Source organism: Carex rostrata, chromosome 31 (assembly GCF_964058835.1).
Source record: "Carex rostrata chromosome 31, lpCarRost1.2, whole genome shotgun sequence".
Classification (NCBI taxonomy): domain Eukaryota; kingdom Viridiplantae; phylum Streptophyta; class Magnoliopsida; order Poales; family Cyperaceae; genus Carex; species Carex rostrata.
Genome location: NC_135948.1, coordinates 1,729,166 through 1,832,131, shown reverse-complemented (window position 1 = coordinate 1,832,131; position 102,966 = coordinate 1,729,166). Strand labels below are relative to the sequence as shown.

The following is a 102,966-nucleotide window of genomic DNA, read 5'->3' as shown; positions in this document are numbered from 1 at the left end:
AATTGAATGTAAACAGCTAATTAGACTTAAATCCATTAGCTAATTAAATACTTAATAAAAAAATGATTTAATAGAGACGGACTCAGAATTTTCATCTAGAGACAAAAAAATATCGAATCAAGTTTAAATAGCTTATTGAATTTAAACTCATTAACTAATTCGGTACTCGATAAGAAAATAATGTTTTGACTTATATTTTTCAATGCTCTGACTTATAATTTTTGATACTTTAAGTTATAATTTTAATTATCAATCATAATTCAATAAATTTATTTTGATTTTAACACTAAATTTAACTAGAATTACAAATCAAACATCTAAATTGAGGCAAAAAAATTTCCAGAGAGGAGCAAAGTCGATCGGTTGATAGATCACCACTAAAACTCGAAATCCAGAAAGGGACTGCTACCCCCTGTTATACTCTGGGTCCGCCCTTGTGCTTTAACTTATATTTTTCAATGCTCTGACTTGTAATTTCTTATGCTTTAACTTATAATTCTAATTACCAATCATAATTCAAAAAATTTATTTTTATTTTAACACTAAATTTAACCCGAATTACAAATAAAACATTTAGAGGGAGGCATAAAAATTTTCAGAAAGAGACAAAGTCGATCAGTACCGATAAATCACCACTAGAACTCAAAATCCAGGGCGGGAGCAGCTGCCCCCCTGTTACATGCTGGGTCCTGCCATTGTTTACTTTTTTCGTCTCTAAACCTTAAACCGTCGTCTTTAACCCTTAATCCATCTCTAAATTCTAACTCCTACATTCTCCCTACCTCTAAACCGGTTATACCAAAACCCTATACGATGTTAGGGGAGGCTGCGTTCTGCACCGACCTCGCCCACCCACCACCCTAAAAATATATATGTTCTAGATGCATTATCCTTCTTGTCATTGGTCAACTAGTGCAACAAAGAGCAAAAAGATGAGAGAGGAAATTGGTGACCACTTGGAGTCGGTTCGCTAAATGTTGTGATGTTATTGTATTGTGTTGTGTTGTTAGATGATTTAGCTGATGTGTTATTGATATTGAGATGTTTTTTAGATTTGAATATGGTGATGTTGTAGTAGATATGAAAGGATTGATGTAATTTTATTTTGTTTAATAAAAATTATACTTAACAACAACTATCAAGATCACACAAAAAGAGAGAGAGAGAATAAAAAAAAGAAATGAAATCAAAAATAAGGCTGCACTAAAGACAATAGAGAGCTAATGAAAAACGTGGAACAATTCTATAAACTCTAAGGATAGAGCAAGAATAGCACTATTCTTTTGAGCTATTCAATCTTTGGATGGAGCAAGAATAGCACTAATCCACTATTCTTTGTTTGTCTTATATGGATTAGCTCACTATTCTACTAACACAACTAATTAAAAGTTGAGTTAGTTACTATTCTTAAACTTAAGATTAGCTCTATTCTTACTATATTCCTTGTTTCATCCAAACGTAGCCTATAATAAAAAATTTGAATCATCTCCGGTACGAATTTGTATCCTCTTAGGTACCTGACTCAAGACAATTGAAACATATCTCAATTTACTCTCAGCCAGTGCCTATTCAGATAGCACAGGGAGACCAGTTTATTGTGTTTTGAGATTCGTGCCAAGTTAAAAAAAACAGTCTTGAATCATCCGTTTCAATTGTACTCAATCATGTAACCTAAGAGAACGTGAATTCCTCCGGTATGTATAATTTTAAATTTAAACTGTTCTTTAGTTACAGTACGATTCTCAAAACCAGACCTCTTATGTTTAATTTGATACCAAATTTCAATCACTAGGTTGGAAATTAATCTAATTGGATTCGATCCGGTACTTTGGATGCGGTACTATTGAGTAGGTATTGTGGTAATAGAGTTGGAAGCATGAGAAATCGGGCCTGGGATTCAAATGCGAATCATGTTGATGTAATAGCATAAATAATCTTGTAATACATTAGGAACGGATGTTGTAAACACATTTATTAATACAATCTTGGTAGCATCCACCAAATTCTAAAAAAAAAAAAATCCACAACAATCACGACCGTCCAGTTTAGTTAAAACTGGAGGTGAGCCCGTTACCCGTCTCCATTATCCGCAACTTTTGTTGGCTAAGATGTATCGTCACTTCTAGCTAAAAGATGGAACGTGTCTGTTGGTAATTGGTACATAGTAATCTTAATTTCAAAGAAACGGTGCTGCAGTTATTTGACAGGTACCAGTCTATCATGTCATGAAAGTACCATTATTATAACTTTTTTGTCGTTTGGTGGTGAAAAGCGATATTTTTTTTCCTACCATCTTTGAATAAAAAAAAAACCAAATCCAATAGTCACTATTTTTAAGAAAATTCCATAATTATTGTGTTCGTAGATATAATCTGTATAACCAACCGACTAAAAGATGTGAAATCCAGTGAAATTAATATTTGCACAGATATATTTGGTTGTACTGTACAGAACTGTACATGCGCAACCAACATATCATAGGATGAGGAGGGTTCAAATGCCTCCATGTTTTTGTGCCTCCATCTCCCTCCATCATTTTCAAAGTTCAAACAGTCGATCCGAACCGCTCAACCTAAACTCCATACTAAAATATGTTTGGAGACCAAATTTTATATTTTTAGGAATTTTTTTACTATTTTTTTAGATAGGTAGAAAAATACTGTTTTTAGATGGTTCAGATTTACTGATTTTGTACCTATCTAAAAAAATAGTAAAAAAATTCCTAAAAATATAAAATTTGGTCTCCAAACATATTTTAGTATGGAGGTTAGGTTGAGCGGTTCGGATCGACTGTTTGAACTTTGAAAATAATGGAGGGAGATGGAGGCACAAAAACATGGAGGCATTTGAACCCTCCTCTTATATGATTTATATCTGCACATCTGGTAACTTTGAAATTTTCTCAAAAAAAAAATTGATTATTGGTTTTTTTTTTTTTAGAAGACGGTATGAAAAAGAAATTCGGGTTATTAAGTTGTACCGATAAACGAGATAGTACCTTGAGTTTTATGGATGTCAATGGTTACAATATAAGCGTTTTCATATACATACTCACTAAGAATTTATCTTATTTATATTTTATCCTTATCAATTAAGAATTGATTTTATCATACTCTACTTTTACTCATTAAATTATACAGTAATAAAACAGTAGCGGGTGAATTACAGATAATATATATTAATACATAATTAATTTTATTATATTTTACAAATAAAATATACTCATTCATTTTACAGATATACAATCACATAACTAATAAAAAAAACAGATGCAAAATCAATTTTAACTATCTTTTTTTTTTTTTTTATAAAGCAATAGAATTCAAAAGCACGAATATCTCTTTGTACAAATTCAATTATTTAACTAAATAACAAGACATACAATTAAAAGTAATATGTTTAATATTTTTCTTATATTAAAAAACATATACAAAATAACGAAAATACATGACTAAGTATTGCTCAAATATATATTATCATATGAAATATCAGACAAATAATTTTCACCATGACTAAGTATTGCTCAAATATTATTATATATATATTTTTATATATGATAATAGATACATAGTTCTTGTACTCTTACTCATTTAGCGAACGAGAAAAAATATTTATTCATATTCATATCTGATAAGCTAACAAATAAAAATCTTATCCATATTTATTTTATCAAATACCATGTAAATAGTAAAGTGGTTAAAAGGATATCATTGACACCCGGAGTTGAGTTGTTGTCTCTATACACTACGTGTAATATGAAACAAAGGAAAGTACCGTGCGTATTTGGATCATTTCTATTATTAAAAAAAAACTATATAAATGGATAAAAAAAAAACAAAATTCGTTATCATGTGGTACGTCAGTAGAAATTGATACAATTGGAACGTGTGGAAGAAAAAGAACTAAGAGTGAAATCAAATTGAAAAATCATGAATTTTCACCGGTTGAGATATCTATTTTTTACATGTCAAACTCACATCTGTCTTTCATACATCTACTCTGGAAAATAAATAGCATGTATTTGGATTCCAAACGGAATTGCTGAAATATCAATTTCTGTTGTCTTATCATGTTTTTCTTCTCAATATTTATGGTGACATGATGATTTATAAAGACTTAATTTATGATATTTCATTGCATTATTTATTGTGGAGCCAAGTAGGAATGTTGAATCAGATCGGAATATTTTTTTTTTCTTGCAAAATTAAATTAAGATAAAAAATAATGTAAAGTATTAAAGTATTAAATTTTACTTTGAAGCAAAACATAGTCAATTTGCGCCCCCGTCCCCCTTCAAAATGGGGCCGCATATTGACTTGAAAACTCTAGTATTTTTCAAATTCCACAAATTATGGTATTTGTTTTTTGGACAATAGTATTAATAAAATTTTCGGTCTTTGCTGTGCTCTGCCCATACTTCTTACATTTTACAAATAAAATAATAAAAACAACCATTGCATTTGAATATTTTCTCTGCATAAACATACAAAACTATTTCATGAGAATTAGGCCTTCAAATTCAACTGCTAAAATATTCCTATATCAATATGTTTATACAAGCTCTTGACGCACATATTTTGAAAACAAAATTGAAATGTGTTAATATTTTATGTGGTTCATAAAAATTATATCAATATAAGTTTTAAAAATAAATCAAATTAAGGTAGATTTGTTAAAACTACAAATATTTGAATTTCCATCAAATAAATATAATGTACACTACAGCAGATCCTACTATCTGCGACCGGTGTTAGCGCCGATCACTGATACAGTGGTCGCTTGAATTTGGATGAAAATCTTGTTTTTTTTGGGAGAAATTGAATATCCACGACCGGCTTTAGCACCGGTTGCTGATACCGGTCGCTAATGCTCCTTTTTTGCTGTAGTGGTATGAATGCATCGAGCCATTAAAAAAATACGAACAAGAAAGTTTGATACTTTACATGAATATATCAACGTGGTGATCAGTCATATATTGACGCAACTACTTCTGCTCCGGTGAGAAAATCATCGTCAGCGGAGCACCCTAAAATATCAACAATTAACATAAATTAATTATACACAAATATCATAATCATATATCCACTCATGCGTTACTAATTGTAAAAGCAGTAACATATATATATATAATATTCCAGAGGTACGTTCAATTTGATGAACTAAGAGGTCTCGAGTAATGGTTCTTTAATTATGTTCTAATTTTTCGCATCTCTAGATTGCTTTCTCAAAAAAAAAAAAAAATTCTAGATTGAAGAAACTTTTTTTTGTTTAGAGATTGAAGAAACCACACAAAAGTGCCACTATGGAAATCCAAATCCTCCGACAGACTTGTAGACATATTATCAATTAAATATGACAAATCACTGACAAATGAGCTCTCTTACATGAAATTGGTCTCCCATATAATTGTTTCCCATTTCCACCTCATGATTTCCCAAACACACGGCTGCAGAATATGTGGAAGAATAGAGAATCTGGCGTACCTATTAATTAGCGTCAAGAGAAAAGAAACATAGACGCAACTAATATGTCCTAACTTGATTATATTTTAATATGATATGTAAATTATTTTTTTTAGATGTGATGTGATGTGATTAGAAATAATTACTTGATGTGAATGATTGTGGTTATTCTGTAATTAAACGTGATGTGACAAGTCATATTTAATTATTGTTTTTAAATTTTCAACAAATATACTAAAAATAAATAAATAAAAACTGTTATACAATAATTATAGTTAATAAATAATGTTGAAAAAATTAATTAGTTATGTATAGTGTGTTGTAGAACTTGACAAATTTGTATGCTCTATATTAACTCACGATACATTAATAGATCTGGACCGTCCGATTGAGATCCGCCATAATATTAAGCTCATAGGCGGGGGGATGGATTGGCTTCGATTCTAATCAGACGGCTGGCATGTAATGTGACATGAACTGATATACGTAACATGATCTGTTGTGACGTGCTCGTAATGTGGCATAATATCAGTGATAACGACGTGACTAATTTCACTCAATACAACCATCAGCTATCTCATGACCTCATATGAATATGTATCCTCTGCATAACTTATCATTTGAGTTAATGCTTATCGGCTATCCAATTAGAATCCGAATCAATCTAGTTCAGAATAAATACACGAGATCTCTTTAATTTTCATGTCAATATGGATCAGATGGTTCTGATTTATTCTATATTAACTCAAAGTTTGAGTTAATGCAGAGAATAACCCCGCATTATGCTGACATGTCATATAATTTACTTACTCTTTAGTAGGGGTGATTAATGAGCGAGCATGAGCGAGTTAGGGTATGCTCATGCTCGCTCATTAAGTAAATGAGCGAGTTGTTAATGAGCGAGTTTAAATGAGCGGATAAATGAGCGAGTTGTAAATGAGCGAGCTTTTTAATAAGCGAGTTATGAGCGGCTCACGAGTTATGACTTATGACTCATAACATAATTATATAATGTGCTCACGCATAACAAAATTTGTTAAAAGTCATCATAACAAAATCCAATAAATTGTCATAATTCATTTAAATGAGCGAGTTGTTATGACTATTACTTGTTTTGGACTTTAGGCGGAGGTTTTGGTTCTGCCGATTTACAAAAAAAAATGAATATGAAACTATGAATATTAGTATATTACACATGATTAAATGTTACATTGTGCTCACTATATTACACAAGATTAAATATGAAACTATGCTCACTATCTATCAATCTTAATAAGGCAAGCTTGATGTTACACATAATTACATAGGATTAAATATGGCAGGGATTAGATGTGGCAAATTCTTAATGAGCGAGTTATGAGCGAGTTGGGACATGCTCATGCTCGCTCATTAAGTAAATGAGCGAGTTGTTAATGAGCGAGTTTAAATGAGCAGATAAATGAGCGAGTTTAGGCGAGCTTTTAATGAGCGAGTTATGAGCGGCTCACGAGTTATGAGCGATTTACTCACCCCTACTCTTTAGTCTTTACAAGTGAGGCACAGGAGAGGATGTCACTGGCTAAAATTAAGCTACATTATTATTTAACCAATAGAAATTGTTCAACTTGATAGTTAGCAAGACACGGTGTACGTACTTAGTGAACAGTTTTTTTGAGTGAGAGAAAAATCTTATTTGGACCATTTTGTCCACGTTTTAGAGAGAAAACTAATAAAGTAATGGTTTACTTTTTTAATAGACACCTATTAATTAGATATTATCAATTGATGATCTGATGATTCATTCTTTATTTCACAATCAATCCTAATTGCTTTTTTCGGCAATAAAAAAAAAAAAAAAGTTGCTGCATGATAAAATAAATTCCTGCTTTGAATTTCGTGTGCCATTTCTATTTCTTCAACGAGAGTATTGTCAATTCTCAATTATCTAAACAAAGATAATTTATAATATTTAGTCAATTTTATTTTGAAAAGTAACATATATAGGTCATTTTCTCACCTCAGAATTGTACGATAGTTTCTTTGTGAGCAAATTAAGGTATCCTTTGATGTTTGACAATCTAGAGCACAAATAAAAAAAAATCAGCACGTTAACGATTAGCATTTTGATGCTTGACAGGTTAGCAAATTTATTAGTTATGTTTTTCTTCACCTCGGATACCTGACAGTCTTATAAACTATAACTAAAGTTTAGCATTTTGATAATAAAATTATAATATGACATGATAAGAAATAAAACAAAAAAAATATTACATTTGAAAATGGTTTATAAGATTTAACTATTTTTTATTTTTCCTTTATTTATTTACATAATTTTTGTTTAATAGAAGAATATCGATGAGTTAGCAATTCCATTTGAACAAGATCGAGGCCAAAAAATTTGAATTACTCAATTTCAAGTACAAAACTCACGACGAACTACTCAATGGCGTTAGAGTATTTTACTCAGTTAAAGGATATGAATTATCTATTTGTTGTTCAAAGTCAGAGCAATATGTTATTTTATAATGTAGTAGAGATGGTAAATATTGTGATGCGCGGGGTGTGCCTTTAGTTGAAAGAGAAAAGATAACATGGACACGTCGGATCAACTGTCCTTTTAAAATTAAGGGCAAAAAGGTGGATGAAGGAATTTGAATAATTAAATTACTCAAAAAAATAGAATATTTATACATTTTTTCTATTTGGATCATAATTGCATAATGCAGAAAAAAAAAAACGAAGATAGGTACTTTGTATTATTTTAAGTTTGCAGATTCTAAATAAAAAAAAAAAGGGAGGTGCTATTCTAAGGGCAATAATTTTAATAATGAGAGCTGAGAGAATATTTTTTATACTAATACCCACTTTGCTCTTCTTTCTTAATACTATATATGGATGGATGCATAATTAATGGATAACAACTAATGAGAAAATTATCTCAAATATCTTTCATCTGTTTTTTTACATAATGAATGGAAACGTACCAATCCTTCCTAATCAGTATATCTGCCATATCATTTACAACATTTATTGGCAAAAACCTGGCCTGTTCTTGAAAACCCCGTCAATTAAGATTATGTATGACCCTATTTTGAGTTTATCTCTAGATAAAATGAAAATTATACATAATTTTTGGTTGGGATTCGAAGGATAGAAGGTTCTAATATTTGGGATAACGATGCCGTATGGACTATGGAGAGCTTCAGGAAATGTGGTATGAGCTGATGTGTGCACTTGGCTTGATCATTTCATTTTCGGCTAGCGTTTTAACAGATGATGTGAAATGAAACCTAAGGACATTTGAGTTGCAAAAAAAAAGTTTGGAAACCAATCAAATTAAAATTTCATTTTAATTAACGTCCTCATTATATATTTATAAATTTTATAATGTATTACAAAGTTTATAAATATTTATAATGAGGTTGTTAATTAAAATACAATTTTAATTTGATTGGTTTCGAACTTCTTTTTTCTTTTTTTCAACATAAATGCCCTTAAGTTTCAATTTATATATCGTTGTATCATGAATCAAACAATATAATCGGATATGTAAATGTTGTAAATGACATAACAAATATACCAGCTAGGAAGGATTAGTTTCCATTCTATATGTACAGCAAAAAAAAGATGAAAGATATTTGAGATAATTTCCTCTTTAGTTATCCATTAATTACGTATTCATATATAGTATTAAGAGAGAAGGGCAAAGTGGGCATTAGTATAAAAAATATTATCTCAGCTCTTATTATTGAAATTATTGCCCTTAGAATAGCACCTCCCAAAAAAAAATGTGCTGATAATTATTTGATGCTAATCAAGTTGCTCGCAAAAAAAAAAATTAAAATTTCATAATTTCTTGTTTAGAGTGCATATTTTACAAAATCTATAAAAGTACATTATTAAAAAATAAAAAAAGGCTGTAAATATATTTTTAACAATAAAAGGTAATACAACATTCAGAATTTTAGCATGTATACCTTTAAATTAATTTGAAGAATAAATTTTCATTATAGTCCATTAATGCAGATGGTCCGTTAGTATACTGCTTTATTAATTTCCTTTTCAAACGTGGACAAAATAGTTTAAATAAAAAGTTTCTCTCATCTCATTGCTGCTTTGAGTCAAAATCCGCACCTAAGTCGGGTCATTCCCGACAAGTTAAAAAAATAATAATAAATAATATCCGTACCAAATACATCAGATGTGATTTTTTAAGAATTACATGATCCTGTTATTACAAAGAGGAGGGTTCAAATGCCTCTATGTTTTTGTGTCTCTATCATGCCTCCATCTCTCTTTATTATTTTCTAAGTTCAAACAGTCGATCCGAACCGCTCAACCTAACTTCCATACTAAAATATTTTTGGAGACCAAATTTTATATTTTTAGAAATTTTTTTATTATTTTTTTAGATAGGTAAAAAAAATACTGTTTTTAGATGGTTCAGATTTACTGATTTTGTACCTATCTAAGAAAATAGTAAAAAAAATTTCTAAAAATATAAAATTTGGTCTCCAAACATATTTTAGTATGGAGGTTAGGTTGAACGGTTCGGATCGACTGTTTGAACTTTGAAAATAATGAAGAGAGATGGAGGCATGATGGAGATACAAAAACATGGAGGCATTTAAACCATCCACTATTACAAATTCATTCATTCTTCATCTGTTTTGAAATTTGTACATAGAAAATATCAGGGTCATGTGATTTTCAAAAATCACAGCAGATTTGTTTCCTGTATCTCCTAAGTGAGTCAACATATTACACGTAAGCGAGTCGACAACATATTACACGTACACTTCATGTATAAACTATTCAAAGATACCTTTCTTCTCGGATCTCCTCTCTCTTCCTTTTTTGTCTCTTTCTTTATTTTTTCATTTTCTTTACTTTCCTTTCCTTTGTGTCGAAGTCGAACTCCTGCTGGTGTGTGTAGGGGTGTCAATGGGTACGGTACGGGTCGGATGGAGACATTTTCATACCCATACTCATTAAAATTGATCTTACCCATACCCATTAAAAATTGATCTTACCCTACCCTACCCTTACCCGTTAATATAATTGGGTAACGAAACGATAGCGGGTGAATAACGGATAATACTAGTATAATAATTAGTTTTATTATATTTTACAAATTAAACATCAAAAACTCATTCATTTTAACACATATATAATTGCATTTCTAATAAAAAATAAAATAAATGTGCAATCAATTCCAACTAAATTATTTTTTATAAAGAATAAAAATTTAAAAACACGAATATACATTTAAGTGGGTTGAAAATTGAATTGAATATATATTTGGATTTTATAATTACCCTATAGGGTAACGGGTACGAAATAGTCATTACCCATACCCTTATCCATTTATTTAACGAAAAAAAATTCTTACCCATACCCATATCCAATAAGCTAACGAAAAAAAAACCTTACCCATACCCGCCTTATCGAATACGATACGGGTCGGGTAAACGGCTAAAAAGGTACCATTGACACCCCTAGGTGTGAGGCCCATGTCCAGTTATACGATGTTTTATTAATTAAATTAATTGCTTAAATCTTACTTCACTTTTGTTGATTTTCTATGAACACATCCTTTAAACATACAAATATATGCAGTAGTATTGCATATTTACATGCTGAAATTTAAAATATATCTTCATATATATCTTCTCATTTAATTAGCCGATGCCAATCATTCTTCTTCAAACTAGAAAGTAGGCATCAGTCGGCATGCATTTACACCTTAAAATAAAAAATAATAAAAAATCCCAAGAGGAAAAATACATCTACGCCAACTTCAGAAAATCATATGCACTGGTGCCAAAGATTGCACCTAAAATAGGAGCAACAAAATATATCCATATTCTGTTATAATTGCCTGCAGCAAGTGCTGGTCCTAGTGTGCGAACAGGATTCATTGACGCACCAGTTGATGGTCTACAGAAAGACAGAAATGATGTAACATTATATTCTTACACAGAGATGATCAAATTGAGTTAAAAGCTTTGTTCTTTGTTAATTTGCACTAACTTACCCTGCTATCAAGGTATTCAGCAATACTGTTAAACCCACTGCTATCGCTGCCAACTTTTTGTTCTAGAAAAACAAAAAAGAAAACAGAGATTATAGTTAATAAGTGTAAAATAAGAAGTTATAGAAATTAAATTAGCATAGATCTAGAGTTTGTTAAACTAACAGCTTTGGGGCCATATGACACTGAATTAACCACAAATAACAGGATGAATGTGATCAGAAACTCGAGAAAGAATGCCTTGCCGGTACTGATGGTCGGTACAGTGACCCCACCATATTCGAAAGGACTATAAATGATCTTAAGTGCCAGTGATGCGCCGAAAGAACCCAAAACTTGAGCTGATATGTAAAAAGGCACCCAAACACATGGAAAGTCTTTGAACAGAGAAAATGCGATGGTGACTGCCGGATTCAGATGTGCGCCCGAGATGTGACCGATCGAGAAAATGACGATTGCTACTGCTATACCTGATGAAGCAGCTTTACCAATTAGAGTTTCTGAATTTGGGTACTTTGCATCTACTATCGGAGTTGCGGCTGCTCCAAATACCATGATAAATGTTCCGATGAACTCCGCGACAATCTGATAATGTATATAAGTTCACTAATTTGAGCAAATGCAACCTTAATTTGATGTGTTACTCCAAAGAGAACTGGTAAGCTAACCATCGTAAAACAAAAGTTGGTATTTGCAAATGGTTTTATTAACTTATATTTTTAGACTTGGCAATTGATTATGACATAAAGGAATAAACAATTTGATAGAACCATCTATGAAATTCCTAGTTATCTGCTTCGTCTCAATTATAAGACGAGATCTAGAGCAACTCACAGGCCCAAAGACAATCTTCCAAGATAGGGAAGTGTATATTTCTAAAATCTATATTGGCTATGTTTTTGTTTCAGCAAGAAAATGTTTTGGCAAGAAAAAAAAACAAAAAATCATTGTATCAACATAATTCAAGGACAAGTTGGGTATATAGAATGAACTTATTTGATGAAACAAAACTAGCAATACCATACCATTTTTATAAAAGAAGCTCCTGCTTGGGAACATAATCCAAAATCACAACATATATAACTTTGCTCCGTTGCATGAAGGCGATCAAGCAATATTTCTTCATCAGCCATCTTTTTTTCTAGTTTCTTCTTCTTCTTCTTCCTCTTCTTCAAACCCTTGACTCTTGAGGGATGCTTATTCTATGTAATTTCTTTTTATGCTGGCCGAGAATTCAAAGAGGTTTTACCGTATGAAAGGAACCCAATTGTTAATAACTTTCAGTTGTCAACTCAAATGACCTTTGTAGGACAAAAAGAGGGGAATGCTAATGACAGCGCAATAAAAAAATAAAAAAAAAAAGTTATAAGGACAGACATCTCAATGTTTATATTAATTTTTGAAAATATCTTGGTTAAGTACAGAAGGTATAATATTCAATGCAGAAGCAGAAGTGCAGAACAGCTTTACGAGTGCATATTCTCTGAGATATCTCATATTTTGCGTGACCGATGTGTCCGGTGCCTATTCGGAAGTGACGTAGGGGCCAGTATTATTTGAGCTTTGAGATTCGCGCAGAACGTATTGTAAGGTTGAAATTTTTCAAAAAGTCACGCAAAATATGAGATATCTCAGAGGATACGAATTCCTACTTTACCGAGTGCTATTAGGGATGACACGTGTTGATAGTTCATTCATTATCGGATTTGTTCAAGAACTGCCAACTAGGGGTGTGAATGACAATTTCGCTTTCTCTGAGATATCTCATATTTTGCGTGGCTTATTGGAAAATCACAACCGTTAAAATATGTTCTGCACAAATTTCAAAGCTCAATTAATACTGTCTCCTGCGCTAACCCCGAATAGACTCCAAACACGTCGGTCACACAAAATATGAGATATCTGAGAAGATACACACTCGTGAATGATACGTTTTACTATTTTATCCGATCCGTACTGTATTCAACAGTATTGAATACAAACAATTTTTCTTTCCATTTAACTTATCGGTACGGATAAAGATGAAGATATTTTTTCGTTATAATAAATTAAAAATAAAAATTATAAAATTATATAAATAGTTATATATATTGAGTAAAACTAGCGTGATCTTAAGCTCATCAACGTATTTAATGAGCTTAACTCCAAAATATATTATATTTATTTCAAATGACAAATTTAAACGGTTGAAATATATCTACTTTACAAGTGATGAATTTACATGTAAATATTTTAAAATTTTGAATTATTTTAGTATAAAGTCAAGTGGTCAAAATTAGAAGGTTTATAAATTAATTTTAGTGCATTTATTTTTTAACATTTTTTGATCACTTGACTTTATACAAAATTAATTCAAAATTCTAACAACTTTACATGTAAACAATGTTGTAAATAATGGTATGCGGTCATCGGACGGACGGGGTACCACTAAGCGATTAATCGGTATGCAGCCGATTAATTGGAATTATGCGGACAATTTAACGTTTTTATTAAATTTACGTATATATATCATAATTTATTTAACTCATTAAACTTATCAAATAAACTTAATTTAACTTAATTTCATTATTATAACATGACACTGCATTTTTTTTAACGCATAAGCACTTTACATGTGTCAGTAACACATTTATTTAATGAAAAAATAAATTCAAGAGTTAAATTTTTTTTCAAATAATAACTTAGTTTCATAAATTAATATGTCGTACTAATTGAAAAAAATTACATCAGTAATTAGTAAGAAAATATGTGATAAATAAATAGAAGAATAATTAATCAATTTTAAAGTAAGTAAGAAGAAAAAACATATATAAAAAATATTGAATGTATGTCCAAGTACAAACAAAACTACAATACATGATTTATAAAACTAATTTCACACACTATCATATAAAAAAAATTCTGAAATAAATTGGAATAAACGGGAATAAACAGACGATTAAACGGTAAAACGGCCGATTAATCGGAAAAATCTGCCAAAAGTCCTCCGTTAAGTGTATTCATAACGGTTTGACCATCGTTTCCGATTAAACGGCCGATTAATTGGCCATTTAGGTCCTTTTTACAACACTGCATGTAAATTCATCACTCGTGAAGCAACTCAGTTTCAACGGTTTGGACTTATTATTTGAAGCCAATCTAATAGGTTTCGGAGTTAACCTCACCAAACACCTTGGTGAGCTTAAGAACACCCTAGTTCTACTCCTATCATATCATTTATATGAAGACGACGAATGATATGATATGAGTAGAACTAGGGTGTTCTTAAGTTCATCAAGTCCCTTGGTGAACTCAAGTCTAAAACCTGTCAAATCGGTTTCAAATGATGAATTCGAACCGTTGAAATCCGCCTCCCTTACGAGTGATGCGTCTACATGTGAAAATTTTAAACATTTGAATTAATTTTGTATAAAGTCAAGCGGTAAAAAAATGTTCAGAAAATGAATGCATCAAAATTAATTTATTAAGCTTCTAATTTTGACTGCTTGACTTTATAATAAATTAATTTGAATGTTTAAAATTTTTACATGTAGACGTATCACTCGTAAGATAAGCGGATCTCAACAGTTCGGATTCGTAATTTGAAGCCTATTAACAGATTTTAGACTTGAGTTCACCAAGAGACTTAGTGAACTTAAGAACACTCCAGTTCTATTCAATGACATCTTTTTATCCATTTACCTGACCAATACAGTATTAATAGGATAAGACATATAAGCATAATTTTTTTATTGTTTAACTTATCGGGTATAGATACTGCTAATTTTTTTTTTTTTGTTAACATAATGGGTAATAATATGAAAAATGTTTTCACCTTATCTGTTTTGTACCGTAGACACCTAAACTGTAAGCTAATATATATAAAAAAAAAAATCGTTAAAATGGAGAAAAAATGACACCTAATTTCATCCTCACTCCAATAAATATGTATGTCAAATGTGATGAATTTGGAAATGTTTTTATCACTTATGTCAAGCTTAAAACAACTTAACTTTCGAATCTCAAAATCACTAGAGTAACTAACTTCTTTCGAAAATGTTTTAAATTTGGAGCACTCTCTAGGTGTTACAAAAATCTATTAGTGAGAGAAAACGTATCTACATTTTCTGTCTTTCTTAGAAAATATTTCTTTTTTTAGCGAAAGAATTATATTTAGGCAAATTATTGTACTTTCCAATGCATTTTTATTTTTGGGTTTTCCTTTCGTATTTCTTACGAAATGAAAATGATCTTACAAATTAAATACATAATTGAGCGGTTTTAACTTCATATTAATATTTGAAGGAATGAAAAGCAGGATTTGACATGAGGAGATCTATCGGTTAATTAGCAACATTGACAGCGTGAAGAGATGTAAGAAATTGACAACAGAACTTGAATTGGGATCCTCTGTTCCAGAAAATGTACAAAACAGAGCATGTCACCACTTACTTCCAGTTATGCCCCATGAACTATTCTTATTTGCAAACCCAATTTTGAGTGGCAGATCAATAAATTATTCTGTTTCTTGAAACACAATCTATTGCATAAATGTTAGGGGTGTAAACAGATACGGATAATCCGCTCCGTATGCGTTCCGTATCCGGAAATTATCCGAATTCGGATTAAACGGATACATATAATTACAGATACGGATATTTTTTTTTTTTTTGCATATGGTAAAATAATGGCGAATATGGATACGGATAATTTCATGAAGATTTAAACAGAGCGGATATTTGGATGTATCTAGATCTGAAATTGCTCTCAACCGGCTCTGACTTTACTGTTCCAGATGGAAGTTGTTATATAATTATCTCATATTCATTTCAGTCTTGGTTATGGCCTATGAGATAAATGATAATACGATCCGGTTTCCAATTTAATATCTTTTTCACTAGTATTGGTGCTACAATAGCATTATTTCTATTTCTCCACTCTCTGTTATTTTTCATTCAAGACTTTAGTCTGTGAATACAATATGTTTTTAACCTCTGTTAAATTAGTTTTAGCTCTTGTTTCAAGGCAACAACAAAACATTTTTTTTTGCTATAAATCTCTGTTTCTTATTGGATAAGTCATTGGCAATGTCCTTATCTAGACACGTTGTTTTCCTCGAGAAAGCAAAATTGTATGCTACTGATGTTGATTATGAGTGGAGATAGTAACGTAACACAGGGACCCCTTTTTCTAGTTTTCAGGAGCTTCATAGTAAGTAAACACATGAGTGAGGCTACGGTATTATGTATAGCACAATTAATCTGTATTTTTGAATTAATTTTTTTAGATCAACTGATTTTTTATCTAATTAAAAAATAGTTAAAATGTTTTAAAAAATAGTTGAACAGTTCAGATGGATTATTTCTCAATCTATGAGAAATGGTGGAGGAAAAATTAAAATAAATTTGTCTGTGGTTATTAATTTACATACATACATGCATGAGTAGAACTACGGTGTTTTTAAGTTCACCAAGTCTTCTTGTAAACTCAATTGTAAAACATATCCGAATTTGACTTCAAATTACGAATCTGAACCATTGAATTCCATATACCTTACGAGTGATGTCTACATACAAAAAAAAAAAAAATCAAATCAATATTGTATAGAATCAAGTGATAAAACAAATATTAGAAAAATAATGCATTAAAATCAATTGATAAACTTTTTAATTTTGACCGCTTGATGTTATACTAAATTAATTTCTAAGTTTAAAATTTTTGTATCTAGACGCATCATTCGTAAGATAAATGAGTTCCAACGATTCATATTCATCATTAAAACCAATCCGATAGATTTTAGAGTTAAAGTTCACAAAAGAAATTTGATGAACTTACGAACACCCAAGTTCTATTCATACATACATACCTAAAAGTCTTTTTTTACCGTACTCATGTTAAATACATCTTTTTAAAATAATACAAGAAATTTATAAGATCATGATAAATAAATAGGAAGCGAAAAAAAAATTTGAAGTAATATAACTAAAGATTTTAGAAATTTATTTTTCTTTATATATTTACAAGTTATAATTATACCGGAAGCTAATATATATTGAATTTATCTTTCATTTTATCTCCAAAGTGAGCAAAGGTTATGTAGTTGGGAATTGGGATCCCTTGCGTGCAATCCGGAGACTTACATAACAGTTATGTGTTTTTATCATCATTTTGTTTTGTCAATATGCGAATCATGTACCATCTAATTTCTATAAATTCATATTGCTTGAAATAATTTGTTAGAGTTGCTTTAGAGTTGCTCTTTCTCTTACGAGTTATATATTCAATGAGACCTACCTGCTTTCTGTTCCAAAGATTTGTGCTGTTGCTTTCATTGACATAATCGCCTCAGTTTTTTTTTTTGAAAACCTTCGCAGAAGCTACGAAGTCGTGAGGGGGAATCGAACTCTCGACCTTTGAGTGCAACAACTCTATGACTTTTTCCTAGCCAATTGTACTACCTCCCCTTTCTCAATTGCCTCCTTAGTTACTTTAAAGAAAATTGAATAAAAGAAACACTGTCCCCTGAGGTCTCCAAAACATGTTCACAAGTCTTTGGATGCTAAAATGATGAGGTGATCCGTCAACCACTATGATTAAAGAGTAGAACTAAAGTGTTTGTAAGTTCACCAAAGAACTCAAGTCTAAAATTCGTCAAATCGGTTTCAAATGATGAATTCGAACCGTTAATACCCGTCTATCTTACGAATGATGCGTCTATATATGAAAATTTTAAATATTCAAATTAATTTAATATAAAGTCAAGCGGTCAAAATTAGAAGGTTAATAAATTAATTTTAATGCATTCATTTTTTAAATGTTTTTTTACCACTTGGTCCTATGCAAAATTAATTTCAATATTATATTTTTTTTACATGTAGACGCATCACCCGTAAAGTAGACGGATTTCAACAGTTCGGGTTTGTCGTTTAAAGCCGATTCGATGGGTTGTAGACTTGAGTTCACCAAGGGACTTGGTGAACTTAAGAACACTCTAGTGCTACTCATAATTAAAAGATAAAATTTCGGACTAAATATCAGTCTTTCGATCAAATAATTTATCTTCTTTTGATTATATGTATATTTTTATGTTTGTTTATGAGTATAAGTTTAAATTTATTAGAATACATACTCGCCACTAATTTATTTAATCTACCTTCTCTTGATGTTGATTTATTTTCATTTTTAAAATATCATTTAATCAATTTAACTTACATAATTTTTTAAAAGCTCCTTGTACATTTGCTAAGATAATTTGGTGATTGATTGAATTATTAGGTAAGAAATTGAATGATTGCAAAAATTATATCTTTTAGTATTAAATGAGATACTTTATTCCATTATTATTTCCTTTATAATTTTAGAGAAATCAAATTTTAAAATAAACACATTGCATTTCTAACAAAAGATTTATGTTGATCACTTGATTAATTTTTATCAATACATTTGAATCATCAAAATAATTCACCAAAGACAGGGAGTCCGCATCTTCTGCATTAACTCAAAAGAGCATCTTTTGTGTTTAATGCATCTAGACCGTCTAATTAGGATCATAGCTAATCCGATCCACACCTATGACGCACGAGATTCTTTAATATTAGTGCGGATCTCAATTGGATGGCTCATAATTATTAACGCACGTCCCATTAATACAGAGGATACGAATTCAAAGACAGGGGCCTCTTTTTTTATTCTCCTTTATTTTTATGCTTCTTTGCTTTCTCTTTTTGTTTAATTTTTTCAATTACAGTAGAAGGCACCACCGTTAACTAATGAGTGATTATAGAGTACAGCCAATTTCGTGTGTTTTAATTCGGTATTCTTGACAATGCTATATAGGTTTGGGTTCAAAATTAAAAGAATCCATCAATGAATTACTGAATTGGCCACCTACATCAATTGTAAGCTTGATTTGCTCATGGAAACAAGATTAATATTTTAAGAATATATTTGCAGACTTGGCTACGGTGCTATGGGTTGCATAGAGGCCTTCTGTGCTACGGCTCAATATTCAATTTTTTAAAATTCAAACGGTCGATCCGAACCATTCATCTTGTTCTCCATATTAATATGTGTTTGGAGATCAAATTTTACATTTTTTGAAAATTTTTTACTATTTTTTTAGATTTATTGAAAATCGCTGTTTTTCAGACAAATCTGGACCATAAAAAACAGCGATGTTCAATAAATCTAAAAAAATAGTAAAAAATTTCCAAAAAAATGTAAAATTTGGTCTCCAAACACATATTAATATGGAGAACAAGATGAACGGTTCGGATCGACCATTAGAATTTTGAAAAGTTGAATATTAAGCCGTAGCATGGGAGGCCTCTATGCAACCCATAACATATTAGCCAAATCCTATATTTGCTACCTAATAACCAAACACAATATTCTCTGTATATAGGAAACTTATGTTCGTAATTTAATTCAAAATTCTTTTGCGAATGTTTATCATTTAAACACTTGATTAGAATATTTAAATCAAGTGATTTTCTACCTATATAAAAAAAATTAAAAAAATTAAAAACTAAAAAAAAAAAAATGAAAATTTGACTTAAATTTTCATATAAAGATCATATTAAATAATTTAGTTTGACTATTTGAAATTGAGAAACGAAGATATAAATTGAATAATGCATATATCGCCATAGCCTCACTCTTATAATATAAAATAATATATTCACTCGTAGTATATAATTTTTTTTGGCCAATTTTAGACATTTTAACTAACTACTATGTATAATTTGAATCCGATTTAAAATCCGTTAAAATAATTAATGGATGACATTTAAATTCTCAGATTTTTTTTTTTTTTGGCTGAAAACCATAGGTGATTTTATTGATTAAAAAAGTTATAAAGTAGATGTTACATAAGATTAGATAACTAGTGTCTGTGAAAAACATACAGCTAAATAAAACAAAAAACGCACATGGGTATGTACCTCTTGTGGACGCAAATTGATCATCCTTGCTTGATTAGAGTGATAAGAGTCTAGCGATAGTGTCCTCTGTACACATATTGTTGGTCCCAAATGCACCTAGAGGAGGGGGGGGGGGGGGGTGGATAGGTCTTTTTATATTTTGTCTATTTAATAATGTTCTAGCGAGTCTATAAGTTATTCTTGGCGGAAACTAGAATAACTTTATCCTAAACTAAATGTAATGTAAATAAAGTAAATAGTAGAGTTTGGAGACACTTTACACGAGAGTTGTTTACGGAGTTCGGCACTAACGCCTATGTCTTCGGGGCTCGCGCCTTTCTTTACCCAATGATTTACAAGGTGGAACCGGTGAGCCCTTACAATCTTCTGGGAAGTCACACGGCCCTAACAAGACAAAATGATTCGCGAGGACTCAAGGATTGCTAGGTTAGCACAAAGCTCGAAGTAGTAAATGATTCGATCACGTAGGATCACTCTAGGAGTTGGTTGATTGATTGAATAAGCTTGAGATTGATTGTGTATATTGAAGTTTGAGTGCACAAGCAACAACGGTTTTCTCTAGATCTGTAAATACGAAATATTAAAGTTGGAGCGGCTAGAGTTGTTCTCCAAACCTTGGTATAGCTTCTATTTATAGGGAGCTGATAAAAATGAAGTAAGTGGTGCTGACCGTTGTAACGATACAGGGGACCGTTACAACAGTAGGTTAATCTGAGCGATTTGGAGTGTAATGGTGGTTACTATTGATAACGGTCAATGACCGTGACAACGGTTCCCATCACGAAAATCCTCTGAGGATTTATTTATTCCGTTGCAACGGTCACTGGACCGTTACAACGGTAGGACTCACTTAGGTCAATCTCAAGTTTATTTTACCAATCTTACATATACGTTATCCTTAATCTTAAGTTAATGCTTTTGCTATCCAGTGTCTTGTGCTTCATGACTACATCATTGATGTTGTATTGCAATTCATTAATTCATCCTTGATGTGTAATTACTGATCCATCACTTATCATGAACCTGCACAAATACTCAAGAAGGAAAACTGTAAAATGCAATTGTGTATGTTTTGCAAATCCAGTCAAACGGATAAGTCGAGGGCTCCCAAGGCCAACACATATCACAGTTGAGAAGGCACTGAATCCAAACTAGACCGAAAACTGAATCGACCGGACCAAGACAATCACTCATCAGCTGAGCAGGCACTGAATCAAACCAGATTGGAAACTAAATCAACTAGTCAATGACAATCACCTTGAAACAAAAAAAGAAGAAGAAGAGGCGGAAAACAACACATAACATCATCATTACAAAATTGACATTTATTTCCTAACTGAACATTTATTCTAATATATATATAAAGTAACTATATGTATAACTCGTTCCACCCACTCTTCCGTTGTCAATGAGGGGAAGAAGAGCTCAAGAGAAGGTAAGAAAAAACAAACTGCTGGTATTGGAGAATAAAAACCCCTAAAATGATGATGTGAAGAGCGATGACCAGATTCACGAAGTGAAATAATAAAAAAAATGGTTGCCAAATCTATTAGATGGAAGTACCGGCTTGAACGAGAACGAAGGAATGAGCATTGGCCAGATCCACTAGGCGGAAGCACCGAAAACAATAACCAAATCCATCAGACAAAAGCACTGACTCAAATGAAAAAAATGAATAGAAAGAAGATATGAAAAAAGTGGAGGAGAGGAGAGATTGGGGGAGGGGGGGCATCACGATTTTTTTTTTGCCTAGCTTTACGCCTTAAGCGGCACCGCTCTCTGCTCTATTTTTTTTTCTCAGATTTTTATTGAATTTGAATTCACATCTAAATTTTGTCAAATGTCAATTAAATTTGTATTTGAATTGTACCGAAATCCGATTGCAATCAGATCTAACTGACATCCCAAGTAACAAGATCACCTTGAAATTTTATTACGTACACATTACCATGCCGATTCAATCTGGTATGGAAGTTCGTGTTTCATGATTTCATCTGAGATGCTTCTTTTTTATTTCCATCATTCATTGCTTTAAAATCAAACCAGTACCCCGCCAATTTTTGGGTCCGGATCCTATAGTAACTCAACTTTTGGGTTTTAGATTGAGACCGTCCAATTTGAATTCATCGCTTGAGATCGCCTCGGGATTCGGATTCATTGCTCGGGATGTGTGTGATTCACTTCGGATGAATGATCACAAATTCGAATCAGACGATCGCAATCTAAAAATCAACTTTTGAATTACTACACTGAATCTGAATTCCCAATTTTTGTCAATAACAAGCACACGCGTTGCTCCTCATTTTAGTGGCTTTCAAGTTTAAGGACGGCATGCACGGTATATTGCACAAAGTTTCAACACCTACAAATAATTAGATAAATATTTAAACAAAAATGTTAAAAACTACTTTTGTGATTTTTAAAGACCAAACAGTCAATCCAAACTGCTCAACATGATCTCTATATTATAATGTGTTTGTAGATCAAATTTTACAATATTTTTGAATTTTTTTACTATTTATTAAGTATTTACAAAGGAGCTAGATAATTGTACCCTCGAGTAATTCCCCCAAGTAGTTTAACAGGAAAAACTTCCAATGTTGTATAACTTCTATTTTCAGCGCTAATATCCAAACATTTAAAGCTATGTTTATAACATTTTAAAATGTTACTCACAAACATTTAAACCTCTATCTAAAATCATTTAAATTCTAAATTTAGATAGTTTTAAGTCCTAACTGCTTTTGTCTTTGAGCCAAAAGATAAAAGATTCCTTTCACCCATATTTTTTTTTTCCTCTGATCATTCTCGCCCATTTTTTCGACAATCTGTGATGAATTTTGCGAATAAAAATACAAACATTTTTTACTCAATTTCTCTTTCAAATGAGATCCACGAAAAATAACTTTCGAGTTATATTTGTGTCGTCTTTTTTTACAACTTTAATCGCTATGACTTTCAGTTTTTTTATCACTTCATGTACAAAGCTCATGTACAAAGCCTTGAAAATTTTAATAGTTGTAGACTGCAATTTAAAAACTTGAAAATTTAAAGTGCTCACGAGTTTTACTTAAAAAAACAAATGACTTTAAAATTACTCAAAAATATTTCTTCATAGATCTTATTTGAAAGATAAAATCGAATAGAAAACGTTCGTATTTTTATATTCGTAAAATTCATCACGGGTCGTCGAAAAAATAGAATAAAATGATCAGAGAAAAAAAAAGTTGGTGAAAATAATATTTTCTTTTTTGGCTTAAAGACAAAAATAGTTAATAGTTAAAACTATCTAGAAACATTTTCAGATAGAGGTTCAAATACTTGTGAGTAATATTTTAAAAAATTATAAACATAGCTTTAAATGTTTGAATATTAGCACTGAAAATGGAAGTTAGACAACATTGGAAGGTTTTTCTATTAAAATACTTAGGGGACGCACTCGGGTATGATGGCTCAGGGGATCAGAACATTTCTCATTTACAAAAATATTGTTTTTCAGTGGTTCATAATTGTCTAAAGCAACAGTTTTATAAAATACTTTATAAATAATAAAATAATTCAAAAAAATATATAAAATTTGATCTCCAAGAACATTTTAATATAGATATCATGTTGAATGGTTTAGATCGACTGTTTGAATCTTGAAAATCATAAAACCGAATTGTTATAAGATATTATAACTTACAATTATTGCAAGTGGATCCCTCCTTTTACGATAACTATGTTGTTAACATCAAATAACTATATATGTTTATAAATAATGAACATTTGTTAAATTAAATGTTATATGTTTGTCAAACGTCATATTTGTTAGTCCCATAAAAAATTGATTTCTGACAAATCTAATAGGTAGTCCATATGAATTGTCTTCTCACCATGATTATACAAGCTATTACAAGAAAATATGAGTATCTGCGAGTATGATTTTCATATGTTTTTTAGTTAAGACTGTTTACAGTGACTAATAGAATAATTAAAAAAAAAATCTGATTATTGATTACAAAAAACCTAGCAAAGGTGGCGGAAAAGGCGACAAAGAAGGCGATTTTGGCGATGATTCAGTAAAAAATCTATCAATTCTCAGCAAGTAGTACATTCAGACGACCCTATTTAAATTGCATTTCACACCGATTCTCACTACAAATATAAAAATATAGATCTAAATATAAAAATATTAATTTCTTTAATTCTTTTCTAAAGAATAAATATTTTTTATTTTTATAGTTTAATTTCCTTTAGAAAAAATTGCACATGCTGGTCCTGCATTTTATGCGGCCATCATCATCTATGTTGTCAGCACTGGATTCACTTGAAAATAAAAGTCTTAGGACAATATGGAGACCTAAAACCTTTCTGGAAGCTTAGCTGGCAAATTAAGTAGATTTCACAAGAAAGAATTGTAATGTATTTTGTTTGAGTGAGTGTTTTTTTTTTTTTTTTAAATAATAAAATTGAGAACTGGAGTCTTGAGATTATCTTGTCATTTCACTTCTTTTCTTCATTATTCTGGATAGTTAAAGAGTCAAAAATTGCTTTTAATTGAATTTTAAGTTTTTCGATAAGCCATAACAGCTCCATTCAAAATATGATAGCAGAGTAAGTCCGATGGATTTTGGATCTACGTTTTTGGATCCGATGAGCACAAGATCTATCTGATGCATTTTAAGATTTGTTTGTGCAAATTTCAAAGAAGAGAAGGTACTAATTTTAAGTCTGATGGATTTTGAATCTACGTTTTTGGATCCGATGAGCACAAGATCTATCTTATGCGTTTTAAGATTTGTTTGTGCAAATTTCAAAGAAGAGGAGGTACTAATTTTAAAGTGCATCGGACGACTTCCGTACTCATCAAACTTTGCTCTCAAATACTAAGATGTTGTTTTTTTTTTTTTTTAATTTGGTTTCTTTTTCATAAGTAATTTTGTTTATGAGATGTGAGGATCTCTCACCATAGACATCACATGTTAAGTGCCATAAGTTATTTTTCACTTGCATTAAAATATTCAGAATTAATGCAGTCGACTGCATTAATTCTGTATTTTCATCAAATAATTATTTCAACGCTCTCTTGTGATCCAACCGGTGTCATCATTTTTAGAAGTCCCTCTCTCTCTCTCGTAATTCTGAAAAGTCACTCTTTCTCTCTTATATCCCTTCTCTTTTTTTTTTTGAGAAAGTTGGCAGTGGCTGCCAATCTGTATTGATAAAAATTAAAATATTACATAATAACGTTCATTCTTTAAACTACACCCACAACTACTACATCCTTCTTTCTGGCTTGTATAAGACCCAGAGACTATTTAAAAAACGTGAAACCGTGAGAAATATATATATATATATATATATATATATATATAGAGAGAGAGAGAGAGAGAGTTAGGCTGGGGTGCTATGGATAGCATAGTGGCATCTATGCTACGGCTCAATATTTGAGTTTTCAAAATCCAAACGGTCGATCTGAACCGTTCATCTTATTCTCCATATTAATATCTGCTTGGAGACCAAATTTTACATTTTTCTGAATTTTTTTACTATTTATTAAGTATTTTACAAAATTGTTGATCCAACGGTGGCTGCACAAAACAGTAAAACCGTTGGATTAGCGATTTTCAAAGTGGCTTAATAAATAGTAAAAAAATTCAGAAAATTATAAAATTTGGTCTCCAAGCAGATATTAATATGGAGAATAAGATGAACGGTTCGGATCGACCGTTTGGATTTTGAAAACTCGAATATTGAGCCGTAGCATAGAGGCCACTATGCTATCCATAGCACCCAGCCTAACTCATATATATATATATATATATATATATATATATATATATATATATAAAATGAGTCGAAGAAGAAACAAAAATATATAGATTGGGAAGGGAAGGAGAAAGAAAATGAGGAGAAAGAAAGAAAATGAGGAGAAAGAAAATGAGGAGAAGAAGAAACAAAAATTAGTCATGAATGGAAGTTTGCAACGGAAAAAAAAATTGATTTTCAATTATTCGTTAATGTGGTAATTAAAAAAATTCTAATTTTAATTTCAGAGATGTAGAGATTTAGAAATTAAGAGAGTTTTAATTTTTAAAAGATAGTTAATAGTTATTTAAAAACCATATTTTTAGACGTCTTAATTATAAGTTGTAAGGATGTAAATGTTCTAATTAGCTATAACTTTTCAGACGTGTGTAATGTATTTGATCGGAATTAAGAGAGTATAACATTTTTTTCCTCGTTTACGACGGATTTATAGAGTTCATCTATAGCTCCAAAAAAATTGCGTTATGTTGATTATAAGAGCCTGTTACCATGTATATCTAATCCAATTTACTCTAACACGGCCCCAGTCTGAAATTAAATACAAGACAACAATAGGCCCATAGTTGTTTTTTTTTTATCTTTTCGATAGGCCCATTTTTATTTCAGAGAACAAAAAATATTATTTTTGCCAATTAACCGGAAAAAAGTTTCGATATTAATTATAATAGTAACTTAGTAATGCATAAATTTGATGACGTTTCTGTTATAGCGAGAACAAAGGAATCGTTATTACAATAATAAACATAAAAATATTATTGTGTAGTGAAATTTTGAGTGTTTAAAAATATTTCTTGTCTATACATACCTCTCTGGGACTCTCTATCTCTCTCTCTCTTACTCTCATGCACACACTCTTTCTCTCTAAACAATGGCGTACAATGAAAGAAGGCACCAATCCTCCATCTTGGACTCCTTCACTACACTCTCTCCTCTCCCTTACCCTATCATACTAATCCTAGCAATGGTACTTTTCTTCCTTGCCATCTCTTTCTTTTTTACTTTTGGAGATTTCATAGAGGCAGCGGAAGAGAAAATTAGTTTGGTTCTTCTGGTAGTGCCACTGGTACTCATCCTGTTGATCCGATGGTTATCTTCAATCGAGAGCTTTCATGGCCTTGTTGGGTTCTATCACGACAACCGCCGCCATCTGATGAACTGTGATCAATTAAATGAAGGAGGCTCGTCGCCATGGGGTGTAGCAGCTTTGGTGGTTTTGATTTTGATCTTGGCATTCTTCCACTCTACTTTCCAAAATATGTGGAGGCTATGATCTCTTTTTATAATATATGTTATTGTTACTTTTTTAATATGTATGTAGGCATAATTATATATTATTGATATAATTATTTGCTCTAAATAAATAATATTTTAATATAGAATTGTTTTCTGCTTTTTTTTAACTTATTTATTTTGGAATGCTTTATCTGTACATATAGTTCGAATAACAAAAATGTAATGGGGTAGATATAAAATAGTTTAATTAATCAATCCGATGGAAATATGTAGGTACAAAAAATCCAATATTTTCTGAATGAGCTCTATTTCTCGGATTATACATTTACAATTAGTCGACCTTCTACGCATACTGCACTACTAAAATTTTATTCATTGCTATGTAATAGCACCACCTAATTTTATTGTACATTTATTTGGTACTTTTGAAATACTATGGAACTATCAAAATCATAATAATAGATATGTATTTCTTGTTATTCAAATAAGGAGTCTATCAAATTCGGCCTAATTTATAAGTCATTTAGGCTTGTATCAAACAATTTAAAATATATAATTAAGGATAGAATTATAACAACTTGTAATGAATATTATCAATCAAATTTTAAACTAGTTGATCAAATCTTGGCATATGCATCAACAATTCCTTTTGTACTGGGATATACATTTTCTTTCTAAGAACTTTATTTCATTTTTACAAATGATGTATTGATCACTACGCAAGGAATCGCTAAAATAATAATAATAATAAAAAAAAGCTACAGTCTAGTATAAAAGTGTCGGCATGAAATTTCTACTATACAATTTCCGATCTCTGTTTTAATTTCATTAGGACGCTACTATACAAACCCAAAAAGTTGATCATCAGCTTGAATTAGGATTTGTTCCTATTGAAGCGACTTTTGCAGCAAATTAGACACAATTATTCTTTACGCAGTCACACGAATGGCCACACCACATGTTGCACAAAGATGCCAGAGCTCCTTTCCCCCCCTGCAGGAGGAGTGCGTATCCTCTGAGATATCTCAACTTTTGCGTGACCGACGTGTCCGGTGCCTATTCGGGGTGATGTAGGGGGTCAGTGTCATGTGGGCTTTGAGATTCGTGCAGAACGTCTTTAAACGGTTAGAATTTTTCATAAAGTCACGCAAAGTTTGAGATATCTCAGAGGATACGAATTCCTGCAGGAGTGCAGGTGCGCTTCTGTTGGCGGATCCAAAGTGGATAAAGATAAAAGCGAAAAGAGAGTTTGTTAAAGCATAATTGCAACAAGAAGAAAGGAACCTTCGATACATGTAAATTTCATGTCAAGCTTCCATTCTATACAGACAGATTAGGGGATGCTGGCACTCAACCATACAAAAATCGTCAAATCCATGCTTAGTTTCAAAAAGAATTAAACAAGCGTTAAAATCTTTCTCGGACAAGGACACTGAAAACAGTAAACTAAGAAGAAATATACAATTACAATGTTTGGGTAGCCTTAATTTCTTTTTAGTAAAACGAAGATGTATGCATGTTATTTTTTGTGAAGAGATGCGAATTTGAGAAGACAAAATATATTTCTATTTCTTGTTGCATATATGTTACAAAAGAGGAGATGATTATTTATACCATCTCTATCCTATTGTACCGTTGGTACTCATTTGGTATCTAACGGTAACTTCTATTTTATAATTTTACAATACTACCATTTTTCCTATTTTACAATTCTACCCTTCAATTATTTAATTATTCTCAACACTCCGCCTCAAGTTAGGATTATAGATATCGAGTAATCCTAGCTTGCATGTATTTTTTTCAAATGGTTTTGGATCCAACCCTTTAGTAAAAACATCCGCTAGTTGATCTTCACTTCGAACAAACGGTGTTTCTATTTCCTTGGTGTTACATTCAGAAATTTTAAAACTTGATTAAATTGATAAATCGATCAATTGGCTTAAATAAAAAGTTTAATTAACTTAACGATCGTTCAGAAATTTTCTGACCGACTAAAACGAAACAAAAATTTTGTAATATAAATAATGTATGAAATTATGTATAATAAAATTTAAAGATTTAGAAATAAAATAAAATATAACACTAGGAATAAAATTATAATTATTCGGTAAATTAGAAACTTAGAAAATCCGTTACAATTCTTTTTAATTGTGAGGAAAGAAGAAATTTATTTAATTAGATTCGTATGAATAAATAAGTAATTGAATTCCAAATAAAAATATAATTATACGAAAATATTCGTACAAATAAAATATAGAATTTATAAAGCTCATTTATTTAGAACTTTTAGAAAATTAATTGAATATGCATAATTATATAAAAGGAAATCAAATTATTTGAATCTTAAATTGAGAGATAAATATACGAATTATATGTACAAATATGGTTACAAAAATATTATGAAACTTCGACTCGAATTTATAAAAGAAACGAACCATAAATCAATTAAATGAGACTATACTTGAATTTCAGAATTTTGTGAACCCTTAGATTTATTTCAACACGGATCTTAAATGTTGTAAATTAAATGTTGGAATGTTATTAACCACCCATCCCACCCAGCACGAATCTTAAAGCAACCCATTTAATCCCACCCCTCTCCCTTCTCTCTTTCTCTCCTCTCCTTCCCAAACCGTGACAGAACCCCAGCCCCCCTTCCCCTGTCTACGCCAAACCAGGGGACTCCGCCCTCCCCTCTCCCGTCGCCGGCGAACCCACCGAAACCGCTCCCCTTGCTCTCCTCTCTTCCTCTCTGCCGTGACAGCCCCAAACCCGCCCCCTCCCCTCTCTTCTACACCGAAAACAGGGCCCCGCCCCTCCCCTTCCGCCGCTGCCACGGCTAGCAGCCGCCGCCCCCACTCTCTCCTCTCTTTCCTTCTCGGTCTGACCCACCAGACCCGCCCGAAGCCCCTGCCCCTCCTCCTCTTTTCCCGCCTCCCCTCCTCTCCCGTGAAACCCTAGAAACTGGGTTTAGGCGGGGTGCTGCCCCGGTGTTGGCTTGGTGCCGTGATGGTGATGGCTTGGTGTTGCTATGGTGCTCGCTTGTGCTCGAGTGAGATGGCCACAAGGCGAGATGAAACCCTCGGAACCGATCCCTTGTTTCGACCTTTTCTTTTTCGGTTAATTTCTAAAATTCTTGATTTGTGTTTTGATGAATCGATTAATGTCGTAGCACTTGAATTGACTAATTATCGAAGGACGGGTTGTTGATTTTCCCGACTCGATCGAATTGCTCGAATAAATTAAGTATAAGGGGCTATGTTGCAAATGATTTTTATTAAGGGTCGGAATTGTAAAATGTATGACCATAGTGATTTGTATGAATTAAAGGGGCTAAAATATTGAAATGAATATGACATGATGTGTATGTGTAAATAGAATTGGATTTCGGCTTTGAGAATTAAAATAATGGAATTGGAGTAAATTGTGAATTGTTAATTAGAGGCTTAAACCTTTGCTAAAATTTGGTCCTTTAATTAAAGTAAGTAGATGTGATGATTTTAAAAATTACTAGGATCGAATTGCAAATGTTTAGAGTAAAGCGGTATAATTGCAAAGCAGACGCCATTGTGGGAAATTTATATTGATTGAGGACCAATATGAAAAAGATGTGAATTTATATGGAATGATGGCCGTGACTTTATTGTTGGGCTATACTTGAATTAAAATGAAATAGTTTAAATAACTTTGCCTTTGAATTGGTTTGATTAACGACATGATATATATATATATATATATTTGTGCATACTTGGGTCCAATGCTAGAATGTAAAAGAAACTGAAATTTGATTTAGCTTTTAAATAAGATTATGATAAGGAAAGTATAAAGAAAATAATATCACTCAAGTACGCAGATAAATTGTCGAACAATGATTTAAATTAAGTATACGTATAATATAGGTGTAGGCTCAGTCGAGCCAGATTTCGCGAGGCAATTCGAGACGCCTGATCTTTAAATTAAGCGGTACGCTCGTCATAATAAGGTGCGGGATTCTTGGACTTGTTTGATACTTTATTTTCAGGAATTAAACTGTTTATTCGTTTGTCATGTTGAATGATTAATTGTTGCATATTTTGGAATTCATGCTGCATATTGATTCTTGCATAAATGAGAATGATTTGAATTGATAGGTTAAGTTTAACTGGCATGTTGGTATGGTTATTAGTTGTTTAGTTCTATTAATTGTGCTTGTTGTGAATGAATCTGCCAGGCCGACCTGTTTAGGTGGCTGGTTAAGGTAACGGTGACCTATCCGTTGACCGGTGTTTATGAATTTGCCAGGCCGACCTGTTTAGGTGGCTGGATAGGGTGACGCTGCTGACTTATGCGTTTGACCTGTTAGAATTTGCCAGACCGACCTGTTTAGGTGGCTGGATAGGGTGACGCTGCTGACTTATGCGTTTGACCTGTTATGGATTTGCCAGACCGACCTGTTAAGGTGGCTGGATAAGGTGACGGTGACCTATCCGTTGACCATGTGTAATGAATTGTGCGAGGCTGACCTGTATGTGTGGTTTTGATATATTTGCTTGAGATTTAGCAAAGTGGACCTGTATATGTAACTTTGATTCCGTGTGATTGCATTTGTCAAGTTGACCTGTATTGGTGACTTGTAACCGGATCTTAGAAAATGGTTAAGCCAAACAGCAATTGCAGATGGGTGTCTGATAAAGGGTCCAGCTTGGTTGGCCATCTGTAGGCGCTTGTAACCCTACAGATGTGGGTTTGATAACGGTTCAGCTCGAAAGAACATCTGTAATTGCTACCAGCCCTAACGAACTGAGTTAGGAATCGAGTTAAGCCAAAATATATGTTGTGTTTTGAAATCCATATTGAAAACTCCGTAAACTGTGTTTCAGGTTGATTAACTGTTGTCGAGTAGTGGCATTATGTTATTTATGTTTTCGTATATATCGGTTTGCATTGTTATTGTTTGGGTTTCATTGTTGAATATAGAGTTTGATTGCAAGTCCAATAATCTAAACTGTGGCAAATTCGCACTGAGAATTTATTCTCACCCCCACCCTCCCGATTATTTTCAGGTTTGTTACTCGGACGCAGCAGATGAGGATATTGACAATGCATATAAAAGATCCACTGCCTTGCGTGTATATGTGACGCTTGATTTATACACGCGGCAGGCTGTCAGACCCGGTGGATTTGGGGTGTGACACTTGGCTTGAACCTTTTCTCTAATAAAATGACAATCGACTTCTATGTGTTTGGTTCGTTCGTGAAATACGGGATTTTGAGCAATGTGACATGCGGAGTTGTTGTCACAATACATTTTCATGGGTTGATTAACGTTGATTCCCATGTCTTTGAGCAATTGCTTGAGCCATATCAATTCGCTTGCGGTTGATGCCATGGCTCGATATTCCGCTTCCGCGCTTGATCGTGCCACGACATTTTGCTTCTTGCTTTTCCATGTGACTAAATTTCCGCCTACAAATGTGCAAAAGCCGGTGGTGGATTTTCTATCAAAGCTACCGGCCCAGTCTGCATCGGAATAGCCACATATTGCATTAGAATTATTCTTCTTCATCCATATTCCCTTTCCGGGATTTCCTTTTAAATATCTCAAAATTCTATTTATGGCCTCTAAATGTGGTGTTCTTGGTGAATGCATAAATTTACTAATTTGGCTTACGGAAAAAGAAATATCCGGACGGGTTACCGTGAGGTAAATTAATTTTCCTACAAGTCTTTGAAATTGGTTTATATTTTCTAAGGGCTCACCATCCTCGGTATTTAATTTATATTTATTATCTATTGGTGTAGAGGCCGGTTTACAACCTAACTTACCGGTTTCTTTTAACAAGTCTAAAGTATATTTTCTTTGTGAAATTAATAGGCCTTTGTTAGAAAATGCAACTTCTATTCCTAGGAAGTATTTTAAATATCCTAAATCTTTAATGTCAAATTTTTCTTTTAATTGGGATTTGATTTTTCTAATTTCTTCTAAATTATTTCCGGTGATTATTAAATCATCTACATATACTAGCACAAGAGTTGTATTTTTTCCTTCACTTTTTGCAAACAATGAATGGTCGGCATTGCTAATTTTAAAATTGCAAGAAATTAAATATGAGCTAAGTTTGTCATACCATGCTCGTGGAGATTGCTTCAATCTATATATTGATTTGTTTAATCTACAAACAAGATTAACATTTTTTTTCTTGTACATGACCCGGTGGTAGAGTCATATAAACCTCTTCCTCAAGTGTTCCTTGAAGGAATGCATTTTTCACGTCCATTTGGTATAGGTTCCATCCATTGTTTACGGCAATGGAAAATAAGACCCGAACGGTATTCATTTTTGCAACCGGTGCAAACGTTTCATTATAATCTATGCCATAGGTTTGTGTAAATCCTTTGGCTACTAACCTTGCTTTGTACCGTTCTATTGTACCATCACAATTATATTTGGTTTTGTAAACCCATTTGCAACCAACGGGTTTTTTATTTTTTGGTAATGGAACAATTACCCATGTTTCATTTTTTTCTAGAGCTTTTAGCTCTTCTTTCATGGCTTTATCCCAAGTTGGATTTTGAATGACCTCTTGATAATTTTTTGGTTCTATTTCTTTTTCTATGGTTGTGAGAAATGCTTGATATGAAGGCGAAATTCTATTGTATGAAACAAAATTTTGTATGGGATATTGAACGGTATAGGTCACATAATCTCTAAGTCTAGTAGACGGTTGTGATATTCTAGTTGTTCGTCTAGGTCCCGAATTATTTTCTACTTCGGTTTCATTTATTTCTTCTATTTCTTCTTCATGATCACTATTTTCATCTGTTTCTTCTTCATGATCACTTGTATCATTTTCATTTTGAACAAGATCTTGGTTTTCAAAGTAGGGTATTATGGAGTTAGTTTTTTCATTTTGACAAGACACTTGACTTCCTCCATCTTTTTTGAAATATGGCTCATTTTCAAAAAATACAACATTTCTAGAAATAAATATTTTTTTATTAATAGGATCATAGCATTTGTACCCTTTTTTAAAGGGTGAGTATCCTAAGAAAATAGTTTTTGTTGATACATAATCTAGTTTATCTTTTCTTTTAATATGTACAAAACTTGTACATCCAAATATTTTCAAGTGATCAAAAGTGATTTTTTGTTGGTAGAGAATTTCTAGTGGGATTTTATTTTCTAGCTTTGAACTTGGTAATCTATTAATCAAATGTGTAGCACAAAGTATGGCATCCGACCAATATATTTTAGGAACATTACTTTGAAACATCAATGTTCTTGTCATTTCTAGCAAATGCCTATTTTTTCGTTCCGACACTCCGTTTTGCTCGGGTGTATTAACGCAAGTGGTTTGGTGTATAATTCCTTTTTCCTTAAAAAATGTGTCAAAATTTTTGTTTACAAATTCCGTTCCATTATCCGACCTAAATATTTTTAACTTAGCATTAAATTGGTTTTCTATGAAATAAAAAAATTCTTTGAAGTTGTTAAAAACTTCATCTTTTGATTTGAGTAAATATAACCAAGTGGTTCTTGAAAAATCGTCGATAAAAGTAACAAAATATTTAAAACCGTTATACGATTCAATTGGGGCCGGTCCCCATACATCCGAATGAATCAAATCAAACATAGCTTTACTTTTACTAATAGAACTAGAAAACGGAAGTTTTGTTTGTTTTGCTAATTTGCAAACTTCACAATTAGTACAATTTAAGTTTTTACAATCCAAAATATAATTTAAAATCTTATCGGAGGGATGCCCAAATCTTCTATGCCAAATATCAATATTAATGGATTTAGCGGAAGCACAAAGATTTATTTTTTGTAAATCCAAAATATAGTGTCCATTTTCAAGAAAACCTTCACAAATTTTCTTTCCGGTTTTCCGGTCTTGAAATACAACATTTTTACCCGAAAAAATAACGTTACAATTAAAGTCTTGTGTTAATTGTCTTACGGAAAGTAGATTTATAGGAAAGGTTTTTAAAAATAAAACTTTGTTAATTTTCTTATTGAAAAGGTTAATTTCACCGACATAATTAATTTTTTCTTTCATACCATTTGCTACTGACACATATTGGTTATGTTCGGACAATTTTAAATTGGTAAGAAATTTTTTATTTCCAAACATGTGATCGGTAGCACCACTGTCAATAATTATTTGATCAAATAAATTAAGATTTTGAGAGTGAGATACAATACCACATGAGATGGACCTTTTATTTGGTATAACATATAAATTCTGGTTTGGACCTCCACTGTTTCGGGCTTGTATTAAATTTTGAGTATTAGGAGAACCTGAGATAAGATTTAGAAGACCACTTAGAGAGGAGAGAACTTTAACAGTTTCGGATCTGGTTATTGCTGCAGAGGCGGACCCGTTTGTTTTCTTTCCTTCACCCGATTCGCTGCCTTCGCTACGAAATCGCGTTTCTTCATTTGGTCCGCCAAGTTGAGCCGCCTCTACCCCTCTCTTCTTCTCCCCCTCGGGATTATTCGGCCGATCCTCACCGCCCTTCTCTTTCCACCATTTCGGCCGGAGATGAGGATGAAGAAACCAACACCGATCGAGTCTATGGCCTTCTTTCTTGCAATTGATACATATTTCGGGTTCCATTTCAGAACTAGGTCTGAGGCGACAGCTGTGGTTCTAATTCTTTGCAATAATCTGGTTTGTGGTTTGGTATTTGCTTTTGGATCAGTTTTTTTCTATTTTTGGTTTGGACTTTGGTTTATGCTGTTTTTTTTCTGGTATGATATTAAAAAACAGATACTGGTATTTGGTGGATTTTTTCTGTTTTTCTTTGCTGGTTTGATATGATGTTGGTATATATATATATTTTTGCGTTTCTGTACCAGTTTTGCTGATTACTGGTTTTTTTTTTTTATGAGTTTTCTGGTATTGGCTGATACAGCACTGTTTTTTTGAAGTTTCTGATATAAATCAGATAAACTCAGATCTTGGGATTTTGTTGGATGTTTCTCTTGGACCTGATAAGAACATGTACCAGTATGGGTATAGGTTATTGATATCTGATAAGAATAGATGATTACCAGGTCTATTGATCGTAATTACCAGGTTTACTGGTAAAACTTGGAAGCTTGAATATTGTTATCGGTTTTTTCAGAATCGCTCTGATACCATGTTATTTTTTGTGAAGAGATGCGAATTTGAGAAGACAAAATATATTTCTATTTCTTGTTGCATATATGTTACAAAAGAGGAGATGATTATTTATACCATCTCTATCCTATTGTACCGTTGGTACTCATTTGGTATCTAACGGTAACTTCTATTTTATAATTTTACAATACTACCATTTTTCCTATTTTACAATTCTACCCTTCAATTATTTAATTATTCTCAACAATGCATTCGATTATAATTATTTTCTTGTTAGATGCAATGATTTCCTCTTTTCAGAGGGTTGGTTTTTTGCTGATAGTCTAACATGCGCAATAAAGGGAAACGTGTTAGCAACCCTTTGTTAGACTTTAGAAAAGGACCATGAAATATGTAAAACAAACTAAAGCACAAAAGAGCAGGTTCTACTTAGAATCTCACCTTGAACCTTAACAAGAGCTACATAGCTTTTCAGAAAGCACCCCTATGTGTCATGAAGAACAAAACAAGCTTATTAGAGAAAAAGAACGATAAAAGGAGACACAATTGCATGTTTCTTCCATAATTCAATTGGAGATTAAATGTATCTATTAATGTTCAGTAAACAATCTCATCCAAATACAACCTACTAGAGATTAAAGGCCCTATATGAATTTTTGCAAGGCAACACGCCAACACATAAAATACAAGCAACTAGCAAGGCTATGCACAGAAAAAGCATAAAAATTACAAAAGTATTCAATCAATCCAATTGACAAGTACATTTAGTACCATTAGGAAATCGCATAACAAAAACATTCTAACCAATGTCTTCTAGCCAAAGAGATACATGGCAAAACCCTAAGGTGCTGCTCCAGAAGAGGGGAGAGAAAGGGTGACCGAAACCTGTTTACTTGCTCCATACTGTTAGATTTTGAGAGGGAGAGGGGAAGTGAACTTTATATATAGACTATTCAAATTTTGTAACCTCCAAATCACAGTGTAGAGGAGGTTAACCGTTTATCTGTCCTCTCCTTTCCCCTCTTTCTTTGTGGATCACAGCTTAAGTGTCAATGTTATCAACGGAATAATACATCATCACTAATTATTTTGGATGAGAATTTTTAGTTCCAAAGGTGATTGTCGTATTCTTCAATTTCGGAACCTTGAAATTTGATGAAAATAACCTTGGTGTTTCTGCAGTAGAAATGGAAGCACTTCCCTGTGACCTATTTGAATGTTGATGCTGCCCCTGAAGACAATAAAAATAAATAATGTATAATATGTATCTCATATACAAAAATTAGGATAATCATGTTCAGTCAGCTTGAACTTCTAAATCATTAATGTCAGCATGTTTCATGAAAAATCTTCCTTTAAACAGAACTACCACTTACACTGACACTCTGGCTTGCTGATGGCTGGGCCCACGATACTGTTTCACGTGCTCTTTTTGTACCATTCCTTAGAGTCCTACTTGTTCCACTATCCACTGCCTTACATATAGAGGGGCCCACACGAGCAGAAAACTTGGCCATATCAGCATGTAGCCCAAAAATCATCTGATCCTTTTCCTTTGACATCTTCTTCAAATTCTCGACTTCTTCATTCAATTGAGAGATCATGTCATCCTTCATGGAAATAGAGGCCTGATAATTTTGATTCAGCTGAGAGATTGTGCCGTCCTTCTCAGAAATCGAGGCTGACATTTCTTCTTTCATCTTAGAGATGGTGCTATCCTTATCCAAAATGGATGCCTCCATTTCTTCTAGATTCTTTTTAAGCATCCTGATTGCTTCATTGGACTTACCCAGTTCACTGTTCTTTGATTTAAGGGTGGCAACATACTCAGATTCCATAACCTTTAATTGATTCCAGACAAAGTCTTTTTCACAAACAAGGGCATCAATTCGGCTTTCCTTTTCTGAGAGTTGGACTTCTTTTTCTGATTTTAGGGTTTTATATGCATGCTTCAGTTTTCTAATCTCCAATCTTAGGTCTTTGAGTTCTGTGCTGTCGCATGCACCAATTGGTCGTAACATCTCTCCGTTGCTCAGTTTGTTCTGTATTTGATGTTGAACAAATAATAATACTTAGCATAAGGTAAAATGACATTTCAAGAGGGTAATATCTTGAGACATGGTATGACAAGTACTTACTGATGTTTACTTTGGTTATTATTTACTATAATTTCCACTCACTAGTGTCTCTCAATCATATCTGGATTATGGTTTTAGCCGACTTATCTTTCCCAGGTTAGCACGAACAATTTTTCCATTAACTTAATACAAAATTATAAGGAATTACCTTTAGATCCATGATCTCAGCACAAAGGGCTGCTATGAGAGTATGAGCATCCTCCAAATCAGTTTCAGCTAATTCTGCACCATAAAAATAAAATGTAATACCAGCAAACTTATCATAAAACTTGCGAAAATCTGATCCAACCCAAGGGCCACTACCAGACACAAATTACACTAATCTGACGCAATCCCAACCAGAACCCAATCAAACTGCATTAAGAGCTGAAGGAAACGTATCAGGACTTACAAGCCCAAGCAAGAACCTGATTACACACAAACCTGAGCAAGCTGAAACCCAAGTCATCCACAAACAGAACATGACCCACCTAATCAAAACCCAAGCAGCGTAACTTACAAACTGAACCAATGCCAGAAAATTGCATGTCTAAAACAATTTTGTAGAATACAATCCCAGAATGACCTTACTTATTGATCCAATTGACACGAAACATGCACATGGCTCAACCAAAACATAAAGACCAGACCCAAAATGTTCGAACCTGAAACTAGACAAACTGGAAAATGACTTGGCATAACATGAAATGATCTCAACTAAAAATTGCCACAACCTAAATGAAGCAACAAATAAACTTCATCAAAACCCGAAATTTCACCAAAGATAATCTGAACTGATATGACAACAAGTTTCCACAACCACTGATAATCCAAAAAGCATCAGTAATTTCCAAATACTTCAGTATACACGTAGTAAATGCTACCGACATTAGCAAGTCAAAAAGAGAAATTTTCAGTACCAAGTTTAATGGCCACCAGCTAAACTTCAATTTGTCATTGTAATAGAAGTCAGAAGAAATTTGAGAAACTATAGCTCACTAAATGAAAATAACCAATGAGCTAAACATAAAAAAAATAGGGAGATACATACCAGCATACTCCTGGTAAGATATAGCTTTCCTTTCTTTGGCATCTACCAGAAAATCAAGCTTTGCGGCATTGTAGTTCTGCACTTTCATCTCCTGAGCTTTCATCTGTTACATCAATAAGAAAAGAAAGAATATATAAATTGAAGTTATATAGGAAGTGATCCATAGGATGACAAACGAGTAATTTAGGTATGGGTCATGCCTGAGAGCTAAAACCAGCAAAATCATACCTGGCCTATAAACCAGCCGAAACCTCAAATATTACCTGATTTTTTTAGTTAATGACCCAACCTGAATTTATATAATTGAAAGCGATGTAGACAATAATTCAAATCTGATCTCACATAAAACTTTTTAAGTGTTCAAAACCTGAAAGCATGCATGAAATGATGACAACCCCTAATAGACCAGATAACCCAAACAATTGTGCATTAAATGACCAAAATTTCAATGAGCCAAATCTTAAATAAGAACCTGATTTTTTAAGTCAACGACCCAACATGAATTTAGATATATAATTGAAAGCAAAGTAGACCAAAATGCAAATCTGATCTCACCTAAAACTTTTAAGTGTTCAAAACCTGAAAGCATGCATGAAATGACGACAACCCATAATAGACCAGATAACCCAAATAATTGTGCATTAAATGACCAAAATTTCAGAGCCAACCCAAGCGGCTTGAGATCTGACCTCAAAAGAATCCTAAAGTGCGTGTATTTGATTAAAAAAAAATCAACCCGCCCACTTGCTACCTCTACAAGTCTACATAGAGTCTAGAAAATTGGCAATAAACCAGTAATTTTGATTCTGTCTAGATTTACCCTTTTTCAAGGTATAAATATAAATTAGAGAGTTCCTAAAGATTGTTTAAGAGGCAATATTATATAAAACATTGCACAATACTGTTCCTACAATATTAAAAGGTGATATCAGAAGTCCTAAACTATTAATTTTAACAAGTATGATTCCTTTAAAAGGTTAAGGAAGATATTTCGTCAAATACAAGGATATAAGTGAATGCAGATGAAAGAACTATTAATCAGAATTGAAGGGAACAAAACTTCCAAATTTATGCCATGAGATTCTTCAAAATACTGAAATAAGTATTACTGCTGGGATAATGAGGATTATTAAATTTACAAAGGCTAAGTCCCAAAGATCTACCAAGACAACAGTCCCTTTATCAAGCTAAAATTAGGGTTTTGAGGAGGTTTTTCTTAATGCAATAATTCCTCCAAAATAACACTTGAATATTGCAATAAGTAAACCGATAACCTACCTCTAGATCTCCAAATTTTAACTTATTTTAACAAATTAGAAAAATAATATCCAAAGGAAAGAAAACCAACTTGCTCAATACGCGACTCAAGCAAACTGACATGTCGGGTCCACTGCTTGTTGTGGAGCTCGATCAACTGAAGGAGGTATTCCCGTTCAACGAGTAAACCCTCATTCATTGAATGCTCCGATCGGAACGCCAGCTGGAGTAGATGCAACGCCTTCGACAACTGTTTCCTGTCAGATGACTGAGGAGAAAGGATCAGTTGCCGCTGTTCGTCGGCCATTTCGCGAGCACTCGGGAGTGGCGGGGTAAGAATTGAGAGATGGAGACTGAAAGGGAAAGTGAAGAGGAAGGAAAGGAGAGCTTCTGAACTGGAATTTGAATTTGGGAGCGTCGATTTTGTCGGAGAATAAAGATTCTTGAAGCTCTTTGTGCACGAAACGAAGTTAAAATTGTTTCTATGACGGTGGGCCACGATGACTGTGGTTAATTTTTATGGGGTTGGTGTTTCTTCTAACGTTCGTGCAAGTCGTTGGGAAGCAAATCATTTTGTCTCCATTGATTTGCAATGGAGATCTGCAGTTATAGTGAGTTGTGGGTAGGTGTTTCTATGGTACCTTTCTAGCCGTTTATCCGATCCGTATCCTATTTCATAAAGCGGGTTTGGATAAAATTTTTTGAGTGAGTCTATACTATATGGTACTATGCATATTACGATTTGTTACTGTACTACGGCTCTATATTTGAGTTTTCAAATTCTAACGGTCGATCCGAACCGTTCATCTTGTTCTCCATATTAATATGTGTTTGGAGTAGGGGTGGCAACAAGCTGTTAAAGAGCGAGTTAGGTCACACTCGTACTCGGCTTGTTGGTGTATCAAGCTGAGCGAGCGAGTTTAGATTTTAGGTTCCGAGCTAAAATTATTGCTCAAGACCGACTCGTGGCTTGTCCGAGCGAGCCGAGCTAGCTCGTTACTAGCTTGGCATATTTATAATTTTGTATATTTTCTTTCCTGCTATATCTTAAATTTTCAGAACACATATTATCAATTATGGCTAAAACAAAATAATATTTATATAACTAATTACTGAGGAATACTCTTAATTCAATTATAATTAAGCAAATCAACTACTATAAATTAACTTTACAGCTAAATTCATACATACAAATATATCAAAATCCTAAATTCATACAAACATATTCACAGAATAAATTAATGCATACCAAATTAAACAAATTCATACAAATTAACTTAATTGCTTATAATTAATTCACACATATTCCATACAATATTACCAATCAACTTAAACGCAGTCCAAAGTGCAATTGCCATAACATTGGCTATAACATTCATACACCATAATATCCCCAATTTGAAGTGAACGGATCCAATTAAACTATTAAACTATGTATATTAAATAGCTCGTGAACGACCGAGCTGGCTCGTGCCGAGCCAGGCCAAACTCAAACTCATTAATTCTGGCTCGAGTATGTAGCGAGCGAGCTAATTTTAACTCGATCCACTAACGAACGAGCTGTTATCGATCGAGTCACGGGCGAATACCAAGCGGACCACGAGCCACGAGCTTTTTTGCCAGTCCTAGTTTGGAGACCAAATTTTACATTTTTTGAAATTTTTTTACTATTTTTTTAGATTTATTGAAAATCACTGTTTTTGGATGGTCCAGAATTTTCAGATCAAGTGATTTTCTAAATATCTAAAAAAATAGTAAAAATTTTTCAAAAAATGTAAAATTTAGTCTCCAAACACATATTAATATGGAGAACAAGATGAACGGTTCGGATCGACCGTTAGGATTTGAAAACTCGAATATAGAGCCGTAGCACAGTAACAACCCGTGATATGCATAGTACCATAGACTCACTCAAATTTTTTTTGTTAGCTTATTAGGAATGAATTTGGATAAGAATTCTTTTTCGTTAATTAAATGAATAAGCGTGTGGGTAATGACTATTTCGTACCGTTATCTATAGAGTAATTATAAAATCTAAATATATATTTAATTTAATTTCCAGCACATTTAAATTTAATTTTCTATTTCAATGTCCCTAAACTACGTCTTTCATTTTTTGATAGAGTACTTATGCGTGCACTATCTTTTTTGAATTTACATTATCTATTATAAAAATAATTTAGTTAGAATTGATTTTATATTTATTTTTATTTTTTATTAGTAATGCAATTACATATGTGTAAAATGAATTAATATTTAATGTTTAATTTATAAAATATAATAAAGTAATTATTATATTAGTAATATCTGTTATTCATCCGTTACCGTTTTTTTATCCGGTAATATTAACAGATAAGAGTAGGATAGAATAAAGTCAATTTTTAATGGATATGGGTATGAAAATGTCTTAGTCCAACCACATCCTTAGTTGTGAGCGGAGTGGCAAAATCGGACAGGCGGCGGACTGCGAATAGCTACGATTATGTTGGATTATATAGGGTTGGGGCTGGGATTGTGTTAGGTAGTTGATCCGTTGGTTCTAATGATCAAGTTAATATTAAGTCTTTGTACTAATAATAATTGTTGAGATAGACGTATTATCGACAACTTTTCTTAAAAATTTCGGTAGAATTCGCATTTCGTTAAATGTGGTCTTTTTTTGTTTGAGAAATATAGATATATGTTCATCATTACTTGTTTAATTAGATATTTTTCTATCAAAACTTCTAAATTAATTATTTCTCCATCTAAATATAATTATATTTTCTATTTTTTTTTTCTTCTCATCTTTTCTTACACCCTAATTATATTTCTTAAACCCAACACACACACTCTCTCTCTTATTCATACTCTCAGTAATACATTAGAAGAAGATTAGTGAAAATATGATCGGTATAATGGATGTTGAATAGAATAGAGCATGTATTCCAATTTAATTATCAGTATTGTATAATAAAACAAGTAAAATCAAATTTAACCTGTACGACAAACTTCTCCAACAATATACAAGTTACATCGATCGGTCAAACATCATCTTCTAGAATATTGATTACCAATTATTTCACAACAACTGTGCATCTTCCGCTATAATCAATACCAGATGTTCCAATCAGAGCATTTTCATCTTAAAATTAATAAACAATTTAATAAAAGAAAATTGAAAGAATGTCAAGGTGAAAATGATTTTTTTTTGTTCTGGAAAGACCTCCATGCAGTAACAAGATATTTTGAAAATTATTTAATAACATTAATTTAGATATGCATTAATTAAACAAGACAGCACACTGTTGCACTGGATTCAAGCATACAATCTACAAAAGATAGTACATAGCATATTCCAATTAGCACTATATTCTAAAAGTGAAAATAATATTTTATCATACAAAGAAACGAACAAATCACAGCATTTTACACGAACAAATTCAATATTCTCGTTGTTAATTAGATTTGCTTGGCAAGCCACTTCTGACTTTATGGTTCCAACCTTATTCCACATAAAAGTCTTGAGCCTTTATTGTATCTTGAAGTTTGATCAGATCAAATAATTTAACGTCAGAAAAATGAATTATAGCTGTACAAATGCATTTTTTATGGTACTGGTAAACTATAGCCAACATAACAAATGTTGGTACTTAGTTGTTTTCGTCAGATTTTTTTTGTTTTAAGTGAATTCCAAATTGGGAAATCCTAACAGGTTAGGTTTAGCATGTAAACATCGATCAGTGCCAAATGCCAATACAGAAAACACTGAAGTTTTGTACCAATAAAAAGAGCATCAAAGGTGCCAGTACACATCAGACCATTAACATGCTTGCAATTAACAAGCTTGCAACCTTATATGCATTGTGCCAAATCCTATCCACAAACTTTATCCTTCAATTTTTTTTTTTTTTCTACAAGCTACCAGTTGCGCCATTACGTCTTCTAATAACCCTTCAATTTTTTTTGCCACATCAGCACGTAGCCCAGAAATTATATGATCTTTTTCAACTTCTTTAAATTCGTAGGAGTTTGCACATGCACAGAGATAAAAAAATATTTGGAAGGGGAGAATACCACTTAGGATACAAATTTTTGCTTGGTTGGCAATTCAAAATACAATTCTAACAACCGACAACTTGATGAAACGAGAATGGTTCCTTCCAAGCATCTGCTACCTCTGCAAACAAAGTGTAGAGACGGTGTTACACTTATTTAATGAATACCCTTCTCTTTATCTCACATAAATCGTGATTTTACCATTGCTCTCACATAAATATGGTGAAATGATAAATGCTACACCATTGTGTGCTATTCTGCAAAATAAGTACCATATGCAGTTGAGAAGAGTCTTTATGATTGTTATCTTCATATTATGGAGAGAGTGATTCAATCGAATCTTTAGAGACAATTTTTGCTCTATTTTTTGGCTAGTTGGTCAAGTGGTATAAGAGATGTAATTTTTATTGTATCTTTGCTCAATACTTGTTGAGTAATTTCTTGCTTTTTGACTCTTAATTTTGATTATATCTTATATTTAATTTATCAATAAAATATAAGATTAGAGGCTTGTCCCCTATCTTATTTAAAAAAAAAAAAAATCTTTAAATTCGTGTCTTCTCCATTCAATCCAGAGATCATGTGATGTAGCACATAAATCATCTGATCTTTTTTTCTTCAACATCTTCAAGTTCGTGACTTCTCCATGCAATTTAGAAATCGTCTAATATTTTTCCTTCAATATCTTTTTCAAATTCTTAGCCTCTTCATTCAATCCAGTGTTCATGTCATCCTTCTCGAAAATAGAAGTCTAAAATTTTTGTTTCGACTGAGAGAATGTGATGTCCTTCTATAAAATAGAGGCTGAAATTTTTTCTTTCATCTTAGAAATTATATGTTTTTTGTGAACTTACCTTTTCCAAGTTAGTATGGATAAATTTTCCATTAATTTAATACATAATTCAAAGAAAAAAAAATTAATTTTCAGATGTTATTTCAAAAATTCGATTTTCGAACGTCATAAACTACGATGTCCGAGGATGAGATTTTTGGATTTTTATCCTATCTCTTTTATTTTTATTTATATTAATAAAATAAAAAGGCACCTAAAGTAATTCAAATTTTGAGTTGAGATCTGGACTGTCAGATTAGAATTCAAACTAACACGGTCCGAGGTGAATAGAACAAAGGTCCTTAAATAATCGTGCCAGAGCAGATCGAACGATCTAGATCCAAACTCAAATTTTTAAGTTACTTTAGGGGACGGAATCCCTTGCAGGTGGTACTAAAAGAAATCAACGCGCGATCAGATCAAACTGATTTGGATTTGATATTATCTAATTAATTAACGCGCGATCAAATCACCTTCAGGTAGTACAGCCTCCACCATCAAATAAAAATATTAGGACATCTTTTTCAGTATGACATAATCTAATTAATTAAATTCAACCAATTTTGAATAAAAAAATAGAAAATAGAAACTTTTATTATCTTCGTGATATTTGACAGATGAGTCTCATCAGCCATTGTCATGATAATTAATGCACAATAATAGTATGTGTTAGTGCCACAGAGGGCTGAACGATTGAAATCAGACAGCTGAGATCCATTATAACACTGTACAAAGATATGTAGTCTTTCTTTCTTTCTTTCTTTCTTTTTTGAGAGAAATCCGTAGGTATATTTTATTGAAACTTAAAATGGAGGCATTACAAGTAGCTTGAAGCTTACATCCTAATTAACATAACAACATAAAACAAATTCTGTAAAAATTAAAAGCACGTGAAAAGTAAAATTCTATTTTAACACTATGTCTCACATGCCTAAAATTAAAAAAGAGCAACTCGCCCAGCTATCCCAGTTTGTCCCTTCTTCGAAAAACAAGAAACGCCAGGGTCTGTTGGATAAATTTTTCTTTCCTCTCTGACAGCCAAAACTCAGCCATTCCTACTAATTGGGTACAAAGAAATTGGGAATCAGACCCATCTCTATTCCCAAACGGAAGCATATCTCCAAGCCATTACTCTCTGCATTGTTTCCCCTTCTTGCGTAGTTCGCCAGTCTGTGCGGTTGTGTCATCCTATTCCTTCCGCGTGTGCAATACTAACCCTGTGCTTGATCGTCTCCCGTGTATCAATGCATATCTCCACCGTGGGACCAGCTTGCCAAGATGGTAGAGATTCCAGATTTCTCATACTGACTATCTCCACCAATGCTTTACAGTCGGTAAACACCAAGTATCGATCTGCCTCTGTTTCAATTTGCTTAAGCGCGAGTAGGAGCGCTTGCGCCTCTGCTTGGAATGGATCATGACAAGTGGTGGTAGTGCATCTTGCATCCCGAAGCGTACCAGTTCATCAAAAATTAGTACCCCAGTACCAGATTTCTTTGAGGTTTCCCATGACGCGTCAATGAGTACTGTTTTTGTGCCTCGTGGTATTCGCAATGGTGTGATCACCTCCTCCTGGTGTGGCTGTGGACACGGTTTTGGTGGTGGGACAGCTATTGCGACCAATTTGAGTACTCCCTGTGGGAAAATCTTTTTCCCAGCAAAGACTTCATTATTTCGTGTCTTCCATAATTGCCAAAGCAAGTTACAAAAATCAACAATTTGATCCGGCTCCAATACTTTGGTGATCATGAGGATAGTTCTTGTGAAATCTAGTGGGAGATTCTGTACTTGCAATGGGAAAGATGACGCATGCCATGTCGCTTGCGCCATTGGATAGAAGAAGAGCAAATGCATAAGGAATTCATTCTCAATATTACATCTTGGGCAAATTGGGTCTATCCTTCGCATCCTTGTGTGTAGCATTGCCGTAGTTGGCAACCCCCCATGTATGGCACGCCAAAGGAAAGTTTTGACCCTTGGTATGAGGCCTTCCCATTTCCAAATCAATCCGAGTGCCTCCTTCATTATGTCTCCATAAACAAGTGTTGCTCCCTTAAGTCTCCTCAATTCATCGTATCCCTGTTTTGCCGTGTATGTTCCTGTCTTGCTAGGCAGCCAAATGAGTCTGTCAGTGAGTATAGAATGGGAATTGAGGGTTTTGTAGTGACATGTAGAATGCCTTGAAGTGCCTCTCCACCCATGATCTCCATAATTCTTTGATTGTCCCATTGGCCTGTGTTGCTATCAAATAACCTCGCCACTGTCACATCCCTTTTCTGATTTGTCCAAACTGTTATCGTGTTCCATCCTGAGTACCAAGGTTGATTTAGAGCTGGGATTTTCTTACCATCTGCTATCTCCCAAACGATTTGATCTTTGAAAAATGGCTTCAGGTTTTGAATAGTTTTTCATAACTTGCTACTTCCTGCGATCCTTTTTACATTCCAGAGGTCCCCTCTTGGATAGTTTTTTTTTCTCTCTTGCCAACTAGACACGAAAGCAACAATAGATGGCATTTTACCGAGACTTGTTTTTTTTATTTTCCTTTCTTTTTCCTTTCTTTTTTTTTGTCAAGATGGTATTTTTATTTTGGATTTTTTATATATAGTTTGGTGAAAACAATTTATTACAATTACGATCATTAATATTAATGCTCGGTTGATAACCTCATCAGTTGCCAGACGAAATAAACGGAAGCAAAAGCAGCATTGTGAAATTATTGGAGGGAACCAATAAGTTTAATGAAGATTTGATGCAGTTATTTTTTATAGTTTTATTTATTTTATTTTCCATGTTCCCAAGATGAACTTCGGTTCTTCTTAGACATTTATTCTTCTGTTGTTTTCAAACTCCGATTATAGACTATTTTCTCAATTTGTAACACGATCTAAAACAAATTATAATAATTTTACCATGCAAAACTTACCATTTATAGTGTAATCTAAATATTTCTGTATTGTTTGCTTATATATATATTTGATAAAAGTGGGTAACCCGGCCCCACCTGTTTCATATAGAAACCAATAGTAGTTCATACAATAATCGATAGAATATAATTCTATCGTCCAAAAAGAAAACAGCTAGATTACAACAATAAAGCCTACAACATAGCACAACAACAAAATATTACTACATAACAACAGACCATATATATATCAAGAGTTAGGCTGGGGTGCTATGGATAGCATAGTGGCCTCTATGCTACGGCTCAATATTCGAGTTTTCAAAATCCAAACGGTCGATCCGAACCGTTCATCTTATTCTCCATATTAATATCTGCTTGGAGACCAAATTTTACATTTTTCTGAATTGTTTTACTATTTATTAAGTATTTTACAAAATTGTTGATCCAACGGTGGCTGCACAAAACAGTAAAACCGTTGGATTAGCGATTTTCAAAGTGGCTTAATAAATAGTAAAAAAATTCAGAAAATTATAAAATTTGGTCTCCAAGCAGATATTAATATGGAGAATAAGATGAACGGTTCGAATCGACCGTTTGGATTTTGAAAACTCGAATATTGAGTCGTAGCATAGAGGCCACTATGCTATCCATAGCACCCCAGCCTAACTCTATATATCAAAGTAAGCTAATATTTTTCCAGATACTAAGAGAACATCTAAGAAGAGCAAGTGGAACAGCAAAAGATGAACTTTTACAGAGATATATATTAAAAACGTACAACAGATTCATACTGATGTCACTAGTGGAAAATATGGAATCAGGATCGGTTATATACACATATCAGTAACGGAATCCAACCGATCCTGATGAAGGCGATACTGATACTATCAGGATCGGTTTTATATTTTTTAAAGAACCGATCCAAATAGAAACTATTAGGATCGGTTTTTTAACAAAACCGATCTTAATAGTTGTTATCTAGATCGGTTTTTGACTAAGAACCGATCCCGATACGTACTATCAAGATCGGTTTTTAGATAAAAACCGATCTTCATAGTATTTTCGAATTTTTTAAAAAAAAAATTACATAACAACCGATCCAGATACGTACTATCAAGATCGGTTTTTATATAAAAACCGATCTTGATAGTTTTTTCGAATTTTTTTTTTAATTAAAAATTACATATCAAGATCGGTTTTTATATAAAAACTGATCTTGATAGTACATATCTGGATCGGTTTTTATCTAAAAACCGATCTTGATAGTATTTTCTATTTTTTTTTAAATTACATATCTAGATCGGTTTTTATATAAAACCGATCCTGATGTTTTATTGAAGCTAAAAAAAATATTTTTATTTATTTGACCAGCTTCCATATATATATTGCTGGCCAGCATCCTAAATTTTTTTTTTTGCACAGTAAGAAGCAATAATCAATTAAATATCATATACACATTCTAAATTAATTATCATACACATCTTAAACTATTACAAAAAAATCATGTACTTCATACAAAGTTTTGTGAAGCATTACATATTATAACAAGAAATTTAAATCCAAAAAAAAATTAATTAACAAACATACAAGTGACTAATTGGGCTATTTCTTCAATTAACACACATTTATGCAATATACACATTTAAGCAATTAATTTAAAGCACAACAATAAAAAAATCAATAATTACCTCTTTTGCAATCACATCACTTGAGATTAAAAAAGACCCTAAAAACAAAAACAAAGGTAACAATTAGATGGAAAAACATTTTCCAATAAAATATACAAAAAAATGTGTTTTAAAAGTATAATAATGGGAAAATTAGATAAAGCTAATACCATGATAGTTGATCGGCCGGATGATTAAGTAACTTCAGCGAGATGTCCTCAAAACTTGAGCGGATGATTAAGAGAGAGAGAGAGACACGGAGGAGAGGGAGAGACGGAGAGAGAGAGAGAGACACAAAGAGTACAGAGGGAGAGATGGAGACAGAGAGAGAGACGCTAAGTTGAAAATGAGAGGCGCGAAATGAAAATAAGAAGAACCCTAACCAGGTTATATAGGGAGTTATCATTAGGATCGGTTGTTTATAAAAAACCGATCCTAATAGTATCAGGATCGGTTTTTTATACAAAAACCGATCCTGATACTATTAGGATCGGTTTTTATAAAAAAACCGATCTTGATAATCTTTTTTTTTCAAAGTGGGTTCTGCCAAAAAAAAAAAAGAAAAAAATTATCAAGAACGGTTTTTAGCAATAAAACCGTTCCTGATAGTATCTGGAAATTAATTCAATTATAAACCTCATTTTTTTTTTTTTTTTTAAAAAAAAAAAATTTATCAAGAACGGTTTTTAGCAATAAAACCGTTCCTGATAGGGTTTAGGGTCGGTTTTATTGCTAAAAACCGATCCAGATGCTATTTTCTGATATATATTTAATTTGTTAGATGTATTTAAGTTATCTGAGAAATATATATATAACCAGAGATTATTTAAAAAAAAAAAACAACTTGTTTGTGTTTGTATAATTGTTTGTTTAATTATTTATTTGTTATTTATAAATTAATATCATAAAATTAATTGCTTAATTGATGTCATGAACAAATGGAAACGAATTCATATTACATGAGATAACAAAATATATATGGTTAGACCAAGACCATATTGATTCGAATTTGATCAGACGGTTCATATATAGGATGTACATAGGGAATGAAATATCTTTAATTTGACCTCTTTAAAGAAATTAATTCAATTATAAACCTCTTTTTAAAATAAATAAAAAAAAAATAAAAAAAATTATCAAGAACGGTTTTTAGCAATAAAACCGTTCCTGATAGGGTTTAGGGTCGGTTTTATTGCTAAAAACCGATCCAGATGCTATTTTCTGATATATATTTAATTTGTTAGATGTATTTAAGTTATCTGAGAAATATATATATAACCAGAGATTATTTAAAAAAAATAAACAACTTGTTTGTGTTTGTATAATTGTTTGTTTAATTATTTATTTGTTATTTATAAATTAATACCATAAAATTAATTGCTTAATTGATGTCATGAACAAATGGAAACGAATTCATATTACATGAGATAACAAAATATATATGGTTAGACCAAGACCATATTGATTCGAATTTGATCAGACGGTTCATATATAGGATGTACATAGGGAATGAAATATCTTTAATTTGACCTCTTTAAAGAAATTAATTCAATTATAAACCTCTTTTTTTTTTTTTTTTTTAAAAAAAAAAAAAAAAAAAAATTATCAAGAACGGTTTTTAGCAATAAAACCGTTCCTGATAGGGTTTAGGGTCGGTTTTATTGCTAAAAACCGATCCAGATGCTATTTTCTGATATATATTTAATTTGTTAGATGTATTTAAGTTATCTGAGAAATATATATATAACCAGAGATTATTTAAAAAAAATAAACAACTTGTTTGTGTTTGTATAATTGTTTGTTTAATTATTTATTTGTTATTTATAAATTAATACCATAAAATTAATTGCTTAATTGATGTCATGAACAAATGGAAACGAATTCATATTACATGAGATAACAAAATATATATGGTTAGACCAAGACCATATTGATTCGAATTTGATCAGACGGTTCATATATAGGATGTACATAGGGAATGAAATATCTTTAATTTGACCTCTTTAAAGAAATTAATTCAATTATAAACCTCTTTTTTTTTTTTTAAAAAAAAAAAAAAAAATTTATCAAGAACGGTTTTTAGCAATAAAACCGTTCCTGATAGGGTTTAGGGTCGGTTTTATTGCTAAAAACCGATCCAGATACTATTTTCTGATATATATTTAATTTGTTAGATGTATTTAAGTTATCTGAGAAATATATATATATATAACCAGAGATTATTTAAAAAAAATAAACAACTTGTTTGTGTTTGTATAATTGTTTGTTTAATTATTTATTTGTTATTTATAAATTAATACCATAAAATTAATTGTTTAATTGATGTCATGAACAAATGGAAACGAATTCATATTACATGAGATAACAAAATATATATGGTTAGACCAAGACCATATTGATTCGAATTTGATCAGACAGTTCATATATAGGATGTACATAGGAAATGAAATATCTTTAATTTGACCTCTTTAAAGAAATTAATTCAATTATAAACCTCTTTTAAAAAAAAAAACGTACTAGAAAGCTGGCCAGGTTTTACCATGCTACTTAAAAAAAAAAAAAAAAAAAAAAATTATCAAGAACGGTTTTTAGCAATAAAACCGTTCCTGATAGTATCTGGATCGGTTTTATTGCTAAAAACCGATCCAGATGCTATTTTCTGATATATATTTAATTTGTTAGATGTATTTAAGTTAGCTGGATCGGTTTTTAGCAATAAAACCGATCCAGATACTATCAGGATCGGTTTTTATGTACAGAACCGATCCAGTTGCTATTTTCTGATATATTTTAATTTGTTAGATGTATTTAAGTTATCTGGATCGGTTATTATGTATAGACCCGATCCAGATGCTATTTTCTGATATATTTCAATTAATAAGATTTATTTGAGATATTTTAATTATCAGGATCGGTTTTTGTTGGAAACTGATCCTGATACTATCAGGATCGGTTTTTACTAAAAACTGATCCAAATGATTGAACTATTAGGATCGGTTCTAAAATAAAACCGATCCTGATAGTATCATGATCCGTTTCCACAAAAAACCGATCCTAATAGTAATAAACTAGGATCAGTTGTTACTAAAAACCGATCTGAATAGTTTTTAGGATCGGTTTTTTTAAATAAACCGATCCAGATACTTATTAGGATCGGGTGTCCATATAACCGATCCAGATAGGCCGATCCTGATTTCTGTTTTTCCACTAGTGTGTCTAGCTAGATCCTAGTTAATATAATTTAAGAAACTAATTAAGAAAGAGAAACAATAGATTCATATATACATTTCTAGAAACAAGCAAAATATAATTAAAGAAAATGCAATTAATTACTCTATCCCACCAACTTCTTTCTCACATTTTGAGTTAGTATGATAGAGATGTAGAAGAAAAATAGAATAAGAATCCGCTACTATTTGTAAAAATAATTAAAGGTGCTTAATAATGTCAGTATTATTACATCGTTAATAATAATATTCTTGGAAATAACATTTTTTTATATCGATTTAACTTTGATAATAATTATTTTTCACCTTCAAAAATATTAGCAAATTATTATTGATTGCATCATGTAATTAACATCACTCCTAAGTCCTAACAACCCGTAAGATACATCATGTAAATTATCATATATATTAAGTGTTTCTACTTGTCGAACTAGTTGATCTATGTAGACATAAGTTTGTATTTATCCGTGACTTAATTCCGCAATTAATTAATTAGTTAAATATCCATAATAATTTAGTTTATAGGCTTTTCAGCTATGTCACATCATAAATATTTCTACTTCTGTGTAATTTTTTTTTTTTTGAAAGCTTGGTAGGTGCTATCAAGGTGTAAAATAATTTCATAGGACTCATCGTAATGTCTTCTATTACATAGGTTTTATAATTTAAAAAATAATATTTAATTATATGTTAAATTTATTTGACTATATAGTATTTTTTTAGAGAAACAATTATTATTTTTTAAATTTTATTATAAAATAGATATTATTATTTTAATCAATGTCAAAAAGGCAATAAATCATCTTAGATGAATTTGTGCCATAGAAACTTTAGAGAAGGGGCACATATATAGAATAGAGTTAGTTATTCTTAAGTTTATCAAGTTAATTTCTTTGTAAACTCAACTCCAAAATATATTGGATTGGTTTTAAATGACGAATCCGATCATTGAAATCCATCTACCTGATTAGTGATGCATCTACATGTGAAAATTATAAATTTTCAAACTAATTTTGTATAGAGTCAAGTAATAAAAAAAACATTCAAATAATGAATACATTAAAACCTTCTAATTTTTACCGTTTGACTTTATACTAAATTAATTGAAAAAATTTAAAATTTTACATGTGTACACATCACTCGTAAAGTAGATGAATTTCAACGGTTCGAATTCGTCATTTAGAAACAAATCCGCAAAATTTTAGAATTCAGTTCACAGAAGAACTCAGTGAACTTAATAACACCCTAGTTCTACACATATATAACTATATATATAACGAGCAAGTTTATCGAAATATTAATTTAACTATTGTAACAGACGAACAAAATTATAGCAACATCCAGAAAAAAAAGTTGGATATGACAGTTAACCACTGTAGCCCCTGCTGGTATTTAAAAAAGAAAAAGAAAAAGACAGTTAACCACTGTATATGTATTTTCAAATTGCAAGTTTGCAGCCTCTCCTTTCAACATGTTATATATATATATATATATATATATACCAAATAGTTTACCAACGCATCTCTCAAGTAATCTCTATTTGAATACTTGTCAGCAGATCAGAGCCAGAGACTGCAATTCTAACACAATATCCATGTATGAAGACTGCTATGGTAATTATCCCCAAGATGCACTAATCCAATGGAGGGAGCCCCAAAGAAACTATGGGACTGCCTCCTCAAACTCTCCCCCTCCGGTGCCGCTTCTCGCCATAACTGTCATCATAATCTTCTTCCTCGGCATGTCAGCACTATTCGGTTTCTACAAGGAAGAGTCGCATCAAAGCCGCTCCGAGTTCAGCCTTTACTTGATTCTCATTGTATTGTTCCTCGTGTTGTTGTACGTTGCTTGGCGCATGTTTTGGGACAGTTTCATTCTAGGGACTAGGCCATCAAATTGTTATGGTCCGCAAGTAAACCAAGTAGTTGATGGTGTCAGTGGCAGCGGTGGTGGCGGCGGTTTATCGGTGATGATGGCGGCGGTCTTCTTGGCATTAGCACTGGCGCTGGTTTTCTGTAACCCAGTTCTCTCTGTCCCGGTGGCCTTAGCCGGCGCAGTTAACTTGTTAGCCACAGTTTTATAACTCAATTTTGTAACTCATCTGAAATTTTATGTATAATCTGCTGAGCACTGATAGTCTGATACTGGGACTCGTTTAATTTTGATACTGGGACTCGTTTAATTTTGTTGCTTTGTGATGTATAAGAATAATTAAGATGTTATGTTTTTTTCTCTCTCTGCTTGGTATGTAAGGTTTTGTAAATAAACTTGTTTTTTAAGCTGTCTCACGTTGTATCTTCAAAATTTGAGAATTTGTAGCATGTAAATGGAATCAATATAATTTGAGTATAATTCGAGAATAATTCGGTACAATAAAGAAGCAAAAAAATATATATATATATCGTGTTTTTCTTGCGAATAATTCGTTATTCGCATTTTATTTGTGAATAAAATGTATTATACGTTTTTTTTTTGCGCGTTTTATTCATAATTCAGTTCGGTAACATTAAAAAAAGCAAATAATACGTAAATAAAAGGCGAATTTCTTACGATTCTTATCACTACGTTTGCTGTAGCCCAAGCTAATGGATGGTACGGGTTGTTGAAGCCCAATAAACTATCCTTTGGAACCGAACTTGTGAAGTTGTGATGTCTATAATCTCGAACAGTATCGGGTAGAATACCTTTATTTAATCAAGTCTGATAATGACTCCAAATCCTCTCAGGTAACAGAATATTTCTTGATAGATCAGGACCGTCCGATAAGAATCCGGGCCAATCCGACCGAGATGAAATGGACGGGGCACCTTTAATATTCGTGCCGATTCTAATCAGACGATCCAGATCTAAACAGAAATATTATGTTACCTGTGTATTCTCTGATACCTGCCGTTGGAATTTCTTGGATCTACTAAAGACTGGATGTTGAATTTTTTTTGCAAGTCAGTAGAATCGGGTACGGTCAAGATCTGACCGTCCTTTTGAATCGACCGCTTCGTCTCTATATAAACCCCAGAAGCAAAACCCAAACCGAAAAACAGTCCTCTCTAATCAAATTTTAACTTCTCGCCACTCTAATGGCGGATAGAGAGGAAAAGGCGATGGAGAAAGTGACTAAAGAAGGATCAGGTGGAGATGGTGACGATAATGTCCCTATCTCCGACATTGACACTCCAATGGCGGATCGAGAGGACAAGGCGGTGGAGAAAGTGACTGAAGGAGGATCGGGTGGAGATGGTGACGGTAATGTCCCTATCTCCGGCATTGACACTCTAATGGCAGATAGAGAGGACAAGGCGGTGGAGAAAGTGACTGAAGGAGGATCGGATGGAGATGGTGACAGTAATGTCCCTATCTCCGGCATTGACACTCTAATGGCGGATAGAGAGGAGAAGGCGGTGGAGAAAGTGACTAAAGAAGGATCGGGTGGAGATGGTGACGATAATGTCTCTATATCCGCCATTGACAGTGGCAAGAAGAAGGTACAAGATAGCGATAATGTCCCTATCTCCGCCATTGACAGAGGCAAAAAGAAGGTAGAAGATAGCGATAATGTCCCCATCTCCGCCATTGACAGAGGGAAGAAGAAGGTAGAAGATAGCGATAATGTTCCCATCTCTGCCATTGACAGAGGCAAGAAGAAGGTAGAAGATAGTGACGCTGACGAAGTGCTTCTTGCGGGCAATGCTAAGGTGAAGAAAGAAGAATCTTCGAAGGTAATCCCTTTATATTTTACTTTTGGGGAGTTCAAGATTATCTTGCATCAAGACATTAATTATCTTGGTAGATAGTTTCTATTAAGTATCAGCTAGTACCAGCTACTAAGTACTAACATGTACTGGTCTGTTTAATTCAGCATACCTTCATTTTGAAATTTCTGTTTTGTTGTTATCTTTTTGTTTTTTTGGGTACCATAATGTGACGAAAATGAGTGCAAATAAGAGCACTACGGCCCTGTTCTATCTCTGGCCAAATTTTTGGGTATAATTAGTATGTTGGTTCTCCAAACCTTGTATTTTGAAAGCCAGATGGTGTTTAACAGTTTTCACGCACCACCTGGCTTTTTGGTGCCAAATTGGATGCAGAACCATTGGTTCAGATTTCTGATCAAGGATTCAATGAAGAACAGTGCGAACATTAATTTTGATTTGTGATTCGCTTGACAAATTCGATCCATTGGTTCTGTTTCACACCATCTCAACGAAAAGTCACCTTTTCTTTGTATTCTTGCGTGAAACATTCAATGAATTGGGTAGTTCTTGATTTTACGAGTTATTTTAGCAAACACCAATTTCAACACCTTAATTAGTACCAAAGGCTTTCGGGGCTTCCACTCCTACCCATCGAATGCCCTTTGAAGCGCCTGTGGCGTTGTTTTCCATGGTTTTTATTTTTTATTATCCATGTCTTCCGAAATGATTTTGAAACTCAGAATCGGAATCACAATAGGATACTTAACCGTAGAATCGAAATCGAATGTATCAGCTGGAATTGGAAAAATTGGATCAGTAACTCATATATTTTTGGCAGAAGCTCTTTTTGTATCCAAAATATAGGAAAAAATTAGTAAAAAATAATAATTTGTAAGAAAATAATGTAGAAAAAGATTATATTCAAATTATCTACTAATTATATAATATAATATATATATTACAAATAGAATACACCTTTTATTTAAAAAAAATACAACTTTTATGCAAGTTAGCTGTAATTTATGCATTAAAAAAAATTACATTGGTAGCATAAATTTAGTGTAGAATTATCTTGATAAGGTATGTGTTAAGTTTTTTTTCTAGTTCCAATTTTATTTGTGTAATTTGTTTTTTTCTTTTTGGGATTTGAAATCATAGATTAACAATTACCAGGAAAAAAATCATAAAATAACCAAAGGACTCGCTTGACTCGAGCTTGAGTCAGTTGACTCAAACTGACTTGAAAATCGGATAACTCGGCCGAGTCAAATACTGTTCAATTGAGTTTTGATTAAAAAATTGCATGAGCCCGAGACTTGGTTGAAACTCAGATTGACTTGAAAATCGGATAACTCAGCCGAGTCAACTCGGACTCGACTGAGTTTCCAAACCATGTTCCTAAGGTTGTAATTTGGATTCTTATGGTCACTGTTTTCCAAACCAAGTCACAACTTTTATTTGGATTCATACCACTTAGTATATTGTGAGTTACTGACCTAGGTTTCTGGCCTTTCTGGCAAGCTCCTCCTGGTAATGTGTTCATGTGGTACTAGAAATGACCAAAACACTATATTGTACCAGCCAAGTTCATGCAGTACCAGACATGAACAATGATGCTGTTGTACCAGTACTAATAATAACTCAATTATCAGACAAGATGATTTATAACTCTTTTGCGTCACATTGAAGGGGGGGAACAGCAAAGGAAAGAAGAAACAGAATACAGTCAAAAGAGAGAAAAAGGTGAAGAAGGTTTATGACCTACCTGGTCAAAAGCATGATCCTCCTGAGGAAGTATGTTCTTCATATTGTTTTTCATTTGTTTATGCTGTAAAATATGATATATATGCTTGCAAACTCGAGAGTTTGCAATGGTTAAATTTGCGTTCTAACAAAAAGGTATAATTAATTGTAGAGGGATCCATTGCGGATATTTTACGAGTCGCTACATATCCAAAATCCTGACAGTGAGATGGCTAAAAATTGGTTAGTCCTTGTTATTTTTCCTTTCCCTTGCTATAGATCTTTTTATTCAGAGGGTTACTTAATTTTTACATTTTTGCATTTTGAATTAGCCAACCCTTGTTATTTACTTAATTTATTTTGTTGTACTTGTTCAATGAAGGATGATGGAGAGGGGTCTACTGCCAGAGGATGAGGCAAGGGAGATCTTTGAGAAGAAAAAACAAAAAGGGAAATCTCCAGCCAAACCACGTGTACCAAGAAAATCACCCGCTGCAAAGGCTCCTGTTAAGCGCTCTCTTGATACTAGCAGTGCAAAAAAGCCAAAAGATAATTCAGCTGGGAGCAAAAAGCTCAAGGATAAGCAGTGATGATTTCAATCCAAAAGTCAAATAGAGGGTTTCTAATTGAACAAATTGACATAGGAGATTTTTACTATTGCTATTTTTAGCAACTCCCAAATGGGGAAAGTTTTTGGTTGTAAATATACTTAGTATTTTTTTTTTCTTTTTGCAAAGTAATATACTTAATTAGTACTTGACAAGTTGCACGTAAAGATAAAGAAGAATTGAGAGATAATATTATTCCGTTTATAAATCCTCTATTTTTTTTATTTTCTTCTTCAGCCCTTTACTTCGTCTAGAAAAAAAAAAACCAGCAACTTTGCCATTGGCAAAACTAAACACGAATTTTTTTTCTTTTTGCTCTCTTATTATTATTATTATTATTATTATTTGTCAAGATGGTTTTTCTAATTTTTTTGGATTTTTATATATCGTTTGGTGTCAACAGTGTCTTGTGATGATTACGACCTTTAATATATTTTCGATTGACAAAAGCAGCATTAATTGTTAAATTATTGGAGGGTGCTAATGAATTTAGCAACAATTTATGAAGATTTGATGAGATTATTTTTTTATAGTTTTATTAATTTTATGTTCCATGTTACCAATTAAGGTGAACTTCGATTTCGTCTTAGACAACAACATCATCTATTACGTACATAGGCCCTATAGTTTGAAAATAATATTTAATTATATCTTAAATTCATTTGACTATATATATATATAGTATTTTCAAAGAAATTATTATTAAAAAAATTATGAAATATATATATTATAATGTTTTAAACATTGTCAAAAAGACAATCCAAGTCAATATATCAATTTGCAAAAATCAAAATACTAGCAATAAATAAATCATTTTAGATGAATTTGTGATAGAAACTTTAGAGAAGGGGTGTATGTATAACTATAACGAACAAGTTTATCAGAATATTTAATTTAACTATTGTACGTAACAGACGAACAACTCATTTTGTTCACAGTATAAAAAAAAATATCTTTTGTCAGTTAAAACCTAAACGTATATTCAAACAAACAAAATTTATGAAATTTATTTACCTATGCACCGTCTCAAATGGTAAATTAAGCACTTGAGAGTCAAAGTCAAGAGCTTAAACTTTGATGTGTCTAATTAAATCGGAATGAGAAATTAAGTCCTATCTTCCCTTTTTCTCTCTATTTTTCTATTTAAAAATAGTAGAAAATGAGATCCGTTGCCTCAAAAGAGTGCATCCACTAAAATTAATTATAAAACAACGGTCTAAGTTTTTTATATAAACATCTTATTGCTTTATATAAGTATTTGATTGATCTATGTAAATACTTCAAAAAAAATGAGAGTGTTTCTTTTCTTAAAAAAAGAAGCAGATTTTGATACGTCTAAATCGACATAACATTAGAAAAAGTTGCATTCCTTTTCATTTCATAAGAGAAAAGTTAAAATTTAATTATGATAATAATAACAGTAACAGTAATATTAAAAGTAATAATAATAGTAATAATAACAATAATAATAATAATAAAGTGAAAAAATAATGTAACTAATATCTTTTAGTTTGGAAAAGCAATAGGTATATTTATATTGACAATAATGACAATAAGTTTAATGCTTATTAATTAAAAAAAAAGTAAAAAAGAAATTTCGGATACGTAATTCATACTTTACATCTATAAAATTAGTTTATATATATATATATATATATATATATATATATATATAGGGTCTGTCTAAATTGCTGCTGGCAGCATTTCAGCAGAGGTGCTGCCGGGGCTATATTTAGCCGTGTGATGTCCAAACAACAAATCCAAACCGTTAGATGTTTAATCTATATTATAATCTACTTGGAGACCAAATTTTACATTTTTTGGAATTTTTTTACTATATATTAAGCTAGTTTGAAAACCGCTGATTTCAGTAAATTTCTGCAGCATTGAAATCAGCGGTTTTCAAACCAGCTTAATATATAGTAAAAAAATTCCAAAAAATGTAAAATTTGGTCTCCAAGTAGATTATAATATAGATTAAACATTTAACGGTTTGGATTTATTGTTTGGACATCACAAAATAAAAAAAACAGCGCAGCACTGTCGATAGAAATGCTGCCGGCAGCAAATTAGCCGCAGCCTATATATATATATAGAGTGTGGCTAATTTGCTACCGGAAGCACTTCGGCCGAGGTGCTTCCGGGGTTATATTTTAGTGTGTGATGATCAAACAACAAATCTAAACCGTTAGATGTTCAATCTATTATAAAATCTGCTTGGAGACCAAATTTTACATTTTTTGGAATTTTTTTACTATTTATTAAGATGGTTTGAAATCGCTGTTTTTTAATGATGCAGAATTTTAATAAAAACAGCAATTTTCAAACCATCTTAATAAGTAGTAAAAAAATTCCAAAAAATGTAAAATTTGGTCTCCAAGCAGATTTTATAATAGATTCAACATCTAACGGTTTAGATTTGTTGTTTGATCATCACACACTAAAATATAACCCCGGAAGCACCTCGGCCGAAGTGCTTCCGGTAGCAAATTAGCCACTCTATATATATATATTAAGAATTGGATGCCAATTGTCTAAGTCAACGAACTATTTAACATTCATAAAAAAATGTTATTCGAATTTCGAACTTATGACCTCTCATGTGGAGAATTATTGTTAAAATTAGTTGTGATAAGATAACAATTAGCTAGCCATTCATTGAATAATTTATAATTTAGTTTTATCAAAAGTTGGTTAGTAATTAAATAATTTTTCAAGTTGAATCAAAAGTTGATGCACGGTCAATTATAAATTTCAAAAGGTTAATAAGAATATTCGGATCATTTCATACTTAAAATTGAGTATTAAATAATAAATTAACTATCAGGAGAGTCATTGTAACTAATTGTATTATAAAGGGTGAGGAGGATTTAATTAAATACTGTTTTTTTGTGTGCTTTCATTTCTAAAACTACAGTCACTTAAAATTTTAAAATTTAAATGTCAAAATAAAACTATTAAATATGATTAATATTATTTTCTTTATGCATACCTAAAATATGATGATATTTCAAATTTATTTTGATTAATATGAAGAGCTTGTAAAAATATAACAATGTAATTAAATTTTTGATGTTTTTTAATCTTATCGCTTCATATAAAACCAAAATCAGAAAGTAATAAATTTGTATTTGTATGTAGAGAAAATAATATATATTACATTTAATGGTTTTATTTTACGCATAAAGTTTAGAAATTTTGTTATTAGCAAATTAAAAAGTGAAGACACAATGGACACAAAAAATGAAATCATTTGAACCCTCATATTTATTAAAATAGTTGACAAATATTTATTACCACAGTAGATATTATTTTTAAAATTTGATGAATATTTTTAACGTTTATTATTATATATACTGTCACATATATAACCCATTATAAATATAACCCTACACTTAAAAGGAAAACTATAGGCGCTCTCAGCACGGACAACTGCTATATATATAGTTCCTTAGTTCTTAACAAAGTTAATTATGACAAGATCAAGATATATACAAAATTGGATATGACAGTTAAATACCACTGTATATATATACTAGTAATTGTGCCCGTACACAACAATGAGAGCAAATTATGTAGTAGAAATCATTAAGCTCCTTAATAAGGAGGAGAGATAATTTAAATCAAATTTGTAGTGAAAAATAGTTAAATATTATATTTATCTACAAGATAACACATGTGAATTCTAGTGTAGTGGTAAGAATTTTGGCACCAACAGAACCCAACTGGGTTCGAATCCCGCCTTTAGCAGAAAAAGAAAAAGGGTGCGCGGTGCACAGGCCGGTCCGCAGGTGCCGTGCGTGGTTCAAAGGCGCGTTCCACGGGTGCGGCGCGCGGTCTACGGGCACTGAGATCATTTGCGGCGCGACCAGTGCATACTTAAGTGTTGAAGCTCATAATTTGAAAAATTCATCTATGTGCGATCTGGAAATTCAACGGCTGAGCATCATTCCGAAAAAAAAAACAGTAAATCATGACCCTTGCAGGATCTAGACATTAAGCTCCTTAATAAGAAGGAGAGATATTGAGATTACAAGTTTGCAACCTCTCTCCTTTCAATATGTTATAATGTTATATATACACCAAATAATTTAATTACCAATGCATCTCTCAATTATTTGATAATTTGTCAGCAGAGACAGCAATTCTAACACAATATCCATTTATGGAGACTGCTACGCTAATTATCTCCAAGATGCACCAATCCAGTGGAGGGAACCCCAAAGAAACTACTTGACTGCCTCCTCAAACTCTCCCCCTCCGGCGCTGCTTCTCGCCATAACTGCATGTCATCATAATCTTCTTTGTCTGCATGTCGGTACTTTTCGGTTTCTACAAGGAAGAGTCGAATCAAAGCCGCTCCGAGTTCAACCTTAATTTACTTGTTTCTCATCGCGTTGTTCCTGTTGTATGCTGCTTAGCGCATGTTTCGGGAAAATTTCATTATGGGGACTAGGCCATTAAATTGGTACGGTCCACAAGTCAAGTTGTAGATGGTGTCAATGGCACTGGTGGCAGTTTATCAGTGATGATGGTGGCAGTCTTCTTGACATTGGCACTAGCACTGGTTTTCTGTACGTAATCCAGTTCTCTATATATGTATGGTGGCAGTCTTCTTGACATTGTGTTTAACTTGTTAGCCACAATTTTATTTATAACTCAATTTTGAATCTCGCTCGAATTTGATGTATAATTTGCTGAGCACCAATGCAGGGACAGGGACGTTTAATATTCTTGCTTTGTGATGTATAAAAAGAGTAGGGTTAAAATGCATCATTGGTTTTGTGCTCCAACCATATTCTACATATCTATTTTTATTTTTAAAATTCAAACAGTCGGTTTGAACCATTCAATATGATATCTATATTAAAATGTCCTTAAAAACCAAATTTTATATTTGTTTGAAAAAAAATTATTATTTTTTTAGATAAGTACAAAATTAATGTTTTTTGATAGTCTGGAAGCAGAGATTTTGTGCCTATCTAAAATAATAGTAAAAAGTTTCTAAAATACATAAAATTTGGTCTCTAAGTACATTTTAATATGGAGATCATGTTGAGCAATTCGGATCGACTATTTGAAGATAGAAATATGGAATATGATTGGAACTCAAAACCAATACTGAATTTTTAACCCTACTCATATAAGAATAATTAATATGTAATTATTTGATTGTAATTTTTCTCTCCTTATTTGGTATGTAAAGAGCATCTACATCCCAGCAACTCAGATGAGTTTCTAAATAACTGTTAACTATTTTTTAGAAATTAAGATTTCTAAACTTTCTAAATCTCAATCCTTAAAACTAATTTTAGGATTTCTATTAAGTCACTTCAGCAATAAATTATAAATTAAGGAGAAACAATTTAAGCCAATTATTTGGCCAGCATAGAGTTTATAAACATTTTTTTAATAAGAAACTTTACTACATAATTTCTAAATAAAAAAACTCTCTCACATCTCTGAAACTGAATTAAAAACTGCCACATCATATTAGAAACTCTAATAATACCAGGGATGTAGGGTTTTGTAAATAAACTTCTTTTTTAAGCTGTTGCACTTTGCATCTTTAAAATTTGGGAATTTGTAGCATGTAAATAGCATTTGATTAGATCCAACCCGTCTAATTAGAATCTGGACCAGATGAACTGCACGAACCCTTTAATATTCATGCGGATTCTGATTAATCGGTTCAGATCTAAACATAAATATTTTGTTACCTTAAATGATATGAATTATTTAATAACTGAGATCCAAATTTATCGTTATTCTAAGAAAAATAGCAACTCCTGCTCTTCATTTTTTTTTAAATCTTTTTAAAAGAGATGGAGAGAGAGGAAAGCGAAGATAGAGAGAAAGAGGAGAGAGATAGGGGTGTCAATGACACTTGTTTACCCATTTACTCTACCCGTATCATATTCGATAAGACGGGTATGGGTAAGATTTTTTTTCGTTAACTTATTGAGTATGGGTATAGGTAAGGATTTCCGTTAGATAAAGGGGTATGGGTACGGGTAAAGGTTATTTCGTACCCGTTGGGTAACGGGTAATTATATAAAACAAATTATATCATAAGAAGAATATTATGCTAAACATTTTACTTTTTTATTTGAATGTTTTATTATTTGGTCAAGGAATTGAATTTGTTAGAAGCAATATTTGTGATTTTGATTTTTTTTTCTTAATAAAGGATTATTACTTAGAATTAATTGCATATTTATATTTTAATTTTATATTAGTAATTGTGATTGCACATGTATCACGTGATAAGTTTTGATAGTTTATTTATAAAAATAATAAAATTATTATATTTGTATTATTCGTTATTCGTCCACTACCATTTTGTTACCCGCTAATTTTAACGGTTATGAGTAGGGTAGGGTAAGGCAAATATTTAATGGGTATGGATAGGATATGGATAGGATATGGATAAGGTTAATTCTTAGACCTTGTTCGGCGACTTGCTAATGAATAAGAATGAGAATAAGAATAAAAAATTTTGAACTAATTTTTACTATTCATCGTGTGAATTTTTTTTTCCCCACATGAATAGTAATCTGCCGAATAGAGCCTTAGTGAATAGTGAGTATGGATATGAAAATGATTTCATCCTATCCGTATCGTATCCATTGACACCCCTAGAGAGAGATCCAGAGGACAGCAAAGAGAGTGGGAATTTTGAAGAGGAGATGATTCCGTTCCCTAATAACTGCCGTTGGATTTTCTTGGATCTACTAAAACACAGGATCCTGAATTTCTTTGCGAACCCCTAGAATCGGGTACGGTCAAGATCTGGCCGTCCATTTGAATCGACCGCTTCGTCTCTATAAACCCCAGAAGCGAAAACCCAAACCGAAAGGGCCTATCTAATGGCGGATAGAGCGGAGAAGGCGGTGGGGAAAGTGAATAAAGAAGGATCGGATGGAGATAGTGACGATAATATCCCTATATCCGCCATTAACAAAGGCAAGAAGAAGGTAGAAGATAGCGACGACGATGAAGTGCCTCTTGCGGTTTCTAGAGCTAAGAAGAAATCCGCCGTTAGTGTTTTTTTTTTTGTAGCGTAGCCCTCTCTGTTACTATTTGTACTATTTAGTTGTTCTTGTTGCTTGGAGCCAAATCATATGGCATATGGTTAATTTTGTTTAGGTTCTTTTTTACTTTAATTAAAATTTTATTTGGGGTCTTTAGGAAATCAAGAAAATAGGGTGGAAGGGCAATTCTATTCCTTCTAAGGTGAAGAAAGAGGAAGATTCGAAGGTAATCCCCCCCCCCCCCCCCCCCCCCCCCCCCCCCAATTTAGATTTTATCATCTTGCATCAAGACATTGTTTAGGTAAATAGTTTCTATTATCAGTTAGTCAGTATGTATAAATTATACCAAGTTACTAACATGTACTGGTCTGTGTAATTCAGCATAACCTTCATTTTGAAATTTCTGTTTTGTTGTTGTCTTTTTTTCCCTTTTTTTGTAGGTATGAGAATGTGACAAAAATGTGTGCAGACAAGAGCACTATGTTCTCTGGCTAAATTTTTGGGTATAAGTATGGTTGGTTCACCAAACCTTGTATTGTAAGAGCCAGATGGTGTTTGACACTTTTTACGCACCACCTAGCTTTGGTGCCAAATCATTGGAAGCAGAACCATTGGCTCAGTAGGATCCAGTGAGAATGGTGCGAACATTTTAATTTAGTTCACTCGACAAATTCGACCCATTGGTTGTGTTTCACACTATCTCAATTAGATTCCATAAGAAATTGTAGGATTTCAACATTATTTGATAGCTATCGAAAAGAGATAAAATTGACAAATTTGATCCATTGATTTGGATAGCTCTTGATGCATACCGAAACCAGGTTGAAATGGTGCAAATTTTGTGTGCACGTAATGCACGTTATTTATAAATATTCAATCATATAGTTTGTTATTCTAACGTTATAAAAATATTATCACTATTTAACTTTATTTGCACCAATTTTGTAAAAGCTCTCATCTATGAGAAGGTTCAAAAGAAGATTTGAATCTATTGAAGTTGTTAATTTATTAATTGAAGAAAAAAAATATATTGAATCGACCTCATTTTCACCCAGCTCTTAAAATAACCTAAATATAATATTAATGGTACAGTATGTCAAAACAGTTTTTTGACTGGAACTAGTTCCACTTTTGTAAATTTTGAAATGCAGCTGTAGTTTCAAGGCATAACTGTAAGTTTATTGGCCACAAAAGAAAGGAATTTTATGCAAAAGTCACATTTTCTTTGCCTCATCGCATGCAACATTCATTATAGTGGGTAGTCCCTGATTTTACATGTTATTTTGGCAACCACCAAATTCACCAAATGGGTGTTGTTTTCCATTCTTTTTCTTGGTGTGGTCCTAAGGTTGTAATTTTGTTTCTTATGTTCATTGTTTTTCTAAAACCTCAAACCTAAGCCTCTTAAATAAAGAAGTGATTTTGAGGATAAGGGAGCATTATGTCTTACCGGTCAATTCTTGTAAGCGTGGCTTCTGCCATACAGGTCTGCTACTCTGGTCCATATCCAGTTCATACCACTTAGTATATTGTGAGTTACTAACCTAGGTTTCTGGCCATTCTGGTAAGCTCCTGCTGATAATGTGTTCATGTTGTACTAGAAATAACCAACACTATATTGTTCCCGCCAGGTTTGTGCATCAGGTGTCATGCTGTACCAGACATGAACAACACATGTTGTACCAGTACTAATGAGAACTCAATTATCAGACAAGATGATTTATAACTTTTTGTATCACAATTGGAGGGTTTGCAGAAGAAGGGAGAGAATAAGAAGGAGAACAGCAAAGGAAAGGAGAAACAGAATAAGAAGTCTAGTTCTGATAAAGTTAAAAGAGAAAGGGTGAAGAAGGTTTATGACCTACCTGGTCAAAAGCATGATCCTCCTGACGAAGTATGTTCTTCATATTTGTTTTCCTTTGTTTATGCTGTAAAATATGATATCCTTGGAAACTTGAGTTTTGCTATTGTTATATTTGTTTGTTCTAACAAAAGGTATAATTGTAGAGGGATCCATTGCGGATATTTTATGAGTCACTATATAACCAAGTTCCTGACAGTGAGATGGCTGCAATTTGGTTAGTTCTTATTATTTTTCCTTCCCTTGCTATAGATATTTTTTGTTGAGAAAAGCAGCATTTCCATACTACCTGTTTAATTAGGAGTTGCAAATAGTCTCAACAAAATACATAACAATTTTTTTTAACTTCACTGGTCTAACTAGTGTTTATCTTTTTTAACTTGTCAGCACAATTAGCATAGCAAACCCACGATGGTTACTTTTACATTTTTGCATTTTTAAGCCAAACCTTCAATAAGCCTCTTTCTGCGCCAGTCCTCTCACAATGGCCCTGATGTCTTGGTTTTATTATTGAGAAGCACATCTTTTGATATCAACCAAACTTAGCAAAAAAATTTGGAAGAAATGAACTACACTTGGCATATTTTTTAGAGGGCTACTTTACATTTGTGCATTTCTAAGCCAACCCTTCACTAACCCTTTTTCTCAGCCATCTATCCAGTAATGTACCAGATTTAGCTGGTATATCAATTTGCATTGCTACGTCCCACATGGTTAGGTATCAAGGCATGTATAAACTTGCTATACTTTTAGTGTTAGGTTTTTTTTTTTTTTTTTTTTTTTGTACCCTTAATCCTTCTCCCATAAAAATATATATAGATAAAGATTGCTTGAGCTTTTTTGTACACTTCTTGTTATTTACTTTGTTTTGTTGTACTTTTTCAATGAAGGATGATGGAGTGGGGTCTACTGCCAGAGAATGAGGCAAAGAAGGTCTTTGAGAAGAAAAAACAAAAAGGGATATCATCTCCAGCCAAACCACTTTCAGCAAGAAAATCACCAGCTGCAAATGGCCCTGTTAAGCAGTCTCTTAGCATTACAAAAAATACAAAAGATAATTCAGCTAAGAGCAAAAAACGCAAGGCAGGCAGTGACTCGGAAGATAGCAGCGATGATTTTCTTGCTTCTTTAAAACTAAATCCAAAAAAGAAACAGAGGGTTTCTAATTGACAGAGGAGATTTTTACTAATGATTTTTGTTTTTTGCAACTCCCAAATGGGGAAAATGTTTGGTTGTAGGATCTGAGATACATTTGTTAGCACCTCATATTGACATTCTTCTTGTTCTTCTAGTTTGGAAGGGCAGCATCATTGAAGTTCATTTTAGGGTTCTTAGTGTGGTTCATTTAACAAGTTGATTATTTTCTCTATCATAAATTTTATGCTTGCCTATGTTTTGATACTAGAAACATCATCCTTGAATATAATTGCCTTATTTCTCATGACAGAGAACTTTGGATGGTGTAATCAGTCAGTTGTCCCCTATTGTGCTTTAGGAAATATATTTTGTTTGTTTACATTCTGTTTCTGCATACTTTCAGTAAACATACAAAATCTGCCTTGTATGAAATACCTTTTCATCAGTTACACAACTTCAGGTCTAACAGAGAAACGTGTGTACATTTATTTTGTATCTTCAACATGATGAATCGAACTCAAAACGACTTGAACATTGGGAACTCAAATAATTGATTCTTAAAAAAGGAAAAAAGTTTCAAATATTTTACAACTAGAGAGTTAAAACCTTACACCAGAGTGTGAAAATTACAATAGCAACCCTCAGTGATGAGCACAAAAATATATGCTTGAATCACTAAAAAAAAAATATTGAACAAAGATGACAAAAGAGCAAGCTTTCATTCTTGCTTCTCCAATTCCCCCATTCTTTCTATGATTGCCTGAAACAAGAATAAGATATTCAGATGTAATATGAAATTTATTTTAGCACAACAGCATAAAGTATGTTACAAGAAAAATAATTTAGTTTTTAATGTTCTTACCCTCTTACTCGTCTCTTGTAGCTCACCAGCAAGGATAAACTCATCCAATATCAGATACACCTTCAAGCAATATAGAACACATTAATTAGGAGTTTAGGACCAATCAGTTTTGATAGAAAGAGTTGGATAGATAAAATTGTAGAGCTATTTTTCCAATTTAACAAGGTCTTTAGACTCTTTACGGACAAAAAGCTGGACCGTCTTTGCTTCGCACAATTTTCTTTTTTGAAGTCTTGACAGTGGCTGTCAAGGTCGATTACAAGGCTTCACACAATAATACATTGGCTTAAAGCCTTAAACAGGATTCCAGAACTAGCTTAAATAAAAGATACTTCAGAGAAATGAACAATGACCCTCTGCTGTCCATTGTGCAATCCTCAATATAACTTCAATTGTCTTAGACAGCGAGTTAACCCAATATAATGTACAATATCCTAAGTGTGCAAAAAATTAATCTTTTTCAAAAATCTTTTGCTAATTTCCATTAACTCTTTTCTGAAATCCACTGAGAGAGATTCCAAATTAAAGCAATGCTTTCTGTGGCAAAGTTACAGAATGGGCAACTTTGTCCAGGGAAAACCAGAGTTTGAATGGAACAAATGGTTAAGACCACATTTTGTAACAACAAAAAATTAGAGGTTTCTTATGATGAGAATAGTTGGTTTTCATATTTTTGGGCCACAAAGATAAGTAAAAAAGAAAAAGAAATTGGTCACCTTGTGAAAATTGAAGACTAGATCAAGCTCGCAAACATTGCTAAAGAAATGGTCTAAAATCTCAACAAATAGATGGATACACTCGAGGTATGCCAATTCATTGTCAGTTATATCAACACACATTGAGAAAAATAGCCCTGCATATCTCCTGTATATTACTTTATGGGTCCTAAACTGCAAGAATTACAAAAGAAAATTGATGATCATAAATCTTTGAAAGCACCAATAGTTTCTAAAAAACGGAATCATTTTCATCATGCCAATCATCCATACCTTACTAATTTATTCAGGAACACCCTTATACCCAAGAAAGGGAAATTTTAAGGATAATACAGAAGGGAGTGTTGAGGAAAATCTTTCCATTTTTAAAGAGCATAATGAAGTTTTCTGAGACAAATGGGGGTACATGTTCACATTTTAAAGGGGTAGGTCTGATTTGACATTATTTACGGGCAAATACTGCCTCATTTAGAGAAAATATGGTGTTAACAGATACACTAAGGATGAGGCATAAATTTCTTATGCAGTTAAAAATTGAGAAAAGTAACTCCTGCTAAAATGTAAGCAGCACAGTATCTTCTATTTATCTAGGAATATAAAGTGGATCATCTGCACATCATCAATTGATGCTTATTAAAATTAGTTTAATTGATTCTGGACAGAATTATGATTAGTGAGTAAATTAGTTAACAAGAAAGAGCAGCATTAGATCTAATAAATGATAAATCATAGTAATTTACCTCCACAAAATTGGTGAATTTGGGATCCCTGTTCACCACGAGCCTATGCACCTAAGCACAGAAAAACCAATTTTTTTAACTCACTTGCAATATTACATAATTGTGCCAAAAAAATAAAAATAAAAAGGATGGCAAACGAGCTGTGTAAAGAATAGAGAGAAAATAATATTGCGCACCTCGTATTCAACCTTGTGCTTCTCTGAATCTTCCAATGGTACGTAATATTTGGCAAGACGAGTCTTCCCTTGGCGATTTTGAAGCAGTATAAATCGGATCTGAGAAATAAGAACAGGAACAGATATCAACCATCAGTATTTCTCAGCTGGTTTTCACATAAGAGTTGAGAGAAACAACATTAATATGCGCAAAACTAAAGCAATTTGGTATTACCATTATTGATAGCTTCGGATTGATCGATCCCCTCTTCCTTTCTCCTCGTTCACTTGTGTAGAAAAGTAATAGTCGTAAAGATTTGGGTCAAACTGCAAGATACAATCCAGAGAAAAGAAAACCGGGAACCCAGTGGTTTTGGTTTTTACTACGGATAGACCGGGTGTACAGAGCACCGACGATTTGATGGAACCATCCAAATTAGAGGTTTGCTGTCGGGTAGGGGCTGGGCGGTCCGGCAAATCCGGGCACGGACACGGGTAGGCAAGGGCACGGGTATCACGGGTAGACGGATATTACGGACCGGGCATCACGGATTTTTTTTTCAAAAACCGTGCCCTATCCATCTTATATCCGTGCCCGTTGTACCCTTGGGGGGTAGGGCGGTCCGGTCCGGATTTTTTTTTTTATGTTTTTTTTTAAAGTGTCATATCAAAATTATTACATATTTATAATTCGACTTTTAAAATCTAAATAGTTCAATATCAAATAGAAGGAATTGTTTGGGAATAATATTGTGGGATATATTTTTTTATTTTTTATTTCTGATCAATTTATTTTCGGATTTTTAATTTTAATAATTACTATTTATATATTGTGCAATCAGCTATAATAACACTCGAAAAAATAATTTACCGTTTAAATTATTAATTTTCAGTATGAAGTGACTGGAATATTCTTGATAAATTTATTATTGCTTGAATATTTTTATAAATTTAATAGTCTGCAGTTTTCAATGTTAATTTTGAATTAATAATAATTTCTTATTTCGAATGTTTGTAATTTTTCACGTACAGAAAATAGTTTTTTCAATTTTAATAACTTCCGAATATATATCTTTCCTATGAAAATAAAATAAAACATGCAAACTCAGAGATAAAAAGCTTGAATAGCAAACGATTCATATGTGTTAAAGAAACTAATAACAACATAAATTAGCTAAGTATCTTTACAAGATCAATATTTGTATTTAATGCATCTAGTTTAAATATATTTCAAACAAACAATTAGTTATACGTCAATTTTTTAATAATTATATGTCAAAGCATGAAAGCAACTAGTTTGGTATTAAAATATGCTTAAAGCTAATAATATATTTAGTTTGGTATTAAAATATGCTTAAAGCTAATAATATATTTGTTAGAAGAAAGTTTTAAGTACTGAATATGGATTTTTCCGACTAATTGACCGATAATTTCCTGTTATGTCCGGTTATTTTCGATTATTTCTGATTAATCGCTTAACGGTACCATGTCCGTCCGAGAACCGCATGCCGTTATTTACAACACTGTTTATTATTAACAATAGCATTCTTCTTATCAACATTTAGCTAATTATTTATATAGTTCTTTCTAAACATATATAGTTGTAATTCATCAAGGTATATCTGGTGATAGTACGAAAATGTAATTATAGTCTATCAAATTACTTTCATATAATTATTCAGATGCACATTTAAAATTTTAACCACATAAGTGTTAAAGAAACTAATAACAACATAAATTAGCTAAGTATCTTTACAAGATCAATATTTGTATTAAATGCATCTAGTTTAAATATATTTAAAACAAACAATTAGTTATACGTCAATTTTTTAATAATTATATGTCAAAGCATGAAAGCAACTAGTTTGGTATAAAAATATGCTTAAAGATAATAATATATTTGTTAGATTAAACTTTTAAGTACTGAACATAACGAGAAGTTAACATAAGATTGAGACTTAAAAGTAAACTAAAAGTACATATGTTTTTAATTGTATACTTTGTATACAAATCAGGTACCGTCAAAATTATTCGTCATCCGAGGTATTATATTAAATGTGCAAAATACTGAAGTAGACTTAGGCAAAACAATCACATGATCCGGATTGAAGAGTCCAAATCTGATGCTACAACTAAAATTTTAACATACTTTTCAAGGATGAAGTCAAATTTTCGAATTATTTGGATCAAATACATATGAAAATAAATTATATATATTTTTTTCATAGAGAATAGGGTCAAAGTTTCTACTATCAAACGTCTCTATTTTTATAATATAAAAAATAAAATTTATTTGTTACATAAGTAATTTAATATATTTTTAATATAAATTTGAAAAAGAAAATTATTCATGTAATTTAAATTTTGTTGGTTTGACAAAAAAAAATTATATTAATAAAAAGAGAGTAATTTTCTGGCAATTGTAGAGATGGTGATATATACTCATCACATGCAAAACAATTGTAAAAAAATTTGTGACACTTTAAGACAAATTGTTAATTTAGCCAGATTGCTAAATTAGTATTGCTTTATACCCTTGTAATTATATTACAAATGTCACGTTAGTGGTGATATTCTTTTGTAAGAGGGATCACATAGTATTACTTTATAAAATTGCAACACAAATAGACTAATTGAATTGAAAGAAAAAAAAAACTACAAGAAACATACATTTGAAAAATTTTGAAACGGGGGAGGGGGAATTTCAAAATTTTTGAAATTCAAAAATAAAATGGGTCAGGTAGGGTACAACGGGTGGGGTACACGGGTTCACGGGTTTCTGGTCCGGTCCGGACGGGCACCGGTTCACGGCGGTCCTGGTACACCCGAGTTTTTGCTCCAAAAATCGGGTCCGGTCCGTTTAATACTCATGTACCCGTTTACCTATGTATATCCAGACTCGGGCACAGGTACCTCGAACAGCGGGCACGGGTGGACCGAGCATAGGCTGCCCCAGGCAGGTGTTACCAAACCTCTAATCCAAATGATGAAATTTGAAGATCGATTATACATTTTTTTAAGAATAAATATATCATCTCTCCGTTGTTAAATAACTGGACATGTCCAGTAAATATCCAACCCGTAGTCCCGTACCATACATCTGATCCGACCCAATCAGTCTAGACTCTAGATGAACGGTCTCTATCATAAACAGCTCCTGGCCCATTGGTCCATATCCAGGTACCAATAACTCGTTAGAATAATGCTTCGAACAATTGAAAATGTACCCAGATAATGCGTTTGACACAAGACCTGACTTGACTGCCAAAATTTGGAGAAGACAACTGGATTAATTTTGCATCAATGTAATACAACGGCATCATTCGTAAAAAAAAAAGGTTTTTAATTAAATAGAAATATATATATATATATATACACACACACAATCTCAAACTATGTAAAATTAAGACTTCAGAGTAGTAACTTTAGGACCATGATATGTCTTATCATGATCATAATATCAACAAACTTGCACCTAATTTTAAGACTATATTTTAAAAAGATAACCAATAGAAAAAAGGATACATATAGAGTTTTGAATCATGAGATTATTATATGGATAGAGTGACAGTTTTTTTTTATTATTATTCAGAAGCAGGGGCGGAACCAGGGCCTGGGCCAGCCTGGGCCCTGGCCCCCCCTTGACCCAGATAACATACAGAAATTTTTTTTTGCTTATGGGCCCTTGACACCCTCAGCCCATTGCACTGGAGATAAACATTTTCGCTGCCGCATCTTCTCGCATCTTGCCATCTTGGCTTTTTAATACTTGATTAAAAAAATACTTTCTTTTTGTAGTTTTGTTGAGCCGCTGGGAGACAAAGGAGTAAAACAAAAAAAAAGATTTCATTTCATTTGGTTGTTTCCGCTGGGGTCAGAGAGCAAAACAAAAAAAAAAACCCTCATTCGCTATTTGCCTATTTCGCTTCTTCATTTGGTTGAGCCGGTGGGAGCCTGGGATCAAGCTGAAAGTTCGCTTCTTCACTAGAGAAAGAAGAGCCTCATTCCTTCGACTCAACACACGAACCAGTAGGCAGCACCGCAGCAACCCCTTCTCCTCTTCTTTCATTTTTTTTTTTTTGTAAGATCTCAATTTCTAGTTGTAATTAATCAATTGAATTAATGTTTGCATAATTCATGTAGAATTGAAATGGTTTGGTTAATTATTGCTTGAATTCTTGAATTTCACTCCTTGCTCATTTTCTCAATTTCATTCTTGAATTGTTGAATTGAGAATTGAAATGTTGGAAGCATTGAATTGTGCTTGAATTAAATCTGTGAGAGAGAACTGAAGATTGAAATTAAGATTAAGCCGTACTTTGGATGAAATCAATCTTGCCGATCTACAATAAAGTCCCATATTTGTTTTTATGACTTACATATGTCATTAATGGTTTTATTTTTATCTGTTGAATTGTACGATTCTTGTTTATTCATTGTCATTTTTTTTTTGTAAAATTGTAGGAATGGAGAAGTATTACAAACCTACGTCAAGAAGCAGTGAAACTGAAAGTAGTTCGCAAAAGAAAGCACGTGTCGAGTTGAGTCCAAGTGATATAATTGCCGATCCAGGACTTCGCAAACCAATTGACAAGTATGACAATGAAATTAGAGAACAAGTTAGAAGAGCATACTTGTTGAATGGTCCAACTCAACCAATTAGCCATACTTTTCCTCGTAAAAAACAAGGAGATCATTTCAGGAGTTTTCAAGAATTATGGTTCAAGAAGTTTGATTGGTTAGAATATAGTGTAGAAAACGATTTAATCGTGTAACATGAAACTAAAATTGATATCCTGAGAAACTAGTTAGGCCCCCCTATCGATCATTCCTGGTTACGCCACTGTTCAGAAGTATGAAGTAGATCTTACAAAAATTCATAGTACATTGCTGCACATCATGTGAAATTTATGAGAAAGAATGAAGGTTAATTGATCTAATTTTATTTAGTGGTCTGCTCCCAACTTAATTTAATTAGCTAGCTGCCTGAATTAATTTGAATTTTACCATTCGCATCTCATTTCCAGCAAATTGGGGACAAATTGGATGCAATTGGCAATTGGGTACAATTCCCACCTGAACATCAATGTATACATGATTTGGTGTAAATATTGGAGAAAAAAAAATGAAAATAGTGTGCTTTATACAAAATATTTAGTAACCGATGCAATGCTATCATGGTGTTATAGTATTTTTAGACTTTGAACACTATACTATGAGATAAAAGTGCGTTATTTTAGCTATGACTGCTATAATGTACACTATGCTACATAGGCTTTTATATAAAAGCTCAAACTGAAAACCAATTTTAAAAATCAATTTTTTCAAGGTTCGTATTGATTTTTCTTTTAAATATAAAAGTATAGATTTATTCCATGATGCTTATTTTTTTTTAATAGAAAATAGTTTATGTCATGATGCTTAGATTATTTTGAATAGAAAAATATAAATAATTTATGATATTATTAGAGATATTTTGAATAGCAATTTGCACTTTGTACTGGTTCGATATTAATATTCTAATTCCTTGATTAATTTTGTGTTACTTATTGCTCTATGAGACTTTAGATAATGTTGATAATTAATAAAAATATAAAATATAATTTCTTAAACAAGAAACGCTATGTGTGATAGTTTTCGCTATATATAGTTACGATATTTGCTTTAGCTTTTTTTTTAGCATTTTCGCTATGATATAATAATTGCTATTTAAAACCTTGGCTATGACACAAGATGCCACCTGCTTGAAAATTACAAACATAAACATTTTTTTTTGTTCATTTGATACATCCATTCAAATACAGTCCCATTTTTACTGCTACTGAAATATCATTAGTCATGTAGCAAGTATAACATGTATATACAGGGTATGCTATTTGTTCGCCCAATAGAATTTTCTCTTAATATATAAGAACTTGAAAGTGAAGTAGAAGCAAAGCAATAAAGCCAACGTCCTGGCCCCTGTTATCTTTCTTTGTATTGCACTGGCTGATGTGCTCTCAACTACTAAGTACAATTAATTGGCAGCCTCTATGTGCATCATACATTTAAGTTGTAAACAGATACACACCAGATTATGGGTGGTGGAAAGAAAATTTCCGTGATGCCGGATAGAGTGACAATCGACATGTCAGTGCCTTTTCGATCAGTGAAGGAGGCGGTGGCATTATTTGGAGAAGGGATCATCGCCTCTCAGGTCATCACAAGCCAGCTTAGTAAGGTACAGCTCCATTTTTATAAAATCATTTTTGGTGTAACCAAATGGCCCTTAATTAATTGAAGGTAAATTAATGTATAATTTATTGAACCCTTCAATAACTAATTATGGTATGGTTAATGCATCATTATAAATTCTGTTAAGGAAATAGAAGTGAATTTCAATTTCTGTTCTCTCTGGTTTCTGTTAACTAGATGCAAACTACAAGAGAAAATACGCGTTGTCGCTCTTCATGTTTGGATTCTATAGCAATTCAATTAGAAGAAGCAAAGCAAGAAATCAAGAGAGAACAAGAAAAGGGAGCGCAAATGGCTATGAAAATACTCACAATTGAGGAAGAACTCAAAAGTACCAACAGAAGGCTCAAGGAATTGAAAGATAGATCATGCGTTGCTGTTAATCCAATAATGCCAAAGACTAGAGAATTAGAGAATTCTATCGACCGAAAGAAAAGGCATGTTACCTTTTCTGATCCACTATTTGCTGAAATACTGAATATTATTGTACAAGACAAAATGCGAGATGCAAGTCGCATCCAAGGGAAGTTTGCCAGGTGAAGAAATGCGAGAGACGTCTCTTCCTATACTGCAGTTATTTTCTTGAACTAGTGTCAATGGAATTTGTATTTGCAAGAGGCGTGTGAAATGTTTGATGCTTGTTATACATTTATCATCCTTAAGATTCATTTTTTTTTTAAATAGTACAGATTATGTTTCTATTAGCATGGCTTGTAAGAAAGTTTGTGATTATATGGACTGTCTTGGAAGCTATGATGATTCACGTGCCTTAATTAACCTCGGCTGTTGCAATTATACTTTAATTTAATTATACTCGTAGCTCCCTCTATAAAATAAAATTACACGATTCTTTATTTTCTAGCCTCCTCATCTCAATATTCTAGTTCCGCCCCTGTGTATAAGTGTATCTTGAGTGAGGTTATGGTACTATGTATAGCGCGGATTGCTCTGTACAACGGATAAATATTTTTATTTTCAAAATCCTAACGGTTGATCCAAATAGTTTAACATGGTCTTCATATGAATATGTACTTGTAAACTAAATTTTACATTTTTTAGATTTTTTTTTTTACTATTTTTTTAGATGGGTAGAAAATCAGGGGCGGACCAAGAATTTTCGTCAAGTTGCAAAAAAATATCGAATCAGATTTAAATCCGTTAACTAATTAAGTACTCGATAAAAAACAATGTTTTAACTTATACTTTTCAATACTCTGACTTGTAATTTCTAATTTTCTAACCTATAATTCTAATTATCAATCATAATTCAGGAAATTTATTTTAATTTTAACTCTAAATTTAACCTGAATTACAAATCAAATATTCAGAGAGGGGTAAAAAAAAATATTGATGACTTAATTTTTATATAATTTATCTAATTATTTATTGATGACTTCCTCAATTTTTTTTATAGTTATGCATTTCTGTTGCAAGTTCTTTTTTGTCATATTCTTTTGTTTCTTTTAGATCAGACTTAAAAATATTATCTTTACATTTGAGTAGTGAAATAGATGAAGGAAACAAGGAAAAGAAATTGGGATATGGGGATTTTACCTTTTTAGGAACTATTTTGTTTGTCAAATTCTATTCTTTTAAATTTGACCGCTACTTGTTAGGTGGCGCCTAACTTCATTTCTAGAAATGATTGATAGTACTAGGTAATACGCAATTCAGGACAATTTATATCAAAGTCCAAGAATAACACAGCCATCAAAAGTATAGACAAAAACCAAATTGGATATATAGCACATTACAAAAGAAGTCATGTTTCTTTAGTTTGGAGGAGAGGATGACCTTGAAAGAACCAAATGACTAGGTATTTGCTAATACATGCATCTCTCTCCTAGGATCACGAGTCCGGATCCTCTCATGTAACTCAAATTTGGAGTTTGGATCCGAACCGTCTGATCAGAACTCGACCAAACCAATCCGATGTGGTATGCACAAGGTTTCTTTAATATTCGTGCCAAAGCAAAGCGGACAGTCCAGATTTATACTAAAAATTTGAATTACTTCTGGTGATGTGAATTCAAAGGATGACAGCTCCGTAGGAAATCACATGTTTTTTTAATGTTTCATGTAGAAAAGCCTGAAATTATTTTTTTGGGCTGAAGTGTGACTCGAGCCCGTTTCTCATAAATGTATTCTTTCCATGTCTAAAAATTTTCATAGAAATTTGGGGCCGATAGAGAAAGAAGGTCAAAAACCAAACATTAGGATTTGCCGTTGGAATTTGATCAACTGGACAAATGAATCGCACCAAGTTCGAATGAAATTATTGTACATAAACAAACTTGATTCTATATATTATTGATATCACATACATACTACATGTCTATGGTTGGTTTCTTAATAAGGCGTAAACTGTGTTTTAGATATATTTGCCACTGTTTAAGCATAAAATTCCACTTTTACTAAAATAAAATGTATATAGAGAGAGAGAGAGACAGAGGACACAGACACAAATAAAGCTGAAAATTTCGTGGAGAACCGTTTCGATATTTCATTATTTAATCAGTAAATTGGGACGAACATTTCAACATCAAAATGTCAGTACATGTATTTACGATGGAGAAGTCAAAAGAAGAAAAATTAAATGCAACGATCAAAGGACCAAGCACCGAAAGACAAAAATGCATGCATCATCATTTTGTGATCTCTAATATATAATGGAGTGTCATATATTTTTGTAATTTAACAATCAGAAGATAGGATTAGGTTTAAATTAGATGAATGCAACTTCTTCTTTTTTATGAGGTAGATGAATGCAACTTGGAAATGTGTGACTGGGGTTTCGTACTAACCTAAGAAAGGACAGGATATGAGGTTCCTTTTGGTCGGTTGAATTGAATAAAATTCATGGACTAGGCATGAGCTTCGTTCTATGTGCATCTTTCTCTCTCTCTCTCTACACATGTAACCCATGTGTGGGGAGAACAAAATATAATTCTTTGTTTGGAAAAAAGAAATTGATTCTGGCATGTTCTCTCATGCAGTATTTCTGGAAAAATTAACGGCTCAATGACTTATATACATATGGCTTACGCATAAGCTATGGCTTAGTCAATTTTTTTTTTTTTTTTGAGAAACCGGTTTAGTCAAATTTTATCTTATATATTGGTCAAAATTATTCAAAATTCAAAATTCGCAATATGATTTTTAAAAGGAATTAGAAGAAAGTAACGTTTTCTGATACCAATTTCGTACTAGTTTGCAAAAAATATCATAATTATAACTATATATATGAAATATATATACTACATTTAGCATAATTAACAGACGACATCTATTATTGATATATTTTAGGTGACCCTTGTGCAAACAACTATTTGTAATAACTTAGAGGAATAACTTATTAGTTATTATCAACATTAATTATATAAACCGAAAAAAAATATTATTATAATATCTACTGTGGCCAGTCCTTTAAAAAAAAATTATATATATCTACAGTGCACTCTTGATAATGGTGTATTTAGTGTATATAATAAGTCCCACATGAAGTCAAGCCTAGCCAATTAGCCAAGCCAAGCCAAGCCATTATACAAGCAGTAAAAGCCAATTAAGGAGAATTAATCAACCAAACCAACAATAAGATATTACACCTTGGAAGGCTGGGAGCTATATAAAGGCCTGTACCGACTTTGGGCAACTGCAATTTGAAGCTCCTGTTCTCATATCATAAAAAAGCAACAGAAAAAGAACCAAGGAAAAGAGGAAATGAATACAGCAAAGAGTGAAGGGAGAAGGGAATTAGAGGAGGGACCGATCACATGCATGCCGAGATTTCGGGGCCTACGTCCGGCCACTGCAACGCCAGCTGCACCCACATCGCTACTCGAACGGGCCCGCGAGGCACTCCTCCGGCTTGTCATGTTGTCTGTTGCCACAAAAACTGTGCAGGTGCGCCATGAGAAAGCAGTGTCGATTGGTACAGAGATGCATGGAGGCGGATATACCCAATTGCCTGATTCGTACCGGAACGAGGCGGTGAAGGATTGTATAGAGTTCTTCAAACGATCGGCTGAGGGCGAGAGGGAGATTGTTGCATAGCCCAAGTTCACAATGAACCAAGAGACAAGAACATGGAGGTGTTATGGTAGTCTACAGGGGAACATGTCCATGCAAATAACTTCTTTGTTAATTTCTTCTTTTTTCTTTTTCAATTACCTGTGTGTTTGTTAGCTAATTAATGGAGTTAGTTACTGTTAATGAGGTGTACAACATTAGAATTTGATAATTTGTAGTAGGCGTACTATATGGCTTTCCATGCATGTGAGGTCTTTGCTCATTTGAATTGGTGTACAAATGCAATTTATTAAAATTTGTTAAGAAACTTTTTGTATTGCTTTCTCAAATTTAAAGAAGAAAAACAGCAACTTGATGTTGTTTGCATTCAATCATCAGCGAGCGAGAACTGCTAATAAGATTCCCAAATCTTTTGTTTCCATTATTTACTGATCTCTTTAAAGTTGTTTACAAGAAGACAGGCAGGTCCAACCATCCACGTAGGCAGTGGGTCCCAAGTCTTATGTGGTCCCCTCTATTTTTTTTTTTTTTACAAGGCGTATTAATTGTTTTGCAGCTGATTTGAATCCCTGGCCAAGTAGCATGCGCTCTGGCTCGAAGTCACTTAATCGCTGTTTCTTGGCATTATATATAGTGTGATCAAATACCTCATATCACCCAAAAAACAAGTATTTTTTTTATAACCTTAAGAGATCATGAAGAAAATAAACGCACTATAATTTTTTTATTCTCCTTATTTATGGACTCATGTCTTATGGTATCGTGCGTAACGAATTCAAATTTCTAATAGGCTTGTAAAAAAAAATTAATAGACCAGCTTATTATTTGAATTTTGAAATATTAATATTAAGAAAAAGGTTATGGCAATTTCGGAAGATAAATAATTTTTTAGTACCGGAAATTCTATTTCCATATTAAAATTATAATAGGTGCCGATATCAACTTATGTGAGTCCGTATCCCCTCAGGTACCTGAGGTGCAATTAATAAAAATGGACGGTCCAGATTACTTCCATCCAGGCTAAACTCAATCCAATAGCTGTTGAGGCTGGGGGGATGCTTTGAGATTCGTGCCAAGTGAAATGAATGATCCAGATTCACCACTTGCACCTCAGGTACCTGCGTGATGCGTATTCAACTTATGTTTCGTCTGCTTCCAAGTTCCAACAAGGCAACAAGTGTAAAGCGGATTTCATTTTACCCTTGAACTAGGCTCCGAGCCTCCGAGTCAAAAATAGACTTATAATAGACCATAGTTATGGGCTTTAAAAATCGTAGGCCCATTATATATTATTGGTCTGAATGTCTGTTGTCACCCTTTCACAACTTTGAAACAACTGGGCTTTTCTAATTTAATCTTGGCCCATGTAACTGGACTGAAACAGCCAGTTACATAAGGCTACAAAATAACAGCCACGTACATAAGGCTACAAAATAAAATCAAAACGCAAAACCACGTAATAACAGCCACGTAATATCACATAAGGCTACAAAACAGCTTTCCTCTTTCTTTTCTTTGTTTCCGTACATAAGGCTACAAAATAACAGCCACGTAATATCACATATTCACATTCCAAGGAATAGGAAATAAAATCAAAACGCAAAACCCTTTCCGGTCTCTCTCTTTTATTTCTGCTCAAACCCAGAAACTCTTCCAAATTTATCAACCTCTTAGCTCCCTCTTCCGACCCCGATCGAAAAGTTAATCTCTCCTGAAGAGTATCAAAGCAAGACCGAGAAAGGATTTTCAAAATTGCTCCTTTCAACCCGAAATTGTCCCTCATTTTATTTGCCCCCCTTCAAAATAAATGGCGGAAAGAGGGGAGGAGAGTAAGGAGAGAGTATCGATGGAGTTGAGCGATGAGGTATTTAAGGCCATGGAGGTCGGGTTGGCTTTCAGAGATTATGTGAGTTATTATTACCCTCTTACCAGCATGCTTTTGCCTTTTGTTTTCGTATACCAGTCCAGTGGTAGTTCAAGTGTATTTCTTGTTGGTGAGAATTAATAGGTTCACCACAGTTTGATCTGTTTCAGTGAACTGACTTATCGTACCAAAGCTGTCATCTTTGATTGTTTTTGTTTCAAAACACCCATGAAAGCATTCAACTTTGGTTTGTTTCTGGTGATCATTGTTATTCCTGAATCCTTTGTCTTTATATAACTGCATTTGCTAGGTGGATAACAGCATGATCTGAAGTCAACAAGCTGAACTATAGAACTTTAGGTGCCAGGTTTAGTTATTGTTCTTCAGTACAATCTAGTATTAGGAAAACTGGAAAAATGCGCCTTCCGGTTTCTTTTGTGTTTGATAACTGATAGGGACCATGTATTTACCTTTGGAGCTGATTAAGGTTTTCATGTTGAATCTTAATTATCTTCATCTGATGTTTTGGTTTCTCCTGATATGCTAATATATTTGGTACTGTCAGAATGGTAGAATAAGCTCAATGGATTTTCATAGCAGAGCTACCAATTATCTGGTCACTGCTAGTGATGATGAATCAATCCGGCTGTATGATATTCAAAATGCTGTGTAAGTTTCTTATATTAAGTTCCGTTTGGATTTTATTGCGGGTTTAGATGCAGATGGTACATGTACATGATTGTATTTGCAAATGGTTACCAGTGTTTTAAACTTCTGCTAGTAAGGATTTTGCAAGTATAACCGTTCAGTTTTGAACAATTTTGGAGGTGTGCTTTATTAAATATCTTATAATGTTCCATCAAGTTTACTGGGCAAACATTTATATAAGCCAAAATTGTGTATTATACCATAAAACAGTTATTAATATTTAGTAATATTAAGTTCGGGAATTTATACCAAAGTGATGGTCCATACCAATTTTTTTGGGTCAATTGAGTTAGTTTTACCTTTGTTTGGATTGCTTGGTATTATTTACAACTAACGTTAATAAAGTTGCAATAGTTGATAGCAAAGTTCTAAATAGCGATTATAGCGCTATAGCTTTTAAGGTCCAAAAAAGCTCTAGCATAACCATAGCTAGCTATTTAGAATCATTATAAAAGAAAAACGGTTAATAGCGTTATAGCCTTTGAGGTCCGAAAAAGATATAGCACAGCTATAGCTATTTACAACCCTGGTTGATAGCAAGAAAAATGTTGGGTGTCATTTATCTTGGTAAAATGTGTGTATCTTTTTGAAATAAATAAAAATGAAATTTCATGACAGATGCTTGAAGACGATTAATAGCAAGAAGTATGGTGTTGATCTTGTATGTTTCACTGACAACCCCGCCATAGTGTTATACTCCTCCAAAAATGGCTGGGATGGTAATATTGTTACAAAATTTCCTTTTTATCATATTTTTATTTTGTTTTAAATCAATGACTGATTTGGGTGTTTATAACTAATCAGAATCCCTGCGCCTTCTTTCGCTGCAAGATAACAAATACTTGAGATACTTTAAAGGCCATCATGACAGGTACTGTAAAGAAAAAAAAATTACAAGTTTCTGTGTGCTTGTCCAAAGAAGCCCCTGAAATAACTAACATTTATGTGTTCTTTTGCATAGGGTGGTATGTCTATCACTGTGTCCAGGAAAAGATACCTTCATTTCAGGATCTCTTGATCAAACTGTCTTATTGTGGGATGCAAGGGCTGATAAAGCTCAGGTACTAAATTATAGCTTCACAATGAATAATAAAACAAGCACAAATATTATTTAAAAAAGTCGTACTTTTGTAGGGTCTTTTACGTGTTCAAGGGAGACCGGCTGTTTCATTTGACGAGCAAGGGATGGTCTTTGGTTTGGCTTTTGGAGGCGCTATTCGGTTATTCGACTCCCGCTTTTATGAGAAGGTCCGTCATGTTTTTGTCCCTATTGACTCGTGCCACTTTGATTCTACCATCAGTTTGCAGTTTGGAGAACGCAATAACAAATCCTAATCTTAAAAGTTGATGTGGAAAATGAGTAATTTTCTTTGAAAAACATTTGACCAAAAAAATCATACCATTTGAAAATTCGCTTAGATTTCCATCCATTTTTGAGTTAAAACGGTTACAGAGATGACTAGCCCACATCAGAAAGTTCAGGCACCAAGTGCAAACTTTTGGAACTCTGGAGCAAAATGGGAACTGATGATATCTTATGCTGCTACCGCTAATAAGTTATTGTTTCTATATCAGATGCATATCAACATGGATACTCGTATGATATGTATGAAACACACTGCTTACGTGTCTATTAGGTTGACATTTAACTCTTGGCTGACACAAGTCCCTGATAGGGATACATCTAAAATTCTAAATACAATGTTTCCATGTAAAAATAGCTACTCAGATGATCTGAAAGCCTATTGCTGAGAAGGGCTTGCTCTTACATCGAGCAGTTTTATGCGACATAAATAGGATTTGTCTGGAGCAGATTTCTTTTAGCAATAACGTGGGACTATTATAGCAGTTGTCAGATTTTATTTCATAGATATATGTTGTAGAGATTTATGTAGACAAGGTCAATATTACTAATGGGGTTTTTGCACTATAATGTTTTCGTTATATCATGTTTGTATAAATGTTTTTTACCTAAAGACTAATTTGTTATATCAAACTTGAATACTGCAATCCGTTTATATATTGACAAAAAAGGGTAACTTCTAATTTTCCCGTAATCTTGTCCAGTATTGTGTTTCCATTAATAGAGAATCCTACAACAATAATGTCGTTTCTGTTAAATTAGGGGCCATTTGAAGTGTTTTATGTGGGAGAGGAACAGTCAGAAGCAAATGTATTGAAATTCAGTAATGGTGGGAGACAGATGCTCTTAACCACCACAGAAGGGCACGTTTATATCCTTGATTCCTTTAATGGAACCCCTGTAAATATCTCAGCTTCTCCATAATGCTTTTCCCCATGAATTTCAATTAAATGCACCAAATAATTACTTCTTATTTACCTTTTACTTCCCTAGATGAATACTTTCAAAGTAAAGCCTGTCTTGAGTGATGGCGGTACACTGGAGGCATCCTTTAGTCCTGATGGAGCTTATGTTGTATCAGGTTACATTTCTGCATTTATAACATTTTTAGCCTTCCCTTATGTGTGGTTTGCTTTTTGTTACTAATTATTTGCAATCTTTTTTTCTGTTGTTTTAACCGAACTTGGTTCACGTCTTTATGCCAGGCTCAGGTGATGGCAGTGTTTTTGCTTGGAATGTTAAAAATGGCAAGGTATGACCACAATTTTTTTTATTTATGTTTGTTCCATATTATCGCATCTATATTATTTCATGCACCTACCCTGTAATGATTTTATTTGTAGAAAGAGTGTCTACTTAGTGGTACCAGAGTGCTTGACTCAAATATGGAACCAAAATAGTTGAAACATATGTGAAATACATGGTGGCGGGACTTGAATTATTTTTTCACTAATAATAATGAACTACTATTTTTAGGTTGCATGTTGGGGCAGTACAGATACAGAGCCACCAATGATAAAGTGGGTCCCTGGTTCCCTTATGTTTCTGACGGGTTCATCAGAGTTGTCATTTTGGGTTCCTGATTTATCCAAGCTTAGCTCCTTCGCCGGCACTAAGTGAAATACACTTGTGACCTACTTATTTACTAGCTACTATACCAAGAAGGTGGCCTGTAGGCTGTAGCATTGAATTTTGCAAACCCCCACCATCTTCTATTATTGTGGCTAATCTTCCAGAAGTTTTGAGCTGAAGGGACCTACTTATTTTGGGTTAACTGTTTGGTAAGATGTATGCCATGCCCATGCGTTTGTAAATATTTAGTAATACCAAAGTTTATTCTAACTATATGCAGTTTCTGCACTTGTCTTTTGTAATTTTTGAAATCTACCGTGCTATTGCCTCAAAAGTAAATTTCAAACTTCGATTGAAGTAGCTAGTAAATTAATTATATAATAAACTTGTAAAATTAGTATTTTTTATTTATGAAAGAAGGTAAAAATTGACTTAAAAAAAAAAAAAATTGTTACTGTTTGAAACTATTTTTTATTATTTTTCATAAATTATAAAAAATAGTAAATTTTCAAAGTAGTACAAATTTTATATACAATCAATTTACTTAGCTACTTAAATTGAAATTTGAAGTTTATATAATAGATTTTTGAAACAATAGACTCAGTGGTATGTGATTAAAAAAAAATTCAATTCGAATTTGCATGAAAATATATGTTTCTAAGTTACGTAATAATTTGGCGCACTTTCTTAAGCTTGAGCAATTATTGGGCAAGAGAATGAGGTTTGTTTCATGGGTAATTATAATATCCCCACCTATCCATCTCTCATTTCATCCTCCAACTAACTTTCTATTTTAACTATAACTATAACTACTATTTCTAACAACCTTTATTTTTTTCCTCTTTCTCCCTTTCTCTTCCACCTTTATTTTCCTCTTTCACTTCCATCTTTTTCTCCCACCTCCGCCTCCGCCTCCCTCTCCCACCTCCGCCTCCCACCTCCCTCTCTCACCTTCACCTCACCTCACCTCACCTCCGCCTCTACCTCCCTCTCCCACCTCCGCATCCCACCTCCTCCTCCATCTCCGTTTTTCCATTGATAAGCTCCCCTCCCTCTCCCACCTCGAAATGATAAATACAATAAGCTCCCTCCCTCTTACACTTTCGCCTCGATTTTTTCCCTCTATAACTGCTGCTCCTGCTCTAGCGAACGTTCTGCCGGAGATCATCCGTCACTCCATCCCAATCAAGCACGCCTCTGCCAGAAATGAATACTTCAATGTGTATGAATGAATACTTCAATGTGTTTGAATGAATACTAGAGCACGTCTCTACCGGGTCAGATCTGTCACTGTCGATCGTATCAAAATAATTTTGTATATGTATATGCAATTAATCTTTTTCATGTTTATGTTCCATTTTCTCATGAAGTAGCGAGTTTTGCAAAGAACAAAGCTTTATTAATAGTGAATTAGGCCACTGCGTATTAAATAAATGACATAAAAATAAATTTTGAAAAAAAATAGAGATATATGAATGAATACTTGATGTCTTAGATATAAATAATTCAATGTGTATAAATGAATACTTAATATCTTATGTATGAATACTTGCGTGACAAGATATTAATACTTGTGCAACAGACAACTCGAAAGTATGTCATCATGGATCTCATTTGAAAGATAAAATTGTGTAGAAAACGTTCGTGGTTTTAGATTTGCAAAATTCTTCCCAGATCGTCAGAAATATTGGTTAGATTGAACGGATAAAAAAAAACCCACATCTAAAAACATGAAAAAAATGGATGAGTGATGTGTCCAGTTTTTATATTTACACTTACACGATGAGAATTAATATTTTCTCGATAAGAGATAAATACTTGTGCAACGGACAACTCGAAAGTATGTCATCATGGATCTCATTTGAAAGATAAAATTGTGTAGAAAACGTTCGTAGTTTTAGATTTGCAAAATTCCTCATAGATCGTCAGAAATATTGGTTATATTGAACGGAGAAAAAAAACCACCTCTAAAAACGTGTAAAAGATGGATGAGTTATGTGTCCAGTTTCTATATTTGCACTTGCACGACGAGGATGAATACTTTCTCGATAATGATGAATACTTGTACAACGGACAACTCGAAAGTATATCATCATGGATCTCATTTTAAAGATAAAATTATGTCAAAAACATTCGTTGTTTTAGATTTGCAAAATTCTTCACCGATCGTCAGAAATATTGATTAGATTGAACGAAGAAAAAAAAAATCCCACCTCTAAAAACGTGTCCATTTTTTTTTTAAATACTTGATATATTAGATATGAATACTTGATGTGTTATAGATGAATACTTGATGCATTATAGATGAATACTTGCGTGCGCCAGTTGTAAAATCTTTCAAATATTATGTGGTCCCCAAATAGTAAGTGGTCCCCTAGATAGTTAGTAGTTATTGAAGTAGTTAATGATTGGGGGATAAAATGGGAGATTGTTACGGGAATAGCTAGATGCTCCCTTGTTTCATTTATGAGTAACTGATAATGCTCGAAGCCTGTGATTTGTTGGTATCATCCCGCGATCTACCTTTGATGGATTGCCTCTAACGTAGCCAGATTATGGTGGTACCCGCTTGACTCACTTCGATTGGAATCCGATTTAGTTTTTGACAGCAGAAAATAATTCAATCAAAGAAAAATACTTCTATCTACGACCACATACTGCTTTCAAGAATCAAAGAAGAAAAGAAAGTTAGCCCTTGGTGAAGGAAGGGGCAACTCTAACATAAGAGGATTTAAGGGAGCAAATTCATTTTCCTGTAACACGGAATCCCCTCAGGACAGAGCTAACTGAAAAAAAGAAAAAGAAATACGGAAGGCCTTAATTTATAGCACCTAAACCTTTATTCTTTATAAAAAGTGCTAATGCTTTTGAGGAAACAGTGTTAATCAATCAAAGCTGCATTTCCTTATAATTAACTTTTATTGCTATTATACTAAATATTACACAGTGTGCATTTTTCTTGCATCTCCTTAAAATTCAGAGAGAAAAATGCATGTTATTGTCTCAGTTGCCAGCAAAAAGAATAAGACTAGCTGATACGATACTATCTTAAAGCATGTTACTCGAACGGTGGAATTTCATTCCACTGGTGAAACAGGGAGTGATGGCACATTTAACAGAGTCGAAGCAGAGGTAAGCGGCTCGTGCACAACAGAATTAGAAGAAACAAGTATCGCCTTTCCTTGCAGCTGTAGCATAACACTAGCCAGCATCTCTTTAAACAATTTCTTGAACTCTGCTTCATTTACGGCCTTCCCATCATCTATGCGTACCAATTTGAACGCCTCGTTCATCACTGCATCCATCTGAAATTATTTTGGGAGTCAGAAAGGTGGTTGTTTAACAGTTCAAGACAACAAAAATGTAAGGAGGGGGACCAGTTATTTACATACCCCATCAATAGCACCATAAGGAGGTAAATCGGCTGATACAGCTACTTTATCAAATGCAATCCGAAGGTATTCCTTGGAAGCCATGTTGGTTTTAGCTTTTGGAACCTCCTTCCATGCAGAGTCAAGCAACTGCAATTATAAAATACTCATTTAACTTCAATTCTCCAAAAGAAGAACAAAATGATCTTTTTGTTTGGTATATTTGCAAAAATAGAACCTTGTCAAGTTCAAATTTGTTCGCAAGTAGCCTCTGAACACCGCTTCCATCAAAGTTGTTGTCAGTGTGTGCGACTATCACTGGATGCTCTTGCAGCCGTCGTGTAATTATAACCAACAGTTTTTTGAAATTTTCCAAGAATACATCTTGGGTTGCTGGTATGTCTGGTTGATTCGAAAATAGTTCTTGTATTGCAGGCTCAACTATGTTACTAACCACCTACATCGAAAATTAAATCAAATTGGTATATCATAGTCTATATTAAAAAGAACATGAAAACCAAGTAAATCATAAAATAAAAGGTTACTGATAATTGTTAGATTAAGTTCTAATTGTTGACAACACTGATGATTTTATTAGCATATATATCTAATTCAAGTTCAACCACTGTTCATGTGTTTTGTTAATTTTATTGTTAAGTTCAATTAAAGGTGGAACTACCTTGGAATTTTAAGATAAAAATAAACAAATTCTAAATATGAACTTTAACATTTAGATTTATACTTTATTGCTGACATCATAACGTTCGCTGTATATTTTATTGCTCGTTGACTACTTCTGATCAGTAATTAATAACATTTTACTAAATTTTCAAAATATTACTTAAATTGCACAAAATTGAAAATTAATAAGCAATCTATATGTTCAACATTTTATTGTGTTTTTTTAATTTTATTGTTAAGTTCAATTAAAGGTGGAACTACCTGAGAATTTATATTGTTAAACACATGAACTACCTTTAATAAGCAATCTATATGTTCCACCTTTAATTGAACCTTAACCATTCTATATGCTCCTTTTACTAAAGGATGGATTCCCAAACAATAATTTTATATGCTCCTTTTAAAATATTAAATCTTAAAATCAAGACCCCATGTAGCTAACACAATTTATGTTGATAGATGAAATGTCATGCTAAAATAACATCATCGTTAATCCACATGTTATTGTCTTTCAAGAGAAAGAATCAGATACAGGTAATGTGCAGATAAATAGTTATTAATATTTCCCTTTTGAAATAGACACATCAATGCACCAATTTATTACCCCATTAGTTGACTAACCATAAATATCTATGTCGCAATATTTCAGGTATTCTGTGGCTGGTATAAGCAATGTTACTTTCAGAATTGATAACTTCAAACATACAATTACCTTCAAAAGAGGCTACAATTAGTGACCACAAAAAATGAACAACAGCCACAAAAGAGAACTAGGGATTTGTGAATTTTATTCACACTAGCTGCTGTACTTGATAACCAATGGTGGAGAAGTAGCTTACCAGTAAAATAGTAATTATTCGCAAAAACTGTAATTGTAGTTTGCTTATCAATATTTCCTTATTATGAAAAAAAAATAGCATGAGTCTCAAATCCAGAATTGTATGCAGAGAGAAACAAATCCATGACTTAATTTCCATGTCTATGTGTGGGTTGTTTGTGAATTACTTATCAATTACTCATCATGTCTTTCCTCATCAAGAATAAACCAACTAAACATAGAACAAGAACATTCTAAAATAATAATTTGCAAACAAAATTATAGGGATAAATCATTACCCATGGATCAGAGGAAGGAGGCATCCCATGCGAAACTGTTAGTTGCTTAACACCCTCCATCAAGCACTTGCGAAGAGACGCCTTTTCTGATTCCAATTGTGAAAAGATAGCTACTGCTTCTGTCTCAAACCCAGGCCTCTCGACAAACTCTTGCAAATCCTCACCATCAATCCTTAATATGACAATGGGGTCCCGCTTCAGCCCGGCAGCCATGCCTAACAAGATGTCTGATAGCACCTCCCGGAACTCTGTTTTGCTCACCTTCTCTTGCTTGCCGTGCGTGAACTCATTTAATACCTACAAGTTCGATATACTGGTTACGCTACGTGTTTCCGTACAAAACAAGTAATCTTACCCTTACTCAAAAGTTTTTTTGTGACTGGAATATAGTGAATAGATAAAGAAGGATAAGATTTATCACAAACACCTTTCATAATTATTCCTCTACCATATAAAACCTAAATGCACAATAGGAAGATGTCATCGAGAAAAGTGCATATTCCTCAAATAGACCAAAATGTAGACAATGTGTGTTTGAGTACTATTTACATATAGACTAGTAAATAACTTTAGATGTCCCAAACATACACATAATAAAAAAAAAATACTATGGACATTCAGATGTTAGCCCCGTTAGAGCAAAAAAAGTTTATTGTTAGCTATTCTTTACACAAAGATAACAGCTATGGGACTTCTCAGAAAAATGTTATTTCCTTCTCAAGGATGAAGCTCTCCCTCAGAGTATACTTTTGGTAAAATAAAGGGATAAAAGGATAACTCCCCATACTGATACACAAAATAAGAGCTATACTCTTTTTCTCAGTTTTATTCACTTTCAAGTACAACTGTGTGGACAAAAATTATTTACTTTCACTTAATAATTACTCTAACAAGCTCATAGGAACTAATTAAATGCAATTTTAAATTTAATCATATATGGTTTGCTTTCACTCAATGTCTTCAGAAAAATTCTCAGTAATTTGAATTCAAATGGAAATTAGTCTGATCTGAAGAATGCTGTTGCTCACAAATTTTCCCAAAAGCAGAAACAAGTTATTTGTTTAGAAGCTCGATGTCAATTTTTTGGCTTGTCGCATAGACATCAAATTAATTTATCCATAAGAGAACTTCATGAGCAAATGTATTGAACTACTGCAAAAATATCAGTAATAGATCAAACAAAGAATGTTCTAAACTTCTAATACCATTAAAATATATATCAAAAAATGGTGCTTGCAAAGGTTTGACGACACCTTACAGTAGTAATGCATGCCACTGCCCAACATATTCACTAACTTTAAGATTAGAATTATTCTCTTTTTCCTCAGTTTATTCCCCCTTTCAAGTATAGCATTAATCAAAAGACTTCAAAATCCAAATTGATAAAGAGATCAACAGTGAATTTTAAATCAGTTCCTTAAGAAAAAACTGGAAAAGCACCCACGCACAAATTAAAAAATGCAAAAAATATTTTACTTGATTAATTAGACAAAATATAGTTTAAAAGGGCCAATTTAAAATTTTGAACCTCAACAGTTAATTACTGGTATTGGGTCAACAATCTTAAAACGTCATGACCCTCTTATTCAAAGAAGATCAGTCCTGGAAAAAATAAATTGAGAACCCTGCATCACATTGAAAAAAAATAAAATATATACTTTCGAAGAAGATAAGTAATTAGTCGTATACACAAAACTTACTAGATTTAACCTTGACCAAAAAACACAATCCCAAATTTACAAGTACAATACTAGCAAACTGCTATCTTCTAGACCAAAAAAAAAAAACAGAAAAAGAATAAGAAAAATGTGCACATACCTCTGAGTAGATATGATCAGACTGAGGCGACGAACCATGAGCTGGCAGACCAAGAGCAGCTCCAATATCAGCAACAGCAGGTTGCAGTTCCCCGACCGACAGCTTTCCGTCGCAATCCAAGTCAAGTTCTCTGAATTTGTGCTCAACAAAACTATTGAACGCTTCCTTGTTCTCCACCAACTCCTCTATTTCTCTCCCATCCACCACAGTCACCTCTTTGCTGCTCCTGTTGTTGTTGTTGTTGTTGATGTTTATCCCAAGCAAACCCTCCATTTTATCTATCTGCCTCCTCCTTTTATATCTTTTAGGTGCCTCTCTCTATCTCTATCTCTATCTCTATCTTGGTGAAAAAAGTGAGAAACAAGAGCGGGTTGCTCGTGATCTTTCCCCTTTTTTTTTCTTCTTTCGGTTGCTCTTTTATGCCTCTCTTGAGCTCTCTGACTAAGGCGAAGGCACCTCTTTTATAATAGAGCTTTACTTTTAATGTATGCTTAGAAGAGGAGACTAAGAGGAGAAGAAAAAGAGAGGAATGCACCTGTTAGTCTGCTACCGGACCACCCACAAGTGTAGGAGTGTGACACGTGTGTGGACGGTTCTGGTAGTTTCTTCTTCTCTTTTGTACACATGTGGCTTTTCAATATGCTACAGCTCATGAAATTGTTACTTTAACATAGAGCCGTGTGGTCATACACACACCTGGGCCTTATTTCTTCGGATATATTCGTATGAATAAGAAAATATAGATTAACACATTGCGGTTCAAAATGGTTCAATCTTATCTAGGGACACCATCAGAATAATTCTGAAAGTATCTTTATAAAATTATACAGAAATGTATTATTAAAATTTCAAATGAATGCATATACTGCACGTAAACACGATCATTTGAAAAATGGTTTCATATGTGTGGATGTGATTTACATGTTATATTTGTTCAAGTAGCAAGTCAAAATTAGATAAGCACGAAAAGTGGGCCTCAATTTATAACCGATCAATCTAAGCGACGCTACAGAATGGTATGGAAAGATGGCCACATAAATTCGAACAGTCGCAATAATCCAAAGGCTCCTTTTTTCATAAGGTTCCCATCTAATCCCGGATTTGCCTACGGGTTTCGAATCAAAAAAAAAAATAATCCCGGATTGGGATTGGCTTGCATCATCCCTATCAAAGGGTCGGTGCCTGTCTCTCTGTCTTTTTCAAGATCTCGTGATTCTAAATTTCTAACGCACTGTCGTGTTTTTTTTTTTTTTTTTTTGGTTATAATAATTTTAGAACATTTTTCTAGGTGCTATTTCAGGGGATATAACGTACTGTCGTGTTTTTAATTTTGACAATGCTGCCAACACTTGAAGTATTTGAATGATTAGTGGGGATTAGTTGCTCTCGTTTTTTTCTTTATTCAACCTGAAAGCGCTAGAAACTTGACAGTACCAAGGATTGATAAATTGGTAGGTATATATAATAGTATAATACACATACGATTCTGTATTCTAGCTTGACAAAAATGATTAAGCAACCAGAAAAATAAAATAACATTGCAGAGCCGACCAAAGTGAAAGGAACTTCCCCACCGAAGATGTTGTTATCAAGTCAAGAAAGATTATATGATGTAAATATATCATGGTAAGAAACACATGGTATGCACTTAAAGCACGGCAATAGTTTATAGTTCTGAAGATTATTATAATAAACTTGTAAAAAAAGCATGCTTAGCAGGTATACCTTACTTAAAATATGAGTGGCAAGACCTATAAGAAGGATCCTGATTTTGTCCGGACATGTATTTAAGAGTTGCAACCCATGATTTTCTGGTTATGCGAGACAGTTGTCAAGCCATAGTTTATTAATGGAAAAATTTCTAGTGTACCCATGAAATTTTTTAAAATAACCAATATCTCCATAAAAGGATCATAATATCCAATATCTCATAGAAATTTAACATCATTTCTTTTAGAGTGATACTTCTATGAACACAAGGACCTATTTGTAAAATGAACATATTTTTATTTTCAAAGTTCAAACAGTCGATCTGAACCGTTCATCTTGTTCTCCATATTAATATGTGCTTGGAGACCAAATTTTACTTTTTTTCTGAATTTTTTTACTATTTATTAAGATGGGTACAAAAAATATCAAATTCAGACCATTGAATTTTGTACCCATATTAATATGTGCTTGGAGACCAAAGTTCAAACAGTTGATCTGAACCCGTGCCAGCCTTTGCCTTTCTTTTATCCCCATCTATTCATTAAGTTGGTTTTTCAGAAATATATCCCTTCCTTTCAAATGAAGATATCCATTTAAATTAACGACGTGATTGAATTTTAAGTCTACGATAAGCTTCCAAGGAAATTGAAGCAAATTGCTAGCTATTTCATAAACCATTAACAAGGAGAAAATCGGGGGCACAAAATTTTGGAATAACCCGCATATTACGATTCAGGTGGCCCTATTCTTCTAATCTGATTACCTCTTCGGCACCACTCGTACTTATGCTGCCAGTAAAAAAATTGGCCCCAAAATCATAATATTATAATTATAAAAGGTAAATTTGTAACTTTTTAAAGATGGTTCTTTAGGTCAAATTATGCAGCATTTAGAAGGAAAGTAAAGTTGTAATTAATGCATTTCACCAAGATTAAGCATGAAGCACAAAACCAAAAAGAGTAGCACTACAAAATTTGTCTACAAACCCAAAAATATGTACACGTCCATTTTCAAATTATTTACATTCACTAAAATCAGCTTCAGCAGTCCCCAATTCAAATCAATCACCAGCTAATACTTAAAAGAAAACAATAAACTCCATTCTAACCCCCACAACAAAGAATAAAGGGAGAGAGGTAAAGAAACAAAAAAAAAACACAAGAAACAGCAGATACCAAGAGCAAATGAGCCCAAAAAATAAACAAAGAAAGAAAAATAGGTTTCATTCCGGACCTTGCTTTTAACAATACTCGAAAAAGAACCACCTACTGCTACAGAAGTCCCATTTCAGGCCCAAAAACAGGTCCTGTATGAAGCTTCTGACAAAAGATCAGATTCTTTTTGAAACACTTGACAAAATCCAAAACAAGGCCTGAAACGAAAATTCTAAAAAAAGGACTAACTATCATTAAGCAGGAGCCATAGGACCCACAGCGGAGGTAGCCACCCGTTTGCGTAGCCTGGCACGGGTTATGCGTATAGCCTCATCCATTGTAGTTTCTTCTGTTTCAGCAGGCAACTCATCTGCCTCCAATTCTCCTTCCTCCGACACCTCTTCTGTCATTTCCACCTCCTCTTCTTCTTCTTCGATTATTGCTGGGGGAGCTGACGGTTCTGGGTTTGTCAAACCAAGATCCGGTTCAGCGCCTACAGACTTAGGAGTAGATTCAGTTGAGTCACTGGTTGTAGAAACCAGAGGGACTGGACCGGACCGTCCAGATAAAACCCGGCGCAATCGAGGAGGGGCTGGAGCAGTTTCCGGAGGTGGATTGGCAGATGTCGATGCTGTTTGACGATCTGGCACAGGTCGTCGGATCTGTGTTGGCTTTTTCTGCTGCTGCTGTTGTGGCACAGTAGCGGGTGGCGGCTTCTAAATTTTTCAAAATTATAATTTGTGGTTAAATAAAGTTTAATTACCTTCCTATGAGGTCTGGTACTCTGACAGAGTGAATTTGTTACAATTAAAAAGAACATCAATGTGTTATTTGTTTCCTGTACTGAAGTTTGTTAGAATTTAAAAGTACAACTTCATGAACTCATAGAGATGGAGCGATTTGGAATGGGACTTTGTAGGAATAAATAGATGGGACATTATCAGAATATATTGTATATACCAAGAGCTGTGTAATCAAGGTAACTGAATTGTTGTTCCATAAAACAAATGCCAATTCAATTAATGATTTTGTAGCCCATCATACCCAGCATTGTAATATTTTGCAAATAAGACAACTTCTTAATATTTGCATAAAACTACCAGGTTATTTGCAAATACCACCCATGTGTTAATGCTAAAGTCAAGTCACCAATAGATGATCAAGTTGGTCCGAAATTTGTTAATGTTAATTCAACCTGAAATAACCTCGATCATTTAGACTTGAAAAACAAAGCTTGCAGCAAAATCAGGGAAAATTGTCAAAATATATTTCTATCATATTAAGATGAAAATATGTCAGCACGTTGGGTGTCAATTGCAACTAGGATGAAAACTACTGGTAGAAGTTTGCAAAGAACTCTTCAACCTACCTCCGTAAATTATAGTACTGATCAGGATTAAAATAACAAATTTGGATACCTGAGCAGCAGCACGGCGGGGCCGATTAGACTGGCTGGCAACATACTGAAGAACATCAAAGAAGGTGCTTTGGCTGAAATTAGCGGTTTTCTGCCAATACATAGCAACTATATCAATGGCTCTCACTCGCAATTCAAGTAGGTTGCGGTCTATCTCACTTTCATGCTTTGCTAGGTATGGCTTAAAGAACCCCTCGTATATATATGTAGTCCCCTGAAACAATATTTTCAACTTATATGCAATGAAAGCTATTCATAAAAAGGAAAAAAAAAAAATTGTAACCTACAGCCAGTTTGCGACTGCATTTGCAAATGTCACCTCACATTTCAAGTGTCCACAACTTATACCCAGCATGTATTGTGTTAGATATTGACATTTCGTGGTATATTTAGAGTATTTCCCTAATATGTTAAATAAAAATACGAGTTAATCTTGCTGGATTGAAGTTCATACTCATTAATTGTGAAGCTACCTGTGTGATTTTTAGTGGACAAATTAGTCATGGTTTGCTTGAGTTTTATTTTTCTTTTATTTCTTAGGTTTTTTTTTTTTTTGTTCTGGCACATATAAATCATTTGGCTATAACCCAAATTGAGGGCTTATTGCAAATAAGAAAACTTAAATGATAGGAAAAACTGTAGAGAGTGCAGTGCAATCTGAAAAGGACTTGAAGAAAATAATCAAACATGTTTTAAAAGTTAGGCATTAACCTTTGTTTTAGGATACCACAAGTATATGAAGAAAGCCAACTTTGCTTCACTGTACAAAGGTAGCCTACACCAACAAAGTTGCGACATTAGTTAATACTATAGAAAGCTAAAGCACAACTAAAACACATTAATACAGGCTAATTAGATTTACCATGAAATCAAAGCATCACCAAACCTCTCCAGAACAGTAAGAAGAGCAACTAAGATCCTGAAAAGGACCAAAACAATGTTATGAAACTAAATAGAACTTTCCATAAAAACCCATTCATCTGATTCTTTTCTAATTTCCTTATATAGTTTCCACTCTAACAAGAAGCTTTCTGCCATAAACTCCAATCAAAATGACCAACAAATTCTACGAATAACAGTACACATTATTGTATTGTACTGGTACCAGAATAGATTTACAGAAGGCGTACCAGTATTGGCACCAAAAGAGAAGCTGCTCAATTTCTGGCTTGTTCAGTTCCACCGTCTTATAGCATTCATATGCTGGGTATGCATATCCAAATGCCAACCTTAAACAAGAATACAATGAAAGGAGTTGTATCTCTAAAATTGAAAAAATAAAAATGCTTATTCGTCATGTCTAGGTTTATTTTGCAAATACAGCGGACAGTTATCATGACAATTATTGCTATTCGCAAACAACATTTAAGTGTTGTTTGTAAATAGGATGTTCATGCTATTTGCAGAAACAAAACCTTAGATCAATTACTTTAGTAATGGTGAGAATTCTTACAGGAGTATTCTTGACAAAAAACCTCCCATCATATTGGACTCTGAGCAATATCTACATGTGAATCAGAAAACAAAATTCCTTAGTGCAAATTGTACATAGATTGTTCGCTAATTGAAATGTGTAAATAAAAATTGAAAGAAAATGGAAATTTGTGGCTCTTATCAAAGGGTAAATAAACTCCAACAGAAGGGTATATTTGGAATGGTGTTTGCAATTGTTCAATGGCAGACTCAAGTACAATTAAATTAGAAGGAATGTGGCCATCCATTCCTCAAATTAAATTAGATAAACTGATTGCTGTGAAGAAAGATCTCTTCTCTGGTCAAGATATTTGATGGAATTGCAGAATCATAATCTGAAATTTAATACATTTCGCCAATTCTTACAGTGAAAAACTCGTGTAATACTTTTAATTTTTAAAAAAGGTATTTAAATTTCACAAAACTTCTCGTTGTTGACCAATTTGGCAAAAATCTTATATCGGAGTATCTCAACTTTTCTAATTGAGGGAAGAGGGACAGTGATAAATTCTTCTCCATTTCAAAGAAACAGGAGAGCGCATCATCCTAAAGGATACTAACACCTAAGCATAACTATACCGCTTAGGTATGGGACAACTCCGGTTGAATTTTACAAATGGAGAAGATCCGAAGTCAACAATTTTAGAATCTCATGTCGGATATATTTCGAATGTCAAGAGATATTTGGATAATTTAACCAAAAAGGAGTCGAAATGAGGAGGCACAGCTATTTAAACAAAAGCATAGGCGTTCGGTAGAGTTGATATAAAAAATAAAAAATAAAAAACTAGGAATCAGAATTGATAATCATCGACCTATAATTAACAGATCAATACAATAAATAGCCCGATATAGACTAAAGTAAACAAAAAAATGCGTGAAAATACTAAACAAGGAAGGATTTCTTTTTCTATATAGACAATGTCAAAATGTGTGAAAAGAAAACAACAAAAATTAAAATTTTGTAGATAAATTAGCACAATATAAACCATTAAACATGGAATCACCAAGTCCTAAAGAGAAAATAAGCAGATCGAGTGACCACACCGAAACAAGATGATTCTTGTTAACTTATCAATGCCTCCGTATAAATCCCAAACATGCAACCACAAAACGAGCAAAAAGTGGCGAAGTACTGTGAAAGAAACTAGATCGCGATACCTTTTTCGGAGACGAACAATGAGGAAGAAAGGTATCGATTGAACAGAAGTAAAATCGCCTGATCGGATGCCTTTGAGAATACGAAATGAAGGTCAGCTCCTTTATTTTTCCTTATTTTTTGATTTCGTAGGGGTATTTAAAGAGAGAGAGAGAGTACTGGAGAAGCAGTCCGGTAACTATAGAGAGAGAGAGAGAGACTAGGTGAGGTGAGCCTCTTCTTGCTCTCGTTTCTCTCTCCAAACAACGGAACCTGTCTTCCCTGTGTTTGAACTTTTTTCTCTTTTTGTCAGAACACAAATGGGACTTTTGCACCCTCCCCCTCGTTATTCTCTAATATTTAATTCTGACGTCTTTTATAGGTTATTTAAGATTAACTTTATTGTCGATAATTTTTTTTTTCTGTTGCAAAACATTATCTACAGTTTTTCAAGATATAGCAAATAAAACAAAATGTTACTAAACTTATTTTCGTTAAAAAGATACTAAATTTATCTAATACAGTTACTTAAATCCGTTTATATTTAGGCCTAACCTTCTGCCGGATAACTCAAAGAAGCAAAAAGTTCTAGCCCACATGTTTCAAAATAGTGTTCAAACCAAAACTTTAAATTTTTGTAACGTGTTATAATTTGTATATAACATCACAAAATTTGATGTAACCCAAAAATTATTTGACGATTTATGAAAAGATTTTAAAAAGTTTAACGAATAAACTAATCTTGAATATATATATATATATATATATATATTTTATGAAAGACCAAGTAAACAATGCAGAATGCAGCATCATGTTAAATTATTTTATTTGCACAATTTTGTCAAAATATCAAGAGAATGTACACGAAATTATATGTTACTTTAAAACTTTATGTGACTTTGTTTTTTCGCATATTATGTGCTGAAGCCTCAAGAAATTTGAATTTGAATTCAGCCATTATGTCTGAAGAGTATTTTCATTGAATGATCTAATTTTATATATTGTGACTAATCAGAACCATTAACAAAAAGTATTTTATTAGTGAGGAATTATATTTTTTATGTTTAAAAGTTTATTTTAAATAAGGACTAATAAATCTTGGTAATTATTTATTTTTAGATGCCTTTTA

General features: G+C 32.8%; 9 protein-coding genes and 1 long non-coding RNA gene across 11 annotated transcripts; 5 read left to right on the top strand and 5 right to left on the bottom strand.

Moving 5' to 3' along the window:
* Positions 1-10,988: 10,988 nt before the first annotated feature.
* LOC144547482 (putative aquaporin NIP5-1) lies at positions 10,989-12,764 on the bottom strand. 2 transcript variants are annotated; one of them, XM_078296148.1, is made up of 4 exons: positions 12,501-12,764; positions 11,641-12,060; positions 11,479-11,540; positions 10,989-11,381 (listed from the first exon to the last, which is right to left on the bottom strand). In XM_078296148.1, exons 1-4 carry the CDS (start codon positions 12,606-12,608, stop codon positions 11,231-11,233), a joined length of 741 nt encoding a protein of 246 aa, XP_078152274.1. In that variant the 5' UTR covers positions 12,609-12,764; the 3' UTR covers positions 10,989-11,230. The 2 variants fall into 2 exon arrangements, with proteins under 2 accessions (XP_078152274.1, XP_078152275.1); XM_078296149.1 differs by lacking the exon at positions 12,501-12,764 and adding an exon at positions 12,187-12,299 and having other exon boundaries at positions 11,641-12,130.
* Positions 12,765-27,075: 14,311 nt separating this feature from the next.
* On the top strand, positions 27,076-27,477 carry LOC144547188 (uncharacterized). The gene has a single exon (XM_078295776.1). The coding sequence runs from the start codon at positions 27,076-27,078 to the stop codon at positions 27,475-27,477; it is 402 nt and encodes a 133-aa protein (XP_078151902.1).
* Positions 27,478-37,143: 9,666 nt separating this feature from the next.
* On the bottom strand, positions 37,144-41,464 carry LOC144547139 (uncharacterized). Its single transcript, XM_078295731.1, has 5 exons — positions 41,064-41,464; positions 39,716-39,818; positions 38,834-38,907; positions 37,924-38,589; positions 37,144-37,778 (listed from the first exon to the last, which is right to left on the bottom strand). Exons 1-5 carry the CDS (start codon positions 41,277-41,279, stop codon positions 37,632-37,634), a joined length of 1,206 nt encoding a protein of 401 aa, XP_078151857.1. The 5' UTR covers positions 41,280-41,464; the 3' UTR covers positions 37,144-37,631.
* A 17,554-nt stretch (positions 41,465-59,018) lies between these two features.
* On the top strand, positions 59,019-59,650 carry LOC144547448 (uncharacterized). Its single transcript, XR_013509082.1, has 3 exons — positions 59,019-59,127; positions 59,249-59,319; positions 59,459-59,650. It is a non-coding gene; the product is annotated as an uncharacterized LOC144547448 (long non-coding RNA).
* Positions 59,651-66,436: 6,786 nt separating this feature from the next.
* Positions 66,437-69,889, top strand: LOC144547446 (uncharacterized). Its single transcript, XM_078296099.1, has 5 exons — positions 66,437-66,724; positions 66,876-66,944; positions 68,475-68,612; positions 68,726-68,796; positions 69,470-69,889. Exons 1-5 carry the CDS (start codon positions 66,554-66,556, stop codon positions 69,747-69,749), a joined length of 729 nt encoding a protein of 242 aa, XP_078152225.1. The 5' UTR covers positions 66,437-66,553; the 3' UTR covers positions 69,750-69,889.
* A 354-nt stretch (positions 69,890-70,243) lies between these two features.
* Positions 70,244-72,561, bottom strand: LOC144547447 (SNARE-like superfamily protein). Its single transcript, XM_078296100.1, has 6 exons — positions 72,425-72,561; positions 72,211-72,309; positions 72,035-72,085; positions 71,295-71,468; positions 70,579-70,638; positions 70,244-70,476 (listed from the first exon to the last, which is right to left on the bottom strand). The coding sequence occupies exons 1-6, from the start codon at positions 72,425-72,427 to the stop codon at positions 70,435-70,437; spliced, it is 429 nt and encodes a 142-aa protein (XP_078152226.1). The 5' UTR covers positions 72,428-72,561; the 3' UTR covers positions 70,244-70,434.
* A 5,710-nt stretch (positions 72,562-78,271) lies between these two features.
* On the top strand, positions 78,272-79,176 carry LOC144547156 (WEB family protein At1g75720-like). Its single transcript, XM_078295750.1, has 2 exons — positions 78,272-78,409; positions 78,601-79,176. The coding sequence occupies exons 1-2, from the start codon at positions 78,293-78,295 to the stop codon at positions 78,961-78,963; spliced, it is 480 nt and encodes a 159-aa protein (XP_078151876.1). The 5' UTR covers positions 78,272-78,292; the 3' UTR covers positions 78,964-79,176.
* Positions 79,177-84,027: 4,851 nt separating this feature from the next.
* LOC144547445 (Transducin/WD40 repeat-like superfamily protein) lies at positions 84,028-88,257 on the top strand. The gene is made up of 10 exons (XM_078296098.1): positions 84,028-84,358; positions 84,882-84,985; positions 85,643-85,743; positions 85,829-85,895; positions 85,986-86,085; positions 86,159-86,272; positions 87,150-87,287; positions 87,381-87,468; positions 87,593-87,639; positions 87,864-88,257. Exons 1-10 carry the CDS (start codon positions 84,260-84,262, stop codon positions 88,005-88,007), a joined length of 1,002 nt encoding a protein of 333 aa, XP_078152224.1. The 5' UTR covers positions 84,028-84,259; the 3' UTR covers positions 88,008-88,257.
* Positions 88,258-90,859: 2,602 nt separating this feature from the next.
* Positions 90,860-95,456, bottom strand: LOC144547444 (Calcium-binding EF-hand family protein). Its single transcript, XM_078296097.1, has 5 exons — positions 94,946-95,456; positions 93,128-93,424; positions 91,569-91,787; positions 91,352-91,480; positions 90,860-91,264 (listed from the first exon to the last, which is right to left on the bottom strand). Exons 1-5 carry the CDS (start codon positions 95,216-95,218, stop codon positions 91,037-91,039), a joined length of 1,146 nt encoding a protein of 381 aa, XP_078152223.1. The 5' UTR covers positions 95,219-95,456; the 3' UTR covers positions 90,860-91,036.
* Positions 95,457-97,618: 2,162 nt separating this feature from the next.
* Positions 97,619-102,174, bottom strand: LOC144547441 (uncharacterized). Its single transcript, XM_078296096.1, has 7 exons — positions 101,861-102,174; positions 100,680-100,730; positions 100,357-100,455; positions 100,089-100,145; positions 99,938-100,001; positions 99,228-99,440; positions 97,619-98,525 (listed from the first exon to the last, which is right to left on the bottom strand). Exons 2-7 carry the CDS (start codon positions 100,709-100,711, stop codon positions 98,064-98,066), a joined length of 927 nt encoding a protein of 308 aa, XP_078152222.1. The 5' UTR covers positions 100,712-100,730; positions 101,861-102,174; the 3' UTR covers positions 97,619-98,063.
* Between the last annotated feature and the right edge of the window lie 792 nt (positions 102,175-102,966).

Coding starts and splice junctions, on each gene's coding strand:
- LOC144547188 (XM_078295776.1), top strand. CDS start 27,076: ATGGCGTACAATGAAAGAAGGCACCAATCCTCCATCTTGGACTCCTTC.
- LOC144547139 (XM_078295731.1), bottom strand. CDS start 41,279: ATGGCCGACGAACAGCGGCAACTGATCCTTTCTCCTCAGTCATCTGAC. Junction 38,590..38,833: donor CTGAGATCATGGATCTAAAG/GTAATTCCTTAT, acceptor CATCAAATACAG/AACAAACTGAGCAACGGAGA. Junction 37,779..37,923: donor CAGCAAGCCAGAGTGTCAGT/GTAAGTGGTAGT, acceptor TATTGTCTTCAG/GGGCAGCATCAACATTCAAA.
- LOC144547441 (XM_078296096.1), bottom strand. CDS start 100,711: ATGATGGGAGGTTTTTTGTCAAGAATACTCCT. Junction 100,456..100,679: donor TTTTTGTCAAGAATACTCCT/GTAAGAATTCTC, acceptor TTCTTGTTTAAG/GTTGGCATTTGGATATGCAT. Junction 98,526..99,227: donor CCCGCCGTGCTGCTGCTCAG/GTATCCAAATTT, acceptor TGAAAAATTTAG/AAGCCGCCACCCGCTACTGT.
- LOC144547447 (XM_078296100.1), bottom strand. Junction 72,086..72,210: donor AGCACAAGGTTGAATACGAG/GTGCGCAATATT, acceptor TTCTGTGCTTAG/GTGCATAGGCTCGTGGTGAA. Junction 70,639..71,294: donor TAGTCTTCAATTTTCACAAG/GTGACCAATTTC, acceptor TATTGCTTGAAG/GTGTATCTGATATTGGATGA.
- LOC144547444 (XM_078296097.1), bottom strand. CDS start 95,218: ATGGAGGGTTTGCTTGGGATAAACATCAACAACAACAACAACAACAGG. Junction 93,425..94,945: donor CTGATCATATCTACTCAGAG/GTATGTGCACAT, acceptor TCGAACTTGTAG/GTATTAAATGAGTTCACGCA. Junction 91,265..91,351: donor CTTATGGTGCTATTGATGGG/GTATGTAAATAA, acceptor AAATAATTTCAG/ATGGATGCAGTGATGAACGA.
- LOC144547156 (XM_078295750.1), top strand. CDS start 78,293: ATGCCGGATAGAGTGACAATCGACATGTCAGTGCCTTTTCGATCAGTG. Junction 78,410..78,600: donor TCACAAGCCAGCTTAGTAAG/GTACAGCTCCAT, acceptor TCTGTTAACTAG/ATGCAAACTACAAGAGAAAA.
- LOC144547446 (XM_078296099.1), top strand. CDS start 66,554: ATGGCGGATAGAGCGGAGAAGGCGGTGGGGAAAGTGAATAAAGAAGGA. Junction 66,945..68,474: donor AGAAAGAGGAAGATTCGAAG/GTAATCCCCCCC, acceptor GAGGGTTTGCAG/AAGAAGGGAGAGAATAAGAA. Junction 68,797..69,469: donor AGTGAGATGGCTGCAATTTG/GTTAGTTCTTAT, acceptor TTTTCAATGAAG/GATGATGGAGTGGGGTCTAC.
- LOC144547482 (XM_078296148.1), bottom strand. CDS start 12,608: ATGGCTGATGAAGAAATATTGCTTGATCGCCTTCATGCAACGGAGCAA. Junction 12,061..12,500: donor GAGCTTCTTTTATAAAAATG/GTATGGTATTGC, acceptor ATACATTATCAG/ATTGTCGCGGAGTTCATCGG. Junction 11,382..11,478: donor CTGAATACCTTGATAGCAGG/GTAAGTTAGTGC, acceptor GTCTTTCTGTAG/ACCATCAACTGGTGCGTCAA.
- LOC144547445 (XM_078296098.1), top strand. CDS start 84,260: ATGGCGGAAAGAGGGGAGGAGAGTAAGGAGAGAGTATCGATGGAGTTG. Junction 84,359..84,881: donor GGTTGGCTTTCAGAGATTAT/GTGAGTTATTAT, acceptor TGGTACTGTCAG/AATGGTAGAATAAGCTCAAT. Junction 84,986..85,642: donor TATGATATTCAAAATGCTGT/GTAAGTTTCTTA, acceptor ATTTCATGACAG/ATGCTTGAAGACGATTAATA.